The 144,179-nt window shown below is 39.0% G+C and overlaps 1 pseudogene; it reads right to left on the bottom strand.

Annotated features, from left to right (window-relative positions):
- Positions 1-113,666: 113,666 nt before the first annotated feature.
- Positions 113,667-113,794, bottom strand: LOC112313218 (small Cajal body-specific RNA 11; annotated as a pseudogene).
- Between the last annotated feature and the right edge of the window lie 30,385 nt (positions 113,795-144,179).

The raw sequence follows: 144,179 nt of genomic DNA, 5'->3' as shown, positions 1-144,179 counted from the left end.
TTTTTACAAGTCCTATGGAGAGTTAACGTATCACTATCATTTCATTTTTCCCTGTGAAAAAATCTTTTCATCTTGATTTTACTTTATCTCCATGACATTTTTTGACAATTTCTACAAACTTCACTTTAAGATTTACTTAATTTCACCCCCTATTTGACATAAATATTTTTTATTTAAGAATTCACAATAAGTGTATGTACCAGAACTATGCTGCCAGGCAGCTTTGTGTGACTTCGGGAGTGCATCTCTAAATCAGAACCAGTTGTGACACATCCTTGACAGAATTCCTCTTTCTTTGCGTTCCGAAGGCTTAAGAAATAAACATTCTCAGTACTGCAGAGTCTCACATTGCATACTGTATCATGATAGTTGGAAGGGACATGACATGATTAACCTTAAAAGAAAACTCACCTGAGATATGAAAGATTAATTCAAGTATTTGAAGAACTGATCATGTGTAAAGTGGTGAGATTTTTTCTATAAGCCATAATTCATGGGTAAAAGCTATAGCAACAAAATTCTTGAGGTCTGAAAGGGTAGGGTCAATGCTTGTCTGACTCATTTGTAGTGGACTGATTACTAAAAATATGGCAGGTCTTTATGCCTTCCTTCTCCCACACCCTTGGCAATGAGACGTATTACCTCCTGCCATCAAAATGTTATCTCATCTCTTGTTTCTGAGCTGGACTTCTTATTGCTTTGGCTAATAGAATGCAGTGGAAGTGACTACTAGGAGGAGCCAGTAGTCAGTCAACTGCCTGACACGTGATTAGGCAATCTTAGACTAGCTTAACCAACCAACCTATGTGTCGTCCAGATGCATGAGTGAGGCTGTCTTATACCAACTAACCTGTGGACTTGTGATCAATAATAAATGCCTATTGTTTCAAGCCACTGAGTTTTGGGCTGGTTTGTTATACAGCAATAGCTAACCAGTAGACCATTTTGATTCTAGGATCTAGCACAAATGCCTAGCTATTATGAAAGCTCTTAATACATAATTTTTTTTAGTAAAGGCATACATGAAAGAGTGACTATAGATTACTTACTGAAAATCAGAGCTATCCAAGAATGGATGGACCCCTTTAGGAGAGAATGTTTTCAATGTGGTCCATATGGTAGCCTATCAGGATCTCTTTTGGATCATAATTCTATCATTCATTTTTTAATTATCTTCTTCCTGCCTCATTCCAAATGTTATTTTAGTGTACAAGTGTCTATATACACAAATACCACATGAACACTCTTTGGTCTCCTCTTAAATATATATCCCCAGGGCCCAGTGATGGTGGTGAGCATTAGAATTCCGAGCAGCTGGATTGGTCTTGTGAAAGGATCAATGAATGAGAATTAGGAGACCTGGAATCTTGTCCCATCTTGTAATATCTGTGTAATATGTGCAGGTATTTTCATTTTAACAATATGAAACATTTAAATTTTTTTTCAATCCCTCATAATGCCTATTTGTAAGATTGAAGAAAGATAATAATTACCTAATATATAACATGAAATTTTTGTGGAAGTATAAAGAAATAACACATGAGATATCTTTATATCAAAGCCAGTGTGCTTCTATTCCATTTATTTTACTTAAAGACCAGCTATCATTAGCCTGAAAACAATGTTGTCATGTGGGCAAGCATATTGTCAATTTAAATTATAATTTCTATTTATGTGAATTATGTTTTATCTTGTGTAACTTTTTTTTTGGTCACAGTTGCTTACTGAAAGTAGTTTCTATTTCTGTATACATTCTTGTTGCTTCCTGTTTAACAACCAATGAAGTACTAGTGAGAAAGTAATAATCTGTTCTAGAGGTAAAAAATATTTCTTTATATCTGCTCTAACTGTGTATGATTTTCTGAAATAAGGTGTTCTTTAATATCATTAGGCTTAACTGCTTTAATAAGGGGTTTTATTTTGATACGATTAATTGATTGGGAAATTTATCATCTAAAGTTTAGGCTTTGTCATAAAACCACAGCTTCTTACAAAGGTACCACCTCTGGTAGGAGGGTCATTCCCCTAGTTCTGGCAACGTGACCCCCTACAAATAACTTCTTGAGTGTCAGACTCAAGAATCATAATCTATACAGTAAAAATTATAAGCATCAAAAGACCTATATTATGGACACTCCTAACATAGACAGGTTCTCTGCCTGTCCAGTTTAGACTACACAAATTCCCACATAGGTATATTTTGCTGTGGTGTTCAGAGACTCTTGGAAGAAAGAGGAAATTCCTTTAACATGTTCACGAGTTAATTTTTTATTGCTATTAATTCTTGAAACTCTGAGTTTTGGATTGTGTCAGGGCGGGCATTGGGGAGGACTGGCTTTAGAGCATCTGATGTTGGTTAACTAAGTTAATCATGTGCAGAAATAAATCTGGCTTACACCCTGACTACTTTTCTAAATAGCTCTATGCTGGCGCCAGGCTTCAATATGACGCCTCTCTCCATATCTCATTTTTCTTTCATGTTCATTCTGAGCTTTCAGTCATAATGAACCACCATGGCCCTCAGCCCAATCTCAACAAACATGACTTGGAGGAACTTTTACAGCAGTTTAGACCATAGTCCTAGAGGAAGGAGGTGATGTAAGGCTTCTTTGGGTGCTTCATGATAAGCCCTGCAGGGTAACGCACGCACTGCTGTGGACAGGATACCTGGAAGCAGCTCTCCCTTCCAGGGCATCATCCTCTTGGAGGCCCCAGGACACCAAGCTCTGCTCCCCTGCTGGAAGGAGCATACTTTTATTTCTTCCCATATCTGGAGTCCTTCTCGGGGCAGGGGAGAAATGGAAGGCAAAGGGTAGAGCCCACATTTCCTCTCCCAAGTTCCTAAGAAAGCTGTGATTTCAGTGATATTATAAGAAAGGATTAAAATATGGATCAGTCATTTTCTGCTAAGTGGGCCGAAAAAGCACATATAGCATTATTTATTCATGGGCACAAAGAAGCCACCTAAATATTTTAAACACAAATTAAAATTTTAAAAATGCATGAAAAGAGATTACAGTGTTTAAACTAACCTTAACTCATATGTATTCACAGGTATAAACCTGCTTTTGAGAATAAATGGTGCCATTATCTTTCTATAAGTTTGCTCTTCCTGATGAAATTATAAATACAAAGGCAGTTTTGTGGATATATGAGGTGTTCTATTTTACTACCACTATGAATTTCCATATAATTTTGCTTTTGATTGCACATGCTGAGCAATTTTAAGAAAATCGGTATAGCGATTATTAGGACAATTTAGGAGGAGTCCATGGTACACAACTGATGTAATTTTAGGGGGAGCTGCAAAACACTTACAGCCAAAATTCTCCCATCTGCCATTGCTATGGTAACTGGTATGACCTTATGGGTACTTTTTTGGGGGATAAAGAACCAAAGGTCCCAGTGTGAACTTTAACAGGGGAAGGAGGTTAAGGCAACCTTACATTGCACAAATAGCCTATTATAACGAAAGGAGCTCTGCCCTTAGAGTCAAGCAGCAGGATTTGAATCGTAGCTTTATTGCTTACTAACCATGTGATCATGGACAGATTATTCGTATTTCAGAGTCTAAGTTTCATCATCATCAGATGGACATATTTTTCTGTACCTATAGGCATTTGGAGATTAAATCAGATGTACATGGCACATAGAAAATTCTCAACAAATGTTCCCATTCCCTCCAGAGAGCAGAGCCCATGGGGAATGAGCCTAGAGAAGGAAGTTGTTTTACAGACAGAGAGGTCAGGGGATCAGGAAAATGGTGGCACAAAGAAGGCTTTCTCTATCAGTGGAACAGCACTTGGGGCAGCCTTGACCATGAGGTTTCCAGGGCAGAAGCTCTGGTTATATATGACCCATCCTTGCTGGCTGCTGGTGGTTCTGTAAACAGACTTTGCTTGTCTCTTTTTTTTCTTAAAGATTTTATTTATTTATTTTTGGAGAGAGGGGAAGGAAGGGAGAAAAAGAGGGAGAGAAACATCGATGTGAGAGAAAAACCACAACCTGTTGCCTCATGCACCCCCCAGGCATATGCTCTGAATGGGAATCCAATCAGCAACCTTTTGCTTTGTGGGACGATGCCCAACCAACTGAGCCACACCAGTCAGGGCCGCTTATCTCTTAATGGTGCCTCAGGTGGACTCTTGTAATGGTCTATATTTCTTATAGCTCCTCATTTCCAAAACATAGAAATAGTGCCAAAAGTTATATCACCAAACATCTTTTAAACACTCAATAACAAAATAATTATGCAATTTTCATGCTGTTAATTTATGCCTCTCCATTCCTGTGGTCTTCCAAAGTCTCATGTCCCTTTTTAAATGCCTGCTTTTTTTCCCTCTTCTTAGTCCACAAAATCTCTAAGTGCTACAACATTCTATTCCTTAGGCTTCTCTCCAGTCTATAGGGAGAGAACTCAGTCAACAATGGCAATTTCCTGCCTGCCTGCCAGCTACCTTTGGGAGGCTAGGATTCCAAAGCTACGTGCTCTTTTGTTTTCTTTTGTGTCTTTTCTATTATCTTTCTCTTCCACGTATGTTTGTGTAGACACACACACACACACACCAACACACACACACACACACACACACCCTACTGTGTTCTGGCCACTGGTATGGACATTAGAGGTATAGTGAAGAGAAAGACAGTCCCTGCCCTCAAGTAGCTGGTGTGATTGGGGAAAATAAACAAATACTGACCATTTCAAGACACTATGTATGCAGGATGCTTTGGGAGCCAGAGAAGAGACATCCCAGTCACTCTGGGTTTTTCCAGAAGAGCTCCCTGATTGGAAAGATGCATAAGTTGAATCTTCAAGGACAAGTGTGAGTTACCCAGGAAAAAAAAGAAATAGCTTGTGCAAAGACCAAGAACTATCAATGGATAAGAAGTGTAGAATGGTTGGAAGGGAGACAAGAAATAAGGCCTGTGGGGTATTCAGCAGCTCTGTCTGTGAGCCTTGGTAAGCCTTGGACTCTGCCCTGAATAGCATGGGGTTGGTGTGTGATGGTGATGGTGAGATGCAGGGCAGATTATGAGTAAATTGAACAGGAAATGACAAAATTGAGATATGTGTAATTGCATAGACCAGGGTCTGAGGTATGTCAGTGGTGGTACAGGTTGAAATGGGAAAACTGTTAGTGGGCTTTGAAAAAAATGTTCCCCTGACAGGGATGAAAACCTGCAAACACAATATACATCTAGAAATGCAACAGTGTGAGAGTCAATCTAGCCCTGCTACAGCAATGTCACCACTATTATTTAGTAGGCAGTATCTTCCAGGAGGCTGAAGAGAACCATTCCTCAACATTTACAGTAACAATGCATTTGTTCATTCAGAAAATGCTCATTTGAAGAGGTACAGTGTTTTAGGCTCTGTAATAGGTCCTTCAGAATTTTTAAAAAATGATACATATTAATCACATTTTTCTTTAGCCAAATTATTTAAACTCAAGGCCCATTTGCTGATGCCCATATTTGCCTGTGATGTTCATTCTCTTATCCAACACCTAGATACAATTTGGAATGGAGTAGGCTTGTAACAAACATTTGCTGAATGAATTGCCTATTAAACAGAACCCTGCTCTGCAATGGGAAATGAGGAGAATCACCCAGGGAACAGAGCAGCAGGGAGCCCCTGTGCCACTTTCTCACTTTCCCCTCTCAGAAGCACATGGTGGCCTCTTCCTCCCTCCTCTGAGTAAAACCTTAGGGAAAGGAATGGCAGGAGGAAATCAACATGGCCTCCAAAACTCCTTTAACTAGAGATGTGTCTAATTATAGTAAACTTTGAAGGAGGTAATCATTCACAGTTAAATAATAACCGAGGAGTGGTCTGGGAAAGTGGTAACGAGATATACATGTACCTAGAGAACTGACTTTGCTGAGTAGAGAACTAAGTAGAGACATTTCTCCCATAGAAATAAAAGAAATGTGATTTTTAAGTCTTGAATGTTGCCTTTATTTCTTTCCTTTCTTCCTTCAGCTGAGTCTTAATGTCTATATAGCTCATCCTCAAGAATGAAACAAAGGAATGACAACCTCATCTTTGGGTATGGGAAATCACATTAACTCTGCATCTCTGTGGCTTTAAGGGATGGACATTCTTGTGCTATCAGTGCAGGTGCATCTTGTGCTTCAACATAAAATCAGAGGCTGTGACAAAAGCTACTCTGAAACCTGGTTTCTTGGAAAGGCCGAAAACTCTTCTGGACCAGGCACAAAGTGTCATCCAAGGAGGACACCAGAAAGAAAGAGATGTGGAGGGATATGGGCTCCAGCAGCAACTCTCCCTTGCAGTTTTCCATCCCGAAGGTTCTTCATTATCTATAAAAATCAGGGTCAGGAATTTTAACAATTCCTGGATATGAATGCCATTTTCAATTCCCCTTCTTAGGTAATAATCATAATTTTGCAAGAGAAAATGATTTGAAAAGTGTTCATCTAACTCCAGGTATACTGGAAAAAAATGAGTTTTCTCAAATATGCCTCAAGAAGCAAAATGTCAAGAGGCAGAATGCACACCAAACACATGAGGAAGAGTAAAGAATAAAGGAAAGGGGCAAAGAGACTCACCAATCTAATTAAGAAAACTTTAAACTGAAATTTGAGTGGGAGGAGGAAAAAGGCCTATAAACTACATACTAGGAAGACGGCCAGCATGGCACAGCAAGGATAGTGATGAGGGAGGTGCCCAGTAATTTACCGAAGAAAATAACAGGGGAGATGTTTGAGAACTATATTTATGATCTTAGATTATATGCAGATTATAAGTAATAAATGAAGTCAACCTGAAGTTTTAGCCCCAGGAATCAGATCCAATGACACAGAAAACACTGGGACTTTATGGGCTAGAATTTAGAATAGCATGCAAAGGTTTGCCTTGTTCAAAGGAAACTGATAAAAGAAAAATGATGGGTATGCACCAAAGCCTTAGCTATTTAGGGGCAGCCACAAAACTGAAGTGTAAATGCACAGTAGAGAACATTACTAAGTATAAAAGGAAAGAGAACACACGTGATTTAGGAGTTAGGGGGTGAGGGCACCCAGTAAGTTTTCTGGCCAGGTAAAAAATGCAAGTGCTGATGTGATAGCTGAAACAGTCTAAATGTGGCAGGTCGTGGGCAAATTCCGCCATGCAGATGTTTGTTGACCTTTCTTTCTGCTAAAAGCTGAGAATTGGAAATCCTGCCTCAGGGACGATATCATTTATTGGAAGTCATAAACTGTGGAACTATGAACCAGATGTTGATCGCTTGGAAAATTTGAAAAACTTCAATTCAATAAAGACAATTTTTAGTGCCTAATAAAATGAGCCAGGCATTAGATGAATATAGAAAGATGACTAAGACAGACATGAAGCTTGCCTCCTGGTGGAGGGTACAGATGTTAAAGGACCAATTCCATGATTGATTATTTAAATTGTAAGACATGTTACAAGAAGGAAGAAAAAGGTGAGGTTAGACAAAATAGGATGACCCACTCTAGTTGGTAGGGGCAGTTCAGGAAAGACTTCCTAGGGTAAATAGCATTATTGCTGCTATTGGGAGAATTTATTTGGCAAGAAGGTCCCGAGATGGGGTAGGACAAGGAGGTTGGGTCAGCATGAAGGGTAAGGACTGAGGAAGAGAGTGTGGGAGAAACGGCTCCATTATGGGTTTCCAAGCTTACATTAGTCAACACTAATCTTTTTAAAGGAATTAAATTACAAAATCATGTCAGCTCCAGAAGATGCCTCTGGGGAAATTCCAGAGACCTCTGTTTTTGGAGTGGGCATTGCCATGTGGAAAGGGATAGGGCAAGGAGTATTTTGAGTGGCTCCAGAAGGCAGAGCTAAGATTCAAGTGTGCATGTACAAATATGTGAAATGTATTGACAGGCCCTTCTCAGACTAGAGCTGTCCAGTGGAAAGGCCTGCCTAGGAGAAGATAGATGCTTTACCTGAGTTCATGTAAAAGGGTCAAGTGAAGTCCAGTAAGCGTCTTTCAGGATATCTTTCCAGAAGGGAGTTCCTGTAGTTGGGCAGTTGGATAACATATAACAACACACACTTACTGAGCATCTGTGGTAGGCATTGCTTGTTTAAGTGCCAGGAATTTCAAGGTAACAAAGAGCACCCTGTCACATCAAGTGACAGGGAAACACATGATGCTGTGCTTTTAACCTAAGATGATTTCATGCCCAACCCAAATCCACTGACTTGTCAATTCTATTCTTCATCCACTGTCAGCCCCTTGGACCAAGGCAGGGTTTTTTTTTTTTTCCTCTAGGCATTGTCTCTGCACCCACACATCCTACCCCTTTTACTCCTAGTTCCTCTAACCTTTCCTACCCAATCAGCCCCTGGCTTCCCTGAAGGCTCACTCATCATCATCATGCCCTGGGAAAGGCTAGGAGAGTCGTTTGAGAGCTGTAGGGTCAGCTATGCTGCCTGGGGAGCTGAAGCACAGGAACTGATCTGGAATCCTTCGGTGTGAGAAGGGCTGGGAGCGGACTTCAGGCAGAAGAGCAACTCAAAGGTGCTCTAATACATCCTATCTATCCAGTAGTAAATTGTTCACTCTTCAGGTCAGCAAAGGGGAAGGGTATCACTTAGCTAGATGTCAGAAATCAAGACTTGTGACACACTCCTTTTGCCTCTTCGTATCTCATACCCCAGTTTACTATCTGAACATAAATATATCACTCATCTGGCCCCAACAGGACAGAATTCAGAAAGGGGATGAGGTGGGATTGTGATTTGACTTCTTAGAAGAGAATCATAGAGATAGACATTTTTCTGATATCTGATTTCTGATATAGACATCTAAATTAATCTGTTGAGTGACCATTAACTAGAATTTCATTGTGATGTACATTAGAACTTTTAATTATTGATTTATTCAAACAAACTCTGGGTAGAAAGGCCACTTGGGTAAGAGAATTATTTGTAAAGCGGGACACTGGAATTGCTACAGGCCCCTCCCTGCTTTATATGGACAATGTTGGAGGGAGAGAGCACCCCTGCCTGCTCCCCTTGCCTGGGAAATCTCAGAGCCTGATACAAGGATCTCTTCTGCTCAGCCTCCCAGTCTTATGCTGCTAACTGGGCCCTAATTGAAGAAAAAAATTCTCTGAGGTTAACCTATGTAATATTTCTCTTAGAAGTCTTTTACTTTATACTTATCTTTGGCAAATGTTTTCATATCTGAATTGTCAAACTAAAAGGAGTGAAGAAAGGAAGTGCTGTTAAGGTGTCATTTAAAGCCGAGGATTCAGGAGTGAAAGTAGACTCCTGGGACTGAGAGCAAAATACTGGCACTTGGAATGTTTGAGCTACCCAGACTGATGTTGCTCAGCTTCACCAGTCAAATGAGACAGTTCAGAACGCATATTGGGAAGGAGCCTGCTTGTCTTCAAATATGCATGGGCTCACCTTGCTGGGGCTCCAAAATGGTGCAAAGTACCAGAAATACCTCTAGGCACATCTGGAACAGACAGAAGACCAATAGCCCTATGAGCACTGAAAAGAGATTTAGGCTGCAGGCCAGGAGACCTGCGATCTCATACTGCAGTTGCCATGATTAGCCATGTGAACCAGACAGGCCACCTCATGTGGATCACCTATAAAATGCAGTGGGTGGACACATCAGGATCACTTTTTCTGGGATGTTCTAGAATTCTATGTATGACTGCTTCCAGATATCTTGTAGTGGCCTTGGGCTAAACTTACTTCAGAAAGTTAACTTGGTACAAAATGAAGTTCAGGACTCTATAGATAATTATTTCCAAATAATCACTAACAGAATCAGGGTTTGGATTCTAGTATCCTGAGTCAGAGATGTTCCTTGTTTTCGTTTTTCAAGTTGTTCAGTTGCCGGTATAGATGGTGGGATGTGATCTCATGTTTATTAAATAAAACAGAATAAGCAACCATTACAAAATATCTCTTTCAGAGGGTTTGGTGAGAAACGTTTTTCAAAATTGGGATTATGGCAAGGAGCATGGTGTAGTGGTCATATTATAGGCTGAAGTGTGTCCTCTTTAAAAACACATGTTGAAGTTCTAACCCCCAGTACCTGCAAATGGAAATAGGGTCTCTGCAGATTTAATCAAGTTAAGATGAAGTCATTATGGTGAGCCTTAATCCAATATGACAAGTGCCCTTATAAGAAGAGGGAAATTTGGACACAGACAGAAAGAGAAAATGCTGCATGAAGATGGAGGCAGTGAAGCTAAGGGAGAGGTATGAAGGAGATTCTCCCTAGGACTCCTTTGCAGGGCTAACACCTTGATTTTAAACTTCCAGCCTTCAGAACTCTGGGCAATAAATATCTGTTGTTTTAAGACTCCTAGTTTGTGGTACTTAGTCATGGCAGCTCTAGGCAACTAATCCAGGCGAGGAGTATAGGCTCTGAAGTCAGACATCTTTTTTTTAAGATTTCTTTTTATTTTTAAAGATTTTATTTATTTATTTTTAGAGACAGAGGAAAGGAGGGAGAAGGAGAGGGAGAGAAACATCAATGTGTGGTTGCCTCTCGTGCACCCCCTACTGGGGACCTGGCCCACAACCCAGGCATGTGCCCTGAATGGGAATTGAACCATCAATCCTTTGGTTCACAGGCTGGTGCTCAATCTCCTGAGCCACACCAGCCAGGGCTCAAGTCAGACATCTTAAGTTAGAAACCCGTCTTTTGACTTAGTAGCTTTGTGGGGACAAGTTACTTAACCTCTCTAAGACTCAGTTTCCTTCTCTGTAAAATGGATATATAATCATAGACACCTGATAGTAATTTTGTAAAGATTGAGTGAGGTAATTCTTGAAAAGAGGCTAGCAGTAGATTGTGATAAACTGTGATTAGCTGGTAGCATGTCCTTGTGTTTTTGACTCTGAACTTGGACACTGCCACTTAGGGCCTTGGAAAGTAGGTACCATATTTATACCATCTCATCTAACATTGAGTGTTCCAAGTGGTAACTGCTCAGTAAATATTTGCTACTGCTAGTAAAATAATACGAAGTTACTTTAATTTTGTTAAACACCAACAGGGTATGAATGAAGTTTGACGCATTCTCCTCTTAGGCTCTCCTCTCCAGCCTCCTCGGTTTTTCTGGGTAATACTTTGACATCGTGGTGAGGATGTTAATACTTGACAAGAGAGGGAGTGGGTCGGGGTCAAATCCTGGAGGTCATTTACTGGTTGTGTTTCCTGGGAGATGTTATTCCACCTTTCTGAGCTCCAGTTTCTTCCTCTGTGAAGTGGAGATGGGAGTGGAGAGAGGTGGGTGACCTGAGAGCTGTTGTTGGCCTTCTTCAGCTCTACCGCAGTGGAGGGGGTTGGCCAAGCCAGACTTTTCCCACTCAAATGCTACTCCTTGTCCTCTCAAACCCTGTACACTAAGTAGCTGCCTTGTTTTCAAAGACTGACAGCATGAAGAATATACCTTGAGAAGAATTATAACAAGCAATCTTATGAGGTACACACACACACACACACACACACACACACACCTCCCTCCATGTACGCAAAACAATCAGCCTCAATAAAAAACAACATCAAGGGCCTCACCATGGAAATTTCAGCTAATGTGGAAATTGTGGCCTTGGCAGCCCAAGTCTTCGTTGATGTGGGAATCACTAGTTTGGGGGGCACATCTTATAAAACACATGCTTTGGCTGAAGAGACCCCTTGGTAGCAGATGTCTCGGGGGAGGCCGCTTTCAAAAGCTAGGTTTCATTCTCAGTTGGCAAACATTTAAAATTTCTTAGCTCAACATGGAGAGCCCTGAGGAGAGCAGGTCTTGTGAGAGTGACAGATGAGGTGTGTTTAGGGAGGATTTTACAAATTGTTTCCTTTTAACAAGACATAAAGCTCACTGAAAACATCATCTGGTTTTGGCTTGCTAATTATGCTTTTGCCTTACCTCATTCAGCAGAAGCTTTGATGGCCCTTAAATTTCCTAAAGGCCTTGTTAAGAAAAATAAAAATAAAATTAGAGTTTAATTATGTAAATACACTATATATATTATTTTTAGGCTAAGAAGTGCCCTGCATTTCTGTATATCATTCATTCATTCATTCATTCATCCATCCACTTTTATCGGGCCCCTACTCTGTCCCAGGTACAATGCTAGGTACCAGAGCTGTTAGTTATATGGCAGCTGCAACTAATTAAGATTTTGAGTAGTCTATTTAAAATTTAAAAATATTTTTATTGAGATATAATTGACATATAACATTATATTAGTTTCAGGTGTACAACATAATGATTTGATATGTACATATATTGCCAAATGAACACCATAATAATTCTAGTTAACAACTGTAGCCATACATAGTTACAAATTTTTTTTCTTATGATGAGGACTTTTAAGATCTACTCTTATTATTAACTACAGTTACCATGTTGTACATTATAGTCTCATGGCTTATTTATTTTATAACTAGAAGTTTGTACCTTTTGACCATCGTCACCCATTTCCCTCATGCTCTACACCCATCTATGAGCTTGGCTTTTTGTTTTTTTGTTTTTGATTCCACATATAAGGGAAACCATGCAGTATTTGTCTGACCTACTTCACTTCACAATAGAAAGATTTCCTTCTTTTTTATGGCCAAATAATATGCTATTTTATGTATATATATGCACACACAAACACATCATATTTTGCTGTGTATGATGGGCACCCACATTTTCAGCCCAAACTTTCAGGAAAAAAATCCATCATTTTAATTTTTTAATTCAATTATTTATGTATTATTTTTACATGTTTTTTGTATTACAAAGAAATTTTAGCATTTATTTTTGAACATATTGTGGTACAAGAAATTTTATGTAACAAAAAATTATAAAACACAAGAACAGATACAAGGTATTTAAGGTACTACCCATGTATAATGTGCATCCTTATTTTTCTCTAAAAAATTTGGGCAAAAGTGCACATTATACATGGCAAAATAGTGTATATATATGTGTGTGTGTGTGTATGCACACATATATATTCTTTTCTATTCATTCATCCATCACTGAACACTTACATTGTTTCCAGACCCTAGCTATTGTAAATAATGACGTAATGAACATGGGGGCACATACATCTTTTTAAGTAGTGTTTTCATTTTGTTTGGATAAATAACCAGAAGTGGCATTGCTGGACCACAGGGTGGTTTTATTTTTGATATTTTGAGGAAGCTCAATGCTGTTTTCCACCAGTTTCCATCAGCAGCGCACAGGGTTTCCTCTCCTCCACATCCTCACCAACACTTGTTATTTCTTGTCTTTTTTTTGATAACAGTCAATCTTGCATGTGTGAGGTGATATCTTGTTGTGGTTTTACTTTGAATTGTCCTGATAATTAGTAATGTTGGATACCTTTTCATCTACCTGTTAGCCATCTGTACATCTTTGGAAAAATGTCTGTTCAGATCTTCTGCCCATTTTTTAATCAGAGTGTTTGTCTATTTTTGCTATTGAGTTATGTGAGTTCTTTATGTACTTGAAATATTAACCCCATTAATATTTTCTCATGTCATCATGTTTCATTCAGCCACCAGTGTCTCTGCTAGCACTGGAGCTGATATAGAGCCCAACTTGAGACCAGTCTTGCCCACAAGGGCTTGCCATCCAGTCAGAGAAGGAAGGAAGATTGCCTTGCACCTTCCTAGAGCGGTAATAGCAGGATTCCACATATAAGTGAGATGTATTTGTCAGCATTTGTCTTTCTTTGCCTGACTTATTTCACTTCACTTAGCACAGTACCCTCAAGGGTACTAGGGTAACCAGAACAGTAACAGTAATAGTAATAATAATAAGGAAAATAGGTGACATTGATTGTTGATTTTGTGATAGCTCAAAAGTGATTTAATTAGATCATGTTATTTAATACATGAACCTGATGAAAGAGTTGTTAATTTATTCCATTTTGTAGATGAAAAGCCACAGAAGTTAAATAACTTTTCTGAGCACATATAAGTAGCAGCACTGCGATTCCAACCTAGGTGACCTAGCTCAAACCTGCCCTCATAATCAATTTTCTATGCTGCACACATGAACTCCATTTTAAATAGTGTTACCAACCACAGCTTTATATACATAAAGCTAGATTATTCACCTTTATAGGGGGATTTCATGAAATGTTTCTGTAAGTAGCAAATTCTCTTGGCACATTCAAAATCAGGTTCAGTTGATAAAACTTTGATTTATGTCCTTTTCTTCAGGAACACATCTATTCTGAAATGGGAAGTGCACCTGTATATAAAATTTTAATCAGATTACATACATAGCAGAAAGAGGTAAAGGTGACAAATAGTGGACAACCCTTTCCTTCCACTATTGATGAAGACATTTTTATTGCCAGTGTTTTAATACACACGAGTAAAATGAAGAGCACCAAAATGTAAATTATCCCACTGCACATATAACCTTTATTGTCTCTGGACTTTAATCATATGCATCTATTACTTTTATTTTTTAAAAAATACAGAAAGATATAATATGGAAAATAATGATCTGTTTTCCAAATTGACCAACTAATGATCAAGAATTGTTTCTTGTGTATCCTTGAGAAACCAGTGTGGAGTTACGTAATACTCAATTTGAGTGAGCTAGGAGGAGTGAAAAGACACTTTCTGTTGTGTGCTGAGTCCCCTGCCCCAGAGGGTGTGAAGTCACAGAAATAAATATTACTCTATTCTGGGGTGTAGGAGGAAAGGAAGGTTGTCAAAGAAAAAGATCTACCCAGTTGGGTCTTCTGTTTCTCTCCCAAGTGTCTCAACATGAATTGTATGGTGATATGAATCCTTTGGTCCCCCATTAGCCTGCTACATTCCAGGTATAGCCTGCTCATTGACATCCAGCCTAAACACAATTCACATGCTTTTATTCCTGCACCTACCTTAGAGGACAAGAAAGATTTACACTAAAATCCAATGCAGAGTCTCTTTTTACTTGTATTCCTTTCTGCTGTGTCTACTGTTTCTCTTTCTCCTTGTTTCCACCCCTCACCCCGTAACTCTCTCTCACCTCTGACCATTTCCACTACTTTAGACCTTTGCCACTTTTGCTGCACACGAAGGGGTACGTGTGACAGTACATAACGATGGCGTTTGCGTGCATGTGTCTTTCTAACAATAGTCTGTTGCTTGCGTGGTTCTGTTTAAGTCCTTAACAGCATGTACAAATCCTTTGTGGGAGATATCTGGAGTCAAAGGAGTCTTCGCTCTCATTCTACAGGCCATCGCTGAGTGCTTCTTTCATCAATACACCATTGCTAGGCGTGAAATGGGCTATTTAGGATTTTAAGAGCCAAATGTAAATGTGCCTAATGAGCCTCCAGGGAGCCGTGGCATGGTCAGGGAAAAAAGGCTTTTAGCAGCAGATGCAGACAAAAGTATTGGATTTCATTCTCTGGGTCTCCTGAAAAGTCAAAGACAAAGAAAATGGTGATCCTGGCCCTTGATGGGGTAGGAGTCAGTCAAAACCTAAAACCCAAGCAACTGGAGTCTCCTGATGTTTTTCTATTTGGTAAAGAATTCAACAAATGGTGGGGGGACAGATGGAGTATAATGACTTGTTATACTAGTGCAAAGCCCCTGGTACTGTGGGGCATACCCTAACGGAGCTCAAGAAAGTCAGCAATGGAGCAGAAATCTTTGCTGTAGTTTTAAGGTTCTGAGCAGTGATTTAAATTTTTTTTTTTTTTAGATTTTTAGATCAGTTCAGAAAAACTCATCTGAGTATTCTGAATCTGCTTGAAATCTCTTTTTGGCTCAGTCAAAACAACATTCTTTTTCTCTTTACTAGTAAATATGAAGGCTAGTTCAGGCATCTCAGCGCATTAGAAATCTGTTGAATGTCTCAAATTTATTTTGCTATAGCTTGGGGCTGAAGTCTGGGAGACTTCCTGCCTCTGACAACTGTTTTATGCTTACCCGGGTCAGGCCAGCTCTTCTTCAGTGTGTTAAAAGTGGCATGTTTCTGAATATAACAATACTGATACTTGATCCTGGCAGAAAAAAAAGTGAAAAATAACTCATAAAATTTTTTTATGGCTTTAGGCAAGTCAGTAACTCTGGGCAATCGGTATGGTTTGCATTCTGCAACAGCTGAGCTTCTAGCATTTTCATCCCTTGGAACGAGCATAAAGGCGGGGTCACCCACACTGTTTTCCTTGATACCCACACTTCTATACTCGGGTTTGGAAACTCGCGACTGGCTGCATCCACGCACAGCCTACACTCAGCACTCACTCTCAGCAATCCTCTTCCCCAGTTTTTATTCACTTCCTTGATCTATTTGTATACCTGTGTGTGATATGAATACCCTGGCTGATAAGCTCTGGGAAGATGGGGTGGAGTCTTTTTCTTTCCTCTCAGAACACTGAATACAGAATTTTTCCCATGGAAACCATTAAGTAGATAATGAAGTAGATAATATTATATATACACACACACATACATATATATACACATATATGTACATATATATATACACACATATATATTTTAAAGTAGTGCGTTTTGATTCTTTTGGTAAGTCCCTATTCTCTTGACAAGTCTGGCTAAGTTTATACTCTTGCCACTTCTATGATGAGGTCTCACGAAAATTTTATGTGCTCATGAGCCTAAATCCTATGATTTTTTTTTTTTTTTTGTGTGTGTGTGTGTGTTCAACCAAGAGAATATTGGATTGTGTGCTCTGGAATAAATCACTGAATCTCTTGGTATCTCAATTTTTCTGTCTTTCAAAAAGGATAAGAGTAATTATTTATAAGGTTCAGAATGTAAGATGGAAAGTAATAGGAATGCCTATTTCAGTGCTGGCTCACTGGCTATGTGATCTTAGACAAGTTAGATGAACTCTCTGAGCTTTAGGTTCCTTATCTATAAATTGGGTTAAGGCCTAATTTATAGGGTTGTTATTAAGATTGAATGAGGCCTGTTCTCTCTCTCTCTTTTGGGCACACCTTCCACCACCCCCTTGTTTCCCCAGAGCATCTCTCTCTCTCTCTCTGGAGCACACCCTCACCTTTCCCCATCTCCTTCCTCCAGGCACGTCACCTTTGCCTTTCTTTCCCTTAAGTTCCAAGGGCTCTTTTGCCTCCATAACTTGTTTCCTGAGCCCACACAGCCCAGCTGTCTCACTTCTTTCTACCTCTGTGACTTCCTAAATAAACTTTCTCCTTTGATTTGAGAAATAAAAGATTGAATGACATTCAATGAAATGATACATGCATGGCTTTTAGAACTGTGCTTGTACTTAGCAAGTACACAGTAAGTTCCACTGAGGAGGGATGACTTGCTTTTGATGAAATATGTAGAGATCTCAGACTCCAAAGGATTCCCTCTGGGGTTGTAGAGAGCAGATCTTTGGGTCCTGGGACAAAGGGCCAGGTATCTTGCCCCCTGGCTGTACCTGAAGTGCAAGCAGAGGAAAAAGTATCAGAGGAAAAGGTCAGAGGCCACCAGAGGGGATAGATTGGAGGCCTGAAGTCTGGCCTTGGTCAGTATTTCCAGATCCCAAGTGTACTGCAGAAGTAGGAAGTGGTGGATCCAGAGACAGTATCAAGCTGTGACAGAGGTGTCTCAGCACCAACAACTTCGCACAGAGGGCCAATGACAGGAACTTCATAATGTCTTGAACTCTGAAACACATCGAACCTTGGCCCAACTTTGGGGACCCTGAGACTGACTGAAGTTGCATTTCCCTCCATCCAGGCAGGATGGGAACTTGAAATGAAGTTGGTTTATAGAAAATAAAGAGATGTGATATTTCTTATATCTTACTATCTATAACATTAAAAATATTAAATCCACAGAATTTCATTTAGATGTCGTCTCTGTTTTATAATATTTAAGAAATTGGAGGGAGGATAATTTTAAAAAAAATAATATAACATTAAGTCCATCCAGATAACAAATTTGGCATCTTCAAAAAGTCATCTTTTTGATTTTTTAAAAATAATTTTAATAGCCTGATTCTCTATAAATTACGACTTTTACCCTTTGACATGACCTGGACACCTCAAATCTTGTGCAATGTCAGACAGATTAAAATATGTACTAATAAGAAAAAATAGACAATAAATCATTGATGTAACAGCACCTAACATAGTGCCCTACATAGTTCTAGATCTTTAACAAATATTTGAGAAATGAGTGAACGAATGGGCAGGTTCTGAGCAGTCCTTAGAATTACTGACAAAAGAGTAAATTTTATTCACCTTAGCTTTAGTTTTTGTAAATTTTATTATATGCTAATCCCGGTAAGATTAGTCATTGATGCATAGCATATGTGGCAATTCTCTATTAACTAGAATGTATGATTAATCAAAATAAATATATCATTTCCTGACCATACTAAATAATAGATAATTTATAGAAGCAACACTGTTGATAGGTACCTCAATACCTCATAAGCTGAAGGCAACATTACCTTAGAAGCAACTGAGAAGGGGTAAGATTTGCTGCTCTTCCTCATTGTTCTTCTCCCTCTTGCAGCTCTCTGCCCCTTGGTGAGGGTTTCACTTCTCATATGGCACTTGGGTGACAGTATCTCTTCACTATAGGAACTCATATTTCACGTTTTTCTCTGTTCTACTCTCTAATTCAAATCTTGAAAAAGATTTGTGTACAAAGATGCTCTTTGCTGTTTCAGATATAATAATGAAAAACTGAAATTAAACATCCAAATAAATTATGAAATATTTCCAAAAGAGCTATCATGCAGCTATTATATTTTAGATGATATTTAAAAAATTATGTAATAACTGAGAAAATGTTAATGTCTCCAAGTAAAGTCAAACGAGCAAATAGGATATAGTTCAGGCATGTGGTTCTGTGGACATGTTAGAATGGACTTTGGACTATAAAGAGTAATTATTGGATTTCACTTGCCTTGGAACATCCTTGGTCAATAATTTTTCTCTAAGCAGAGTTTTGAAAAATATCAAGGGGTAGTGACTTTATAAGCTCACACTCTCTTTCACAAACACCTGGAATAAAATCTTTCTATGTTGCTGATTAAGTATAAGGTAAAGCTGAGTTGGGGTTGGTTGACATCTTAGTTTGAAAATTGAGAAGCCTTACTAGGATGCATACTTAAATAGGAAACCCTCTCACCTTGGCTTAGAGGTTAATAAAAGAAGTTTCTGTGGGCAGGGTAAAGAATTTCTTTGGAAAATTGTTTTGGGTTTCTTTTATCCAGAGGTTAATTGCTGATCAAGGAAGTAGATTACAAAACTGCCTGGCAGTAACTATGGTTATCTCTTGGTAGAGTTGTGGGCTATTTTAATTTTCTTTTTGGTACCTTTATTTTCTAATTTCTCAGAAGTGAGCATACATCAATTTTATAATCAGAAAAAGTAACGATTAAACTTTCTAAATTCCTTTTATGCCTAGTCCTCGTTGGCTTGTGTGTCTAAAACTAGGTCACATTTTCATTAATATGGAAATTATAATGACTTTGCCCCTACTTGCCCGTGAAGGAATTTAGGATCCTCCAACTGCTCTCCAGGTATTTATAAGAGTCTCTGGCACTTTTCCTGAGCACTGCTTTCTGATATGCTGACGTTCTCGTCAAGAAGCCGCCAGTGTAGAGCCAGGCACACCTCCAGTGCAGGCTAACTGGCCTTTCCTGATGCCACTGACGACCTGCACAATGCCCCTGGCCAGAAGACAGGAGCACTGCTCCTTCCTCTACCCTCCTTCCTCAGCATTTGCTGGGATCCTCTGCCAATTCCCCAGGAGGATAGCCGATAATAAGCTGGAAATTTTCACAAGGCTTTGCTATAGCCATGAAGCCATGAAAGGGGAATATATATATTCTAGATGTAAACATGTAGCTATGACTACAGAAGACTTCCCTCAAAGCCCACTGGCCAGGGCTGGCCTCAAATATCTGCTTCCCACTGCTTTACTGCCTTTCTGGCCGGCCTCTCTCCAGTTGTACTTCCTAGAGTGCTCAGAGCTATTTAGGCCTTGGAGTTCACATCTGCAGGAATCCCAAAGAGACCAAGGTGCTTTTCCTTCCTTCCAGACTAAGGCTCACCTCCTTGGGCCTCATTTCTGGTTTCATTCCCAGGAAGATTGACCAAGAGAGTAGCTGCTATCTTAGGAAGAAAGTCAAGCCCTTGCCCTCAAAAGAGTGTGGCCAGGTCCTCTAATTCCAACAAAAAAATGGCTATAAATTACTTGAAAATCTGTATGTTACATTTGTCCTTTTCTGGAAGTTTCAGTGTTAAATAAGAACTCAGTGGTCCAGTCCAAGTTTCTCTGAGATTTCACAGCGAGGTTCTTTTTACCATCTCTTGCCCATCCTGAAGTGAAGGTCAGGCTGGTGTGACCTCTCTCTCATTGTCTCCAACCTACGTGCTTTGAACAAACAGAAAAACGCACACACACACAATCACACCCACACATGCAGTTCCACAAGAACAAGCAGTAGTTTTCCTCTATCAAATCATATTTAAAAAAACAAACAGAAAGAACCATTGCCCTGAAAGAAACAAGTATAAGGAATTTTGCTGTAAAACTACCCCACAGGTTATATTATGAAACAGAACACTTTCTTTCTCAGTTGAAAACACCTGCACTCAGTTTACTTCGCATTTTTCCCCAAGAACAATAATGGGTGGGGACTTCCTTTACTTTCCTGTCACTAAACAGGTCCATTTGCAGCAATTATCCCAAGCAAAGGAACAGTCTACCCCACAGGTGAATTCAGTCCTCTTACTTCTTTGAGAGGAAATTGCCTCAATTTTGAAATAGCAGTTTTGCAGCCTCTGCATAGCAAAGTTTAAAACAGATAGAGAGGGATAAGATAATCTGAGGGTAGACTTTTAACTTCATCCGGATGCCCTTTACATCAAGTGTTATAATTATGTATGCATTAAGGTTGACTTTTCATGTGCCTACCACATTTCTACAAGGCTTATTTTCTGCTGCCACTAGCCCAAGAAAAGAATGACCAGGAATGAAGCAGCAATTGATGAATGGCTTGCTCTCTTTTTCTTCTCTGGTATCATTAACAATTGAGAAGCTGTTTTCAGGGCTTTAATCCAGCAGTGTGACTGGTGTGGGCATTGAGGTGGAGGTGGGGCAGGGCCAGGGCCAGGGCCTCCATACTCATCCTTAGTTTTTGCTACCACTTCAGTCAACCAAGTGGCTGGAAAAGTAGCATCTGAGTCAGTGTTCCTCAGCTCTGCTCAGATCTCCATAGAGCTTCCATGGTCTAGGAGTGGGAATGAAGAATTAAAGAGCAAAGGAGAAAAAGCCCAATGAAGAGATCTGAATGAGTTTCAACTATTATGAAGTTGATAGCAAAGAGAGTTTCTGATTGCAGGCATGTAGAGGCAGAACCAGAAAGAGAACTTTGTATCTTCGAAGAGTGATAATAAGAAACTAGCAAGAACTCCCCATAATAAGTGTGATTTGGTGCCACGGGAGGGTGTGGCAAGCTACCCACAGTCCTATACCTACCACAATCAAAGCAATTTCCTCTGAAGCTTGATACCTGTTCTCCCTTTCTTGAGGCCCTTAATCAACTTTATCACTTATTTCTCTTTCAAAAGTACTGTACACATTGCTTAGGATGGTACTTTATTACATACAGCAAATAATTACCTGTCTGCCATAACCCTATGGCTTTACAGGTAATATCACTTCCTATACCTGTATAAGAATGACGACTCCTTCCCCATGTCACATTTCCTTTTCCAGCGCAAAGTTGACCTTGAATGTCTACTCTGAAGGTCATACTGCATGAATTTTAGCATTTAATTATATACAACAAACACTCCTTTTCTGTGCCTATAAACCTTTTAATGTGTACAAGCCATTTGTCATCTGCATTTTTGCATTATTAGTTTCTGCTTTATGTTCATTCAGTTATGTAACAAATATTTCCCGAATATTTGCTTTAGCCCAGGCACCGTGGTGACAGGAGTAAGAGTGGGGCTTTGTTAGTAAAGAAAACAGATAATAATAGCACATTTCGATGTGCTACGTGCCTTAAGTATGAAATGAGTGCTGTAGGCATCTTAAAGGAAGGAATCCTAACTCCAGAGAAGACTTCGTGGAGACTGGGATGGATCTTAGAGAACAGACTGAAATTTTTTAGGCAGACAAGGAGGAAGGATATTCTAGAAAGGGGGCATGATAAGCAGAGGGAGAGTCTTATGAGGGCATAAGGTCACGGAGACCGGTGAACTGAGTAGTGGAGATTAAGGACGTTTTGTGTGCATGCGGTTTGGAAGGTGGGAAAAAAGATGAAAATGATAGCCTGGGCCCAGATTGTTGGGGTTCTTTTCTGCTATGTTGAGCTAAGAAGTTTGTACATTTAGCTATCAGACTGCTTATATTTATAAGAAAGGTACTGACATAGTCAGATTTGTTTAGTAAGAAGAGAATTCTCATATAGGTAAGGAATATTGACAGAGTGGAGAGATGGAGGCCAGTTAGGAAAATAAACTGTAGCTGTGAGATGAAGCGGAAAGGCTGGATTCTGGGAGACAGAGAAGGAGGAGGGGAAGAACCTTTTGTAGATATGATAATAAATTCAGTTAAATTGTACATGCCAAGAGATGTCCAGTAAGCAAGTAGAAATAAGGACTTTATCTTAAAAGAGACACCTCTGCCTTAGATGGAGAACAGGGAACCACTGGCCTTGAACGTAGCCATGGCAGTAGATGGTAGAGTAAGTAAAGATTACTTTAGGAAGAGTAAATAGCCAGAGAGGAAAGGTCCTAAGAGGAGAGATGAATGGTACAGGAAAGTGAGGGATAATTGGTAGAACCAGATCTTAGAATAGGCAGGAGGGCATTTAACCCAATACTTAGATAAAAGAGATTCTCCCTAAATAAGTGTACTATATTTGAGGAAAGGTAAGAATTGATAGGACTTCTCAAGATGACAACATAGGTAAACACGGCTTGCCTTCTCACACAACCACATCAAAATTACAATTAAAATATAGAACAACCAACACTCAGAACCATCAGAAATAGAGTTGAAGGGAAATGTAACAACTACAGAATTAAAGAAAACACATACATCCAGACTGGTAGGAGGGTGGACACACAGAAGGACCGGTCCCACTTCCATATGTGGATAAAAACTCAGGAGGTATATCTTGGAAGCAAGAGGTACCAGCTCCATGCCAGGACCCCTAGCCCAGGGTTCCAATGCCTGGCAGATAAGTCCCCATAATTTCTGGCTGCAAAAACTAGAAAGGATTGAGTCAGTAGAAGAAACTTTTGGAGTCTGAAACAGTTCCTCTTTAAGAACCCATACACAGACTTACTCAGACTTACTCCCTCAGAGCTGCAACAATGGGGTAGCAGCTTGCAAGGTACCAGTGGCATACAGCAATGAACTGAAGTGTCTGGCATCAAGGTGGGAGCTGGCATACAGCTTTCCCCTAGACAAAAATGTAGGCAGAGGCCATTGTCCCTTTGCTGAACCCTCCCCCTATAGAACCTCAGAGCTGGCAGGTGGATGCCATATATGAGACTCCATCAATTTGACTAACAATGTTTGCCCTACGCTGGAGATGTGCAGAAACTCCATCCCACCCAGCTTATGGGCCAACCCAATATGTTAACTCTGACTTTTCTATAGGAATGGCTCATCTTGGCTCATGTTGTACAACTTCCTAAATTCGATCAAACAAGCAACAGATAGCCTCAGTAAGCTCCCAGACCCCATACCTATTGCTAAGTGGCTAGGCTTGGCACTAGAAGCAGGCATCCTAGGTTCACAGCTTGGCTTTGCCTGGGAATCTCCAATCCCAGGACAAGTAGCAGCCATCTGTTGATTGCTTTGTAGCTTGTGCAGGGTGGTCATGGGCAAAACATAGGTGGGAGCTGACTTTGGCCTACACCATCTGGGAAACCCCAGAGACTGCACACCCAGTAGACAGCTACAGACCACCTCAGATCACCACCATCCTGTCCCTGCACAGCTGATCCTCCATGGAGAATGGAGGTTGGTGGTCAGTGGCCATAGCAAGTTCTTGCAGCTGATTGGCCTGGGCAAATCCCTATAATTGACCTGCCAAGAGCATTCAAGGCTCAACTAGAAGAAGAGGGTATACTCAGCCCACACAAATGGAGCATCACGAGTACCCAGCTTGGGTGATGAGGAGGCTATACCATGGGACCCTACAGGACACCTACTATATTAGGCCACCCTACAGGACACAGAGTCATAGCAGCTTGACCTAGTACATAGAAACAAACACAGGGAGGCTGCTAAAATGAAGAGACAAAGAACATAGCCCAAATGAAAGAACAGATAAAAACTCTAGAAAAAGAGATAAACAAGATGGAGATAAAGCAATCATCAGATGCAGAGTTCAAAACACTGGGTATAAGGATGCTCAAGGAACTTAGTGAGGACCTCAACAGCATAAAAAAGATCTAGTCAGAAATGAAGGATACACTAATTGAAATAAATAACAATTTACAGGGAAACAACAGTAGAGGGGATGAAGCCAAGAATCAAGTCAGTGATTCATAAGGAAGCAAAACACGACCAACCAAAACAACAAGAAGAAAAAAGAATCCAGAATAAACAAGGATAGTGTAAGCAGCATCTGGGACAACTTCAATATGTCCAACATTCACATCATAGGGGTGCCAGAAGGAGAAGAGAAAGAGTAAGAAATTGAAAATCTATTTGAAAAAATAACAAAAGATAACTTCCCTAATTTGGTGAAAGAAATAAACATGTACGTGCAGGAAGCATAGAGAGTACCAAACAAGATGGATGCAAAGAAGCCCACTCTAAGACACATCATGGTGAAAATGGCAAAGATTAAAGATAAAGAGAGAATCTTAAACACAGCAAAGGAAAAGCAGTTAGTTACCTACAGGGGAGTTTCCATAAGATTGTCAGCTGATTTCTCAAAAGAATTTTGCAGGCTAGAAGGGTTTGGCAAGAATTATTCAAAGTCATGAAAAGTACGTTCCTACAGACAAGATTGTTCTACCAAGACAAAGATATCATTTAAAATCGAAGGGCAGATAAAGAAAGAGCTTCTCAGACAAGAAAAAACTAAATGAGTTCATCATCACCAAATCATTATTATATGAAATGTTAAAGAGACTTATTTGAGAAAAAGAATATCAAAACTATGAACAATAAAATGGCAATAAGTACATATCTATTAACAATTAAACCTAAAAAACAAACTAAGCAAATAAGAACAGAGACAGAACGATGGATATGGAGAGTATTTTGATGGTTGCCAGATGGGAGGTAAAGGGACTGAGAAGTAAAAATAGGTAGTTACAGAATAGCCATGGGGATGTTAAGTACAGGATAGGAATTTATACGCATGGCCCATGGACATGAACAATGGTGTAGGGATTGCCTGAAGGAGTGGGAGGTTTGTGTTAGATGTAACTTAGAAATTTTTTGTTGTGCTGTTTTGTCTCCCATGGACATATAATTTGCAAAATCATCCCTTCCACCCTTTATAATGTGTAGAGTAAATCAAAAACTGGAGAGAAGAACAAATTTCCCCTGAAGAGTTGGAATTATACAGAAGAGGAAGAAAAAATATTGGAAGGGACAATGTAGAGATGTATGCACCTTTCATTCTTATTGCTTTTTACACAAGAACATTTGGCTCAGTTTCCAGTGGGCACTGTGACTGCCAGGTTTTTGCTTGTTCAATTGACTTTTATTGCTTTGCTTCATGCTTTTAAAATATTTGCAACCTAAGAAGAGCTTGTGTTATTCTGGGTACTGATGCTTAAGTGTGAAGATCTTTAGAATCAGCTTGTTAGAAATTATAAATTAAGTACTTATCCTCATACTTAGTATGACATCTGGTACTTTGAAATAAAAGTACATATTAGTATATGAACAATTAATGCTGGACTTGCTTATAAAAAATGGAGAAGATTGTCCTTTTTCATAATTGGTGTTTATATTTCTAGAGCCTGACAGAATCCCAGTTGTAGATGTATCTCAACAATGTCCAAAGCGTGGCTGGCCTCTCTAGTTACTAGTAGAGAGGTATCATTTTTTTTTTAACAAAGGGGCATAATATCCCCTTATTGGATTAAAATTTGTCTTGAAAAGTAAAAACAAATTATGCTGAACATGAAATTTCAAACCTGAGTGAAAAACATCTGAACACTGGGTGTTCATCTTTCTAACAAGCTTAGCAGATGGATGGGAAGTGATGTTTGCTGTTTATTTCCTCAACATATCAATATGTGAGGATGTGGTGCAGAATATGGTTTTCCTGCAAATGAGCAAAACCATGCCAGAAGAGTACAAGAGACATAGTCTGTACTCTAAAAGAACTTTAGAAATTGGAGGGCCACTATCAACTTTAAATCTGCCCAGTGCGTTTTACTCATCAACATCTTAGAATGGTTGTGATCGGGGTTGAGAAGATGCAATTGTTTCTGATACTCATCTAACCATTTCAAGAGCACTTAAAGGGTTCTTTCAGGCAAGAAACACAAGGACAACTGAAAGCTATCTGCATTCAGAGCCTTTAAATTAAAAAAACAAAGAAAAGAAGAAGAAAAAATTGTAAATCTAAGCCACCAAAAGATGCAGTGCATGTCATGTGACTTTTTTCATACTTTTAGTGTGTGTTTTTGTGACAAGTGACCTTTCATTGGTTGTCAATCACTTAAGAATTAGGCCACGGTCCTGGTTTAATAGTTAACTGGCATTACTTGGGAGTAGATATGGAATTGGTCATAGTAGTCATATAAAGATTTCTGCAGGAGTATCACACTGATAAAGGGGAGCTATAAGAAAGGGGTAAGTCCTTGGCTGGTGTGGCTCAGTGGATTGAGTGCCAGCCTGTGAACCAAAGTGTTGCTGGTTTGATTCCCAGTCTAGGGCACATGCACGGCTTGTAGGCCAGGTCCCCAGGGCATGTGAGAGGCAACCACACATTGATGTTTTTCTCCCTCTCTTTCTCCCTCCCTCCCCCTCTCTAAAAATCAATAAAGTCTTTAAAAAAAAGAGGTAAGTAGCTAAAAATCATATAAAACCCTGAGAATAACTACTTGTTTTTTAGGATAAATCAAACTTTCTTGTCTTTTTTTGTTGAATTTTTGGTGCTAATCTAAAACCTTTGTTCATTATTATTTCTCAATGTCTCTTGCTTTATGGTATTGATCATGGATTGCCTACATTTCCCAGAAAATTAGAAAAATTGCTCTAATCTAAGTGAAAGTTATCTGACCATCCCAAGGAGAATAATGAAGTGGCTAAAATGGTGAAATATTCATGTTCCAATAGGTCAAGTTTAGACATTTTTTATAAAGCAACAGAAGATTCTCTTATTTCTCAGAGAATTCATAGGATCACATTATGTTATTGGAATGGATGAGGCAAAGGCATCTGGTCTTTGGAAGTATTTAAATATCTGCAAAATTTTTATTTTGTGGCTTCCACTTTCTTTACTCTGTTGAACTGTTTTACATAAAAGCTTTCAATTTTACAGAAATATTTTGCAAAGTGAATGTGAAGCTATGTATCGTAATGGATAAAAAACTATAATGGGTACAGGACTCGTTAGGAAATCTGGGTTCTAGGCCCAAATCGTCCTCCTTGGAGAAGTCCCTCAATTACTCTGACCCTCATTTTGGACATTTGTATAATGGAGGTTTGACAAGCTGCCCTATCTGTGACCCTGTCGCCTGCTGTTAAAATGATATGGCTTCTCCAATATTTCTCTTGGTGAGAAGTACAAAAAAGCTAACCATAGAGACTATTAAGGCAAAGCAATAGAGAGTCAAGTTTCAGTGCATTCTAAAATGTTTGGTGTAGAAAGCTGTGTCATAAAATCCAGAGCAGAGAGAGAGTGACCAGGCCTTAAGTATGACAAGTTAGAGTTACTGTTTCATACACAATTCGGTCACAGTCTTCTAAATGAGGGGAATAGGAGTTTGTCATGTAGATGTGACAGGTGGTCTTTGCGAGGAAATCCATGTGGTGGCAAGGTGTATTTTTACCTAGTGAAGAAGAAAACCAACCGTGGTTAATGTAGACCAGAGGTCATCTTTCCTCTCGGAACCAGTTTTCAATGAAGCAAGTATACTAGAGGCAAAAGCCATGGACATTCAACAAATATGTGGAACTGTGCAATTTACAAGATGATAAAACAAACCAGGGAACTGGGAGTATGTACAGTTATCCAAGCTGAAAAAACAGTAAAGCCAGTCAATCCTCTGGAAGTTCCCTTTTCCAGAGGGTACTAAACGTATCTTTTAGGGCAGAAAGGAAGAGGCTAGCGTTATACACGTTTTGCTGAGGAACTTCTAATTTCCTCACCCCATAGCTCCCTGTGTCCTTCAGTGCTGGCCACATTTTGAAGAGTAAAACACAAATAATTTAGTGGAGCCATATCATGATAGGAGAAAGTAGCCAAGAGTTTCACACCATTTTACGACCTTAAAAAATAAACCATTGAGCTTTTGGCTGAGAAACATTAACAAGAAGTTGATGCAACAGAGACTCTTACCTTTGCTCTGATCCTTGGAGAAATGCCATGATACGGTTGGGCGTTTCTGCTTCTGACCCAGAGCTACATCCAGATAAACCAAACTTAGTTTCCAACATCACACCCTCAAAAGGAAAAGAATAAAGGATGGCATGGGGGCCAGGGCCAACAAGTGAGCACTGAGGATGGGTGGAGGATCTGTTTAAGTTTTCATTATATTCCTTTTCCTCGGCATGTCACCAACCTGATGTCACTGTTGTCAGCATCCTGGCCCACTACCCTTGTCTGATTTCTGCTTGGAGATACCACGTGTTTGGGTGACTCTTTTATGTTTCTTTTTTTAGCGTTATGGTCTACTCAACTCTTTGTTCTGGATGTGCTCTTAATTTCAGTGACTCCCTGCTCTAGCCCCATGTAACGCTCAATTATTGCCCTGAACCACCTCCCAGAAACGAGGGATGTTGACATTGTCGTGTCATCACATGGTGGTAAGTATTGATGAGACGGTATAGGAAGAAGTCCCGCCCCAGCGAATGGGTTAGGCCCTCACAGACAAGGCAGCAGTGGCCAGGAATGCCACTCTTTCGGCAATCGAAATGCCTCCTCAGTCAAGGGCTACTTCAGAACAGCACAAGTGGTCAACTGTACTAAAACAGCAACCACAAGTATAACAACAGAAAAATAATTTTAAATTAAAAACTCCATCCCCTCCCCTGCATACTGAGGTTCGTGAAGATTAAGTCACCTGGCTAGGTAGCTCAGCTGGTTAGAGCGTCGTCCCAACACGCCAAGGTTGTGCGTATGATCCCCAGTCAGGGTACACATAAGAATCAAGCAATGAATTCATAAATAAGTGGAACAACAAACCTATGTTTCTTTCTCTCTCTCTCTTGCTCTCAAATCAATAAGTAAAAATTTAAAAAAAGATTAAATCAGTCACATACTAGGAAGTTCAAAAAAGTGAGTTTCTTTCTCCTCTTAAAGGGAAACTCTTTAAAAATTGCTTTTAAGTCTCTCAAATCATGGCTGTCAAATACAGAAGTCAAGTTCAGAGAATAAGCCCTTCAGTGACATTTACCTGGCTCATGGTGAAAAAGGTTTTGTCTTTTGTTGTCAGAGGAGAAAACTTGATGGTGGATGCTGTAAAATCCTGATGTAATTATTTTGTCAGTATTCTTCATATATGTCTTGTGATAGTCATATTAAATTTCCGATAAGCATTATAGTTACTGCTGGCAATATTAATATTAATTTATTAATATTAACTTTTAATTCCACTTTACAGCCAAACAGTACTGTTAAATGCTTGATTACTTCTCCAAAAGGGAAGTTTTCTACCAGTCCTTAGACAGGTGGGTGTTGGTGGACCGGGCTCAGGTCCAGTATTCCTGGCTCTGCCATATGACTCTGGAGGTCACACCCAACACCCAACAGTTTTCACACCCAACAGTACTACAAGTTCCAGGTAACTTTTGGAGTTTAGTGAAGATCAAAAGTGAAGGTAAAAATATGGAGAAGGAAAAGAGCCTGGCAGAAAAAATCTGCCAACTTTTTAAATGGTCTTTCATTATAGATTCCATGTTTTGAATCATTCTGGTCTTTCAAAGTAACTTCTTTATTTAAAGTGTTAATTAATTCCTTTATTCTTTTGATTATCAAAGACCTATGTAATTGATGTTCTGAACACACTGAGACATAAATCATATACATGTATTCACTTTCTTTAAAGCAGAATAGATGACCAAACATTTAATCACAAGTATTCTTTTTTTTTAAAGTTACTTTATTTTGGTAAAATTGAGTGTTAGTGGTTTGGTAGTATAAGTATAAGAATAGTTTCCCAAACCTTATTGCTAAATTTGCAGATTTTTTAGGATGTGAGAACCTCAGACTTATAAACATTGGGCTAAGGTTGGCGGTTTTTAATATGTATCTGTCTAGCTATTAATATATGTATACTCATATATGTATGCTCTTACAGAGTGCAAATCTCTTTCTTAAAGGAAATCATAAAATGAAATCTCCATATATAAAGTAGCTAAAAAATATTGCTGGTAGGGTTAAAGATGACTCTCCCTTTGCCTCTTACTATCTCCTAAGGTGCCTCAATGGAACTCTTAAGGTCTAAAGAACATAGTTTGAGATCCAATCGGGCTAAGAAATACAGAATAAAAAGGGCATTTTGACAACTCCCTAATACAGTATTCTCAGTCCTCCTCTGACACAAAGATAGTAGGTAACTGGGTCAGTAGTAAATGGGTCAAAATATAAAGAAAGGTTCTCTTGCTTATTCACTTGTGAATCATTCATATGTTACTCACGAACCAAAGAGAATTTGACTTCCTCTTCCCCATCTCATGTCTCCACAGGCATAGCATCTGTGACCATGCTTCACAAGCCTGCCCTGCCTCATTGTATGGAGATAACCAGAACATGCTCATGTGCAGAGTTCTGAATTTCCAGGACCTGTGGAATTAAGAAATAGAAGAGGCTGAAATGGGCTTCCCAATGTTTTATTTAGCAAAAAATAGATACTTCAGAGAGTAGCTACTACAGGATATTTAAAAAAACATTGCCACTTCATAAAAGACAAGGCATTTTAACAACAAAATAGAATGACCGTAATCTTAGAATTGTTCAAAAGTTAATAATTACTTGAAAAGAAGGCAAAACATTTCGGCTTTTGGAGTAAGACTTGGGGCTCAGTCCCAGATCTGCCAATTATTATCTATATAACATTAGCCAGTAGAATTGATCTTTCTGAACCTCATCTATAAAGTTTAAATGAAGGCTTGCACCCCACGTGGTTTTCAGAATGCAGCCGAAAAACAGAGTCGCAGTTCTGTGGTCTCGGTGCATAGCAGGTGCTCAGTAAACGTTCTTTCCCTCTGCACTCCTCTCCCCCCATCTCCTTACTTGACGATCAAGTAAGAAAATAACAAGAAAATGCTTGGTGAACCATAAAGCACTATTTAAATGTAAGGCTTATAGGGTGTTTGCTTTGAGCACACATATTTTCCGTTTTATAAGATGTGTGGATGAGTGGCACAGTAACCCTCAGGAAATAAACCTAGTGCTTTTGTCCAATTCCTTGAGGGCTCACATGGCCTTTTGGATGAAATATAGATGTTATTTTAAAATACTGTTCATATAGCAGATATAGTGTTTCTTTTGCATGTTTTTTAAAACAAAGAACACTAACCAGTCAACTCATAGATTTTCCTGCATGATAAACACTCTAAGAAACAGTTATAAAGTCCTATGGAGTTGTAAAATGTTTGGAGTTACATTGCATTAAGTGCTATTGCACTCAGTCTCACTGAGCTGTTAAGGTGTTTTATAATGGGATGTAAATATTTATGGTCTGTTTGAGAATAACCAAAGAAAAGTGATTTTCATTACTTCATATCCTATTAGCTAGACATATCTTTAGTGTTTGAACTCTTTCATGACTTAGAAAGCGATGCATAAAAGTCAGCGTTTGTGTTAATACGTGGTAGGGAAAGAATTTGGCTTCTTTTGTTACTGTGTCAAATCACCCAGAGCTGTGTTGCCTGATAGTGTGCCTAGTGGGCACACACTACATTTTCTCTATATTCTGCTGGTACCTAGTAGAGCCGTTAAGAATTCTTCTGTAGGTGCATCATGAATAATAATTATTGTCCACTTGTAACAAAACACTAACTTTGAGGTTTTAAGCAAAACCTGGTAGTATCAGATTCTAAATCTGGTTTAGATACCTCTTGGATATGGTTTTCAGCTGAGAAAAAGTATTTCTGCTTTTAATTCTTTTCCCTTAAAGAAAACCTGAATAACAACTGCACGTGTTTCTTTAAGAATCAAATCTGTTTTTTAGAAATCAGTCTTGATTCTGAAGCTTTTGTACCTGCCTCTATTGTACCAATAGGCAGTAGTTAATTTAAATGAATTTAGGCTGTTGGTCTTCACTAAAGGGTTTGGGAAAGTCTGGAAGACATGCTTTTTATTGAGGAAATAAGAAAAGCTGATGCTGTTTTCCTGATCACTTACTGTACTTGAAATCACTGAGTTATTGAAAACAAGAAAGGTTAAATATTCAAAAATAACAATTTAAAACCACTTTGTTCTCAAATCTGTCACTCCAGTTTTTGTCAGATAGGTTTAAATCCTGGTAATTGGTTTATGCCAAAGGACAGAGGACAGTCATTTCAAAGCTTTCCTGTTCACAGACTATTAAATTGCTAGAAATAACAATCACAACAAAGTGACACATAATTTAGAAAGAATGCCATGCATGCTTTTAATCAGAACAACAATGACAACAACACCCCCCCCACAAAAAAAATCTCTACTAATAACAAGCATGGAAATGCCACTATAGTGTTGAATTCAGCAATGGTAACAAATAAAAAGCAAGTGCTTGACAAGGCCAGCTGTGAATGATCTATTAGCCCCTCACATCCTCTCCCCTCTCAATAAAAAAGATATTCTCATTGGAAATATGGGTTCAAGTGTAAATCACTGATTCCTTGAAAGACCATGACGACTCTGTAATAAATATCAAATCAGTCCATTTTAGATCTGTAAAAGGCTCCTTTCAGATAGGAAGACTCCAGAGCAACTGTGAAGCTGTCTTTATTCAAACCCTTTGAAATTTAAAGCGGTGATCTTAGACCACCAAGAACTGCAAGACATGCCAACTGATGTTTATAACAACTTAGCCTTCCTGTTCTTCATATCTGATTTTATTAAATGTCTGTCAAGGAGTAGTATATTTAACTTTGATGTTTCCAACAGGAATTCGTTGTCTTTAACTTTTATTTTATGTTTTAAGAGGCAGATAATGAAAAGAATTATTTGCTTGTTGAATTTGTACCTCGGGCTATCTCTACAAAGAGGTCTGAAGTTATTATTGTGGTGTGATTTTCTTTCTTAATAAATTCTATCAAAATAGGTGAAGATGTCATAAAAATAAGGTTGAAAAGGAATTTTCAATATGATTTTGATGGGTAGATGAAAGCATTTGCTATTATTTATAAAAGAGGGTCTATTCAAAATGAACCCCTTCTCAATGTAAGGTAGTTAAGAACTTAAAAGGAAAACAGGGACACTTTTATGTAATTTAGATATTAGAGACTATATGAAGAAATCCCATCATTTGCAACCCAGCAGACAAGGCTTGGCACATGCCAAAGAAAATTTTAGTGGAAATTAAGTGGTAGTAAAGTTGATTAAAAACAGATAACACTTTATTTGCTTAGAAATAGCAAACTACAAAAATAAGGTCAATAAAATTTCATTGCAAAAATTTATTGTTTTTAATTTACTGTCAACACATTTTTAGAGTTAAATTACTTAATTTGAACTCTATTCATTAATGTAATAAAAATGGGATTAATAAAATAAATTTGTTGTTTTTCAAACTGTGAATTAAACTCTAAAATTGGGTGGTCCCTTCTGCCAATTTGGAAATAGACCAATTATAGCATGTAAACTGTCACGTTCTCATTAAATATATTTAATTCAAAGTTTCTAGCAATGCCTTGTCCAGGTGAAAAGCAATTTCCCTAACAACAGCAACAACAACAACAGAACTCAATGAAGAATTTCCATGGTTAACTTTTTTCACTTACCACACAGCTTTTTAAACCATTTCCCATTTCTGAAGTGTTCTCACTTTGGACCATTCTATAATGTAAACATTTTATTTTCCATTCATTTTCTAAAAACAGCTGTGGTGGGGTATCATTAGCATACTATAAAACTCATCCATGCAATTCAATAATTAGTAAATTTACAAAGTTGTGCAACCATCACCACACTCCAATTTTAGAACTCTATTCATATTTATATTGTTTTATTCTGATATTTTTTTAGTGTATTGATTAACTGCTTGTCTATGAGATAGAAGGGGTTTCAATAACTGAATAAAGGAAGAGGGAAAAGGATGTTATAGGCAAAAGGGTTAGGATTTGTTCATTTGTATTTGTTCTTTCGCCCATCCATTCATTTAACAGTTATTGAGTCCTTAGTATGAGCAAGACATGGGAATGAGTACTTATAATGGAAAGATTTTACAGGCATAATCTAGTGGGTGGACAAACAATTTAGTCTTATTACCCCATAAACATGACGGGTGCTATCACAGGGGTATCCAGAGGACATAATGGGGATGCATAGGAGAAGCCAAAAGGCAAATAGATCAGGGAGAGCTTCCTGGAGAAAGTGCATTTTAAAGGATGGGTAGGCAGAGACAGACAACAATCACCAGGAGTGCTAGAATGTGAGTTCTTGAGTCCACGTAGATCTGTGCCTGTCTCTAAGCCTTTTGATTCGGGTCATTCAGCAGGCATAAGAGAGCCTGGAATCTAGGCCAGGGGAGGGGAGAGGAAAGGTGAAGCTGGAGAAGTAAACAGGGACCAGATCCCAATGGGACTGTGAGAATGGGCTTATAATATGCCTTTGTTTGCAGGCAAGGAAATTCATATTACTTATGGATTTTCCTGGTTATGAGGATTTGAAAACTATTGTACATTGAGAAATTTAGCCTTTTGCAGGGTCACTGGATGGAGATGTTCAAGTGTAATTGGGATTTTATGTGAGAAGCTAGGGTTCTCATTATATCTTTTAAGATCAATACATCATTATATATTAATCTACTTCCAAATAATTTACATGGAGCATAGTTCAAAGTTTCTGACTGTGGGAAGGAGGGAAGTTGTGGAGGGAGATACTGATAGCATTTGCTAATAAGTTGGATATAGAGAGAATTTCTAGCAATGTTTTGTACTTTCAATATTTAAGTTGACCCTGGTCATTACTCCAGAATTTACTCCCAAAGTCAAGGTTTTGAGCAGGTTGGGAGAGTGACCCCAGTATGAACTCTAGGGCTACTAGACTAATACCCTGCTTAATGTGGGCTGCATATTCTTTGAGTGTTAACATTGCAGATCTAATATCTGCTTGGACACAATGCATGCCTCTCTGTGTCTCTCACAGCCAAAAAGCCAATGGAAAAAGTCTCAGTATGCATGGTTTCTACTGGTTGTGTATAATTAGGATGTCTGTCTCGTGCACTGACCCCCCTGGAGGAGAGCTGGCTCAATCCATTGGTATGTATTGTTCTGCTAGTATAAGGTGGTGGTCAGTTACGCCCATGGTGTTAACCAGGCTGTTGTTTCAAGATAATTAAAATGCATATGGAGTCTTATTAGTCCATCCTCTGCTGGAAATGTGAAGGCCATCCTGGCCAGGTGAACCTCTTTAATCAGAAAATATATTTTATTCCATGCAGTTGGTTACACTTTTGGTTAAATAAAAGTGATATTTCCAATTAAGATCCAAAAATTGTTTCAAGAAAACTTTTCTTTAGAGAGAGCAAATTCTAAAAGTGCTTGGTGTTTTTGTTTTTTTTTCTTCACCTGAATGTACACACAGAGAATGCTGTGGATGAAGGTGGATAGGCCAATCCCTCTTATCTAGTCTGACACTAATAAAGCCATTAACAAGGTCCAACTGGAGTAACAATGAGTAAGGAAAGAAGAGCTGAATTCCTCAAGATCAGTACTATTAAGTTAGACAGATGTCAAGTTTAATCAATGTGGAGACCTTAAGGACTTTGGCAAATGTCCCTTTTTTTTCTTGTATCTTAATACTGTTTTCAGTTGTTACAATAATCTGTTTGCATAGGTATAATTATCCTTCATAGATATTAAGTAAAGAGGGAAGTTTTTATTTATTTATTAGTTTTATTTATCTATACCTTATAATAGAAAAGCTTCCAAGTACATTAACTATTTTGAAAATTTAAGAATGAATGTGCACACAATAGTAAAAAATATATATATTTAAGATATTAAAGTATATTTGGGTACTATATATATTTTGGTTTGAGGAAAGTGATTTAATGAATGAATGTGATAATAAGTTGGCCTGTGAGCCTTTTGTTAACAAAGTAGGATACTTCTTTCAACTGTGATATAAAGAGTTTATTAGCTGGCTCTCTCTAGCTATTTCTTCCTCCACTGGCAGATACCTGGGAATCTAACATTGCACAAGTAGAGGTTTATTTCTATCATTTGTACTTTCCAGTTCAAGTGATAACAATCTCAAAAGAAGTCACACATGAACACTTATAAATTTAACGTATCCTTTTACAGAACTTGTGGAAAGAGATGAGCAGAGCAAGAAGGAAAGGGAAGGCCAGTGGCCTTGAAAACTGGCTTCATGACCCTCCCTGGGCTTTGAGCAGGTCTTTGGAGTCATTAATTCTACCAGTAATACGTACTTATTAAACAGCTGCTGTATATGCAGTAGTGTGTTCAAAATTGCCTGCTATTTCCCCTTCAGTTGAACTGTACCAATTGTTGAATAAGATTGTGAAGATCGTGGATTCAAGAGTTAAGAATAATCTATGAAAACTCTCCTGCCTTTAGCTCCAGGAAGTGGGTCTTACAGCAGTAGGCCTCTATCTTGTCTCTATAGAAATAAGAAGATAAAAACATTTATGCTCAATTCTAGTTAAAATGAATAATTTTATGAGCTAAAAATCTATATTTAAACTGAGGTTGATCAAATGTAGGTTCTACTTCAGCTCCTAGAGCACAAGGGACTCCTAAACTTTAGGTAGGGGAGTTAAACCTCATGTTCCTATCTGAACCATGTGGATTTTTGTTATACCTTCCCTGTGTGGTGGTTGTGAGGATTTTATATAAGGCAAAAATGTATTTAGAGGGTTTTGTATATAGTGTCTGGGACAAACGAGGAAGCACCAGTAAGCGATGAATATTATTACTGCCTACATTGTCAGGAGAAACACAAAGGGGAAAATAACCGATTAGGAAGTGCACACCTGATCTAGCAGAGGGGTGAAGAGGGCCTACTTAGAATGAAGGCTGTGGAAGTGGGAGTGATGTTATTTTTTAAAAGAAGAATTACTTATTGTAAAAACAATATTACAGTGATAGTAAAAGAAACCATAGCAAAGCAAAAAACACCACAATACAATTGTTAGCTCAGATTTACCAGTCCTTTAAAATTTGCTCATGTTATCCATTCTTGTTTACAAGCACATATAAAAACATAACCACAATACAGATATGATTGTGCATTGTCTGCTTTTCCCTAATGTAATTAAATTACTCATTTATCTGATATTAGGCACTAAATTGTTCTAGGTCTTTTCATTATAACGAATCTTGTGGCAATGAAAATCTTTGTACTTATAGTTCTTTGTCTTTTGGGTTATTTCCTTAAAAGAAATTTCTAGGATAGGAATATGAGGTCAAATGATATGAGCATTTTATGTCTTTAAGGATATTGCCAAATGGCTTTCCAAAAGGGTTTTCCAGTTTGTGCTGTGACTAGCAGAGTCACATGACTCAGAGCCCTGACAACCTTGTTGACAATGTTGAGGTCACTGTCAGTGTTTTTAATTTTCCTCTGTAAAAGGGGCCAGGTGCTTTTTAATCTGTATTCCTAAGGTATCTAGTAAGGTTGAATATTTTCTCATGTTTATTTATTAACTGTATTTTCTCCAATATGAATTTTATTTTGTTCTGGCCTTTACCCACTTTGATACGGAAGCATTTGAGGGGCAAAGAAGAGAACTTACTATGCTCAGACTTTGTTCTTGGCACTTTAAATGCATTATCTCATTTAATCTACACAGCACCTCAACAAGGTTGGTATTTCTACTTTCATTTTATAGATGAGAAAGCTGAATCTTGAAGAAATTAAATTCCATGCCTAAAGTTAAATTGCTGATAAGTGACAGTTGTTAGATATTTTTCTTATCATTTTATATGAGTTTTTATATAATATAAATATTAACTCTTTGGGGAAAATATTTTCAGCAAATATGGATGACAGTCTGTTATTTTCTTTTTTTCTGAAATTATGCTATTTTTGCTCTGCAAAAGCTTAAAATTTTTCTATGAAGTAATGAACTGAAGTGATTGCAGGATGGTAGATTGGACCTCAGCTTCTGTTTTATTTTTGTACCAAGATCATTTCAGTGAAGATTAGAAGCATCCAAGAGACAGAACTTTATGTGGATTATTTGCTAATAATTTCATAATGGAACGTGTCTCCCAGCCTCTCCCCTGATCTCCCATGGTATGGGAGAGTGGCCCGTGAGCCCTTTAGAGGCCATCTGTGGACAAGCTGTGCTCCTAAGCTACTTGCTGGGTGGTCTCTGAGTGGTTGCTGTGTGGTCACTGTATTACTGCCTTCCTAACTTCTGCCAAAGAATATAAAGAGCCCCGTGACAGGCCACATATAAGACTGTTGGCCCTCCCAGTTGGACCACAAGGATTATGGCTGATATCCAGTACAGATGAAGTCATTAGCTGTTGCACTGAGTATTATTTCTATTCAGAGGAAAAACAGAATCTCATCGAAATGGGTGGAGATGCTAGGAGATTGTAGCTATGTTGTTGGGAGCATCACTTGGAAGTTTTTCAATGGCATGAACTAGAAATGGATAGTTTGGATTAGGGTGGGGACACCAGTGCCAGAGGATGTGTTTTGGAACAAAGGAATTATAAAGATCTCCTTTTAAGGCAGAAGGTCTATACGTAACATGGCCATTTGGAGTATCCCAACATATTATTCAGTCTGGTCTTCCTCATCATGTAACTGACTCCAACCCAGCTGTCACGAGGCTCAACGTCATCCCCAGGCCTGGACCTGGTGGGGTGGGAAGATCCAGCAGTCTGCCGTTTAGGAGGCTCGATCCAAAAAATACTTAGGGGAAACTTTTCAGTAGGTGAAAAGTGAACTCTATGACATCAGGCCTACAGCCAGTATCGCCTGGGCTATTAAGTTCTGTCCAGCTCAGCTTGGCAGACACTGTGACAAAGTCTGAAAAAGTGCTTTTGGCTTTCACCCTCCTCAAAACACAAGAGATTTTTCCTGACCAGTGAAAAATGGCAGCAGTTTCCTTATCTGTCCCTGAAAGAGTGATAACTGTTCTATGACCTGGGGCAAGACAGAACTTCCAGAGTCCCAAACACTCCTTTTCTCGGGTGCCTGAAAGACCAGAAGCTTTTCAAAATGGCAACTGAGTAGAAATGAATCTTAGAAATGCCTTTCCCCTTTGTGTTCCTGTTACCTACCAAAGCTCTGATTGCAGTGCTGGGCAGAGCTCTGAGCATGGAGAGTCATGAAAGCACAGGGGCCTGCTACAGAGAGAAAGTTGGAGGAAGTATTTGGGTGATGGTTGATGATGTCTTTCTCTCTACATCCTGCCTATAATGATGTGAAGTATATATATTTTTGGTGAAAACGAGCTTGTAGAAGAGGAAACTAATAGGAAGAAGAATTGGCTGTAGCAAATTCAGTAATGATGGCCAGGACACCCAGAAATTTGACACAGCTACTGCCATGAGCTGGCTTATGAATCCTTGTGGTTAATTGGTGGGTGGCTGGTGGTTATGCCACTCTCTGGGCTCCCTGCAGGGATTGGACCCACCCTCCCACCCCAACAGCACTGCTTAATCATGAACAAATTATAACTTTGTCTTCACAGTTCGCCTCACAAAAGGAATGGTCTCCACCATCTGCCCATCATATGCAGTCATTATTTCAATTAGCTCAGTGTTTTCTCAACTGCCTTTTGTTCAAGTTGCTGTTTTCTCTCTGAGATTCTTAGCCTCTCCAAAATATAAACCTCATTTCCTTTAGTGTCTTCGGCAAAGTGCATGCCACTTGCACTCAGGAACTCTCTTTTGATGATGATGGTGGCCACTGCTGGCTGGCTGTCCCCTTACTGAAAGCCAGAACCCACAGAGCTCTGGCTAGTAAACATTGCAAGGCCTGCACAGCACACCCCTGGCTGATTGTAACCTTGGGGCTAGTTAATGACAAACACTGTCCATGGCAAACTCCTCTCCTATTACCAACATGTCCCTTCCCTTTCATCTCCCGACTTCCTGCTTCCTAAGTTCCTGTTATTTATAGTATCCCAGGAACAAACCACTCCCAAATTTCTCAAGTGGATTTACAGTTGCTACTTGCAATTCCTCACCCAGTTCACGCCTCCATCTGTTGAAGCCCGTGTTCTGCTATAACCCATCTGTCCTCCCAAAGGTGGACAGTGACATCTTTGTTCAGTCCAAAGGCCTGTTTCACGGTCCTTGGCTTTTTGACTGATTTTTTCCCTAGTGGTCTCATTTACTCTGATTCTGGACCTCTTGACCTCTGGGACAGTTCAATTTTTCCTTCTTTCTCCAACAGCCTCTTCTTGACCCTCTTTCTTTTTGTGGCACCCAAATATGACTGATCCTCAAGTGCTTACTTCTCTCTGAACACGCTCTGTCAGTGACTGGAAGCAGAACACTGGCCACGACCATCAGCTCCTTTTGAACGAAACCCACATCTCTACTTTTAGACCCAAATCCCTCAAGCTTTACACTCACATGCTCAATATTTTGCTTGCTCTTCACCTGCACAACCTGCTTAACACTTCAGACTTCCCATGCCTGTCACTGAACTCACCTTTTCCCCTGACTGTGCTCCTTCTGACATCCCCTCTTCTGTTAATTCTGTACCACCTCTCTCCCAGATACTTCAAAGTGAACTTTCCATGTGGAAGCAAGCCCTGTTTGGACAAGTTCTCTTAAACCCTCATTTATTTTTTAATCCTCACCTGAGGATATGTTTGATTTTCAAGAGAGAGGAAGGGAGAGAGAAAGGCATACCATCAATTGCCTCCCATACGTGCCCCGGTTGGGGATCCAACCCATGACCTACGTATGTGTTGTAATTGGGGATCGAACCTGCAACCTTTTGGTGTATGGGATGATGCTCCAACCAACTGAGAAACTTAGCCATGGTAACCCTAATTTTTATTCATATTTTTATCCCAAATTTCACCTCCTTTTTACTTTGCCTGGGTTTTTCCAACAGCCCTGTTGCCAGGCTTTTTCAACTTTTATTCCATATTCCAGCACACCTGAGGCACACGGCACACTGTAACAGTGGCTTGCAAAGGCAGTGATTCTCAATTACCAGTAGTAAAAGGAGTGTGGAGGGCATTCTCCATTAGGAACCATATCAAAATCTTTGGGATCAAGGTGTGCAGTTTGCAAGAGCCCTATATGTTGAACATCATTCTTCTAAAGGTATCATGTTCACTTTTTGTTCTTTTTTATATGCTGCTGACAGATTAATTTTTTTGATAATCAAGATTAAGATACAATTCTTACCCTGCTCAAAAGCCTTCAATGGTTCTCTATTGCCAACTAAAAATTCCGACTTCTTGACCTTGCATCCTTAATAAACCTTACCATTATAACTTATTTTTTAAATGCTTACTCTATATTACAGCCAAACTGAGGAATTTCTCTGAATACCTCCAGGCTGTTTTGCCTGGTGGTATGGTGTTGGACCACAGCACCCCTCTGTTTGGCATTCCCATTCCATTTACCCCCATCTGGATCTAGTATCATTTCTATTAGGATGTCTTCCTGCTTCTTGGGTTTGAAGGACCAGAGTGGTCCTTGTGATGTCCCACAAGACATTGCAGCTCTCTTCCAGTGTTATGTTATACTTATTTGTGAAGGCACCTTTTATTTTGTAGCAGAGTATAAATTTCTGGAGAGCAGAGAGCTCATTCCCAATTATATTTTGGCTGTCTATAATAGAGAGTTCCTGAATTTTTATTCTTTATTCATAATTTATGCTCTTTTACTCTAATAAAATATTTCAAAGCTGCTTACCCTATTAAACATAAACAACTTAGAACATTAAAGTAAAAATTAAAAACCAATGTAATAAACTATTTGGATCAGGGGGCAGCAAATTATAGACCATGGCCTAACTGAGCCCCCAGCACATTTTTGGAAATAAACGTTTATTGAAGCATAGCCATGTTCATTTGTTTACATATTGTTTAAGGTTGCTTCAAGCTCCAGTGTCAGAGTGAAGTAGCTGTGATAAAGACCATATGACCTGCAAACTTCAAATATTTACTATCTGGTCCTTTACTAAAGTTTGCCAGCCCCTGTTTAGATCAATGATTCTTAACTGAAGTGAGGTGAGAAAGGGAACAAAAGAGTGGGGGGAGTGTGTACACTCAGGGCCATCTAGGGTGAGAGTCCATGTGAGAATCCTCACTTTTGCAGCAAATCCGTTACTGATGATAATCTGCTCTTCTCCCAAGGTGACATTCTTGCTCAATATAGAGGCCTTTTTGGGGACTTTTTAGTCACTTCTGGGTCAGTGCCCTACTGTTACAGTGAATCAGTGTTACTATAATCAGAGAGAAACAACAGAGCCTCTGCTGTTTCTATCTAGTGCAGCACAGAGGGAGAAAGTTTAAAAAAATGATTTAGACAGGGAGGAAAATTATGGTGTTATATCAGGAGCTCTCAGAAGGTGGTTATGCAAAATAAATAGTAAATTTAGTTCTTAGATTCCTAGTTGCCAATGCAAAAAACAAACAAGGAGAGTTAGTTCATTCTTCTTGGCTAACGTATGGAAATGTACCCATTAGTTTAAAAGGACAAATTTCTCAATGCTAAAGTCAAGAAGGAATGAATGTATTGAATTATCTCTGAGAGACATAGGAGACAATTCATTCAGCTACAGTTTTGCAAAAGATCTAGCCAATATATTGAAAGGGACAATTCTCATTACATTAAATTGCAATCAAGGAAGTAGGTTAGGACAATCCAGGGACATTGGATGTTGATGCCCTAACTCATTATAGGCCCTTGAGAAGGGAGCCTCAGAGAGCCTAGAGAATTGTGTAGTTAATGTGTTTCTCCGTTGGAACATTAGTTGGCTTTTGCAGGCCCTGAATACAGGTCAAAGAAGTGTAGAGTTCCAATAAGTATTGAAAGTGCAGGTTTTCTGGGATAACAACTAAAGAGTAATCCATAAACTGGAGGCAGGCAGCAAAGCTGACATTCCGGTGGGAGAACAGAGAAGCTTTGTACATTTTTGCCTGGCTGGCTGACCAGTGCAACTCCACAAGGTAGTAGCTATGGGCACCAGAACAATTTTATGTAACTCTGTGGGGGCAATTAAATAACTGAATGAAGGATAATGATGGCAGTAAAGAAATCATAAACTATCAAGTGAGTTTATAAGGTTATTAACATCTGCAAAAGTCATCTTTAAAAACTTATTCTGGAGTTCAGAATATGATATCATCCTACTAACTACTCATTGTGCCTATTTAATTATTATAGACAGAGATTATAGGTGGGTACAATTTTAATAAATTAATATTTGGCATCTTTTTCTAAGCCTTCAGGAAGTAATGTGAGTTATAAACATGCATGTATATTATTTTCCTATATAAATAATTTTGAAGTCATGAAAACCAAAGCTTATATTACATTGAAAATACATATCTTGAAATAACAAATGTTTTCAAAGGTTTATGGAAGGTTTTTGTCAAGTGAATATGAAATTTGAATTTCCTTTTCTTCTTTATACACAGTGTACACCAAGGTAGCAAAAATATTTGTTGGTTATTGAATGGGAGAATAATTCCACTTTTAATGATTTTTAAAAATCTTTTAAGATATTCTGAAAAAATGGCTTCAGTAACTTTTATAATTTTGGATCATCTCATGGAAGGTAGAGTTATAGTAAGTAAAAAGATATATTAATAAAATAATTTCATGGGTGATATTTATTTAAAACTATATTAATATGTAATTTCCCAGTCTAGCAAACCCACATAATCTTATTCACACGACGTTTGTTCTTCCAAACACACTGAAGACAGGGATGTTTCAAGTTGGTTCTCCAAAAGGTTTGCAAGTTGTAACTTGGCATGATTCATATGGCGAGAGCCAAAGACCAGGTTAGAGCTCTGCCCATGGCACATCTGTCATATATATGACCTCTCGGGTATGGAAAGATTTTGTCTTAAGTGCAATTTAACTCTCCACAGAGTGTTTAAATAAGGGAATGGTATGATTAAAGCTGCATTTCAAAGCACACATTCCCCATGTTTAGAAAGGTTTGGAGATGGAAGTGGGAGATCCACTGGGAGGTCATTGTAGCTGCCCCAGTGAAGGATGTTAATAATTTGAACTTGATTGCCAGCCGTTGTTGAGAAGAGTGAGGTATATTCTGGAGATAGAGTTCACAAATTAGATGTGGGGCCTCCCAAGTCAAGGCTAACTCTGAGGTTATTGCCATGGATCATGAGTACCTATAATGAAGTCAAATGCTGAGGGGGAGTACTTTGAAAGACAAACCAATACGAAGTGGGAAGGGATATCAAAAGTTGACTTTGGATTATTAAAATACCTGTGAGACAACCAAGGAGTAAACACCAAGTAGTTAGTTTAATATTCAATTCCAAAGGCTTGAAGAAGAGGCTGGGCTGGAAATATAAATATTTTTTGTAAAGATTTTATTTATTTCCAGAGAGAGGGGAAGGGAGGGAGGGAGAGAAACATCAATGTTTGGCCACCTCTTGTGTGCCCTCCACTGGGGACCTGGCCTGCAACCCAACCATGTGCTCTGACTGGGAATCGAACTGGCAACCCCTCAGTTTGCAGGCCAGCACTCAATCCACTGAGCCACACCAGTCAGGGCTGGAAATACGAATTTGAGAGCTATTTTATGTATTTGGCATTTAAAGCAATAAGAGTAATTGAGATTGCCTAAGGAGAGAAGAATATAATATGAAAAAAAAAAGAGTGTCCAGGACACTTAATATCAGGTGAAAGAGGAAGAGCAAGCAGAAAAGATTAAGGAATAACCAGAGAGAAATGATAGCAAAACTTGGGGACTTGGTGTACTGTTAGAAACCCAGGAGAAAGAAGAAAGAAGTGAATGATCACATGTGTCCTGAATGCTGAGAAGTTCGGAATGAAGATGGAAAAGTCTCCTTCAATAGAGCAATGTGAATCATTTTTTATCTAGAGGATGGCTTTAGTGCGGGCAAATATCTGATTGGAGTGAAATGTAGAGGCCAGGAGAATAAAGAAGCTGAGGTCCACGGTCTAACTGTGACTCTTGACCATCCAGGGTCCTAAATGGAGATGACAATAGCTGAAAGATGGCGTGGGGTCCAGGTTTTCCTAGACCCCTGGTGAAGGATTCAAGATCATATTTGAGTGATGATGGGAGAAACTTAAAGGTTGATGGTACTAGGGACAGAGGGGCTTGTTAGTAGGGTTTCTGGAAGATTGAAGGTTTTGGGACCCATTGCCCATGTGTAAGTCTTGGCCCTCGAAAGGCAGAGGCATGTTTCTTCACTGTGATGGAAAGGAAGGGCAAATGGTGGCAGACTTAGCTTTTGGTGTTAGAAAGGTGTATTTAAATGCACATTCTGCAATATTTATGAATAAATGTTCATTATGATCATGATTCATAAACTCCAATAAAAAGGAGGAAGACTGGGAAGCATAAACTGGAAGTAATTCTGGTAAACACCAGTTTGGGTGCTCCTATTTTCACATCTCTTTCCAACAGCAATGTCTTTAAATTAAAACAAATGTATCTTTTCTTGTATCTGCACTTCTGTTGAGTGGTTATTATATTGTAGTTGGTTCTACTTTTCTCTTTTGGCTTTGATCTGGAATACATCAGTTTTCTATAATTCTATCAAACAGAGGAGAAATCATTCTCTGTACACAAAGTTTCAGTGCTCATGAAGATGCTCATATGTAATGTGAGAGCTGTCACATGCCTTCGCCTTCATCTAGCAGTGCAATTTACCTCTACCTGAAGCTGTAAAAAGGGAAAAACTAAATTTTACTCTCCACTTTTCTGACAGTTTTAAAGTTACATAGAAGTAACCTTGCCTCCTCTGGCAGTTCCAAAATGTTGTCAGGTGATCAATCTATCAGGAGTAACAAGATTGTCTTTACATTCAAAGATTCCGTTGTATTCATTCCTGGAACAGCAAGACAGCTGCAAAACGATGTCCTAATTTCAGATTCTGTTGGGTACAGTCTTTCAAGGTAATTCTGGCCTTGCTTCTCATACACTGGAGACTTGGTCAGAGCAAAGTTCCATTTGGGACCCGTTTCCCGACCTCATCAGTTTACCGTGTGCAGTCAGATTATTTTCTGTGTCTGAGCCTGTATTGTGCTCGTCTCCAGTTGTCTGGAGTAATGGTAATTACTAAGATTTACTTAAATAGCATTTTCTGGTTAATAGTTCCAATTTCCAAGGCCTTTTCATGTGTTCCTCCTAACGGTCTAATGAGGAAGACTGAGTAGTGTTGTTTAGTTAGCCCCATTTTCTAGATGACATTACTGAGGCACAGAGAAGTTAAAGTGTTTGCCCAAAGCTACATATCTGTAACTGCTACAGCCAGGACTTGCATCCAAATATTCTTTCACACGTATCCTCTGTATTTTGAGTAATGTAATGGAAAGTACAGAAACTTTGCAGTCAATGGGCTGAGGTTCAAGTTTTAGCGTAGATTCTCTGAGCCTCAGGTATACTGCCTAAAAGTGGGAAAATAATACTGACTTTATATGTTCCCCCCACTCCAAGGAATAAATGAGACAATATGTGTAAAGTCTGTGGTAAATGCAGGCAAAATAATCTTTTGTTATCATATTAATAATAATTGAACTGATAGTACCCAGGGGCTAAAAAATCAACGTAGAGCTATGAGTATTTGCATTAATATATACCTCTTGGGAAGATTTTGATTTTATCCTCTTTTTGGTTATAGCAGCACTCTGAGTTAGTTTTCCTGTGTGAAAATTCGGGGTAGGTGGATGTAATTATATCTAAGTTTTGGCATTTCATCAGAGATAAAATGATCCTGACCCATTTCAAAAGTGGTGGATCCCCTTGCGAGGCAGCCAAATATCCAGGCTTGTCTCATCCCTTACTCCCTCACCCCGTCGCTATGCTATTCCGTCATTCTAAGCAGGACTGAAATGGAAGAACTAACAATTTCCCTGGTCTCTGTAGAGATGGTTGGTGTAATAGACAGTAGAGACTTATTTGACTTCCAATCATTCCCTTTATGATAGTACACAATTGCCTTCTGGATCATTGAACCCCTTCCTGAGTGATCTTGCTGCATGTGTTGTTTCTGGTTCCTGATTTAAACTGTGGGAGCTGAAGAGTCCAGACTTTTCCCCCTCCCTATGTCCTGGCACTTGACCAATCTGCCACTCTGTGGGTCAGTGGAAGGGTCTTTGAACCCTGAATCTGTGGCACTGGATAGGAGGAGCAGTTGAGGTCATTCATGCCTCATGGTGACGCTGTACTGCTCAGACTCACCCTTGTGCTGGAATCAGCTGGGGAGCCTGCTGCCCAGCCCTCAGGAGTGCCTGTGCTTTTCATGAATCCTTACACTTCCCACCAATTCTGCCAGCCCTCTGATATTTTTCTAACGATTCCCTTTTGCTGAAGCCACCTAGAGCTGGTTTCTCCTATTTGTCACTGAGAATAATATATATATATATATATATATATATATATATATATATATATATATATATATTCATTGTTACAGGAATGAATATATTTGTGTATGAATCATTATATATATTACATATAATATATTTTTAATATACATATTTATATATTTAATATATATAAAAGGTCATCTGATCACTCCATAGCAGTACTGAGGTTTAAAAAAAAGGTGTATAAAAAGAATGAAAATTTTTAGCCATAATAGTTAGAAAGTGGTAACAGAAAGACAAGCTATTGGAATTGATTCTGTGATCTGTCAGCATGATGTCTTGGAAAGAGTCAGGGAACCTGTTTCTGCTGCTCAGTAGCTATGTGACCCTGGGCAAAGTCCTTCACACCCCTGGGTCTTAAATTTTTTACACATAAAATGAGGGACCAGAATTGGAAAGCTCTAACTTTTCCTTCATTTAAAAGTTTTATGATTCTAAACATTGTTTGAAGATAGACTCTGTGCTAAATGTGTGCCAGCCATCAAGATGGCAATAGAAGTAGACCCCAGGAAGTCACAGTTTTATTGTGAAGACAGCATATCATTATGTGAATGAGTGCATAGTATTTCAAGGTAGAATATAAATTTTGGTATATCTTTATCTTATATGTACCAAAATGGGTTGTGCTGGACATGTGCACTGCAGACATTTTGAATTAAAGTCATTCAGAAGAATCCTCTCAGAGAAGAGGATGTGTTCTGAATTAAGTTCCAAGATAACTTTGTCTTGGAACTTAATTCAGAACACATAATTATATGATTTCAGAACACTTAATCATATGATTATATATATATGTGTGTGTATATATATGTGTGTGTGTGTGTGTGTGTGTGTAGATACACTCAGTCACATATATGGCTGTTGTAAAAGGGGAGCTGATCTCATTTGGAAAAGGGTTTGCTGAAGACCAAGAATGAGTCAGGAATGTTTAGGGGTAGATATGGAGATCAGTTGGTTTTTATTTTGTTCATTTGTGGGGTTTTTATTTTTTGGCTTTAGTGATTAATAATATTGGGGTCATATTGTGAAGTTCCTGACTATTGAATGAGAAATTTGAACTTTAGTCTATGGCCAGTAGGGAATAAGTTGCTTTCTATTCCCTACTGACCATAGAGGGAATGCAGGTAAATAGCATGAATGGGTTGGTATTTTTGGAAGATCAATTTGGCACTTAGATGGATTGGACCTTGGAGAAACTGGGGGCTAGGATATTAGCTAAAAGTCTGTTCTGATGGTCCATGTATACAGAAATGCAGGTAAAGATCCAGGATGGGGATGGAAACAAAGCAATGGATACATGAAAAAGAATCAACTGCATTTGTGAACCAAAGATGAGAGATAAAAATGGGAGACAATGAAAGGGATTTAAACCTCCATTGGTTGGAATGCTTTTTATTTTTTAAAATATTTTCTTTATTTATTTTTAGAGAGAGAGGAAGGGAGGGAGAAAGCGAGGGAGAGAAACATCAATGTGTGGTTGCCTCTCACGTGGCCCCTACTAGGGACCTGGCCTGCACCCCAGGCATGTGCCCCGACTGGGAATCGAACTGGCGACCCTTTGGTTCACTGCCTGTGCTCAATCCACTGAACTACACCGGCCAGGGTAAATGCTTTTTAAAATATAAAGCAGATCGTGTCATTTTTTTCTGCTCAAAACCCTCCAATAGCTTCCAGTGATACTTCGAATTATATTAATCTTTATAATGGTCTACAAAAAGCTATGTGTTTGAGCCCCTGGCTGCCTCTCTGATCTTCTTTTTACCACCCAAGCTCCCTAAGGCCCAGCCACACAATTTTCCCTGAGAGTAACCTTCTTATCCAAGGGACTTTATCTTAGCTGTTTTTTCCCTTTGCCTGGAGAGATCTGCCCCAGGTGTTCATGTGGCATTGCTGATTCAGCCATACAGGTCTCTGCACAAGAGTTACTTGTTAAGAGAGGAATTCCCTCATCATCTTATGTTAACTGACAGCATCTGTTTCTTTCTATCCCATTACACTACTTTATATAGCTTTGCAGAAATGTATGTGACAATATAACCCACATTCATTTGCTTATTGTTTATCTCTTGTGGCAGCTCAACAAGGAAGACACAGTCTGCTTATTTTCTATTCCTGTGTGGCACTTTGTATGTGCTCAATAAATATGTGTGAATGAATGACTGATTTCTTAACCATTGGTTGTCAATTAAATTGTCCAAGATAACAAGAAAATTGATCTGAGGACAGAAGATCCCATCTTTGGGTTTGGTCTTATGAGTGTGAAATGAAATTTCGGTGCTCAGCAGTATAAAGATTTTTCTGTTAACTTGAAAATGACATACATTTTTCTCCAACAAATTAATTCCTCTCCCCACCCTTATCCCCTCAAAAAGCCTCTTAGGTATTTTGATACTTACAGTAGAAAGAGCACAATGATCCGATTCTAGTCAGGTATTATAAACTTTCAAAACATTTGTTAAATTCATTTTCAGTGGCACCCAGAGTTTTTAAACAAGAGGTTAATTTGAACCAAAGGAGATAAAGGTGAGGCATGTCAATTGAATGTCCATTTTAGTATAAAAATGAATTTCTAAAGTAAAGTTATAAAGGAAAGTGATTTGCCTAATTTATAGGCCAGACGGTGTTTCCCTGACGCTGACACCACCCCCACTCCCTCAGTTTCTTGGCAGCTCTGCTCTCTGAAAGGGCCAATTCACTCATCTTTCTGGAGATATTTATGTCATCAAAGCTCCCTCACTGTCATGACAGCAAACAGCACATATATTTCCTTTTCCCTTAAAATACAAACACACAGAACATCCTCTTGTTAATTTGCAACATCTAAGCAATAAGCATAGGTATTTGGCAACCCTGGAAGCAAGCGTGGTCTCACTTTATCTACTCCAGTATAATCAAGTGGAAGGCACCCTGTAGATATGGAAAACCCATGAAGCTGTATTGGGAAGAACAAGTTGGAACACAGCCCTTCAGTGTGAATGAAATTTGTTAGTCTCTGGCCAATGCTGTTGGCTGTTCCCTTGTTTTAATCCCTTGGGCCAACACAGGATAGTAATGGTGGAAGTGATGGAACCAAGGAAGGGAGACATGGCTTTTCTGTTTCCTTTGCTATCTTGAGGCTGAAAAACAATGGCTTTAGAAAAACCAAAAGTAGCACGGTCCAATGTGGCTCAGTTGGTTGATGCACCATCCTGCGAACCCAAAGGTCGCAGATTTGGTTCCCAGTCAAGGCACATGCCTGGGCTGTGTGTTCAGTCCCGACACATGGCGTGTGCATGGGAGAGTTGCATATGTTAGGTTCAATGGGAATTAGAAACCCCAGCCATGTGTCAATAAGAAGGATTGCATTTTGGGGTCTTGTTCAAAATCCCACAGTTATATAAACTGGGCTGAAAAATGTAGATCTAGTCTGGGGCTAATATAAAAATGGAGCTGAGATTTGAGTCCTTATTTGGGGGAGCTTCTGTTTTCACTCAAAAAAAAAAAAGGTAATTGTTTTAACATCTTCCAAATTAGCCTTCAGAGTTCTCTGGTCTCAATGGAAGAGCTTTGCGGGGCTTTGGAGTGTGCATTCTCTATGGGGTACTGGGCAATTACATTCCAAATAGCAGCCTAGAGTTCTTAGTAATGATTGGATTGTATTTTTGCTTCTCGTGGATGTGGCCAATCATGCAGCAGGGGTAGAAGCAGTGGGGGATAGAGAGAGGAAGAAAGTGGGTTGCTTTTACATTCTATTGAAGTAAAATACCACCAGAGTACTCGAAGGATTAATCTCTTTTAAAGTATAAATAAATAAGTGCTTGTTAGACTATAAACACTTACCTTAAAATATATGGCCTAAAGTGACACTTTTACATCCTGTGAACTAGTGAAAGTATCAGGCTACAATGTGGGACAATGTGTGCTTTCTTAGACATTGATCTTTGTCTGCAATAGTTTATGAACCATATTCATGTTAGGTCCACAGTTTAGTAAACTTTGGGGTAGGAGATACAGCTGCAGGTTGGAAGGATGTGGGCTCTTGTTCTAGATTTTTCACAAATGACTGTATGAGGCATCCTAACATCTCTGAGCCTTGATTTACTCATTTGTGTTAAAAGGAGTTTGGTTTTCAAGGTTTCTTGCCAAATGGACCCTAAAAAGAATTGGATAAAGCTGTGATTCCTTTTCCAAATGTGTGTGTGTAAACATCACATATGCAAACAGGTTTAGAGTATAGGATTCTGAAGTTCAGATCTTATGAACTGGATCATCCCTTCCAAAACTACTATGGCTTCAAACACAAATCATATATTCATTTTTTGAACCCAAAACAATTTTATTAGTTGTTTATTTGTAACCTGCTATCTTAACAATTGTACTTCCAACTAGATTTTCCATTTATTTTTAGTGAGACTGATTATTTCATAAATCAGGAAGAGAGGAATGATTTTCAATTACCTGAAGGTCCCAGAGGGCTGATTTGTAGGGAAGTTCATCACATATACAATAGGTGTATTACAAATATAATTAAATGGAGGACAGTTTGCTGGTCCTTAATGTTGTATCTCCACACATATCAGCTGGTATCTGCCATAACTGGGACTGTCTTGTTTACACATTTCCAACAAGTTAATTGTTTAGCAAAGAGTTTACACATTGATTATAGACTGATTAATGGCCATTGAGCAACACAGGCTCTTGGATTCACTCAATCAGCACTTTTATAAGGTCTACCCCCTGTGATGAGAGGATAATGATTTACTTTAAGAAATCACCAGTAACCTCTAGAATTAAAACACAAACATAATTGGAAAGCTCATCAATTAACATCACAGTGTAATAGGTAAGATCAAGGGCTTAGAAATCATGCGGATCTAGGTTCAAACTCCTGTTCTACCATTTCCTAGATCTGTAACTTTAAACTCTAGAAGCCTTGCTTTCTTTATCAGTAGAATGAGGTGAAGATAATGTACAACTCAGAGCATTGTGATGAGGATTAAACGAGATAATATATCAATGTGCTTATCACAGTGCTGGCCCTGCAATTTAGTTACTATTACTAAAACTGGAAAAGTTGGTGTTTGTGCTGCCTGTCACTACCAGAGCCAATAAGTAGAGACAAGGACTGAATCTTTATGGGCTCTTCAGGGCACTTTATAAAGATGCTGGTGATCTGAGAAGATGGAGGGGTTACATACCTTCAAAAACTGTCTTAACATCTCATCTGAAGCTGACCTTTTTATAAGAAGAAAGTGTAGGTAAAAGGTTTGGAAAGAACGTTAAGAAGAGTTGCACGCAGGGGTGGATTTTCCTAGTACTTCTTTGTCTGCTGATCAACAATTCTTTATCGGCATCAGGAATTTCCCTTCCGGGAACACAATGGCTCAGATACCATCTCCATCCCTTGCAGAACCCCTGGGGCACAAAGGGTGAATTGCTTGTCCACCTCCTCGAGTCACGTATGGTGCATTCCAGTTCCTACAATAACAGCTTTCCACAAGCATTAATCACTTAAGCATATCAACTAAGGCTAAAATCTTTAACTCTTGAGCTTTCCTATCATTACTTTTATTATTTTTATTATTATATCTGCATTAATGGAAAAAATAGCAGATTGACACACTGAAATTCTTCAGCAAACAACTCTACTGTGTGCTACAGGCTATGCCCCCTAGGTGTTGTGGATATAGCATTGCTTTGGCTCCCAGGAACACACACTGAACTGGAATAAAATGCTCATGAACTCCTCTGCATGACAATGAGGCCCTTGAGGGCAGGCACTGCATCTCATTTGGCTTTCATCCTTAGTTCAGTAAACAATTTTGGAACAAGCTCTCGCCAGTCACTGTGATCTGCCTACAGGGTAGTGTCCAAGTTTCTATCCCAGCTCTTCATGAATGGGTCCCTGCCTGTCTTTCATCCATCTCTTCTCTCTTTTGTATATTGTGGACAATAAAAGGGGTTCTCTGAAGTTACCTTATATCTGATCATAAATTCCTAACTGAGCAGGTCATGGTGGTTGGTCATGCCCCAGGCCTATAACTTCTTTAGTAAAAGGCTTGTATCATTGCCTTAAGCAAGCCTTGTTCATTGTTTCTGCACACCTAGTTCAACACACCTTTAAAATGCCTCTTTTCAGATCCATTTTTCAAATAGGTGACCACCCTCAAGACAGCACTTAGTCTTAACTATCCTTGAATCTGATCCACTCTTTGCTTTCTTCCACCTTCATGTAGTTTTCCTTACTTTCCCTCCTGATTTTAAAATGCATAAAGGGAGCTGGAAACTGTTATTCTTGGGAGTATTTATCTCAGTCTGTTAAGAATGTGCTTCCAGGGTATTCTCTGTTTGACTCAAATAAATTATTATAAAAACTGTCTACAGATGTGGACATTCTTACATCGACAATATTAAGCTCCCTCAAAACTGCTCTATAATATCAAATGAATCCAGTAATCTGTTCTGTGTCTTCATGGCTGGTACCTGTGGTTTCCTTGGTTTCTATTGTCAATGACCTTCCTTTCGATACCAATTGTGCACCTACTGTGTACTATGTTATGAATTGAATTGTGTCCCCCTCCCAAAAGATATATTGAAGTTCAATTGGAAATAAGGTCTTTACAGAAGCAATCATTTTAAAAATGAGTTCTTTAGGGTGGGCCTTAATCTAATATGACTGGTGTCTTTCTAACAAGGGTAAATTTGTGCAGAGACACAGATGCTCCCAGTGGGAAGATGATGTGGAGACTCACAGAAAGAATGCCTTGTGAAGCTAAAGAACTGGAGTGATACGTCTAGGTAAGCCACAGAGCACCTGTGACTACCAGAGCTAGGAAGAGACAAGGAAAGATTCTTCCTCTGTAAGTTTCAGAGCCAGCACAGCCCTGCTGACCTCTTGATTTCATACTTCTAATCTCCAAAACCATAAAACAATAAATTTCTATTGTTTTAAACCACTCAGTTCGTGATATTTTGTTATGGCAGCCCTGGGAAACTCTTATAAACCATATGCTAGAACCAGGTAGAAATATAGAGTTATAAGCTTTTAAAATGATAATATACTTTTGTACCTTCCTTCTTTCATGTGTAAATTACAAATGATGACAGTCATTTCTTGGTTTTGTCAAAGGATTGAGCAAATAGCAGGGCACACAATGCACATTGATGTAGAAGCAACATTGAGTTATGAAACAAGCTGATTAGCAGCTACTAACCAGCTAAAAAAGCTGAGTCCCTCAAGTTCTCGGCTTTTCAGTCTGCCAAAAAAGGGTCATATAGTTTGGGTTATATAGTATGTCTCCCAGGTCCCTTTTGAATCAAGTATTCTATGAGGCCACGTTCTGGGTCAAGAATTTTGCAATTATGAAATTTATTTTGAAATAATTGTATATTTACATGCAGTTATGAGAAATGATCCAGAGGAATTCTGTGAACCCTTTACCCAGTTTCTCTAAATGATAACATCTTCCAAAGCTATGGTAATTGTGCAGTTTTTAATACAAGCTAATCTTATTGGGATGAAATGTTGAAGACATTTTTTTTGTTTTTGCAGGCAGTTCTGTTTACCCACCTGGTTTAAACAAGATATTGAAACTTAGTCTCTGATCATTGCTGCAATAACATCCTCGGTCTCTTTGCTTTAATGACTATTTCACCCATTGGCCTTTATCTTACTTAAAGTAATTTTGGTTTGATCAAAGTGACTGTAGGAATAAAGACATTAGCCACTTTTTCACCACTTTCTAGAAAAATGTGTCTGGCAGCTACGGTATGTATTCCCATCATGGACGGCTGCTTTTATAGTAACAAGACAGGATAATACTAAAAGTAATAATCAGGACTTATTGACCACTTAATATATGTCTGGTCAGCCTCAGGCTAAGTGCTTTCAAATCATTTTCTGATTTAATTTTCACCCCTACGAAGCAGATACTTTTATCACATCCATTTTACAGATGTGAAAACTGAGGCCCGAGGTTTCCGGTGAATGGCTATGACTTGGATTTGAATGTAGATATATCAGGTTCCAGTGTGTAACTTAACTGCCATGTCACAGTGCCAGTGAGCAAAGAATCACTCATTCACAATTGTTATTCTTTAGTTGAGTTTTCAAACCGAGCCTAAGATATTTTATTAAGTTCTGCCCATAATGGGCTAAGTTTTGCATTGCGATTGTGTGGGCACAGTGGTACTTCTTCCCTGTCAATGCCCCACCTGAGGGACAAAGAGAAGTCCACTCCTTCTGATCAGGGTTTTAGGTCGGCTCTGCAGTTAAACCGGGGATTGAGAAAACAAAAGACGAGAAGAGGTCAATGTATATGAATAGCAATAGCAACTGCCTTCCTCTTTGTACCTTGGGCTCTCTGTTCTGACCCACAGTGTCACTTTTCCTTTTCAGAATGGGAAGAGTTTCCACCTGACTTCACTCTCATTGGTGATCAATTATGCCAGTGGGCTGTTTCTTTCAAAGGTCATGCAAAGAAACCCCAATCCATGTGCAGTAGGCTTGTGTCTAAATTATTTATTTGCATTGTGTTGTCTTGTATTAATGATCTTGCTTGTTAAAAACATCATAAAATGACTCATAGGGGGGTGTGCCGGTAAGGATTGGCTTATGCTAATTACCCACTTTTATTTAACTTTATCAGCCTGGCTCAGAACTGGGGCAAGAGTCAACCCATTTTAAAATGTTTGCTTTTTTCGTCCTGGTGTTTGCCTTTTCAAAGCTTCATTCATTTGTTCCATGGTAATTTAATTCACATGCCCTTATCTCTCTTACTTCATTTTCTTGATAAATTTTCCCTTTTTGATAATTTCTTGTCATTTAGTCTGATCATATTTATGTACATTTTAAAAAAGATTTTGTTTACTTATTTTTAGAAAGGGGGGAAGGGAGGAAGAAAGAGAGGGAGAGAAACATTGCTGTGCAAGAGAAACATTGATCAGCTGCCTCTTGCATACCCCAGCCAGGGACCTGCCCTGCAACCGAGGCATGTGCTCTGACTGGGAATCAAAGCAGCAACCTTTCACTTTGCTGGACCACACTCCACCAGCAAGCCACTGGGGTCAGGGCTATGCACATTTTGTATGTAACATTTTTGCATATTTTATCCTCATGAGTCTAAGAAGAAACTATAATGACCAGGTCACATTCTGTTCCATAATCCATGTCTAACATAGCCTTAATTTAAAATGCAAATAATGTGATGTCAGAATATGCATTCTGGGGTTATGTGCCTTTAATAACCCTCTTAATCTTTGGGGAGATCTTGAAGATGTCTTCCCCTGCATTCCTCATTTCCTATGGTAAAGGGAACCCAAAGAAATAAGAAGATTATCTCTGAGGTCTAATTCATAAAGAATCAGCAGCCACTAACTGCAGTATGAACTGAATAATGAATAGCTAGCACTGGCCTAACTGTGTTGGAGGAAATGGATTGGGACAGAAGTATGTTTTGATGGATGTGGCAAGGCCTGGGGCAGAGGCATCCTTGTCCGCAGTGTTTGGGAATGGCTGATAATGTACATGTGTGGGGAGGAATTGAAAAAACATAGACTGGAAGCCCAAGACCTCCCACCTGACCTCTCTATTCTGCCAGGATTATTTGCCAGCCCCGCAGCCCCAACATGGACTTTTCAGCCACTTCTTTTCTTATTTCCTTCATTCTATGTGACTCCATACTATGGTATCCTTTGAATTTGACACCCTGCTTCACAATGCCGCTGAGGGTTAAGGGGGAGAAATCCTCCTTAATTAAGCCACTTAATTAAACCACTTATGTAAAGGTGGTAAAATTTATGTAAAATTAAACCACCTATGTAAAATATAGGTACATTAATAACATTCACTGAAAAAAAATTCTTTCTACTTATCAAAATATTAACAAACATGTTCCACTTGTAAATTTTAAAGGAAAGGCCCAGATCAGATTTGGAATTGAATCTGGTTCTCTTTAATAACCTATAGCTCTTGTCAAGGTATAAGATTCAGCATAGAAATAATTAGAACAGACCTCTCCCCTCAAATATCAGTGCTATTCTCTAGATTGTGACAGACCCAAGATAATTTACACAGTGCAATGCATAAAGCTTACTAATGGTTATTCACTTAGATGTGCAAAATACAAAAGGCTCTGGGTTAAAGCAATGGCGATGAATCATTTATGAGATATTATCTACTGAGATGGATTGGGTCCATCTGTTATAGCTGTAGATTTTTGTTGTTGTTGTTTATATAATTTCATTTAATTTTGTTTACAGTATTTGAAATGAAAAGATTAGGGCATATAAACAAGGGATTATTCAACTGACAGATAACTGGATTCAATGGTTTTCTATATTAAAGTCAAATGCTAGCCATGTATTGTGGAGAAAGCATAAAACAAGAAAGCCCCAAAGATCAAGAGCATGAAGCAGAAGTCTGAAATTGTTCACTGATCTTCCAAGGTGCAGTGTGTCTGCTTCAGTTTTCCATTGAGTCCACCTAGGAGTTATCTTCCTCCCTCTGATGAAATGTAGACCCGTTGTTTAAGATACACTGTGGGAACTGGAAAGTTGGAAAATCAGTAGGTAAAAAACATTTCTGTATTCAACAGTAAGTCCATTAAATAAGAGACTAGGGCTGCCCACCATCAGGTTTAAACTGACTTTCTGATTGAAGTTCAAAATGTCTTTTAAGAGAGCAGGGTGGGTACTGTTAGTTCCCCGCCCCCCACCCCCAATATTCAAAGACAACGGGAGAGTGCCTGCGAGGATGGGACCTGCTGGCACACATAAATGGCTTCAGGTTGGTACTAAAGGTGGAAGGTACAAACTGAAGCAGAATATGTTTGTCTTCATTTGAATTCTCCTTAACAGTCTTCAAATATTTTGTAATTACTTAAGGCCTCTGACCTTCTTATATTTCTCTTTATCTTTTGTAGGATTGGCTGGATATGTGATAAATTTTCTATTGGTATTAGCTAGATCTGTTTTTTAAGGTGGCAACTTAAATGATCTATTTTTTAAAATTTAATTGTGGAACATCTGGAAGAAGTTACTTATTGTGTATTTTTAGAGATTTGTTCCATTGATTAGCACACAATGGGGCCCAGACATTTCTAGTTTTCTCTCCACATCTTTGCCATGGCCATGCATTAACATCTGAAGCTATCATTTCATTACATAAATATCACAGAGGAAGTATGACTAGATTACAACAAATGTAGCCCACAACTGGAAAAAGAGCCTGCAGTCGTATTTAACTGTTTCTTCTTTGCATTTAAACAGGTGGTACCTGCTAAGCTGACAGCCTATAAGGATCATATAGGGAGTGACAAAGTTATCAGAAGATGCAGACACCACATTTTACAAAGGAAAAACACGACAGACAGCTGTACATTTGAGATTAAAAAAGAGGCACATGCCAGTTTTCTCTGAGCAACTGAGGAGAAAGAGAAGTATGTCCTGAGGAATTGGGGGACAAGAGTTGCAGCCAGGGGTTCAAAGGGAGTGAGTGCACCACAGGTGACTGAGTGCTAGCCGGGCTGGAGAATGCTCTCAGTCTCTTTCAGGAGGTAAGGACTTGACTTCACAGTATTCCAGGCGGGAGGAAAGGTATGTGATAAAGACATCAAGGATGTAGGGAGAATATAAAGTGGGGGATAAAAAGTATGAGTCTGCAGGAGTAGAAAACAACAAAGAAGACGAGAGTGATGAAGTCAGGCTCATGAGTTTAAGGAGGAAACAGGGCAAAGAAGCAGCTGCTTCAATGTGCAAAGGTCACGAGGCTCTATCATAATTCCAAAATGACAGATTAGCAAAATAATCTAAATCTGAAACCATTTTATAACTATTTTTTTTGGAGTGGAATTGTAAAAGTTAAGCCCTTAAATGGTTGTATCTGTGTTTTTAATTTTTTAAATAAGAGAGAAATTTGACCTCAGTGTCAGATGTAAGAATAGTAAATATTTATTTAGAAAATTCTCTCTCCCTTAGCTGCTGGGGACCGCGCTCTAGTATTTTGCCATGATCTCCTCTATGGTAGATATGTGTGCTATAGAGGTAGATATGGGTGCCTACTTAATTTAAAATAAAAAATAAAAGCCTCTGCCTGAATATTGATGGGTCAAAAGATTAAAAAGACAATACTTCCCATTAAAAATCTTGTTGTCTATAGGGTGATGTGAGAAATGCATATGGGTTTCTACAATAAGGGATAGAAAGTGATCCATGTTCCATGAAGAGAGAAACTCTGAAGAAGGGAAAAATGCATTTAAAACGTTGCACATGGAATGCAGTCCTAGAACAGGGCTGGTGCCCCTCCTTGGGTATTCACAAATCACTGCTCTGAGTGACCACTGAAGGAAATTTTGAATGGGCACTTCCCAATGTTCTGTAACTCTCTTACTCCTTGGTTAGAGCACAGTTTTTCTGTAAGCCTCTCTCAAATGGAGTTATCTGTTAGTGAAAGACTGTGCCACTTTAAAAACTCAAGTCTAGATGCTGAAAATACTGAGGTAAATTCATAAAAGATAATGAAGCATTTTGGCCTCTCTGGAACTGTTGGCTTTTAATGAATAAGACACTTGCTTTTGCTGGTAGTGGTGGTGGTGGTGTTGGCCTTAGCTTTGGGATGTGTTCCACTCAGCTTTTACATAGGACTTGTATGGGGAATAGGCAGATCTTTATTTTAGGGAAATTAGCATATATATCCCTTGAAGGTTAAAATAAAGAGGAGCACTCTGCTTTTTTTGCTGCTTTAATATTAATTATTGCAATAACAACTTTCTCTAATGGGGATGTGTCTCCTTTTCTATCTTTAAAAAACAACAACATCAAAAGTCTAGGCAGCACTGAGAGAAAGGAATACAGGACCACTTGTGTTGGCCACTTAAGTGATGTCTTTACTCAAAAACTACTTCCTGTGCTACAGCGCTGCAGGGACCCATGGTGATTGCCTTAGTTAATCTTTTGGGTTGTGAAGAATTGAAACCCATGTCAAATTGCATGTGTTACCTGAAAGGGTGGAAAGCCATCTAAAAAACAAACAAAAAAAAAACATTTACTGTATGCAAAGGTTTGGAATTTAGGTTACCTGAAGCTTGGCTCATCTGCTCAGAGATACTCTAAAGGCTTTTCCTGTCTTTCTGGATTATCATCCTCATGACACTGGCTTTTTATCTTTGTAACAGTCATCTCATGGTGGCAAAATAGTGGCCATGGCTTCAAGCATTAAGTTCTCACACCATATCAAAGCCAGGGACCCAGAAGTGAGAACCAAAGGTATTTCCTGTTAACAGAAAGCTCCCTATTTCTCATGGGGTAGAATGAGTCACATACAAGGAGTCTGAGAAGTTGAAGATGAGGAAGAAGAAAATGGTCTAGTACTATCATGATTTATCCAACAAACTGGGGTGCTGCTATCAGGAAGAAGGGACAGTGGCTATTGGGTAAATCTTTAACCAAGAGATGTGCTATTCTCCTTTATTCATTGGCAGAATTTTTTTTAATGACATTAGTCTTAGGAAAAGATAGGTGAGAATTATGAGATGCTACCACTATCTCTGAGGGACTCTGGGTATCATCAGGATATGGGAATGAGGGAAGGTATGAACAGGAAATATAGAGAGTGCAAACACCAGGATTGGAAAGGTTGAATTCAGTGTTTTCTGGGTCACTTCTGGTTCAACACACTGTAGTTCAACAAAGTGGGGAGGCACCAAGTGTCTTTTCTACTTCCTCATTTTGTCAGTGCCCTTGTAGACACTGAATCTGTGAGCTGTCTAGTTATTTAGGAGTAATTGGTAGAGGGGCCTGTTCTACAGCTCACTTTAAGCCCCTGTTTCCAGAAGCTTGGAGGGAATATTTTTATAAGAATATATTCTTTGTATTTTGTTGATATTTTGTCAACCAAGAAAAGTAGAAAATATAGTTTCAGGCTATCTCTACTTAAACATGTGGGACTTCAAGTTTCATTTGGCCAGGGACTCCAGATCCCAGCCACACTGCTATGCTCTAGAGACCCGCCCTTGAGATAGATGGTCTGCATTTGGAGTGCTCATCCACTTTGCCTAATTTCTGGTTAGGGCAACCAAATCTCATGCCAAGAAATTTGTGTCAAGGGAAGGTCATTTTACTTCTCTATCTGTTTGCATCTTTATCTGTTTGGTGGGAAATCTTGCTGTAACTACTTCAAGGGGTTGTTGTGAGAAGAAAATGAGATAATGTATGAGACAGTTCCTTTGAAAAGCTGTGTGGATGGCATAATTATCAGATTGGCGCTGATGATTCAGAGTGTCTGCAGAACTGGACAGTGATGGGTTTGCGGTACCACTGGCTATTAGTGTAATTTCAATATTCAACTCTATTTTGTTTACTCTTAGCTTTCAAACCCCCACACCTCATTTTGGTCTCAAATACTTCTCCTTTGCCTCCAAGTTCTTTGGGCACTGGAAAAAGTTATATGGACAATATTCATTCATTTCTGACTTTTCCTAAGAACTTTTTAACTTGTTTCTATTAGCAATTTCTCATATAGCCATGGGAGAGAAACAGTGATATCATCTGATGTGAAAACATGGTGAGGAAAGTTAAGTAATTATAGGATGAAACAAACAAACAAACAGAAGACATGACCTTTCAGGCTAAGGAGTTATATTCTTGTGAGTCAGGCAGGTCTGTAGATATTTAAATGCTCTTCTCAGGAGATATACTGGGTGTACGGAACACAACACTGGACCAGGAATCACTAGGCGTGGACAGAATGCTGGCTCCATAACTAATGTTCTGTTTGTGATTTGGCAAGTGACAGGGATTCTGTGGGCCTCAGATGCAAGAAAGGGAATTCCTAGAATGTTGATTAAGATCAAGGAGAGAATGCATTATCAACCAGATGGTCTCTAAGACCTCCTGCTTCCAAACTAAAGACTCATGATCTTCTCACTGTCCTTATCTTTATGGTTGTGATCCTAGAGTGAATCATTTGTAGAGCATATTAGACTTGAAGGGGCCTTAGAGGTGAACTGTTTAACTTCTTCAAAGAAGTATTCATGGTCATAGAGACTGCAACCAAAGTCTGGGCTTTGAACCAAAGACTTCTGACTTCAAATCCATTGTGCTTCCTATCACACAAGACTAGAAAACCTTTTCCAAAGGAGAGACTTCAGAGAACAAGAAAGCTTTTGTTTATAGAAAGTATGCAGATTTTTAAAAAACTGCCCTCTTGCAAAGATGGTAGAGAAATGGAAAGGAAATCACCATATGTGTGATGGTAGATGTGAATGTATGCATTAAAAAGGTCATTTGAAAGGGCATGCCATATGTCCAATAATATAAGAAAAATCAAGCACATTTTATAGAATATTATTCAGCTTTCAAAGGTGATATTTGTAAAGATTATTTAGTAAAATGAAAAATTCTAACTATAATATTAAATAAAAAACAAACATGAAATTTTATAAATATCTTAATTTCAGCTGTTAAATATGTATCAGAAATACTACAAAGCAATATATCAACATTCTAATAGTGTGATGGGATTACAGATAATTTGTTATTTTTTGTAGCATAGTTTTATTATATTTATCATAAAATATTTTTAGTCACTTTTTTTTTTTTTTTAAGGAAAGGCAATGCTACTAAACATGCAGGTGTTTTAGTTAAGAATCTAGCAGAAAACAGATGGTGTGCAAAATTGGGATAATTTCTGGAGAGTTAAGAAGAAACTATATTCAAAGGTGTAGGCAGGTTAGTGATGTGCCCTGGCCTAGTAACACAGGGGCTTGGAACTCCACAGGAGTTTCTGGAGAGTGCTGTCACAAAGAAGCTGTGGTATTTACTTGAGGTTTGAAATCAGCTTAGAGAGGTGACATCACAAGGAGCAAACAAGGGAATAAATATACCAAACTTCCTCTCTTCCTCTTTCCCATATCCTGCCAGGGATGCCCATTAGCCAAGCCCTAGTATAAGCCAGTGGGCATGTAGTCCCTGCAGCTCTCCCAAGGCAAAGAGCTGGGTGGAGACAGGTGAAGACTGTATTAGGACTGGTAAACCCAGCGTAGCAGGACACACAGGAGGAGGGCTTGCCTCGCCAGTTAGCTTGTCATAGAGCTGGCCTCAAAACTTAAATCTCTCAACCTCAAAACAGAATCTGGCCCAGAATCTCTTGACTGATAGCTCATAGTAGATGAAGGTATTTGTAGACCATGTCTAGGACCTCTGGTATGTACGAACTGCTCCCTAGATCTAGACACTCAAAGTAGCCATGGCTTGGTTCCATTGGAAGAGTAGGGTAATACTCACGTATAAATGCAGGTCTGTAGAAAGACCAGGAATGGAGAGTCACTGACATATAGGAGGTGACTGATGCCATGGAGGGGATGAGGCAGTTCAGAGGGAGTAAACAGGAACTGAGAAGAGACCCCTGTGAAATCCAACTTTTTTCAGGGCCAGTGGAGAATAAAGATGCTAAGAACCACTCAGAAACATTAAAATAGTAATTAACACTGACTAAACACTTATTATGTACCTAGTAATTTATATGCATTATTTCATTAAATCACCCCTGTATCTTTGTGTGAAATGCCATTATCATCTCTATTCTACAGATGCAGAAACTGAGGCTTAGGTAATTTAGGTTGTGAAATGTCACATAGCTAGTGAGGGGCTGACCAAGGATGTAAATCAGGTTGACCTAGATTCTAGTAACTGCCTCCCAGGAGGAAAGAAAAGAAGGGGGAATAACATGTAAAAATCCAAGAGAAAAGGAAGCTTTGGCACAGGGAGAAGGGGATGTTAGATGGCCTACAATGTTAAAATTCAGCAGAGGTCAAGTAGGTTGATGGCTAAAAAGAAACCATTTTAATATGATGTTCCCCAATCTGTTTTTAAATAGTTAATGCAATATGACTAGGTCCAATACATGTTTTTGGACAGTTGCTTTTTGTTTGTTTTTATCCTGAGCCTAGAATTTGGCTCCATAAATTTTACATTATTATTATTATTTTTAATTTTGAGTACAGGCTCAAATTTCTATCATAAGCCTGTCTTTTAGGGGTTTTTTTCCCAGCTTCCTTTAGAATTTTTGCTTTGAAAATTTCATTTGTGATAAAGCTTGATAAAGTAAACATTGGCCTTATGAATGTGTCTATTGTTTAAGGTTATAGATACGATTTGGGTGTTTATGAGAGAATGAGACCTGAAGCTGCTGAGAATTATTCTGTTCGCATATGTAGACAGGGAACAGCATGTGTATTAACCAACTGAATGGAATAGGAGTTATATCTCATTCTCTGAACATTTGACTTGGGAGCCATCAGGCATTAAGCTGTTACCACATTAGAGTGCAGTAAAAAGGCAAATTTGGAAATTCCTGAAAAGATGATTTCTCCTATGATCTGATGATGGTACAGTAAATTCTTAGTTTGAGAGTGTAGATGCCATTTCAAGTTAAGTATATGCAATTTAAATTAAAGATGCTCAGATGTTAGCTGGCTGCCACAGCATATTGGCAACAGCATGTGTTTGAACTAGAGCAGATAATTCAAATGGCTCGTTATCCACTTACATTCTAATCATCTGTGAGGTGGCTTCTCTCTGGGCAGGCTCAGCATGCTCTCAAGGGAGGCTTTATATCTTCTCAACCTATAGAGAGGGAAAAGGAGTCGTTCTGGTTGCTGTGACTCAGCCTGTCCCACCCAGTTTCTAAACTGCTTTAGCTCTTTCTCTTATTAGGAAAACCCAGCTCTTCTTTGGGCTTTAATCCTCATGTTTGCAGAAAGTGCAAACAGGTTTCCAGGCTGGGTGTTTCAGTTATTAATGTGCTGCATAACAAATCATCCCAAAACTGAATGACCTAAGAAAAACAATTATTTTAATATTATCTCTTACGGTTCTAAGGGTTGATTGGGTTTTGATTGGGTTTGTTTAGATGATTCCTTCTTGGGGCGTCTCATGTAATTGGAGTCAGATGGTGGCTGCAGCCAAAGCCCTGTTGAAGGCTTCCTCATCCACATGTCTGGTGGTTGATGCTAGCTGTCACCTGGGACCTCAGCTGGGCAGTTGGCTGAGGCAACTCCATGTGGTTTCTTGGTTTTCTAACAGCCTGGTTCCAAGTGTAATTGTCCTGGAAGGAAGGAGCAGGCAGAAGTTGTATCACCTTTCTGACCTAGTCTTAGAGGTCACATAGTATTACTTCCACTGTAGCCTCAGACCTCCCCAGATTTAAAGGGAGGGAACACAGGCTCACCTCTTAATGGGAGGAGTGTCAATGTCACACTGTTAGAAGAACATGATGAATGAGAGATCCTTTTGTGCTATCTTGGGAAATGAAATCTGCCTCACTGGCGACTTTTCTATAGACATATCCCTAGGCAAATCTGTGAGCTGCAAAGTCATTTTCCATTTTAGATCCCTTTTGCTTTCAGCAAGCATTCCTTTCTTAACTTGTGCGTTCCCCTGAGGAGCTAGGATTCCATGTTGCCCTAGGCTTGGTACGCCTAGGCAGTGACCCATGATCAGGACCTTTCCTCTGCGTATCTCTTCACCAAAACTTGCCCTTTTTTTGGTACTCCAGTCTGTCTTCCTATGACTGGTGGGAATGTGGCTGCATATAACATCCTCCCCTATATAACATGTGTGGCCTACTTGTAAAAGAAGAAAAAGAAGGTTCTCAGCCAACATGTCCCATTTTAGAGGTATTTTAGTTTAAGTCCAAAGGAGCCATGAGAGCTCATGTTAGGTGGGCCAGTTAGCCTTTTGTAGATGAAGTTGGCCCATGTGGAATGGTTGCAAGACATCCTGGCCTGCTTTTACAATCCAGTGAATTTACACAGGGATGAGTTCTGTCCCAGGCACTGCGCTGGGTGCTGAGACTACATGTATAAATGAAGTATGAATTCTTCCCTAAAGGTGCTTACCATCAGGGGTCAGAATCCCACAGTAACTACTGCTCTGAGTTAGCATTAACAGCCTATGATTAAGTGGAAACCCATTATCTTTAAGAGGTAACATGTTAAGCTATTTTTATTTGTTAATCCTTGGTATAGTTTCTATGAACCAGTAGATATTACGACTCTCAGAAAGCTAAATATCAGGTGCAGAAGCTTTGATAGGAGAAAGAGGAGGTAAGAAAATGTAACTCGGTGGAAGGAGGGAATGAAATAAGCTGTTAGGAGAAGACGTGTATTGTCCCTGCCATACAGTGTTTTGGTAACAGGTGAGAAACTATGGACTATGGGTTTAACTTCATGGCATCTGGGGCCAGCCTGCCATGTCTTATATCCTTGCTCTGCCACTTACTTACTAATTATATGGTCTTTGATAAGTTACTTGCCATGTTTATGTCTCATTTTTATCATTTGTAAAGTAGGACTACTAATAGTAAATATACCATAGAGTTGCTCTGAACATTAATTAAATGAAGTAATACTAACCTAATGCTTAACCCAATGCCCAGCACATAGAACACACTCTTCTTTGAATGTTAAATAAGCAAGATTACTTTACCTTATATTTTTTGTACTCTTTTGTCAAATTAACTAATGAATTGGCATATTCCTACAATGGTGATATTAGAGATATTATTTTATTTATTTTTTTGTAGAATGGCTTCCCTTCTCTTGTCTTTTTACAGCATAACTCATTGTAACTCTTTATCACCCTGTGGTCATATATTCAGTGAATTTGATTCTTTTATTTGTAGATTTTTCTTGTTCAAACTTTAATATAATTGGGAAATTGTGAGGGGTGCAAAAGACTTTCTGTTCTGGGAACTCATCAGTTTAATGTGATTTCATTTGACAGTTTTATATTCTTATGTTCCTCTATTCTCTGTCAGTTAACCTACCTGCAAGGTGAAATTCTTCAACAATTGTCTACCCAGAGCACTGTTCTGTAAAATAGATGATGTGCCTGGAGTGGACACAGTCTGTTGAGTCATAGGAATGGTCAAGGTTGGAGAGGACATTAAGAGTTTCTATTTGAAAGGATAGTACAATAGACAAAACTGGGAAACGTATTTGGGTGATATTCTTTGTGGAGAAACCTTGAAATTATTTAGACCCCTTGTGTTGTGCTTTCTCTTGGAGCTGTAGATAATATTTTTGCTATGAGGACTTAAATCTGTCCCCATCACTCTGCTTGGAGCCTTGGAAAGGTGGAAAATTCATTTGGTTCTCATACTGTAGAAGACCTATTTCCTAAACGCCAGAGTAGACTTGGGGTCCTCAGTTTTGTTTGGGCATCACTTGTGGAGCTTTAAAAATTTTTCCCAAGCACTAACAACCTCCTGAAAATCTGATTCATTCCATCTAGAGTGGGGTCAGGGCTCTTTCTTCCTCTTCAAATACATCTCTGATGTTCAAAATCAATGGAACAGACACATAGGGCAAAAAGCAGTTATTCCATTTGGTATCACCTTAGTAATACCATATCAGTAAAAATATTGGCATTCTCACATATCTGGTTACAAAAGTATCACACTTTAAATTTTGCAAACTCTTTGAAAATATGTCTCTGCAGCTGGAGACCTCGGTTTATAGCAATGGAGGGTCATATCTTTTGTTTCTAGGCTATGATTTAGATTCAAAATGGTAGAAATATTTCTTTAGCATCATTATGGCTTGCAAGCAGACCAAAGAAATTCAAGATGCACAGGAAAACATCTTTATCCCTTAATTAAAAAGAAATCCTTTTGGATCCAAGGAAATAAGAAAATAAAACTAACATCCTGGAAAGTATAATGGGAGAACGTTAAATGATGTCTGCCAAAATCACTCCTTGAGTTATTCCAGTTGTGGTGCCAAAGGCCAATTACAACTTGTTTTGTGGTAAGAGATGTGTCTGATTTAGACAATAGAAGATTATAATAGAATACTGAGAATTTTCACAGTCAAAAAAAGTTAGACCAATCTTTCAAGCTATTTGCAAGGCAACAGAATGCTTTCCTGGAACAGTTTAAACTTGTACACTTACACAGTGCTGCCATTGTTTCTTTCTTTCTTTCTTTCTTTTTTTTTTCCTACCTCTCTTTTTTAGTTCCCTTGCTTTGCTGTTCAAATGCCTTAAAAGTTCTGGGCTTATCACTGATGACTGACAGGGAAATAGAACATACTTTTTTCTTTTTTTTTTATTCTGGTTAGAAAAATAATCCCAGAATAGGTGTTTTACCAAATAATGCTGCTATGTTGCAAAATACTCAGTTTTATTTTTCATCTACTCATGATCCTACTTGGTGCCCTTCTCAATAAAAAGCAAACTAAATGCATTTCTCTTAAGTATTATTCCTTTCAGTGGTGGTATGTCTGTTTGACTAAAGCAGAGGATTGATTAAAGGAGAGGATTGGTGTGAGATGAGGATGTTGCCTCTCCTGTAGGGGCTGAAAAGAAAGGGGCAGACAGGGTTTCTCTCCAGATTCGGCCAGCCAAGCTCTGGTTCCAGGCAGTTAGCCGTATTCAAAATACGGTTTTCTGTCTTGAAACAACTCCTTCCTTACCATTCCACCCCAACACCTATGGACTATTGAGATGAGAACACACCACATTGTCAAATTTCCCCCATTCTCGGATGTCTCTTCTTCTGCCTACATCTCTGGGGTAGAAGCTGGGGAAAGGTTAGAAGTCATTATCTTTCTAATCTTTATTTAAATGACTCTTGGATGGTGGTCTGATTTTCTCCCCAAACCACAAAATGAGATTACCTCTTAGCTTCTTTTCTCTTTGCCAGCTGGATGTGGTTCTAATGAAGTGCTTTAGTAAACAATCAACAAATTTGCTTTAAATGGACTGGATATAGTGACCTCCTTCAAATGAATTACCTAGATTCTTCTTGATTTCTGTATCTCTCCAATATTCTCATCTCCATTAGGAGGATCATGCTGTGTCTTGATCATATTGTATGATGTTCTACATAATGTTCAAGAAATATTTATTGAAATAGACACTTTACAAGGTCAGTTGCTTTTGGAGTCCTGATAATTTTATACTTGCTTCTTGATTTATTTTTTTAAGGGAGTATAGAGTGTGGGGGGAAAATATAATAAAAGAAGTGGGAGGGATGTTGCTAGGAGAATTCATCCAAAGGTTTCATTGGCAGTTTACCTGGAACAACCAATTTTACATTCACCTTGAGGGCAGATTGCCATACTGTGCCTCCCCAGCAACTAGTAGGCCCAGATGAAGGAAAAGGCTGACTAAAGTTGTTGCTGGACAAGTGAAGCTAAAAATCATGTGTGAAGTAATATCATAGAACTTGAAAAATGCTTTCAGTGTTCTTTTCAACCTGCAGCTTGACTGCAAGCCCATTTAAAATCATTAGTGTATAGCAGACGTGCTCCTTTTCAAGCATTTGAAACTCCGATAATGTTGCAGTGGAAGAAATGGAAATTTGACTCACGGCTCATCAGTTGTTTCATTACAACACGCATGTTGCCGTGATCTGCTTTTTGCCAAGTGTGTAGTTTGGTATCTGTCCCTGAATGCCTCTCTTGCCCTGCTGTGTCACCAGTGGGATACAAGTACTCTGTGCTGAGTTTTGCTCAGAGGGTAAACAAACTTGCTCTCCCTTACAGATGGGTCGGTAAATGCGGCACATGAAGCTCCCTTATGTAGCTGAAGGATTTAAAAGGGGATAGGATTGGAAGGCCTAATTTTTGCATTATCTCTGCTACTTAACTGATAACTGTGTGTTCCTCCATCATTCTTCCCCTCGTTTTTACTTCTTAAAGGGAAAACAACGAGGAAACTTAAAAAAAATAAATAAAGATGTCACATGTGGCACTGGAACCAGGCTAGGGAATAGAATTTCTGCCTAGATATTTTTTAAAAATGTAAACTTCTTTTCCTGCTGATTCAAAAACTGTTGGCCTTTTCTGCTATGAGATATAAGTGCAGAGCATTTCTACACTAAGGAGAGTTGTCTGATGAGCGACCTCATTTTCCAGAATTTTATGGACTACATCATCATATCCCACTCTAAAATTCTCTGATCATCTTCTTCAGGGAAAGAGCCTGGGGGAGAGCTGACTCTAGTCTAGGATGTGGATTGAGTTCCTGAGATTTATAATGATCAAAATATTAATGAAGTAGTCGATACAAATGCTGTTTGTGTAGAATGCCTAAGTAACCGGTTGTGTAATATATCAGGAAGAGATCCAGAGATGAGCAGAGGCAGAGCATAATAAATCAGGTCATTTGTTTTGCAATAATGGAATGATAATTGTGATAATTTCAGAAGTCACTATCATCCTGCAGCGTGAAAGAATCTTTTTGCTGGCTTCCCATTGTTTAAATATTCATGTGATGTCTATGAGTGACTTCCTGCTGAGAAAATCTTTGCATACCTCCGGCTGGCACAAGAACTAGAAATTGTGCTTTGCTTTAACCTGGTAAGGTTTTGCAGGAGCCTGGGTGCTCTTTTGGTTTAGAGGGGAGAATGTTCCTCAAAGAACAATTCTTTCTGTGAAATAAAGGCCCATAATACCAAACTATTTTCCAAATGCCTTCTCCCAGCCAGCAGCTGTATGAATTTATAGGCCCTCACCTTTGCCTCTTTGCACTGAGTGATGAGGCAAAGGCAAAAATAACCACGCTAGCTTCGAATGCATTTATGCTATAGAAATATAAACATAGCTAATGACCCGAGAGGAGAAAATCTGCAGTTGTCACCCACGCTCGCCTCACCCTCTTCCTTTCCCCCAGCCCCCAGCTTTTCTTCTTGGTATGAGTGAATGGGGCTGTTTTAATTGAGTTATCTAAATTTGGCAGGCTCTACACCCCACTGTCTCATACCCTAGGACTTAGGTCCACCTGTTGCCATTATCCCCCATCCAGCAGAGTAGGAGATAGACAACAAATGCTTTCAAATTCCTTTTCTGTATAAAAACTAAAAGAATTACAGTGAAGGTTTTAGCATTATTTGGGTACTGCAATGAGTGAGAATTTGAGTTCTTGCAACAGGCATTATTTTAGAATAAGCCCTATCGTGCTCTTGCTTTGAGCAAACATTATTAGTATATATGTTAGATTGTATATTAGATATTGTATATCAGAATGTCCTGGAGTTGGGTATTCTGTCAGTATTTAGACTTTTGGCATTAAAAGCTATTCTCAAGTGACTGACTGAGGGGAAAATAGAAACTATAAAGAGCTAATAGGCTTTTTCTGAGAATGCAAGGGCTTTATGTTCATTGTCTTGTTAAGCTTTTTAATTCTTATCTAGCACTAGGAGAGAAAAAAATTCTCTTATTAAGGAGCGAAAAAGGAGGCATTTAAAGATGTGTCAGCCCAGGTTCTACAAAAATTGCATTTGGAGTCTCTCCCTGAAAGAATTCAGTTAACTGAGTTTCCTTCAAGAGTTAATGGCCTTTAATGGCAGTTTGATTTGGAGGTGATTATGCATCTAAACTACCTGATTAAAAAATACATTTCCAAATGTGGCTGATTACCTATTTACATATTGCTAGGGTTTAGGTGAAATTGTGGAGTTTAGTTGGGTGGTGATTTTCTGAGCTGTGCAATGTGCAGACGCAAATTCTGTTTTTAGCTTCATGATTAGGTTGGACACAAGTTAATGTTTAAATTGATAGTCATTTTTCCACTGAGTTAAAAGGAACCAGTCCTGCATATATTCTTTCAATCAAGATGAAAGCAATGACAGCAATTTCTGGGTTAGCAGAGGTTTGCTTGGCTGAGTCTTCAGAAGGGGAGGGCTCTGGTAAAACCACAAAGTCCAAGGTGAAACGTACAGCGTTTGTTTAGCGCCATTGTAAGGTAAGTGGGCGGTACAGTTGGGTCCACTTAATTGACTGCCCTCTGGTGTTTCAGAGCCTAAGGCCAATCACACTAGGGTGGGATAGTCCTAAAGAGGATGAGGACACTTAAAACGGCAAATAAATTGAATAACATTGCAGGGATAGAGTAACCTTCCGTACACAAAGAAGGGTTGCTAGGTAACAAGTGAGGGGGTGTCAAGGCTTCAGATCAGAGAGGGTTGGTTAGAAAATAAAATGACAACCTCTCTTCTAATTAGTCCTTCCCAATCACAGGCATCAAGATAATTTTGCGGTTTGGGATTTTAGCCTAGTTTGCAAAGCAGGATGCTTTAATCTCTTACTTTAATAGAGCCATTTTACTTTCTGTGTTTCAGACTTGGCCCATCAGCCGCTGTTTTTATTCTGGCGGGCAGCAGCAAAGCCAGTTAACTGCAGACAGAGGTGTTCGGTGGTGATAGTCAACTCTCCAGCAAATGTTTCTCTAAGTAAACGCTTCCAATTTGGTGAAAGACAAAGGCAGCCTATTTGCCTCTATAGATTGAAAAGCATAGTTAGTCATTCAGTTAAGATCTTAACTAAGAATAACTCAGTGGATCAATTCTTTAAAATTAATTTGAGCTTTTGTCCTGAACAAAATTTTTTGAAGATGAAAATATTTTAATATGCAAATCTTATTAAAAACAATCAAGACTTCTATGTTATATTCAAAGAGTTATCCAGTCTCCTAAAGCAGTGAACCTAAAGGATCACTAGAGGAATTTTTTCAGACCACACAAATTCCAGAATCTGGAGCAGGGTATGGACATACGTAGCTTGGAAACAACAACAGCAACAACAACAACAACAAAACCTTTTTGGTGGTTTTTATACATTTATCCCTATGCTGTTGGGAACAGCTGTACTACATTCTTACTACACACTGTCACCTATATTGATGTGGAATGTTCTGTTCTGAAGCCCTGGAAACCCTGGATTTAATTAATTAATTAAGGTATAGTTGACATACAATATTGTATTAGTGTCAGGTGTACAATATAGTGATTTGACATTGATATAACTTATATTCCTCTTCACCTTTTTCCTACATTTCCCCCTCTGGCAATCATCAGTTTGATCTGTTTCTATGAGTCTGTTTTATTTTTAAATGCAGGATCGATTATTTTAATAATGTGTATTTACTGCAATAGAAAAATATTAATCACCTTATAAAATTAATAAAAAACAAAAGATAGGAAATTATTTTATAATGTCTTCACACAATAGGAATATTTGATTCTATTTAAATTGACCAGAGCAGTGAATTAACTAGCTTTAAATAAGAATACATGTTGGTCTTCTGATCCATTGAAGGTTTATTATTTGGTATTGAAAAGAAGCAGAGAATACTGCCTCCCTGTTGTCTTAGTAACCCACGAGCACGCCCATTTAGCACTTTGGTCTTAGAACTTTTGCAACCAAAAAGGCTGTGGTGAAGGCACTATGTTTTGCAGTGTACATTTAGACAATTTCAAAAATATCTAATTCAGAAAATGGGAATTAGAAACATTTAAAATATTATTTTTCTGCAGGAAAAGACAGAAAGAGTAAACCATGTTTGACATAGTTGAAGGCTGAGCTATTTCTTTTCTCTGGTTTATGGGCCTATGCTTAGTCTTGATTACTGAAACTAAATGAGATCATTATATGTTCATTTTATGTTTATTTCTCATAACTTACATTACTAAACATGCCTGCTTACTAAAGATATTTTGAGTCTCTAAGTTGCGACTATGATGGAGTAGAGAAGATTTTCTGGGGACAGCTTCTTTTTATGACAAGTGATTTATAGACATAAAAACAGAGAAATGGTAAAAAAGCAATTTTTTGATTATTTTAAATAGAGGCAAAAGTAATTTAAGAAATAATGCATATGAATTTTATTTTACATTGGAATGAATGTGTTACTAGGCTGTCTTCTAAGCTTGTTCAGAGTGGGGTGTGTTTATTGATATGGTTTGATACAGATCTTGGAAACTTCTATAAAATTGGGATCCTATTTACTTCATCACCACCAATCCTTAAGGACATGGGAAGACAATGACGAAATGAACACAATGCTTCCTTCTCTGATCAGATTTATCTTTGTCAAGTTCCTTTGCTTTTTACAAGGGGTTTGGGAAATAACCTAGCAGGAACTTTCTAATCCAGGTTCTCTGTTGCCCACCCATCTACACTGGAGAATGATAACACTTCTGTTCTTGGATGCTTTTCTCTTCAGCAGGACTTTAGGCCCAGGGGAGGATTTTTGCCAGTTTAAGGAACTACGATTATTACACCTCTGCCAGAATGTTTCCACATCACAGGGAATGGAGCAGAGGTTGAAGTGGCTAATTTGCTCTCCACTTTGTGAAAATACCTCCTTCATTTTGAGTTGTTATTGGCTAAGAGTGTGAAGAAAGGCCGTGTTTCCCAGAATATGTAACCTACTGCCACAAATTAGTGAGTTTATAGATTATGTGTTTGCATTAAAGATGCCAACAGCTAGATGAGGCTTTGTTCAGGAAAGATTAGGTAACATTTGTTTATGTCTGCACTTTTCAATATTTATTTTCTTTAGCTAAATGTTCTCATCTGAAAAATACTTTCAGATCAATTTATTTCTAAAGATTAAACTGCACAGGATTATTAGGTTTGTAAACCTGCTTTGAACTAGCTGAATTTTATTTGGTGTTAAAAATCATTGAGAGTTTAGCTGCTGGGTATTAGAAATGATAAAATTATCATGACAGCAATAATTTTATTTTCAGCAAACAATTTTAACTGTTTCTGACAAATTTATAGCTGTTATATCTTCATAAAAATTATTAACTAATCATAATCCTTGAAAAATGTCTATGATGAAGGCAAAAGTCTTTCTCTATTTTTTTCATTCAACACTTCCTCTCAGACCCAGTGTGCTATAAATATACAGGAAATTTTGTTTAGATCAAACTGCAAGTGGTGAACTCCACACCCAGCCGAAGATCATAAAAACTCTTTGTGAACAGAACCCATTCTTCAAAATAGGTTTATTAATGCATTGAACATTTTATGTTTTCTAAAACATCACTATAAGCAACAGTATTTGACCACCTTATACATATCATAACCAGTAATAACAACGGTATGTCAGTCAGGTTTGTCTAGGTTATGCTGCAATAAGAAGAACCCCCAAGACTTCATGGCTCAAAATTACAGTTTTATTACCTGCCCACAATACATGTCCACTGTGGGTAGCTCTGATCCAGACATTCTCAATCCAGAGCTGGGCTGATGGAACCTTGGATGTCTGGAGATTTGCTGGTGACATTGGTGAAGGAAGGAAGCCTGCAAAAATTCCTGTCCCTGAATGGGTTTTTTGCCAAAGCAATACACAGGATTTTTGCTCATATCCTTTTTGGCAAAACAAATCACATGTCTCTGACCAATTTCAAGGAGGCAAAGTGCAATCTTACCCTGGGCCTGATAGAAAATCTGGAATATTGGTGAACGACCTTAGTATTTATCACAAGCAACAACAAGAAAGCCAAGACACTGTTTACTATTGTCTTACTGGGGGAACGAGATAGGATATATAGCAGAGAATTATATGTGGATAGAAAAATAAAAAAATATAAAAGTAAAAATGAAATTTAATGGATAAACATATAAAAAAGGACTCCATTTTTACTCTTTAAGTAGTAAAATGACCTGTGCTTCCTGCTCTTCTCTCTTTTTCTCCTCTCTCTCCCTCTTTCTCTCTCTTGTCTCTCTCTTCTTCCTTTCTCCCTCTTTCTTTCCCTCCACCGACTTTTGTCTTATGAATCTGTAGGTCCTCTGCTTTGGGGAGTGTTCAGTGCTACTGTGGCCTGAGCTGAAGATACTGCAGCTTCAAGCATTTAGCCTTGTCTAGGCTGTAGCAGTCTGCCCTGGTCCCGGATATTTCTCAGAAACACACCGTTGGTCATGGGTGGAGAAGGCTATATCACAAATCCATCCGGAATCCAGGAAAAACATCCAAAGTGTGCCTTTCAGAGGTATTTTTGAGTAATTCCTTCCTTCCACAGAAAGGAGAGCCAGTGCTATTATGACTGAGGGCCTCTTGAAAACACAAGTGGGCTCCTCAATTCAAGTAGCTAACTCCTACTACATATTAAAGTGTGTAGAATCCTATTTCCCTGTGACTCATTCCACCCCCTTGGTTAAAGTCAGGTAAGAGGTTAATGAAAGAAAAAATGACATCCTGGAAAACGCTCCGTAGCTGGGGCACCCTCCTGACTCTCACCTGCCTTCTTTCTCTTTCTACTTGTTTCCAAGCCACACCATCTATGGCGCCTTAGTGAGGAATCACAGAGACTGGCTGAAGGGGAGGTGAGAGAGGTTAGTTCTGCTCCTTAATGTTATAGAAGAGAACCCTGAGTCTCAGGAAAATGAAATTTCTTGAATTGAGGGAGGAACTCAGATCTTACAATATATTCAATACTTTTTTTACCTTGTTGCTGGACAAGGGACCTGGCCCTGACCGGGTCTGCCTAGGGCCAGCTGTATAGTACATGGGCTCTTGACTTTGTGTAGAACAGATTTCACAACAGAAGTTTAGGTGACTATGAGGAAACATTTATTAAAGCTGGTGACAATGAAACAAGAAAGGGCTTAGCATAGAGGAGGCAACAGGAAAGCCTAGGCTGGGCTGCCTTAGCTCACTGGGAAGTCAGAGAAAAGGGGCCTTGGGGACAGGTTCAGGGGATAAGCCTGAGACAAGCTGCCAGCTGCCTATTGCCTTAAAGTTTAGGATACACATGCCTGGGAAGAAAGAAGTGGAGAAAGAAGAAGGGAAGGTAGTGGGCCGTTCCCCAGAGGGAGAGCATGTGCTGGGTCCTTTGTCTTCAGGCTTTTATCCCTTTCTTGAAGGTGAGAATCTTAGGGGAGGTCTCAGGGGAGGATTTTAGCGGAACATTATCAGTTCTCCAGGTGTGCTCTTTCAGGGTCATGGTCTCTTCTGATTGGTCGGTGCCAGGGCAGGGAGTCTTTAGTGCAGTTGGTTCTTGTGTAACCCACATGGTTTTCCTGCTTTTCTGGGCCTGGAGCTGAAATACAAGTGAGGCCTAGATGTTACCTCCAGGGAGGAAAGGCCAGGGGAGGAAAGGCTACCCTGGGGGTGAGGTCCTTGTGTTCCCAGTTTTGCCCCTGCCAGGCACTCTGCCCTCCTGGGGGCCATCTGTGCCTGGCTGTAAATTGCTTGGCTAATTTGTTCAGCTATCTGTCTTAGTTTTTCTATTCCACTTGCCAAGGAATTTTCCTAGTTTCTTACTATCCTGTCTCAACCTCATTGATACAAGAGATTCCCAGGGACCTTGTGAGGTCATCCTAAGAAATTCATGCAAGATATGAGTGTCAGGAAATCCAGCATTAGACAACCTTCCCAAGGCAAATTGACCTATTCTGAGATGCCAGGTCAATGTGGGTATTTCCCAGGCAGAGCAGGCCACTTTGGATCTCTTCATTTTCTAGAAAGTTTCACAAACTGAAATTTACCCCCTAACAATTACTGGGCACAGTGAACTCAATGTTGGGAAAACTCAGTGTTGGAAGGCTGGTCCTAATAAGCGCCTCAGAGGAGAAACGGGAGCATCCAGCATGCTCATATTTTTCAAACTGAAAACCTATTATGCATGTTTAGTCTCATTAAAAATACCGGCAAAATGTTGATTTTTCTTTAATCAAAGCTCAACCCCATAAGAATCTTTCTTTTTCCTTTCTTAATAATTTCTTTTTCTTTCTTCTTTTTTTTGTGGGGGGGGCAGTAGGCAGCTTTTCTGTTTTTTCAGAGGAAACAAAGGAACCTCAGTGACAGTAATTTTCTTTGCGTAAAATGTGGGCAGCCTAAATGTCCTGGCAGTGAATGCCATTGCTGTGAAAATGCCACCTTGACATCAAAATGCAGATTTCAGAATATTCAATAGGTGTATTCCAGACCAATCAAGGAATCAATTAATCCACAAGTCTTTATTGAGTACTTTTTATAACTGGATTTGTTCTTGAGATAAGTAAGCCATAGCCTGGGAATTGGGCACTGTGTTGTTTACTTAGAGAACATTGTCTTAATGGTGTTTGTCACAACTGCTTTTGGCTTATAAAATGTTTTCTATAGGCATTGTGTATGTGGACTTGTTGATGATGGTACTTGAGCAAATGATGTAATCCCTGCCAAGGAGAACAGAGGGCAGAATAAAGCCATTGCTCTTTGGTGCCTGATGGCTCATCAGCCAGCGTCCCCCGGGGGAAAATCTCATGCACAATGGCAAGACATCCTAGTTTCCTGGGAGGCCAATGAATACAACAACTGCTGTTTTCCTGACAGGCACAGAAGCAATCCCTTTCTCTTGACAACAGTCAGTGATAGTGCTGAGTGTTAGAGTGGATACTCCACAGTGGTTTGAGCCTGGAAGCTGCTTTAGACAGCTGCTTGAGGTAATTAGGAACTGGAAGGCAACTTTCTAAAGGCATCCACTAAGAGAACAGAACATCCATAGGAGGGAATGGTTCTTGGGGATGACAGAGGAGCAGTCTGCAAAGAAAGGTGGGGTTCCTGAGGGAATTGCTGCTGGTGTGTAAAAATAGACACTTGTAGCTTATGTCTAACTGCTTATAGTTGAGTTACAAGTTTTCAGATGATCTCAGCATCAACACCAGGCTTCAGCACATTGACAAGAGTTGAAAAAGTTGGGGCTAAAGGCCAGGTTGCATTATGGGGAAGCATTTTCCTGACTCATTCTTTCCCTCAGCCTCTGCTAATTTAGCACCTGAACTGTCTAAGTTATTCATTTCTCCTGTATTTGGTTTTTAAATATATGCCAACACTCTGAATTCTGAAAAGTGCCTGAAGGGGCATTGAATATTCTTTTGACTGCAATATTATTCTTTCCTGACAATCCTGATAAGATTATTTTGAATATGGGTGAAACAAAAGAAGTTATATTTTCCTTGTATGATCTGTAATTAAAAATGCTGGGGTGGTCTGTACATGGCTCAATAATCATTTTTCACTGCTTTTGAGCTGATACTGTATAGTCACTAGGATGGTAATATGTGGAAGAATTTTAGTGAAATCCCCTTCCCTTGGGGTGGGTCTTCTGTGAAAATGAAATGCAGCAAGAGATGGGTTTAAGGCTTTTGTTGCTCAGGCAGATGGCAATGAGGCCTCCATAGAAAGTCTGTTAACGTGGCTTTCTCCTGACCTGGATCCCCCCTCACTTCTCAGGTCCCTGACTCGCCTTGAGTCAAGACTGTCAAAGGTAATTAAGCCAGCTCTATTTTCGGACATGAGCAAGTTCCCAGAAGAAAGTCTAAACTAATTTCCTTTGTATACACATTCATGGATAACATGGACTCTGTAGGTGCTGGTGGTGAATTAACTGAACTGCTTCAGCCCAGTATAGTTGAAGCCGATCTGGCTCACACATTTATTTTTTTATGTTTTTAAAAATATTTTATTTATTTAACTTTAGAGACAGGGGAGGGGAAGGAGAAAGAGAGGGAGAGAAACAGTGATGTTCGAGAGAAACATCAATCAGTTGCCTCTGTCTACCCCTAACTAGGGACCTGGCCTGCCACCCAGGCATGTGTCCCGATTGGGAATTGAACTGGCAGTCTTTGTGGAACGACACCCATCCCACTGAGCTACCCCCGTTAGGTCTGGCTCACACATATATTAATCCACCTTCCTAGAAAAATCACCAGTTGTAGGTTCCTAGGAGAAACAGTTTCATGGAGTGGTACTGGGCCTCAGAAATCACAGAGTTCCTGAGAAATATGAAAAGTGCAGGTACCCCTGACTAACATTTATGGAGTGTCAGGTGCTTGGCTAGCTACCCCTCCAGGTATTGTTCTATTTCACCCTCACAGTAGCCCCTGGGATGTAGGTGCTACTGATTTACCTTGAGAGCTGAGGAGCATCAACTGATTTGCCTCAGGTTATTCATACTTGTGCCTGGCCAGGTTTAAACCAAGGTCCATCCTTATTTTGGTGCAGTCCACTTTGACACTGCTCTGTGCAGACTGCCCTTATTTTTCGTGCAGCAAAAAACAAACAAACAAACAAATAAAAAACCTCCCAGAAACCAGTGTGATTGGGGTCCCTGGCCTAAATAAAGCCATTGGCCTGGATAAAGCCATTAGCCTATTATGGCAATTGCTGATTGGCAGGTCCATCTTCTCCCTCCTCTCTGCCCAGATATTACAGAAATCTCCTGGTGGAAGGGACTGGATCTCATTTTCTTGTCTCCCTAACACCTAGCTCAGAGGCTGGCGGTTGAAATACACTCAGTAAGTACATAGTGGAGGGGATGAGTATGATCTGAATATCTGAGCAGAATGCTTAGGGGGAAAGGGAAGAGCGAAAGGGCATTCAGGGAGGGAAGTCATTCAGGGTATCTACCTTCCCGTGTTCATGAAATGACCAATTAAAACCATCTATGTGAGCTAGCTTAGATGGACAAATCCTAACAGCAGCCCTGGGACCTTCAGGGGAAGGGAGGCAAAGGGAGCAATCAATAGGTATCTCCTGTAGCTGCTGCTGTAAACGTACTCTCTGTTAGGCTCCTGTGTAAGATTATAGAGGGCAGCCATCTTGTCATTATCAAAAGCAAAGTGAAATTGGAGCTTAATGACATGAGTGTTCAAAGGGCAGTGGGAGAGGGAACAATGTCATTAGAACAGGTAAGAAGGGGGCCTGTGAAAGGGGCACTTTTAAAAGCTGATGGTGTACTGAGACTAATAGATTTAATGGGCATGGTAAATAGGGTGAGACAAGGCCTATTGTGCAGTGCTCAGCCAACAGTGTCTCACAAAGAATGATGGATTAAGAAGAGAGGGGAAAGGATGAAATCGGAGACCCAGGGAAACAAAGAGGATATGAGAAGCGGCGGTAAGGAAGAAGTGCGGCTGAAATTTCAGGGAGAGTTCTTTAGGCAAGCCTGTGAAGAAAGGAATAGACTAACCAGTGCAAGAATAATTCATGATGACAATAATCATTGGTAAGGTGGGGGTGGAATGTGCCTTAGGATATAGCATATCACAGATTAATAGGGCTGGAGAATAGCTCGTCTGTCTCTACCATGGGACTCTACTTAGGTATTGCCCCTTCCATGTTACACATGTGCAGAATCTCTCTCGCTGTCTCTTTTATCATCATATCTGTTAATCTCTTTCTTTCTATTCTCTCTCTCTATATATATATTTATATATATTTATACACATGCATATACTATATAGGGTGGGTGAAAGTAGGTTTACAGTTGTTCACATGGGACATAATACAATAATTAATAACCAAAAATACAAGAATAAACTGTGTTTTGTGTACTCACAACCATGAACCTACTTTTGCCCCACTGTCTATACATGCAAATGTAGCTTGATGAAAAAACAATACAACAGCCTCCAGGGAAGATTTTTATAGTGTTCTTCCATAGCACGTTTTTATTCCCACGAGCTGTGCTGTGGGGAGTTGTGTTCCCAGATGTAATCCTGCTGCCTGTCTGCAGTGGAAGAGAACAGCTGCTCATGACAACCGTGCGGTCGCCCCTGATAAATGGAGGCTGTTACTGTCAGTCTCTGCTTTCCCCTGATTTTCATTTAGCAGCTCCTGGAAGCTCCTGTACTTCACTCTCCGTGGCTGTGCTCACTCAGACAACAGTTTCTCTTTTTGATTCATCAGCATGGCCAGAGACACACCTAGTGGTTCATGGGCAGCTCCTGCATCACCCATATGACTCAGTTGCTTTCCAGATACTGCCAGTCACATGGAAGCTCAATGAAGGCCATTTGGGGGCGCCATTTTATGTTTGTGTGCAGCCGGGTGACAGAAACACACTGAAGCAAGGACATACTTTTTGGGGGAATGTGTCAGTTATCAAGCTATTTTTTTTTTTGCAACTGAATCTGAGGTCCTGTTACAACATTCTGAGGATGTCTATAAACAGATTTGTAACAAGCAAATGGATGCGGGGAATAGTTAGCTAGTGAAGAGAAGTGAATGAATGAGAAGGAATAGTCAGTATCTGGATAATGGTGAGGACCTGAGGATTTCTCCCAGTCTCTCAGTTCCTTCACTTTTTTTATACTACTTATATGTTTCCCCTTCTTCTTTTAGTTGTATGCCTTTGGTGGGAATCACAGAATCAAGACTGTTGGACAGTCCATTATCTTGGATTCCATAGGCCTAACCAAGACCTAGTATTCTGGACTGGTTATCAGTTAAGTTGCATCAGCTTCAGATAATAGAAGACCCAACTCAAACTGGTTTAAACAATGAGTAGTTTAAGTAGTTCACTAACAAGAAGTCCGGAGGGCTTCTTGTAAGGGCACCTTCAGGGTTAATTATTATCTTTAGTGTCCCATCAGGGACTCCTGAGCTCTCCATCCTTCTCCTCTGACATCCTCCTCAGATTGATTTATCTTCTTACATTGGTTCCCCTTATGATCGATCTCAAGCTACTCACTGCAGTTCCAAGTATCACATGAAAAAAGGAACTTTTCTTCCTGGATGTTTACTTTTGAAACTGAAATTCCTTTCCACAAAGTCCCCCACTAGTTTCCTATCACAAGTCCATTGTAAACCAATTGCTGGCAAAGGGAGTGGGAATACTATCATTAGTTTAGGTCAATAATGATTGACTGCCTGGATTTGGGAGGGTCCTCACCTGCTTAGAGCCAATAGCTACGTATCCCCTGATTAAAAACTGGGCTGTATTAGCAAGGAAGAGGGAAAGGAAGAGGGGCAGAGTGTATGGGCTTTGAACAGGAAATTTGGTCCAAAAACAAGCCAGTTCACGTATGTGAGTGACCTCATATTTCTGGTGAGTGGTATGATGTTTCAGGGTTAATGTAAGCCACTATTTTTGATTATTTAGGTTGCAATATTGAGGTAAAGGTTCATTTAGCATCCATTTGGCTTTTTTAATAGCCTCAGACTAAAGCCCAGCCCTAATTAGTTAGTTGTCTCTTAAGCATTTAACTTTGTTTTCAAAATATACGATGTCTATCCAGAAGGTATCCAGCCATGTAATGTAAAAAATAGAGACCTTTATTGAAGAAGCTAAAAGATACAAGTAGTGTACATAGGGTAATGATGCCTCAGTCCCCTCAAAGTAGACACCTTGGGACTTCACACAGTTCTCCCAATCGCTACCAGTTGCCCCATTGTATTTTCCTGAATCTCGTTGATGGTATGAAATCTCTTACCTTTCAAAGGTGATTTTAGTTTTGGGAAAAGCCAGAAGTCACAGGTCACCAAATCTGGGCTGTAGTGGGGCTGAGTCACCTGGGAAATTTGATGTTTCGCCCAAAACTCTGCACGAGATGTGATGTATGGGTGGGCATGTTGTCATGCCCACCCATACATCATGAGTTGCCAATCATGAGTTGCCCATAGCTGCAGCCTTCTGAATCATCTGAATGATTTCTGTGGAGGAATGTTCAAACTTAATGCAAAATTTGAAGCAGATTTGTTGCTGTACTCGCTCAGTCATTTTGAATGCGATGGACACACAGTACACATGCTCTTTCAACAGCATCTACTGCCCCCAATGACCAGTACAGTGAAGTTATCATTGTTCACACATGCACATTCCAGTCCACTCTCCTTGGCTGCCAGGTTACATCAATGTTGTGCAAACAATTCTCGTTATATTAACAATGCCTGGACTTTGTATGGATAAAATAATTTATGTGGCAATTGTGATTCTCCTATTAATGAAAAGCTAGTACTAATAACTTTATTCTTATTGATAAATATGTAGTTATATAACTTAAAAGGTAGTTATTTTGTCAGGGTAGTCTTGAGATTATAAAATAATCATCTATCAAATACAATAATAGGTACAATGTAATGATTAGCTATTCTGGGTCAGGAACTACACTAAACACTTTATATATATTATCTCATTTAATTTCTCCATCACTTCTGTAAGATAAATAGTACATTCTCCATAAGTGATGAAGAAACTGTGGCCAAGAGAAGCTAAGTGGCCCAGAGTCTAAATCCAAGAGAAAGGAGGTAATATGACATAAGGGTTAATAGACATAAATAGATATAGGATTAATGCCTGGCTCCATCACTTACTTGACCTTGGCCAAGTTACAAAACATTCTATGTCTCAGTTTTCTCATCTGTAAAATGGGGACAAGAGTAGTACTTATCTCATAGAGTTATTGTGACATAATATATGTATAATAGGTAAAGGAATTTACTCAGGCCTGGGACTTTGTAGGAACTCAATAATCATGAACACTTAACATTTACAACTAAGTGACAGAGCCAAGATTTGACTGAAGGGTTGGCTGTCTGCAGATCCTTCTTCCTTTCCCTTTTTCAGTGCTGCCTCCAGGGAAAACAGTAGGCCAAGGGGCCATGAGAGATTTTGTGTTCTTGAATAACTCAAAGACACACTTTCCCAAGAAACACTTTTTGGTTTAAGGGCAAGAGGGAACATGCCACACTCGGATGGATATTCTTTTGTTATATTTGTTGCTTTTCATCCTTCTGCTTAGAATATAGTCATTTTTTTTTAAATATATTTATTGATTATGCTATTACAGTTGTCCCATTTCCCCCCCCACTCCACTCCATCCTGCCCACCCCCCTCCCTCCCACATTCCCCCCCTATAGTTCATGTCCATAGGTCATACTTATAAGTTCTTTGGCTTCTACATTTCCTACACTATTTTTACCCTCCCCCTGTCTATTTTCCACCTATCATCTATGCTACTTATTCTCTGTACCTTTCCCCCTCTCTCCCCCTCCCACTCCCTTAATGACAACCCTCATGTTCTAGTTGTTTGCCTAGTTTGCTCTCGTTTTTGTTTTATGTGTGGCCATTAATAACTGTGAGTTTGCTGTCATTTTTACTGTTCCAATTTTTGATCTTCTTTTTCTTAGGTAACTCCCTTTAACATTTCATATAATAAGGGCTTGGTGATGATGAGCTTCTTTAACTTGACCTTATCTGAGAAGCACTTTATCTTCCCTTCCATTCTAAGTGATAGCTTTGCTGGATACAGTAATCTTGGATGTAGGTCCTTGCGTTTAATCTTGGGTAATGTAATTATGATGTGCCTTGGTGTGTTCCTCCTTGGGTCCAGCTTCTTTGGGACTCTCTGAGCTTCCTGGACTTCCTGGAAGTCTATTTCCTTTGCCAGATTAGGGAAGTTCTCCTTCATTATTTGTTCAAATAAGTTTTCAATTTTTTGTTCCTCCTCTTCTCCTTCTGGCACCCCTATAATTCGGATGTGGGAATGTTTCAAGGCGTCCGGGAGGTTCCTAAGCCTCTCCTCATTTTTCCAAGTTCTTGTTTCTTCATTCTTTTCTGGTTGGATGTTTGTTTCTTCCTTCTGGTCCACACCATTGATTTGAGTCCCAATTTCCTTCTCATCACTATTGGTTCCCTGTACATTTTCCTTTGTTTCTCTTAGCATAGGCTTCATTTTTTCATCTGTTTTTCGAATAGATTCAACCAAGTCTGTGAGCATATTGATAACCAGTGCTTTGAACTGTGCATCCGATAGGTTGGCTATCTCTTCGTCGCTTAGTTGTATTTTTTCTGGAGCTTTGAAGTGTTCTGTCATTTGGACCATTTTTTTTTTTTTTTGTCTTGGTGCATCTGTTACTTTAAGGGGAGGAGCCTTAGGTGTTCACCAGGGCGGGGGTAACGCTGGTCGCTGAGCTGTGACGCTGTACGTGGGGGAGGGGCCGAGTGGGAGCAATGGCGCCCGCCTCACTCTCCTCCGGATTTCAATCCTTCACTCCGATACCCACAATCAAACTGGGCCCCTCTGGTGCTGGTTCCCGAGTAAGTGGGCCTGTGCACACTCTAGGCCCCTGTGGGTCTCTCCAACAACCTCTTCTGTGAGGCTGGGAGTTTCTCCTGCTGCCGCCCCAACCCCCAGGGGCGCTTTCAATCAGAGGTCTGAGGCTTTATTTCCTGGAGCTGGAGCCCTGGGTTGCATGGTCTGCTTCGTTGCCCCCCCGTTCGTCAGGTTTATCTGTGGGCGAATTTGGTGCCGCGGGGTGCTACCCGCTGCTCTGCCTGCCCCACTCTCCGCCACTCTGAGTCCGGCCCTCTCGGTTTATCTGCGCAGATGTGGGGCCACAGGGTCTGCTAGTGCTCGGACTGCCTGCGCCATTTGTCCCACACTCCGCCAGTCTCAGTCCCGCCACAGCCACGCGAGTCCTCTCCACCCCGGTGCCCGTCTCCGCCCCTCCTACCAGTCTGGATGAATGGTTATTTTCTATTTTCTTGGTGTTGGTCCCCCTTGCTGTTCGATTCTCTGTCAGTTCTAGTTGTGCGAGGAGGTGCAGTGTGTCTACCTACGCCGCCATCTTGGTTCTCCCAGAATATAGTCATTTTGATAAATTGTAAAACCCAGAGACTCAGTTAGTTATTGTTAAATAAAAATGAATCATTTACACATGCTGAGCAAGGGCTAATCTTTTAGCTAATTGAGACTCATAGGGGCTGAGTTACCATAATTCCTGGGCATGATATGTTAGCTCTACTTTTCACTGCCCTGTTATTGCTAAATCTTTCTTCAAGATCTGACTGTGGAAGTAGTCATTTCCTTTTTTTTGTAAATAAATACTATTTCAAGATAAGATTCGAATTTTTTACTCCATTTTGAACTTTTGTGCCCGAGATGCATCATTGGAGTTATTACACACATATGTGTTTATGTTCTTGGCCTGCGTGGACAGAATCACTGAGTTGACTCTCTTTATCATGTCTACCTTCAGGTCACAGGCTGTTAAATAATTTCCTCCCAAGTCTCATTTGTGGCTTGGTGTCAGATTCCTGCACCCGTTGTTTCCCCCTTGGGGAGGAGGGAATGTTCCTGCCACATAGGGAACGAATGCAATCCCTGTCTGACTCTGGTGGTTCGGGAGATAACCTATCTCCTCTTCCTTCCCAGTCCCAATGGAGTCATATCTTTCTCATCCTTATCTAACTCCTCTGCGTTCCTTAGATAATATCTCATTTCCACCTCCACTTTTGCCCTTCTTAGTCATTTTTTTTTTACTTGCCTACTTTGAGCTGCCTACATTTCTAGCTCCCATAAACTATAATATCTCATTATAGGCTCTATTCTATTTCTTTGGGGTAACCATGTTGTTCCTCACTGTTCTGATCATTGGCTTCCTCATGCCTGCTCAGGTTTGCCCATGGCATTCTTGGGATCCATCCAAAGATCCCATCCCAGCCACACACTTGCCTTTCAACTGCAATTTAACTCTTAAGGTGGGGGGGGGTCAGTTATTCAACTGTACTTTATGTTTGTTTGTTTGTTTATGGGCCTTCCACCTAGTAGGTGCACAAACCATGTTTTAGAATTCATATTCCTACTATTTGTGCTAGATTCTTCTGCTTTCTTCCTTTTTTTCTATTATAATGGGGGTAAATCATAAAACTGTCCTAAGAAATAAAACAAGAATCAAATGTACAAAAAAATTTAAATTCCTGCAAAGGAAAGGCTTCATAATTCATTGAAATTTACCACAATGTCCTTCTCTGAACTCCTTAATTGTGATTGCTTTATTAACGTAATTGATGCTTTGATTATTCTAGGTATATAATTGTGTAGCTTTTTGTGTACATATTTTGGCTTTCATCAGATTGTCAATCCTTTGAGTTGGACACAGTTTTTTAGTGGGTGTCTAGTTTCCTGGAACAGCTTCTCTACTTGGGTAGAAGTGTGTACTGTGGACTCTCTGAGCTAAGTTACCAGTTCAATAACTCATCACAGGTCAAGACCCAATAAATAACAGTGAGAGTGGTGCTAACATCAGAAATACCCTCTAATCAGGTGTGGAGATAGACACCCACTGGTGCAAACTCAGCAGTGCCTCAGGGTGGCCACTTTGGCTTCTGATCACTTTATTTGAAGACTGTTGGCCAAAGGGAGGTGATCTGACATCACACCACCAAGCTTGAATTCACTGTTCATGATTTGGATTTGAAGGTAGAAAGTAACCCTGCAATCGCTGTCTTGACTAACTCAGACTTTTTATGTTTAAGTTTTATGTTAAATTAAATAAATCTCAGAAGAAGAAAAAAGAAGAGTGCCTAACACATTTTAAGAAAGCACAAACACCTTGTGAAAAGTCAACTTGTAAAATCCCAGCTGTTGAAATAGTATATTTAGTAACTCTTTATACCTGCAGTAGGTATGGATACACGAGTGTGCATGTGTGCGCGCACATGTTTTGGACTTATTTCAGTAGGAAAAAAAAAAAACTGTTCAGGGACAGGTAAATCAAGGTCTGTCTGTATTGCTTTTTCTTTTTGTGGTCATCCCATGGCCATTAGATATTTGGAGAAAGCCATTTTTCTTTTTTCAGTTCTTAGTCTCTCATCTCTAAAAATGAGGATGTGATCATATACCTCCTAGGGCTCTCTTGAGATCTCACTTTCTGATTGATTGTTAATAATTTAAAAGTCATAAACAGCTTATTTTCTGGCAACGCTGTCTGGACCAGCAGTAAGGAATGATGACCAGTGTCTACATTTTGACCTGAGAGGAACAGAAGTGGATGTTTACTTACTGTTATGGACTGAATGTCTGTGTCTCCCCAACATTTATACGTTGAAATCATAACCCCTAATGTGATGATATTAGGAGATGCTGCTTTTGAGAGGTGATTAGGTCATTAGGAGGAAGCCCTCTTGAATGGGATTAGTGCCCTTATGAAAGAGACCCCAGAGAGCTCACTTGCTTCTTCTGCCATGTGAGAACACAGCCAGAAGACACCATCTGTGACCTAAGAAGTGAGTTCTCACCAAACACTGAGTCTGCCAGCACCTTGATCTTGGACTTCCTAGCATCCAGAACTGTGAGAAATAAATGTTTGTTGTTTTAAGCCCCCCAGTCTATTGTATTCTGTTAAAGCAGCCCAAATGGAATAAGATGCTTAGTTAAAAAGATCTCTTTTATTCTTCCTCTGACCATCCTTTGTGATTCACAAATGTACATTTTGTCCTTCCAATTCCATTTCTGAATTTCTTTATATCTCTCATTCATTTATTCATCTATCCATCCATTCATATATTTGCAAATATTTTTAGATGTAATCTGCAGAAGAGACTTCCCTCTGCACAGCCTCAGTTTCTTTGCATGTGAAATGATGGCTTTGGACTAGGTAGAGTTTCAGGTCTCTGACAGCACTAACATTCTTTAACTCCATGAGGACCTTTCCTACATAACCCTGTCAGGAGGAAGATGCAATCCCATTGTTCAGTCTCTGCATTCATTCACCCTACAGGTGCACAGTTTTTCCTGGTATGTTCTCTCAGATGGCAGCAGATCTAAGCATGAGGTAACTACTGACGACTGGCTGCCAAAACCTTGTGTGGGAAAACAGAGTTTTCCAGAATTGATATTTCTAGGAATAATTGAAGATAAAAAAATAGATGTAGCTCAACTTGGCAAGGTTAACAGCACAGGCAGCAGGCTCTTGGGCTCAGCTGCCAGCATGACCTTGAATAAACCAGGTTTGCCTCAGAAGACACCTAACAGGACTACAGGGTGCGGAGTGGCCTGGCCTGCAGGCTGCAGGAATGACATAGAAATAAACGTAGAAGTGGAGAACTGCTGGGTGGAGATGAAAAAGATGTCTCTAGTTGTCTCCAAGTCAGCACGAGCCAGAGATGACTGCTGTGGACATCAACCATGAGGAAATACGTGGGCCAGCTTCTCTGAGCAATGGGGGAGGATGGCCAGTTGTTGACTCTCCTGTCTGCCTTCTTCAAATTTCATTTCAAGTGTCTCCCAAGGAAGTGACTCTTCCTTTCTCTGGCGACTGGTCTGTAATGGAGTGAGTCACCAATCTAGGAAGCTCTTCATCTTTTGGTATTTTATTACTATTTTCTTTTGTGTCATGTACTTTCTGACCTCCTGCTGTGATGTCTTCGTTGTAGCTTATGGGAATAGATTAGGTAGAGAATTGGAATCCAGGAGACCTGGTCCTTTTTCTACTCAGTGGTTGCCTTCTCCTTGCTAAGAGACATCTAATTAAGAACTCATTTGAAGGCCTGAGAACTAGAACAAGACCAGCAGAACAGGCAAGAACCTAAGTGATAACTTAATCCGATCCATCTCTTTGCAGATGAGGGATACATCCTGTGTCTGTACAGGAGCCAGAACCAGAGCCAGGGTTTCCAATTTCCAGTTCATTCTCTTTACACCTTCTTCCAACCCTCGTTTAAAAACAAGGCATATGTACCTTTCATAAATAGGTTGTATAAGCAGATGACCTTTTGGGGATGTGAGGCCAGTTGAGTGAAACAAGATATATCTCAGAAAAGAATTCCCCAAAGTGAGGTTGGAGCCCGATTTAGAAGATGCTGAATTTTAAAACTTGCTCTTGGGCATAGATATTTGGGCACTAGAAGAGGTCTTAACAATCATGCCACCCACAACTCTCCCTTTACAATTGCAGAAACTGAGGTCCAAAGAGGTGAAGTGGTTTTCGCACTCCCCTAAGAGGTAGCTTTATAAGTGCAATGTTTTAACTTCTTTCCATATTTTTATTACTTAGTCTTTGGATCCCACTTTCCTTTTCCCTTCCCCCTTTTCTGACTGTGACTTGGCAATTTTTTAAGTTTTCTTGAGCGTAACTCCATCAGTTTTGATTATTTGTCATTTACTGATATTTTTTATACCTCTCTGTTTTTCCTGTACTATTGTTTTTAAAATGCAAATCCATAAATAGCACCTTAGATCTGATCCCACAGACTCTTCCTGTGGACGGTAAATAAAATTGTTGCCTCGTGAGCACGATCCACACACATGGCTTGCAGCAACAGCATTTTGTTTCTCTGCCATGTGCACATTCTTGTCAAATTGGCCACCCTTTTTGGTCCTCCTGGCAACGGTGTACTTATAGACCTTCCATCACTTTGTAATATTTATTCCCTTAGGTGTATTTGTCTGAACTATTTTTTTCATGCCAAATTTCAGTTGATTTCCTCTCCTTGTTTTCAAGGTCTTTTTGCCTCCAGTTGTCCTGGAGAAAAACACCATTGTAATCACAATAGCAGGACTGATTTAACTGATAATTGACAAAACAACCTGGAGTAATCATCACTTTCTTATTCATTATTTTTCTATTTAACATTTCCTCCCCAGCAGCCATGGATTTGGCAAAGTTTTCTTGTCAAAAAGACTGTCAATAATGAGATCCTACACCAGCACAGTGTGCAATTACCTAAAGGCTTTTCTGGGCCTTCACATTGCTTAGTCCTATTTTGCTTTCACTTAAATCTCTCTTCTCTTCTAAGGGACTCCCTTTGCTTCTCCTAGTGGATTGATGGTGTGTGTCCTCTTTGTTGTTTAAGATTCAAAAAGCTCCCATGGTTTTGGGAGCAGCTGAAAAGTCTATCCTTCAGGCTTATCTGCAATATCTTTTGGGCCAGTGAACCTCATGGATGAAAGGTTTCAGTGGCTCTTGATCAGTATGGGTGAAGATAAACTAATCCAAGCAGCTCCATTCTTTGCATGGCTTCCTTGGGTTTATGCAAACTGTGAACTGCTCTGCACCTCCTCCACTTACAGCCAGCCCTGTGGGATGCTGTGTCCCTCTCCCACCCATGCCAGCTCATGGGGGCCATCTATACCTCTTCCACCCATAGCCACTCCTGCATAACGCTCAGGATTTATCTACTTAGATCAGCTCTGTGAGACTCTGCCCCTTTCCCACCATGGCCAGTCATCACCTCAGTCTTTATTATTATTATTATTATTATTATTATTAAAAACATTTAATTTTATTGTATTTTTTTCTATTACTATTTAGTCCCCCTCTCCCCTCAACTCAGTCTTTATCCAGCAGCTTGAAATGACTTAGGAGTGTAGATTGCTTGAAGTGGCATCCTGAGGATGATGAATGTGACTTGTTTTTTGATTATTCTAAGTATGAATTGCTTCCCTCAGGTTGGCAACTTAAACATGGCAACTTAAAAGCCAATATCCATGGCTTTTTCTCTGCTCCAAGCTACAGAAAGACCTAAATCAGATAAACAAGGCATCAGTCAACATCATTTTGCTCCATGCAAAGGCATTATGAAGTCTCTAAATTCTCCCAACTGTTTTGTTGAAGTTAGATGACAAGGGCAAAGCATATCAGTAGCAGCTCTATACAGGGAATCAGTCAATTTTATCTATCTCAAATTATCTTCAAACACAAAATATATTCTCACTAAAGTACTCTGTTTCCCAAGGGGCTTATTTTAATGATTCTCCCTTCAGGTCCTTTGCTTTCTCCATGTCTAGAGATTCCACCCTGGGTTGAGTAATTGGAGTGTTTTGTCTCCAGCCTGCACAGGGCCATTTGTTCAATGAAAATGCTTTCCTAAAATTTGTTGTCAAGGCAAAGCATGAAAAACATGAGATCTATCTACAAATTAATACCTATGGTCACATTAACTTACAGATATTAATCTCATAGGGCTACCATGTTACTCTCCTCAAGTATGCTGTTCTTCAGGGTAACTAAAATATCCCTCTTTTTATTGTTTTATTTATGGCATGATTTCAAGACCCCTTACTACTACCTGGTTTTTCTTCACTCTCTACAGTACAGTTTGTGTAAATCCCCCCTAAGCATCACCATAACTCATATTTAGTTTTACTTTTCTTTAAAGAGGAAACCCATCAACTAATGGTGTATTTTAACTTCAGCAAGAAATCTAGTATTTCTAAACATTTTTTTATTTACTGTTGCTTAGAGAGCTCTTCTAAGACATGTTTTAAAAAAATTCCTAGAAGATCAATTAGGCCCAAATATCCATCTGATCTGCTTAAGATCTGATTTTGATAGAACCTGAAATTCTTGCATAAGAAGAAAGGAAGATACAGAGAAAAGAAGAGGGTGAGAGAGTTTTTGAGACCATTGACTTCCTGTCTGCCTGGCGAGAGTACATTAGCTCTTATCAAAGTTCGAAGAGCTGGTACAACAAAGCCATTGTAGGTATTGGATCAATACCTGGCAAACAGCCTGAAGGTCAGATAAAGTACTTAGGCAGGCAGTTTGCCAGGCTAAAGAGATGTCAAGAAAATCAATTAGACTCTAAAGAAAGAGTAGCAAGCTAACTAAAAATTCTATCCTGAAAGGCTCTCTGTATTTCAAAGGTGTTTGATATACATTCACAATATCTTTATCTTGTTCATAAAATCACATTTGATAAGCAATTAAAACTATCCTTGGGCCACCTGAGGCCAACTCACAAAAGATTGTAAATACCTGTACTATCCAAGATTAGGAACAGCAACAAAGGATAGGGATTTAATCAGGTTCTTGTCAGGGTATAAGATTACATAACTTTCGATTAATTTGTTCTTTTTCTGTATTGATTACTTTATTTGGAATGCCAAAGATGCCCTTGCTATTTGAGCAGTGATAGACAGCGTGGACTTTGAGTACTCCAAGGATGCCAGTTAGTTTACCTCGTAAATTATTGCCCTCTTAAGTCAAAAAATAGAAGGAAAAACACAGGGCTGATTGCTTCGGTAAGTTTTTTCATCAGCAAGCAAAAGAAAGAAGCATAATGTTTACTGTGTGGAAGGCTGAAATATTCTTGCTATTTGTTTACCAGCAAAATCTTTTTGTTATATATATAGTCTCTTCTGTCCCAGGGACCTTGTGGGCACATTTTGGTATAAATAACGCTATGCTACTCTATTTATCCTGTGTCTTATGATTTTCCTGGTATTGTTACATAAGACTACTGACAGATAATTTGTATTTGTAGTACATATTTCTTCACCTCAGGAAGTTTCTGTTCAGTCTTGGGAGAGAAATAATATATATTTAGGCCCTTCAATGCCTTACCAATAGACATTTGTTTATAATAAATAATTACCAAGGGCAAATTTATAAAACTGTACTAAGCAGTAGGGCAGAGATACTATAATGAACTAAACAAATACAGTCTTTGCTTTCACAGAGCTTACAGTCTAGTGAGGGAAACAGGCAACACACAGCTCTCTAAAAATATGTATAGTAAAAAAGTGTGGTAAGTGTGACAGCAAAAAATAATAGAAAATGTGAAAAATGTAAGCTTGGTCTCAAAGGAGGTGTGGGAAGCATCTTAGGGGAAAGGGACAGCCTGCACAAAGGATCTTGGGTTGAGGGAACCTTAGAAGCCAGATAGTACAGGCCCTTTGTAAGCCATTGAACTTATTACTACAATGGTCTTTTTTTCCTTTTCTTTTTGTTTTGTTGTTGTTGTTCTTGTTAACCTTTATATTATTGGGTTGGCCCAAAAGTTCACTTAGGTTTTTCCATAAAATAAAAGACACATTTTTCATTTTCACCAATAAATAACTTTATTGATTTGGATATTTTGAGTGTGTTGTCTATTTCCCGCATGGTATAATGTGATTGTTCTCAATTAATGTCTCCAATTGATCACTATCAACTTCAACTGGTCTACCCGATCATGGAGCATCGTCTGGCGAGAAATCTCCAGCATGAAACTTTGCAAACCACTTATGACATGTTCGATCAATCACAGCACTTTCTCCATATACTGCACAAATCTTTTTGGTTTTTTGCGTTTAAGTTGCGTTTTTACCTTTCTTGAAATAATAAAGCATAATATGGTGAAAATATTGCTTATTTTCTTCCATCTTCAATATTAAAATGGCTACAGATAAATTCACCACGTTTGATAAGTTTTTTTTAAAGGCGTGCTGATATGACAGCTGTCACAATACAATCTAACAAAATTGTTTTGAATGACGTTCAAGACAACTAAGTGCTACTGGAGACATCTTACGGGAAAAAACCAAACTTTATCTGTGGTTGATAACAGGTTAATTGCAATAACAATGAATACCAATATTTGTTATTTTGGATTTTAAAGAATGTTATTTAAGATTCATTTATTTGAGGGATCTTCCTAGGTCCCTGTCTGTGCAGACCTTTAACTCTAGTAGGCGGACATAACTAACCTTGCCCCTTAGGATGAGCCTTTTTTCCCCTGAACACATTGCAGACTTTGGGCAAAGAGCTACTGTTACTGAACCCAACCATTTGGGGGGCGGGGGCAGGTAGGTCCTTCTGCTCACTGCCTACCAGGCAAATCTCCAAAGATGGAGTTTGGTAGAAAAAATCTTTTACTTAATGGCAAATTTCTTCCTAAAATATCTGGGTAACAAAAGTAAGGGGAAAGAAAAAGTCAGAGTACGACATTAAAAATAGTCTCATTACAGCTACTACATAGGTTCAAAGACTGAAAGTAACACAAGAACAAAAATCTGTTCACAGTGCTGACTATTACTACCAGGGTCTTTGGAAATAATGGCAGGCTTTTGCCTCAAAGCCCGTCCCCTCTAAGACACCCAAAGAAAAATCACCCTGGCACCCTCTGCCAGCTCAGTTCAAAATTGAGCCAGGAACCTCTTTCTTTTCCCACCCAAAAATATCATGAACATAGGTGGCTTAGCTGGTCTCCAGTCACTGTCCGGCTTCAGGCATCCTTCCAAAGCTGTGCCCCCAGGCTTCCACTCACAGGCCCACACAGGCCACTGCTGGCAGGGTGGCAGGTGACTGTTGACATGCCCCCCACTGTGGGGGTGGGAACCAATGGCCTTTTTGCTTTCCAGCATGCTCTGTTTCAAAAGTCTCCCCCAGAATCCCATGTACGCCAAAAGCCAGTGGGAGTGTCCAGCCTTCCAACCAGTGAGGGCCAATGTTGGCCATATGTGCCTTTGCTCCTCTTCTGGCTGCCATGTTTAGCAAGGGGGTCCAATTTCCAGTCACACATGTGCAGCTCAACCCCCCTCCCCATTTCAGGGGTGTGTGTCCTCTGTTACACTACTCTGACTCATGCAATGATTCTGTAGCTCGGGACTGAGTCAGTCTCACCTACTCACTCGGGATGGACATGGGGATCTCAACTATCCCAGGGCTTAACCCCTGAACCAGGTACCCTGGTGTCCTAGCTGCCTGCCCAGATACTCATTTCCTGCCCATTTGGATGCCTATCAGTTATCCCTTATCTAGTTCTCCACCTGTTCACACCTTGAGTCTCAACTGTACCTTGGGCTCCTTTGACCTTGATTAGTTAAACTCTAATCTAGTCTATTCCTTTGCACTGGAATAATCTCTGTGTCTGTGTGCTGCTTTGTTCACTTATGAACCTGTAGACCCTTACATAATAGCACCTTCTAGAATCTTGATGCTTCAGTCCCAGTAACAATAGCTTCAGTTACCGAGTCCTTTACTTGCAAGGCTAAAGGAATCATTAAAAATAACTGAAAAGTTTCCTTCTTTGTACAAATGTAGTCCAATTATCCTAATCCAGTAGTTTATTGTTGACTTCAATAATATTAATAAAGGGGTGAAAAACATGGGTTTTGTAGCTATACCACTTACTTGCTTTGTGTAAGTGTTTTAACTACTCTGGGCCTCAGTTTCCAGATATGCAGAATTGGGGACATAATCAAACCTACCTCACAGAGCGGTTGTGAGTTTTAAATAAGTAAATATATGTAAGATACCGAAAATGTCGCCTGGTACTGTCAATATGAGAAACGTCCAAACCTGTAGAGAATTTTTATGAATTTATTTTACACAAGCTGGGAAGCAAAATCTCAGTGAATTGAGAAAGTGCTCTGGAGAATGACAGTTTTGTAGTGTATCTTATATATTAGAATCAAAGGAGGAGGTATAAGGAAGGTTACATGAAATCCATTGGTGATAGACTTAGGAGGCAGGAGAAAGCAGAATCAGAAATTTCTAGGGTTGGAAAAAAGGCATAATGGAGAAACACATACTTGTTTTTACATTGATGGTACAGGACAGTAAAAAATTAACATTTACAGCACATAGAGATGGTATGTGGGAACCAAGATGACAACGGGGGTTTCTGTGGTCTCCTGCTCTGGTGGTCCTGTGTTCTGGTGCCTGGGGTTGTGCTTTCAAGGGAAAAGGAAAAGAAAATTACTCTGGCATTTTTTAAATATCTTATTCTACATGCATGAGGACAATGGACAGGTCACACTTGAGATAAAGACTGACCTTTGTTAAGGACGCTGTAGGCCTGGGACGTGACTACAGGCTCTGACCTGCCCAGTTAGGAATTTATTATCAGATCATCCTGTGTGGTTACTTTCAGTCTCTGGGCTTGTCAGGTTTATTGTATAACCTCCTTTTGATCACTTTATAAATTCCTCATAAATGTTAGCTAGTAAGTGATGGAATTAGGATTTAAGCTTAGACCAAAGTCCAGAGTACATGCTTTATCACATATTTTCCTTCTTCTATTATTATGATTTCCTTTAGTTGTCAAGTGATCTTTAATGAACTATTTTCCTTTGTGGTTCTTAACTAGCCGAGCATTCCCCTGCACCGCTGCTGATGTCACCTACGATGACATGAGGGTCACGGCCATCGACCTTGCAGCCCACAGGCTGAGCAGTCCCCAGGATCTCTGTAGTGGTTCCAGAGGGTTCTCTGGCTAAAGATTGGTGCTTCATTAGTTGGGCAATGTTGATGATCTCATCAAAAGTGACATTTCCACTGTGCTTAGTATTTTTTTTCTCCTCTCTGTCTCTTAGCAGTTCTGTGAGGGCTTTGATGATCAGGGCAGAGGCAGGAGGCACTGCCTCAACCTGGGCCTGTCTGTTCTGAATGGTCAGACTGTGAACCTCAGACCCTTCCAATCACCAGTTGCTTTGGCAACGTCATCAACACTTTTTGGAGACAGACCCAGGGGGCTAGGACAGACCTGACGTGGTGCCAAGTTCCCCACCAGTGCACTTCAGGTATAGGACTTTGATCTCGTTGGGGTCAAACTCCAGCAGCATGGTAGAGGTGGCTGGTGTGGGACAACCAAAGAAAGTGGCACCTAAGCCTCCTCCAAGTTAAAAGCCCAAAGTTCCACCAATTTCTTAAAACAAACATCTATAAATGACCATCTTTGGACCAAATCCAGCCAAGGAGTTAAAAAATAGTTTTTATGTTTTTACAATGAACCAATGTAGAAAGAAAAATAGGTGACGGAGACCATATGTGACTAGCAAAGACTAAAATACAGGGTCTGGCAGAAGTAACACCTGCTTGAATGTGGTTGGTAGGGTAATAATATGGGTGTGATAATTTATAGTTTTAATTTGAACATTTCACCTAAAATGTCATATGGTGTGCTTGAGTGTGATATTGTTATGTTACAGAATTACATGCTTATGATTTTGTATTAAAAAGGGGCGTTATTTGTGCCAGACCCTGTATTATATTATTATAAAAAACATTTGCTGATACCTTGTTTAATGTCTTGATCTGCATGTTACAGGTTGTGTGATTTAAGACAATATATTTAAAACCTGAGCCTCTATTTTCCCATCTGCAAACGGGAGATTATAATATCCATGTTACAAGGTTGTATAAAGACTGGAATTGATAGCATATAAGGAAATTATAGAGCATAATGTTCTGCACATAGTAGGTGCTACTTGTTAGATTCTTTTCCTTTATGAGAGTTATACTGGCTTCTCTTAAGATATATTTAAGTTATTTTTAATATTGTAAAATTGCCATCATGTCACTCCAGATGAGCAGCTTGCTGCGGGGCTTCTGAGTGACGATTTCTCAAAGAGAAGCAGGGTACGTGGAAGGGGCTGGTGCCACCTGAATCAGCTGTCCTGTGGCCACTCAGAGGACGCAGGTGTGTCAGTGAGTGAGCTGTGAGTGGGAAACGGTGAAAACAAAAACAAAGCATGACCTGCCATCGATGTCAAGTGGACATTTGGGTGAATTTAAAACACGTGTGAAACAGCTCAGCTTCCCTAACTTAATTGTCACAGGAGGCAAACTAAAGACATCAAAGAGAGAGATCATTGTGAATGACTCCCCAGAGTGACCCGGAGCCAGGAGAAGGTGACTGCCTGACTAGTGCAGGGTGTTTAAAGGCCAGGAGGAGAATGTGTGGGGTTGGTTGGAAAGTGCCGTGCGTTCAGGGCCTATGGGACAGGGCGTGTCCTTCAAGAGTGAGGGGAGAATTAGCAGAAGTGGGACAATTTTTATGATGAGAGGGAGTGGATTGGGGGTGAGAGCAAAGACTGGGGTGATGTGTAGGGAGTTGTGATACGCTCGTGAATCCAAGAAGAGCAAGGGATCCAGTTTTGTCTTGAAATATACATTTATGTCTGTATTGTTTACAATGCAGATCATTACTCAAAACTTTTTTTATTGCACAAGTAACATTTTATACACTCCATTTTCATCTCTCCAAAAATTAGTTGTTTAACATTTCAAGCTTTGGGGGCTTTAAAAACTTTCTATTGTAATATAATACACATTAGGCAAGTAAGTCAATTAATTTTTATAAAAGTGCACACACTCAAAAAATCCATATCCAAATTAAGAATGAGAATATTACCAGTACCTTAGAAGCTGCCCTCATCCTGTCATTTTGTTACTATCCCTCCTTAAGGTAAGAATTGTCCAGATTTCTAACAGGATACGTTAATTTTGCCTCTCTTTGTTCTTTGCATGTGTACAATCATGCCGTACGTGCTTGTGTGTGTGTGTGTGTGTCCAGCAGCTTTCACTCATCACTAAATTTGTGAGCTCCATCCCTATTGTTACCTATAGGAGGCGGGATTCATTCCCATGGCTGTATTCTACTGTGTGCGTACAGCACAATGCCGCTGCAGTGGGATAGTTGGAAGTTCCCGCTTTTGGCCATCACAAAGCGCACTGTGTAAACGTTCTGGCGCATGTCTTCCGGTGCACATATATAGGCATTTCTGTTGCTGGGTCATAGGGTATGTATAAGTGAAGCTTTAGTAAATATTGTTTTTTTAATGTGCCTATGCTAATTTAAATCCCATATTAATAGGTTTTCGTGGAAAGGGAATAAGTAGTTTTAGAAATCTATCAGAATAGAATCTATCAAGGAAATCCCAACATAGTAGTAACTGAAACATCCCCTGAGCCAATAGAAATTAGGGGAATGGGCAGATGGAGAACAGGTTCCCTATCAGGTAAAGAATTGGGACAAACTATTATTGTTGGTGCTGTCACCTGGCCCTTTTCCATGACCCATTGTAGGAGTTAGCTTAAACATTGTATTTTTTAGAAGAATGATAGTAACAGGAATTGATCATAGAAATTTTGCATAACATCTGTTAAATAATTCTATGGGCTAGGTTGATTTCCTGGATGGTTTCCTTGTCTTATTTGAATACATATTAAATATTAGCTACCTGTTTATGACTGGAGACTACTATCATTGAACCATCTAAATGGATAATCAATCTACTACTGAAATTGTTGTGTGTTTTGCACTATTATTAGAATACTTTCTGCAGAGGAGAACAATGCTTAAAGGTGGAGAAATGTGGTACCTTTTTTAACACTGGAAGAAAAATGTTGGCTCCTGAAGTTGTGGATGCATTAGTGTATCTTTGGGCCCTGATACCATAACTAGCAAGTCATTGGGTAGTTGGTTTCCTGAACTCAGTCTCAGAAAGTTACCAGAATAGTCCGAGATGAGCTTATGTCAAATTAGCCTGTGGTCATGTTTTGACTGAATGTCACATAAAAAAAGGGCAGCAGACATTATCTGCACTTCTGAAATTTTAGATTTCTTTCTACAAGTAATCTTTTTTTCATTAATAAGCCAGAAACATAGAGTATGTTTGGAAAACAGCACGGTCTCATACATGAACTTTGGAATCATATAGACCTGGATTGGAAACCCAGTTCTGTTACTTATTAGCTAGAGGTATGTGACCTTCAGATAAGTTACCTACCCTATTAAACACTGAGTTTCTTCATCTGTAAAATTAGGATAACAGTACTTGCCTTACACGGTTATTGTGAAGATTAAAGGAGTTAATTTTGTATATTTGTGCAAATTCTCAGCCTTTTAGCCTCTCCCTCTTCTGCATCCTTCTTTTTGGAGGTCAGATGGCGCTGGAACATGTGGCCACTGCATGGAGATCCACAATTCTCCTTGTGCTCACAGTTTCACTTTGTCCTGTTGCCATCTTCCCTTCCTATCCTAACCCTTATCACAGAGGGTTGTCGTTTTCTATTTACTTATCTGTATCTCTGACGGGGTGTATCTATCAGAAAGTAGGAACCATGTTGGTCTTACCTCCAACACCTTGCACAAAACTGAAACAAATTATTGAGCTTCCCTCTGCCTTTCCTTATCCTTTGATAATATGAAAGTTAGAAGAGAAGGGCCTCATTTTGGTAGAGTTGCTGATACATGGAAGCCAGGACAACAATTCAATGGACTCTTGAAAGTTGAGAAAAGTTGGCTAAGCTAAACAGGATGAGATTAGGGAAGAAAACAAACCAGGCTGATACAAGAAAGGGAATAATTATGTAGGTATGAAGGAAGTAGAAACATGCCCGAATGTGAGTCAGCAGCCTGGTGCTGTTATTAAAAGTGTTAACATGATCCTAGGATGTATTAATAGATGTATGACATGCAGAAGCCATGAGTAATCTGCCTATTTTAATCTGGTATTTCTTAGGCACTTATTGAAGAGTTGTGTATTTTTCAGTGCTCCATATTTATTAGAAATTGCAGAGAAATTCAGGAGGATCTGGCTGGTGAACACAAAAATGGTCAGAGGAATCAAATGTACCTTCTGTGAGGAGAGTTTAAACCAATTGTGATATTTTACTCCAGAGGAGGAACTTGAGAATATTAAATAAACATAAAATATAGTGTGTTTTCAGGATATTATATAATGATATGCAGAATATAAGATATTTCCATTGACACATAGAACTGGAAATATTCATGAGAAAGGATATGGCGCATCCTTGTTCCCAGAGGAAGCTACTGCCCTTTCAAATCAGACAGTTTGCAGTTACTTCCTGGAAGGTGTTAGTAGATGACTACCTCCCTCAGTAGTCATCTAGAGTTCTATCACTCACAAAGTCAAGTGATCCTTTTTCCTAAATTCAGTATCTTCTTCTTTGATTTTAACAGTATTTTCTGGTTTTGGTCTATTACTGGTATGGACAATTTGAGTGCCCTTTCTGTTAACACCTTAATATATCTGAAATCATTAGTTATCCCCTTCAAATAATTTTGGCATCTCTGCCCTAGCCTAAATTTTTCCATATTTTCCTTCTGTTAAGTACTCTTTGTAAGTCTCCTCTGAAACTTCTCCCTGAGAGCCACAGTCCGTGAGAGTAAACCTGATGATTGAAACTGGACGCCCTAATCTGTAGGTTTCTGACCAGATAAAACAAACAATAGACCAACAAAAATCCCCACATTCAACTTCATTTTTTCTCATATTTTAGAAGTGGTCTCCAGCTATTTCTTTATTATATTGATTTTTACAGATAGACTTTTACTCTTTAGGAGACTAACTTTGTATATTGTTTATTTTTGTTTTTATAGAAATATTTTTTCTTTCTTTTTTTAATTCATACCTGAGGATATGTTGATTGCTTTTTAGAGAGAGAGGAAGGGAGAGAGTCAGTGAGTGAGAGAGAAACACCTAGATGAGAGAAAAACATCGGTTGCCTCCCATACGCATCCCTACCAGGGATTGAACTCACATCTTTTTGGTGTATGGGCTGCCCCTCCAACCAACTGAGCCACCTGGCCAGGGCTTTGAAGAAATACAACCGCACCTTGGTACTCGTTGTCTTCAGAATTTGTCAAACCTGGTACTCGTCACATTTTGACGAGAAAAAATGTTTCATCACTCGGCACTTGCTTGCCCCGGTCACACCGGCTAGAACTTGCATGACTTACGGCGCTACCCTGCAAGAGAAAATGCTTCAGCAATCATTACTTGCTCACTACTTCTCCAAATGAATTAACGACGAGTGCCAAGGTACCACTGTATTTTCATCTAGCAAAGTCATGTTCAATCTCATTCCCCCCATCGTAGTATCCTGTGAATAGAGCACTGACTCTTTGCTCTATCACTTAGACAACTTGGTAGGAAAGGCCCCAGGACTGACTCTTTTGGAGCTTTATGGACACAGCACTTCAGACTGGTAGAGAGAAGTGATAGCAATTATTTCAGTATAGTCTCTAAATCAGGTGTTCCTTCATCCGATAGTGACAAGGTAAACTAGAAGATGAATGGAGCAGATTGAAAATTTTTATTATCATTATGATAAATCAGTTTTTGGTTATTACTTATCTATGTACACTATTAATTTAGAATCTGGCTCTATCTGTTCTTCCCAATGTTATATGAGATACTGTTTAAAATAATATTTTCCATAGGATAGTGATTAGTTTTGGTTTTCCTTTTATCTGACACTTAAAAACATAGATTTAGATTATAGCTTTTTGGTGACAACAATATTCAAATTGGTATGAGGCCATTGCAAATAAGTTTTTAAAAAATTTCTGGGCATTTAAAATTAATTTGCCATCCATGTTAACAGATACTTATTGTTTGCTATACATGGCAGGTGCTTGGGATAGAAGTGAATAAAGGTGAATAATAGGTACAGAATTCAGAATTATTGAACTAGTGAAGATGAAAACTATCAAAAAGATGTTTGAACAAAATATTTAATATCAACAACAATAAGAATAAAAGCCAGAGTAACTGAGGCCCAGAAGAAGGGTGGCTGACTGGAAATGGAGGTTTCACAGAGGAGGTGATATTTAAGCTGAATTTTGAAACATACTTACAGGGAGACAGACAGGGTTGGGGAAAGTGTAATTTATGCAGAATGAACAAAAAGAGCTAAAGTGTGGAGAAATAAGGCTGCATAGCATTTGCAGGGGTGCTGCAAATAATTCAGTGAGGCTAGATCAGGTTAGTCTAGTTTGGGAGACTATGCTGCCTCTAGATCATAAAGCAAGAGCTTGGATGGCATGCTGGGAACTGGGACTTTATCCCACGGGCCAGTAAGAAAACTTTTGCAAGAATTTCAGGCCCTTGTTACCTTTCACTTGGGCTGAAATAACAGCAGTGAGGTTATAGCAAAGGGTATTTAATTGTGGGTAATGGTGGAGGCAAAATCAACTGGACGAAGTGGTGTATGGATAAGAGAAAGGGGAAGCTGTCCTGAGAACAAGGTGGTATCTAGGGAGATTGCATAATGCTTTTGCCATCTATTGAGAGAGGGCATATAGTAGAATTCAGTTTGAAGAATAAGACAACGTGATTAGTTTTTAAAGATTATATTCTTGATGTCCATAAGAACACCGAGGTAAAGCCATCTAGTGGAAAACACAGGTACACTTCACGTTTATAATAGTTGGCTCTCTGTCATGGAATGCGGCTTCCACACAGACCCACACTCAAGACCTGTGCTATTGTAAATGACTGGGAAATGAAGGTTTTAATACTGAAATATTCCTAAGAGGAGCATGACCTTGGAAAACAGGTCGATAAAAACAAGCCTCACGGAGGGCTTCTTCAGATGTTTTTTCATATGGTTTTTCCGGTACCTGTGGGTGCCTCCTCGCAATGCAAGGCTGCGTGAGTGTTTGCAACACATGTCACGTTGGCTCTGCTCTCTTTCCTGGCATTTTCCTGTCTCCGCTTTCAGACCAGACTGTATTGACTGTACTAGGCTCTTTAGGTGCTTATATTTTTATTCTGGTTAATTAAAAGGAGATGAAATAGATACAGGTCTTTTGAAATCATAGGAAATTCAGAAACTTCTTGATTTTGTTTGGAAGGCAAAAAATTTGTAATCAGACACACACATGCACACGCATCTTGCGCCTTCTGTTCTGACAATGTTTCTTGCCCGCTCCCTCCCATTCCCTGTAGCGTAGGACTCAGCTGGGGAGTGGAGTCAAGGACGCTGTTTTACAAGCAAATCTGCGACTCAGCTTACCCCTGTCTTTTGATTTTTGTAAAAATCTTTTACCTACCACATCAAGTTGTTGTAAGGATCAAAGGAAATAATGCTTGCCAAGTTCTTTCTTGAATTATAAAGGACTGTACAAATGTAAGAAGCTGAAGAAAGAGAAAGAACTACTCATTTTTATTTCTGATACAGAAGTGTACCTGTTTGTATTTTTTTCTTCCTGCTAAGGATGTTTAGTTATAGGTGTGTCTGTGGGAAGACTTTTGATCATGCCTAATTTCTCAGGCCACACTGCTTAAAGATACATTTATCTTTCTCTGACCTAATCCCTGTCGGTATTTCAATTCAGTTGAAGTTTTTCACAGGCTTGTGCTTTTTTTACTAAATTTTTACCTTACTGCTCTTTACCCATGTCCTTACAGACTGTAATAATGCAACCGATAATTCTGACGCAGCAAAGCCCTGGGAATCTGCTTGGAGGAGAATTGTTTCCCGTGAATATGCTCTAATGCCATTCCTCCAAGTGTGGCTAACTTAGTGTTTATTTACTTTCACCTGTTACTTTGATCAATTCTCTATCCAATTATCTTGTAAAACCCCAGAACTCTAGGACTGTTTCAGCACGCAGGGCATTGTTTCTGGCTGATATTTGTGGGGAGCTGCCTGCCAAGTTGCCCTGAGCAGGCGTTTGCAGGATCCTTTGTGAAAGCACCTGGCCAGGTGGGGTCAGGCAATCATACCCAGGAGCCACTAAGGCCTAGTAGTTTGGCTGTCTACCCAGAAGGGGTGGTGGCCAGTCCTGGCCGATTTTTAGACCTGGTGACTTTGTAGGTAAATGAGTGAGACTCGTGGTTTCTAATAAATGGGCATCAGAGTGGTTGTCTCCATACACCCAGCTTAAAAGAGCAGGCAGAGCTTAAATATTCTAAAATTAACTCTTGATGACGAACAACTCTTTTTTAATTTACAGCTATGGCTGTTACTGTTACTATACTTCACACTTACTTCTTCTCGATTAGATCATAAATGCAGCTGCTATCCATGGAACCTCACTCCAAACGTCGAAGAACATATTCGTGCTGGTCTGGAGGAGAAATCTGATTAAGCAATCCTAAGTCAATATAATTACTGTGAGAAAGCAGAGAAATACACAGGTTCTGAATTTCCACAAGAAAATATGCATTTGAATAAGACTGCCTTTGGCCCTTACCTTTTGTAAAAAAAAAAAAGAAATATATTGACTATTGTGTGGAAAAATGACATATGCTTTCCAGGCATTTGTAGTGACCAGAAAATGACACATAATATGTTGATATAGTAATATGTGTGGGAATTACATTAATTCATTTTTAACTTTTTAAACTCGGTAGGTTAATTTTATGAGAATAATTGTAAGGGACTCAAGCCAACATATGCAGGAATTTGAAAACTAATTTAGCTTATAAAATTACATCTTAACAAAATAGAAATTGCTCATAGGGGAAAAAATAATCAGTGGTGAAAGCACCCTTCAGTATATTTAGCTTATCAAAATGTTCCTAAATGACTCAAAATGTGCTTCTTATATCTGATAAATATTTTCTATACTGTAACTATATGTTGACAAATGAACAACATGTTCTGTTGGTGAAGAGGCTCCAAGTGTCAAATACTAATTATCATGATTATGATTTAAGCTTGTCAGAACTAACATCTTGAAATCATGAAGAGGGTTTGTAAAAAGATGGGACTAGAGCATATTGCAAATTCTTTTTTATTCGATTATTATTAAACTATTGAGGATATACAAATAAGGTCAATAATAAAAGCCAGTGCTGTGCTGTAACTAACTATACCCATATTAAAGAGCATTCTACATAATATGAAACCATGCCTGGTCTGTCTGTTCTTCCTCCACACTTGGCTTGAAGAATTTTGCATGGCTTTTTCTAAATTTCTTTCTTGTTTTAACTTAAAGAGAAATGATGTAAGTGGATTCTGATTGCCTCTTTTTCTACCCACATGAAATGGATTTAATGTTAGGAAATCTCTGAGGAGGTAAGTACTCACCAGAATAGAGGATAACATGGAGAAATCTTTTCAAGTCTAAAGTAATTTGATTAGGATTTCCTCAGTCTTTACCCAGAAGAGAATTAGTTCTTTTTCTAGGCTTTTGCCCTTCCAATCAATTGCTTACCTTAATTTGTATAATCTCACTAAAATTTAGATGCTACCATTTTACTCTCTGACTCAAAAGTCCTTGACTCATAGCCTCCTCCATAGAATCTTTCTGGAAAACTTCTTAGTTGCCCTATAGCCTCCTAACACCTTCTATTGTGTTGCCCCTCCGATGGCTGCTATGACACTCACCACGCTTTGTGCCACTTGTTTGTCTGCACACTTGTCCCCTATGGTCTACGGTACATTTCCTGAATGCAGGGACTAGGGATGCCATTTCTCTATCTCCAGCGCTTAGCACAGAGTCTGGCCTAGAGTAGATTCTTAACACATATTTTTGACTACATAAAACAACATCACTTTCACTACATTCAAGATAATTCAGGATCTAGCTCTATTGTTCCAGCTCCATCTCCTTCCCCTTACACTCCTTTTCGCTCCTAGAGTCAGCCACCCAGGATCATATGCTGTGAATATGCCGAGCACTTCTAAGCATTCAAGTTCTTGCCTTGTGTACCCATGCTCTTCTCCATTTTTCTTCTTGGTGGAATCTCATTTATCTGTTTCAGTCCAAAGTCTGTATGTGTGAGAAAACTCTGACCTTTCCCTAACCCCAGCTAGAATTAATTTTGTCTTCTGTGTTCTACCCTATAATTTATTTAATCACTGTGGGCTTGCAGTATAGTCAGCTGCGTCTGTCCTGACTTCCCCTAGTGGCTGGTGAGTTCCTGTAGTGATATACTCATTCATTTAAGATACGTATTGGGCATTTTCTCTGTTCCAGGCATTGTGTTATGCTCTGGGCACAATGTAGTGATTATAATAAACAAAACTGTATTCCTCAAAGAGCTCTCATTCTGGTCAGTGGAAGAAGATAGTAAAAATATATACAAATAACACAATACATATCTGATGATGATAAATACTCCAGTAAGAAAAAAAGTAAAAAAATAGGAACACACACTGATCACAAAAAGTACCCCTGAAGAGGCAACTTTGGGGTAGAGATCTGAAGGAGTAAGGGGTATCTTGGTAGAGGAGCTTTCTGTCTGCAGGGAATAGTGAATCCAAGGGCCCGAAATTGGGAGTGTGCTTGCAGTGTTTGAGGAAGAAGGAGGAGGCCAGGATGGGTGGAGTAGAGAGAGCTGGTGGAAAGTAGAAGTGGAGGGTAGTGCCGTAGTGGGAGTCCAGATTAATCAAGTCCTTGTATGCTCTGGCACACCATTAGTATTTTACTCCAAATTACGTGGGGAGCCTTTGATGGGTTGTAAGTAGAGGATTGGCATGGTAACACTTATGCTTTAAAGGTGTCATCCTGGCTTTTATGTCTGTAGGGAAGTGAGTGTGGAATTGGTGAGATTGATTGGAGGCTAATTCTAACAAGAGATGCTAGTGGCTTGGACCAAGGTGGTAACAGTGGAAGCACTGAGAGATGGCTGGGTTTTGGGCATCATGCAAAGGAAGTGCTGACACTTTTACAGAAGGATTTACTGGTAAAAAGAAAGGACTCAAAGATCACTGCAAGGATTTTTAGAAAGGGAAAATCAAACAATCAGTTTTGGAGATGACAAAGTTGAAACATCTATCAGGTGTCTAAGAGGAGATACCAGCTGGGTAGGTTTATAGTTATGTCAAGAGCTCAGAGCTAGAGATAAAATTTAGGGATATTTTGTTCTGTGAATAGATAATATTTAAAACTCTAGGAATAGATAAAACATCTAATTCAGTTAGTATAGATTGTGAAAGGTTCTTAGTGACTAAGTCCTGCACAGCTTAGAGATCAAAAATGAGGGGAAACTACTAGGGAGGCCAGGTGGAGTCCCTTGCTCAGTAAAGACCACCTAGTTGATTGATTATTTCTAATGTCAGGGCAATTCCTCTCATTCCACTTTGGGTGGTTCTTATAACTAGAAAGCGATAGAAGACAACAAAGTGCTTCTACTACTTGATCTTAAAGATAGAGTTTCGTATGCAGTTGTCAACCTGAAGAAGCAGTTCTATACCTGCCGAATTCCCACTTCATCCTAAGGCAAAGGAGTGATCCTGCTCTTCCCTCTGTGCATATATCTGTGCTTAGAGAGGAGAGTTGTGTGGCTTATCACATCACACGTTTGCTTTTGATATTTGTTTTAATTAATTTCACCTTTATTGGGAATGTGTCATGATTTGGCCAGGGGTCACTTCTATGGTGACACGGTGGGTTCTGGGGCTAACTCAGGACACTGAAGTGTTTCCAGTAAATTACCGGCATCACATGACCTAAGTCATGGCAGTGTCTGTAGCACATCCTTCAGTCACTCTGGGTTTCCACATTGGGGTGTGTAACTGTCAAGTATTCCAAACTGTGAATGTTTCTAAGGATGCAAATGAAGCCTGACTCATCATGAACCTGTGAATTCACCCTAGGCACCAGAGCAGATGGGATGTGAACAAAGGTCAAAATAGATTCATCTCAGCGGTATGTCTGCTGACATTGTAATAAGTACTTAACTGCCTCCATTCCCTCCTCACACAAACTACGAAAACTACCCATGATAGTTTAAAGAAGCTTTCCACTCAACCTCAGTGGCATTTCTTAGCTTCAAAGTGGAGGCTGCCATCTTGCTATAATAATTGTCAATTAAAACTGGCAACATGAGAGTCTGATGGAGGAAAATGGCACTTCACTTCCCAGAAAACTATCAACTTATTTCTTTAATAGACAGTGACAGAAATTTGTTTTCTTTAAAAAATGGATAGTCTACATGAAAATTTAGTGCCTTTGGAGCCCATATTATGATTTTCTATAATGTCTTTGTTTTCTTAAGTATGTATTATCCTCTAAAATAATGAACTTTATTTATTTATTCTTAGTACCTATCTAAAGTTAATTGATAGGGATATGAACAGTTACATAGCACATTTAATTAATGTCATTTGTCCATCATTAAAATCTATAAGGCAGGCAGTTTTGTGCTTTAATTGCAGAAAAATAAATGGAGGCTTAGAATGGGTATATGGTGTAACAGAGTCATTAAAAGTAGTCAGTAGAGCTGAGACTGGAACTTAGATCTGACTTGAAGGCTGTATTTCTCCCTCCACACTATCCTATGATCCAATGAATAGACAAAGGCTGTTTCCCATGCTTTTATTACAGATAACCTAAAAAGGAAAAAAGTTTGAAAAGAAAGTTTATTTTCTAATGGATCCATTTTTTTCCTGTTTTTTAGAAGCTGGACTAAAAAGATCACTAAAACAGGGCACAGTGTTATATCTTGCAAGCACCATTTTATAACTCTTTGAAAATTGAATATATGTGAAATGACACAAAATGTGGGAATGGTGTAAGCGCATTTCATTGAGCTGTCTGACTCTGTAAGGAGACACAATTTTATTCTTCATAAGGTCTTTGAGGGAATATGTATCCCAACACAATTTATGGTGTTACATATCAGAGTTTCAAAGTTCAAATAAAATGAAAGTGGAATTGAAGAAAATAAAAGAGAAAAGAAAGAAAGCCCCAATAATCTAGAGGCTATGGTAGAAATGTTACTTAAAGAGGCAACATATATCCACCAAGTGGCTTCTAATATTGAAATATGTCCCAAAGTTGGCTCCAAAGAAGATGATGAAATAGTCAGTGAGTGAACTTCTAGTGAAGTTATAGTCAGCCATAAATTTGTCTTGGAAATGATGCAGTGAAAAATTTCTCAAATATTTATTTTAGCAGAGGAATTTTAAGTGAAAAAGATTCTGGAAGGAGAAAATGGACAGCTGCAGACAAAAGAAGCCATGAAACAGAAGAAAGAAAAAAAGCCTTAAAAGGTTGCATTATTAAGTGTGTGTGTGTGTGTGTGTGTGTGTGTGTGCGTGCTGGTGGTGGTGGTGATGGTGGTGATGGTGGGGATTTGTTGGACCACACTGGGACCTGCTTCTAGGTCACACTCATTGGGATGAACCCTCTGAATCTTCAGGCCACTCTCTTGCTGCAAACTGCCATAGTTTATTGGTGATTATAACATTTTGGTGTAAAGCAGTTTTTACAAAGTCAAGTTCTCCCTTACATATTCATACAGAGTATTTGATAAGAATTGTTCTACCTGAGCACATTTTTCTCATTAAAAATAATAAGTATTAAGATTATTTTTTGCATGAATATGAGATGTTTCATGCTGAACAGAGATTATTCCTGCTCAATAGGCATTATTATTAATAATAATGTGCCTGCTGAAGGACAAAGCAGAAATTTTGTAAGGTAGAAAATGTTCTATTTCTACATCTTTAAAAAATAATGTGTATTATTTCTGATTAAAGCATTGAAACGTATGAAGATAAAGTGAAAAATTGCCTATGATTCCAGTTTATAGAGATACCTACCATTAATATATATATATATATTTGTATGTGTATATGAGGTCTGTCCGGAAAAAGTCCAACTATTGTTAATATAAAGAGAATGGTTTGAGCAACATTGATGTAAACTGGCAGCCAAGGAGGGCGGACTGGAATGTACATGCATGAACAATGACAACTTCACTGTACTAGTCAGTGGGGGCAGTATATGCCATTGAGTGAGCTTGGGTACTGTGTAGCTGTGACATCCAAAATGACTGAGGGAGTAGAGTAACAAATCTGTATCAGATTTTGCAATAAGCTCAAACTTTCCTCCATGAAAACTATCCGGATGATTCAGAAGGCTGCAGCTATGGGCAACTGGGGACTGGCAGCTTCATCACAGCAATGCGCCTGCTCATACATCACATGTCCTGCAGATTTTTTGGCAAAATATCATATCACCTAGGTGACTCAGACCCTCTACAACCCAGATTTGGTGCCCTGTGACTTCTGACTTTTCCCCAAAATAAAATAACCTTTGAAAGGGAAGAGATTTCAGATCATCGATGACATTTATGAAAATTCAATGGGGCCACTAGCTGATGGAGATTGGGAGACCTGTGTGAGGTCCCAAGGTGCCTATTTTGAAGGAGACTGAGGCATCATTGTCCTATGTATACTATTTCTTGTACCTTTTATCTTCTTTAATAAATGTCTCTATTTTTCATATTACACGGTTGGATACCTTCTGGAGAGACCTCGTATATTAACTGGGTCCATACCATGTGTACAGTTTTGTATCTTGCTTTCTCAGCCTAGCAATGCATAGTGTTTTCCAGCATTCGATGTTATTTGAAAATATTAATTGTTTTATATTTATTATATCTATATTTATTGCTGAAATACATTTCTACCTAGTTATGTAAATTTTTCTGTTTGCTTTATACTATAAATAAAGGTATAACAAAAGTCCTTGTGCACAATTCTTAGTCCAGCAAAAACAATGAATATTTTTTGCCTATATTCTGAGTCTCATGGAAATTCTTCTAGTGCCTTATTTTCTTCAAGTTATTCCACAGAATACAAACATATTGGTGAATAGATATACCACTGATTAAAAGATTACTGTTGTCAAATAGGTTTGTGAAATGTTGAGTTCAATAAAGGTATACAGTTTTTTATTCTATGGGACTTCTCAGTCTTTAATAAGCAAGTGTGCACTCTGAATTATTAAGAGACAGATCAGGCAAGTAGTGAATCACCTTTCCAAAGACCACAGACCAATAGTATTATGGGATTTTGGTTTGTGAAGCATTAAATATGCTTTCTTTGATTAAAAATAGAGATATGCTTTATCATGATAATTGAAGATTACTCTAGTTAGATATGAGTTGGGTAATACAAGGCTATGCTGAAATAACAAATATATCTTACAATTTTTAAGACTCAACACAACAAAGATTTATTCCTTGCTCATGTCATAGTATGTGACAGGTCAGGCTGCTATGTGTTTCTTTTCCAAATAGCATCCCAGGGATCCAGAATGCTTCCAAATTCTAACTCTACCAGCTCTGAGATTTTTGCTTTTAGCCACTTAAATGAGATTCAGTGTGGCGAGTGCACAACTGCTCTTAACTTCCCTCTTTCCAGTGGTGAGAATTAGTCATATACGTAGACCACTAAGAGTCATGAAACCTGGAAAATGTTAAGGAGAATATAAGTATTTGATGAATAATAACAGTCTCTGACATACTTTTTTCCCCTTTTCTTTTCTTTTAATTTTTTTCCTTTTTTTTTCTTATTGTCCTCTCATATCTTTAAAAGCCAGGACAGCCCTCATGAACTGAGAGGGAGACTGCTGTGTGTCCTGCCAGACTCTTCTGTTACAAGTAAGCACAGGGGAGCAGAGAAAGCATAGGCCAGGACAAGTGACATACTTTTTTAAAAATAAGCAGTGGATGTTGGATATCACTGAATGCTGTGTTAGCCTGGGTTTCCAGAGAAACAGACTCAATAGGAGACAGATACACAGAGATAGAGATAGATTTCCATAAATATATATTTTAAAGATTTTTTTTTATTTTTAGAGAGAAGGGAAGGGAGGGAGAAACAGAGGGAAAGAAACATCAATGTGTGGTTGCCTCCTATGCGCCCCCTACTGGGGACCTGGCCTGCAACACAGGCATGTGCCTTGACTGGGAATCGAACTGGTGACACTTTGGTTTTGCAGGCCCATGCTCAATCCACTGAGCCACACCAGCCAGGTGATTTACATAAATATTTTATTTGTGAGGAAATTTATTATGATGCTTGGTAGAATTCACCAGTGAAACCATATGGTCCTGAGCTTTACTTTGTTGGAAGGTTTTTGATTGTTGATTCAATCTCCTTACATATTATTTGTCTATTCAGATTTTCTGTTTCTTCAGAATTCAGTTTTGGTAGGTTTTATGTTTTTAGGAATTTTTCATTTGTTTTAGATTGTCTAGTTTGTAGTCCATCATGATTTTCTGCATTTCTGTGGAATCAATTGTAGTATCTCCTCTTTCATTTATAATTTTTCTTGATTCTTCTGTCCATGGAGTACAATACTTTTTATACATTATTCAATTCTACTTAATAGGATTTTGTTTAGAATTCTTATATATATTTGTGAGAAATGTTGGTCTGCATTTTTCTTTATTTGTGGTATCTTTTCAAAAAATATATTTTATTGGTTATGCTATTACAGTTGTCCCATTTTTTTCTCCCTTTTATTCCTTTCTGCCCTGCACCACCTCTCCTGCCTGCATTCCCCCCATCCCTTAGTTTATGTCCATAGGTCATACATATAACCTGTGAGTTCTTTGGCTTCTCCATTTCCTATACTATTCTTAACCTCTCCCTGTAAATTTTGTACCTACCATTTGTATTTCTCATTCCCTGTACCTTTTCCCCTATTCTACCCCATCCCCATCCCCACTGATAACCCTCCCTGTGATCTCCATTTATGTAGTTCTGTTCCTGTTCTAGTTGTTTGCTTAGTTTGTTTTTCTTTTTCTTTTTTTAGGTTATGTTGTTGATAGTTGTGTTTGTTGTCATTTTACTGTTCATATTTTCGATCATCTTCTTTTTCTTAGATAAGTCCCTTTAACATTTCATATAATAACGACTTGGTGATGATGAACTCCTTTAACTTGACTTTATCTGAGAAGCACTTTATCTGTCCTTGCATTCTTAATGATAGTTTTGCTGGATAGAGTAATCTTGGATATAGGTCCTTGCCTTTCACAACTTTGAATACATCTTTCCAGCCCTTTATTGCCTGCAATGTTTCTTCTGAGGAATCAGTTGACAGTCTTATGAGAACTCCTTTGTAGGTAACTGTCTCCCTTTCTCTTGCTGCTTCTAAGATTCTCTCCTTCTCTTTAATCTTTGGTAGCTTAATGATGATGTGCCTTGGTGTGTATTTCCTTGGGTCCAACTTCTTTGGGACTCTCTCCACTTCCTAGATTTCCTGGAATTCTATTTCCTTGGCCATACTGGGGAAATTCTCCTTCATTATTTTTTCAAATAGGTTTTCAATTTCTTGCTCTTCCTTTTCTCCTTTTGGCACCTCTGTGATTCAGATGTTGGAATGTTTAAATTTGTCCTGGAGGTTCCTAAGCCTTTCCTTATTTATTTATTTTCTTTTTTAAAAAAAATTATTATTCAAGTACAGTTGTCTCCATTTTTTCCCCCAGTCCCCCACCCTAGCCATCCCCACCTCCTTCCCCTGATCCCACCCCCCTTGGTTTTGTCCATGTGTCCTTTATAGTTGTTCCTGAAAACCCTTCCCCCCCATTATCCCATCCCACCTCCACTCTGGTTACTGTCAGTTTATTCTTAATTTCAGTGTCTCTGGTCATATTTTGTTTGCTTGTTTGTTGTGTTGATTAGGTTTTACTTAAAGGTGAGATCATATGGTATTAGTTTTTCACTGACTGGCTTATTTTACGTAGCATAATACTCTCCAGTTCCATCCACGCTGTCGCAAACTGTAGGAGCTTCTTTCTTTCTGCTGTGTCGTATTCCATCGTGTAAATGTATTATAGTTTTTTGATCCATTCACTTACTGATAAGCTTCTCCTTATTTTTTTGAATTCTGTTTTCTTCATTCTGTTCTGGCTGAATGTTTATTTCTTCTTCTGCTCCAAATTGTTGATTTGAGTCCCAGTTTCCTTCCCTTCACTGTTGGTTCCCTGTATATTTTTCTTTATTTCACTTTGTACAGCCTTCACTTTTTTCTCTATTTTGTGACCACACTCAACCATTTCTGTGAGAATCCCGATTACCAGTGTTGTGAACTCTGGATCTGATAGGTTGGCTATCTCTTTATTACTTAGTTCTATTTTTGGAGTTTTGATCTGTTATTTCATTTTGGCATATTTCTTTGTCTTGGTGCGCCTGTTACATTGTAAGGGGCTGGAACCTTAGGTATTTGCCAGCGAAGGGCAACCCATGTAGCTGTGTTGTGGCACTGTATGTGGGGGAGAGGTCAGAGAGGGAACAATGCCACTTGGTGGACTATTGGCTGGCTTTTAGTCACTTCCTCTGCTACCCACAAGCAAATTGGGCCCTTCTGGTGCTGATTCCCAGGTGGGTGGGTTTGGACCCTATGGATTTCTCCAGTGAACTTTCCAGTGAGATTGCGAGTTTCTCTTGCTACCTCAACCCCCACAGGTTTTTTCAGTCAGAGGTTTAGAGGCTTTCTTTTCCTGAGTTGGAACCCTGAGTTGTGTGGTCTGTCTGACTCCCCTGTAGTTCTTCCCAGTTTATCCACATGCAAATGTGGGACTGTCTGGTCCTGCAGCTGCCACCTTGCCCACCCCCATCTGCCAGCCACAGCCTTGCCCTCTTGTCCTCCAGTCATCACCTAACTGCGAGTTCTCTCTGCCATGGCTTCCCATCTCCACCCCTCCTACCAGTCTGGATGCATGTTTCTTCTTTAACTCCTTGGTTGTCAGACTTCTGTACAGTTTAATTTTCTGGCAATTCTGATTTTTTTTTATTTTAAATTTGTTGTTGTCCTTTTGGTTCTTCGAGGAGGCAAAGCCTATCTGCCTACGCCTCCATCTTGGCCAGAAGTCCCGCATTGATCATTTTAAACCACAATATTTTCATCCTTGAGCTCTTAATTTGATTAATATTTTGAGTGGCTGGAATACACAAACACGCACACACTCTTTTCTCTCTTAACAAATAGCAAATAAGTAAGTATATTCTGAAAGCTTTTGCATATGTAACAACGTATTTGTGTTTCACTCATGAATTTATTCATTCCTGTAACAAGTACTTATTAAACATCAACTATGTGCCTGGAACCTTGCTAAATATAGAATTACATGAGAGAACATGACAGTCCATACCCTCCAGGAACTTATAATTTTCTGGAAAAGACAGATATTGAAAATGAAAATGCAAGGGAGATGGAAACAAAGGAAGACATAGTAAGAGGATGTAGGTCAGAGGGAACAACCTAACAATCGAGTTTAGGGTTCAGAAAAATCTTCTACTTAAAAAAAATTATCAGGTCACGACCTAGAATTTGACTAGAAGTACAGCGTGTGGGGGGGGGTGGGAAATATCTGAGCTTAAGGAACTTAAAAATGATGTCTGTGAAGTAAAAGCATATGGCAAATTTGAGAGTCTGAACAACCAGTATGCCTAGAGCACTGGGAGTAAAGAGGTGTAGGACATCTGAGTTACACAGAAAGGTGGTTGAAGCTGAACTGTGGGTTACCACATGAGTTAATGGTGGGATTTGGTACTTTGTTGTAAGAGCAATGAAAATCTGTGAAAATCTGACGATGATATAATTAATTATTCATTTTAAATAATGACTCAATATCGAATTCACTTTTAAAATTCTATACATTTTGTTCCTTGGTCTTGTGTAATTTAATTTATAAAATAGAAGTCTGAGGCTAACTTTAATTTTATTCTTTTGAACGTAGTATACATTTTTTCTATGTGTTTATGAGAAATATTTTTATTTTTGAAATATATTCCCCAAGGGTTTCTTGAGGTATAGATATCTTTTACTTAATCTTTCTTGAATATAGTGAAATATGTATGTATTATGTATAGTTATGTATGTATAACTTATATATACAGGTTATATATATAGTTGAATATATATACAGTTATATATACTGTATTTATAGTAAATATATGACTGTATTAAGGACTTTTTTTTCAAATCTAGAATGTTTTCTTGAGTTATAGTTTTACTTACTGCTTCATTTTTATTTGTTTTGTTTTCTTCCTTGGGAACTTCTATAATTCTGCCATAATTCTAAGACTCAATTTCTATTTTTTGTTTCCTTTACCTACTATGATGATCATTTTCAATATGAGGTCTGTCCAGAAAGTATCCAGCAACATAATATAAAAAGTAGAGACATTTATTGAAGAAGATACAAGATACAAGAAACATTGTACATAGGACACTGATGACTCAGTCCCCTTCAAAGTAGGCATCTTGGGACCTCACACAGTTCTCCTAGTCGTCATCAGCTGTCCCATTATATTTTCATGAATGTCATTAATAGTCTGAAATCTCTTTCCTTTAAAAGGTGAATTTATTTTGGGGAAAAGCCAGAAGTCACAGGGTGTCAAATCTGGGTTGTAGGGGGGCTGAGTCACCTGGGTGATATGATATTTTACCAAAAAACTTTGTACAAGACAGGATGTATGGGCAGGTGTGTTATTATGATGAAGCTGCCAATCACTACTTGCCCATAGTTGTAGCCTTCTAAATCATCGGAATAGTTTCTGTATAGGAATGTTCGAGCTTAAAGTAAAATTTGATGCAGATTCATTGCTCTACTAGCTTAGTCATTTTGAATGTGATAGCCACACAGTACACTTGCTCACTCAATGGCATCTACCACCTCCACTGACTAGTACAGTGAAAGCATCATTGTTCACACACGTGCATTCCAGTCCACTCTCCTTGGCTGCCAGGTTACATCAATTTTGCACAAACTTTCTCATTATATTAACAATGACTGGACTTTTTCTGGACAGACCTTGTATATATATACATATATAAACACACATATAACACACAAATGCACAGATACTCAGGCATTTGCCTATACATATTTATGTATATATAGTTCTATATAAGCATATATGTAGGCATATGTGTGTCTATGTCTATGTGTATATACACAGCCTATGTGAGTGTGCAGAGAGAGAGAGAGAGAGAGATTGAAAAGTTCCCATCTTTTTCTCTGTCTTTTTAAGGTTTTTTAATCGAATTTAGAAGATGTCTGTCATAAGTGCCAGCTAAATACCATTTTAATCCAAAAATACCATTCTGTTTTTGGAAATCTTTTTCTGATATTAACAATAAAGATGTAATCCATGCAGAAGAGGTTCCGAATTAGTTTCGTGCTGTTGAGGATATTTCAGGGGATATTCAGAGTGAGAAGAAAAGAAACAGGGTAACGTTGTTTGCTGAATTGAGTTCTCATCCTATTTTATTCCAAAGACCGAAAGGTCCTCAAGAGCTTATGGATTCCATACATTAGTTTCCTTTTAGGAATGCACCAAACCAGTGTAGTCCTGTAGCGTTCTACCATATTAAAAATCAAAATCAGGTAAATAAAATATAAACATACCATCTAGAAGAACAATTTCCCTAAATCATTTTAGAAACTCTTTTTGGCCAAAACAAAGCTCTTCTAGAAGTCTAACTTTACCTGGGTGGAAACTTTTAGAAGCCTATTTTTTTCTCTCTTCAGGAAATATAGAAAATAATGTTTTTTGAAAAATGTCTAGTTTCTTGCTGGAGATAAGCTTCTCAATTGATTTTTGAGTTACTTAAGCATCGGGTGTATCTGCATAAAACATTTCCTGACTTAGGGGATCCCCCCCCTCACTGTAGACCCCTTTAACGTACTCCTTTTGTGTGTAGATACAGGGTGGAACTAAGTTACGTTTATAGTTGTTTGTAGGGAAAGTAATATAATAATTAGTAAATAATAATACAACAATAAACTGTTTTGTGTACTCACAACTGTAAATCTATTTTTCCCCACCCTATATCGTATACATGTTTTTAATCTAAAGACATTATTCATAACTGTACAATTTTGCTTTTAACACTTGGTGGAATATTGTCTGTCTGCATGCTATACTTAGTTTGAGAGGAGTCTCCAGTGTCCTGATGAAGAACATGGGCTGCAGAGCTTCAGGCCTGGTTGGGGATCTCTACGCCATTCCTTATTAGCTGCGTGAACTTGGGTGAGTGACAATGTTTCTGTGCTTCATGTTTTGTGGAAAAAAAAGGACCCATATCATTTAACTAGTTAATGTATTTCTTTTCATAAAACACTTCCCATTGTGTTATATGTGTTAGTTGTTATTGCTATTTTGATGTAATCATCAATACAACAACAGGTATGTCTTTTTAAATTGATATGAGAATACCCTGTACAGAAAAAATTTAAATTCTTGGTAAATACCATCTAATAAACAAAATTAAAAACTTCTTGAATTATAAGGGTTATTATTAAAAAAGACCAATTACTTCATTACTTTAAAAATGTTAGTTAGATATTTTAAAAAGGCATTTTGTTTCTAAATACCCTTTAGAAATCTTATATCTCATACAAATGTATCTTGAATGGTCTTTATTAAAGAAGATGACTAACTTCTTGTAGAAATTTTGCCTTTGATACTCTTAGAAATTAATCTCGTGCTTCAATTAATTACGTTCTCAGGGATATTTGGGTCTTTTGTTTGTTTATCCTATTTTTCCAGTAAATAGCTTCTTAAGTTACTATTATCCCTTCCAGTGCCCATTGATTCAGAGGACATACCAACAAATGGAATTTATTGCTCTGATTTTGAACAGAATCTTATGGCCTTTTTTCATTGTAATTGAAGGTACTATTTAATCCCCTTGCTTAGTAACCATTGGAGTAAAAATCTTCATGTGGCAGATTACTTTTTGACAATGATGCATGGGAAGATTATTCTGCAAGAACCAGAAAACATGATACTTGCTGGAAGAAATTCAATGTCTCAACCAATTGAAATAAAGAACACCCAATCTCACGTGCTAATAAACGGGGGATTCCTTTCCAAAGCTTTGTACTATGCAAAGGATACTTATCTGGTGTGCTGAGAAGTTGTTTCTGGGACCGTCACACTTGGAATCCCAGCAGATTACCCTATCATCAAGTCATCAGTATGCTGCTATTTGAATAAACACAGCTGTTGTTTTCCAAGAAATATGGCTAGGAGCAGCAAGGAAAAAAAGGGCAATTAGTGTTATTGAAATGTAGGGGTACTCAGGATGGCATATATGTATGTATGAGAGTGTTCTTTCCTGAATAGTCTATTTACCATGCTGTGACTTAACAGTGGGGGGGTAATGATCCCCTCTCCAAATCCTTGGTACTTTACTGCATTTGGCTATTTGCCTAATATTAATTATGAATATTTTTCATGATTAAATAAATACATATTTTAATTCATATGACCTTGTGCTATCTTCTATCTAAAATACCAAAATTTTGACAGCAAATTGTTTATATATACACACAAAACAGATGAACAAGATACCATTTTAAAACTTCTACTGATGATTTTCATTAGTTTTCCTACCTTTGGAACACCTGCAGAGCAAAGGCTTGTGCAACATGTGCCAGTGCTACAAATAAGGCTTGTTTTTAGGGGGTCAAAAAGAACCTTTAGCACGTTGTAATGAAAAGAGTTATAGACCAGAAAGATTAGACCATCGACTGGCTGTGTGGCCATAGGCAAGGGATTGCTGCCCTTGGGTCTCAGTTTGTTTATCTGTAAACTACTGATGTTGGGTAATGTGATCTTTTAGGTCCCTACAAATTCCATGATGCTTTTAATGTAGGCCTTTTACTATTCATGTCTGACATTCAGTGCTGGGTAAACATTTATCACAGTGACCCATTAGAACTGGTGGTTGTCATTTTTACAATTAAGCCAACAAACATACAGATATTCTAGCTGTTTTTGTGCTGTTGGTATAAATGAAGACAAATAATACAATGGGTCATTAGGATGTCTCAGTGCTCCATCCACAGAAAACAGTTTGTCTTGAATTTCCATCATCTTAGGTCTTCAGTCTGTGGTTAAGAATGCTGGTTCAGGAGTACAGGCTTGGCAGGTGGGAGAATAAGGGGAAGACCAGAGAAAGGATGTCAAGTTTCTGTTTCTGTGATAAGATTGCCAAGAAAAAGTCATGAAGCTAGAGAGGCAATGCCTTTTCTTGAGAGGGTTATTGTTGTGGTACACTTTAAAGTCATCTCATTAAAGAAATACAGAAGACACACCAACACCCTCATGCTTGGTGGCTGTGACTGCTTTAGTGTCTGTCATTCCAGTAACCGCTGTGACTAAGTTATTGTGTCTTGTACCTTATTTCTTCTAAAGCAGAGTTGACTATGACTTAGAGTAAATTCTCAGATATTTCATCCAATGAAACTAAAAGGTTTTAAAGATTCCTCACAGATAAAATGGCACAAGACAGAGGTGGGTGCAGGCATGGTTATTTTCTAGTGTTTTTAAGTAGGTGTAAAAGAAAACTTCATTTAAACCCCATCAGAAATCAACAGAAGCCTTCAACCAAGAATGACAAAGCAGCATGAGTAATGTTTGGGGTCCATACAGGGATGAGGGTGACAAAAGGCGTTTGTTCCTTAGTCAGAACAGCAACCGTCTATGCAATGTCTGCGGACTGGCTGTGCGACCTTGGGCCCAGCCAGGAAATACTGTCACCAAACCCAACTCCTCCTCATGAATAGTAACAACACACAGTAGTTTAGTGCTTTATACTTTCAGAGCTCTTTTGCATTTATTATCTCATCTCTGATCCATTTTTAGGATGGTGTTAGCCTTACCTCATGCTCTAGCATTTCATAATTTCTTTGTAGACATTATGGCTTAACTGATAGGTCGGGTTTTTCTACTCATGCTTTGGACAATCTGTTGTGGGGATGAAGGTGACGTTTTGGTTAGTGGTTTAACCAAATAACAAAGTTAAATTGAAGTAGAAAGTTTCTAATGGGGTCAAACAATAAATTGTAAGGGGTGAAATTAAGGAGGCTAATTTAGTGGTGGTTTTACTCACTATGACTCCATGTCATCTGATCCTCATGGAAAGCCCTTGAAGGAGGTAATTTATCATTATTCTCAATATGCAGGTGAGGAAACAGACACTTGGGCAGTTTCAATGGCTTACAGGAGTCACAGGGCCAAAGGTAGAACTGGGAATAGTAACCAGTTCTGTAGCTTCATTGGTCAATGCTCTTTCCAACACTCTCTAGTGCCTCCCTGTATACATAAGAGAACTTTTCAAGTTGAGACTGCTTTTATTTGCATACATCACTTTCCCTTCCAACATTAACACTCGAGCATGGGAAACTGACTTTGAGTGTTGTTAACAATGTAAGGTTTGTTGCATCCTCTGTGTTACCTGGGCAGCATGAATTACCTAAGCATTAGAGGAACGTCTGAGAGAGTAGATGTCAAAGGAGAGCTGGTACTAAAGCTGCAAAGCGGTCACTCTGTTACTGGGTATCTTTTTCTATAAAGTGGAGCGAATTCCTCTTCTCTGATATATTGAAGTCCGTGCTACTCTTTAAGTACTTCAGACAGATAGCTCAGTACTTGACTGTTATGGCTTAATACTAATTGTTTTGTTATGGCACCTGCTATGTTGAAATTTGTCCATTCAAAAGCCATCACCTATTGCTCCTTTTGGTATGAACTCCATGGGCTTTTTAAAGTTATTGAATGAAGAAAGCAATAACGTTGGGAGTAAAAAGGTCTGTTAGGCAGTTTTCTGTATTCATTGCCTCTGGACATTCATGCCTCACCTTATAAAATTAGGATGAGAGGTAGGAGGTATGGGAGGTCAGGGAAGAACTGCACATAAATGGGAAGGCTGTGGCAGAGTCACTTACTGCAACAGTAGTACAATATTGAGCACATTAAAAAAATCCACTGCTGCAACTTAAACCCACAACATCTTCCAGAGGACCCAGAATCTTGTAGCTGCTCTGTCACTCTGGGTCATTCATAATATTAGATGAGAGGTGCCCTGTAAAAACCAGGTCTTGGGATAATGCTATCTCTTTTCTTCCCAGAGTGGTTGGGACAGTAAATTAGTCAGGATTCTTAGTGCCCAGGTAACAGAAACCAACTCTGAGGAGTTCAAGCAAAAATTTTAGGATTTATAAAGATATAGGGGAGGCTCACCCCAGATATGGAAATCAGCAGGGGTCTGTTTGTAGTAATAGAGGACTTTTGAGAGCTTACAGTATTCTCTCTCACTCATCTTGGTTACCTTCTAGACATTTGATGTTTTTTTTTCTTCAAACAGACATCCTTTTCCTGTTATTCAGTCTACAGAATAGAAATTTGTTGTCATGCTGCCCTTGCCTCCTGAGCTTACATGTTATAGGTCCAATAAAGCAAGATATTGTTAGTTCCAATATCAACTTCCCAGGAAACAATATGCTTGGCCTGGTTTTAAACTTGTGTCCACTCCTGTTTAGCTCAAACATGACTGCAGAGATTTAACCTCCTGACCAAGTGAAGGGGTGGGAAGTTCCTGGAGATAAAGAGAATCATGCTGAGCTGAGAACATGCCATAAAATATGTCTACTTGTAGGTAGAACTGTAAATAAGAGATGATACCAAAGATTACAAATAGGACACTGGAACCAAACAGGAACAGGTAGCGAACAAATTGGGAAGGTGTCGGATTGCCTTGAATGGATCATTGTGATCATTGTAATTATGACTCCTGATCTGTTAGTAGGCAGTAACCTACCATTACAATGCTGGTAGGACAGGAGGCGAGTACAGGAGATAAAAGGAATTGAGGTCATAGCAAAATTGAAAATATTTGGTAGATATACAAGCTATTAAGCTGATACAAATCAAAAGCTACAGTTGCTGAGACAGAAGTTCAAATTAGGTAGTAAATAGCCCCAAATCTAGGAAATTCCTGGAAATGGGGATGTAGAAAAGGTAAGAGAAAAGGTAACACCTTAAGAGAAAAGGTAAGTAGTGCATTCAGCAATGGGAACCCACCTCAGGAGGTAGCATTGTTACCTCTGTCTGTTCCCTCCTTAGTTTCTTCTCTCATTCTTGAAAAGGTCCAGTGTCCCAGGTGGGACGAAACAATATGAGTCTAGGACCAGGAGCATGGAGGCCACAGCTGGCCCATTAGTCCTTTAGAGATTGAGTATTGGCCAGTGTCTGGAGTTAGTGGTATTGAGTTTGAAAAGGATGTCCAGATCCCAGCCGGGAGACCCAGGTCTTACCCTAGGCATTTGCACGTTGGTCTAAGGCTGAAGACCTTTGCCAGCCCTCACTGGAAGGCCAGCTGGCCTTGCTGATATCCTTCAGTGTGGGCTCAGGAATAGGTGAGGTCATTGGTAACCTGACTAAAAGGTGTAAGCAATAGATGAACTTTTGGCAGTAAAGCCATTATCAGTATTTGAGTCAACTGTTCATGGAATTTATTATGCCCAACCCAAAATACTTTCTTTTATCTTTCAGGTTTTCAGTTTTCTTCCCCTTGATTCTTTTCTTCTCTTTAATTGTTGTAAATCAATACCATTTGAACTGCACTATCAAAATACAGTATTTGAAAAAAATGCTTGAAGCCTTTTGTAACAGAATAGTTCTATTTCTAATGCAAATAATTACTTCCTAATTGTTCGGTAAGATTGTATTTTATTGCATGTATTTTTAAAGCAGGCAGCACCTGCAAAGTGATTATTTTATTTACCATTTTTTTAAATCAGGCAGCAATTCTATAGGACAATTTCAATTAAATTAGAAAAGATTCAGTAATGGAAACAGAGTGAGGAAAATATATCACACAAAGCAAACCTGTTTTGGAACAGAGCATTTTATGTGGCCTCCCTCAGGTTTTGGTGGCTTTTTAAAGAGATGGCTTCACTCCTTGATTTACTGTCCACTTAAAAGTTTAAATCCAAGGTTGTTTTTACAATAATGCCTCCATTTCAAAGTGTTCTTATTAGGAGCTGAGAGCACCCAAACAGAGAGGTGCACATTTAAAGCACAGAGCACATAATGAAGTTGCGCTAATATGAAGCAATTGCCCTGCATTAGGCTCCAGAGAGTTGAATTATGCAATTTATTCCTAAGAGTAAGATGAGCTCCATATTAAACAAGTTTCTCTGCCTTTGAAACCAGGCAGAAAACTTATGAATGCGCCTCAACTATCTTCCTGAAATAGCATTGTTACTGGTGTGTAGCTATGGAGCACTCTGTTCTCTCTTGAGTGTACCTGATTATTAATTCTTAAGCTGTTGAAAGGAGGCCTTGAATTGGAACCTATCCCACAATGCCCTTTATGTATTGTGACTCTCTGAGGCCCCTGCCTCCCACACTTTGGCAAAGACTCACTTAACTTGATATGCTTATGTGTTATATTTTTCTTCTTTTTAACAGAAAAAGCTAGGGCTGGGAAGAGAGTAGAGGTAAGAGAAGAGTCTGGGTAACGGGCCCAATTACAAAGGCTTTTGGAAGAATATTTAGGGGAGGTTAGATTTGGTAGAAGAGAAAAATTTTTCAGAATGTGGTATGGCTTAATTTTTTTTCTGGAAATAATCCTACGCATAAGAGGTACTTCTACTTCACCCATAATTCAAAGGTATTGAATATTCACAGGAAATTTTAAATTATAAATTTGAGCACTGTCAGGGGTATCCAAGCTTTTGGTACCTCTGGGTCCATACTGGAAGAAGAAGAGTTGTCTTGGGCCACACATTAAATACATTGTGACACATAATCACAAAACCCCTCAATATTTTAAGTACACTTACAATTTTGTGTTGGGCTGCATTCACAGCCATCCTGGGCTGCATGTGACCTGTGGGTCATGGGTTGGACACCCCTAGAAGGGCTTGCAGAACTAAGTTCATCATGGATCTGTTTTCTCTAACATTATTGCTTTCTCATACTTCAGCAGCTCATGGGACATTTTGTAATCCCTTTGTGAAAATAAAAGGCATTGAAGTGGCAATTATTGGCTCATCTTAGGTACAAATTTAATGATCAGAGCTTCTTTGGTTGTAACTTCTAGCAAGTTTCACATGAGGCCCCAGAGTCAACTCTTAGCTCATTTGTTGATAATATTTGGGTACCCTCTTGGTTGTGTGTACTAACAAGCCCTGGGGTCACCAGCAGTGTGCAAAGTTGATAGAATTTCTGAGTGATGTTGGTAGGTACCAAGAATTGGCAGACGAATGAGGGAAGAAGAGGTTTTGGGAGACGATCATGGTGAGGAAGAATAGATGGAGGCACAGATGGGAGAAAGGAGTAAGTTGTGAATGCCCCCGTCACCTTGCAGCGCTGTTGGAGCCAGACCCAAAAGGCTCCCCACAGCTGACTGTAGTTTTCTTCTGAATTCCTCTGCAGTGTTTTCATGTTGGTCACTGGAACTTGGCACAGTGGGAGTATTTATACCATAGAAATCGGGAAACACTTACCTCCTGTCCCTTCCCCAGAGAGCTGCTTGTTAAACATCTGCTAGCACATTCCTGCCCTCAGATGTTTCTTTGTGCCACCAGAGGCCTAAATTACCAAGTGTGTCACAGCAGGAGACAGTTTGGGACAGGGTGAATTAGTCGGTCAGGGGATAATTCCAGGACCAGAAATGAACGGGAGTTAACATTCCCACAGTTGCCTAAAATCAGAAGCAGTTTAAGGTCATGGAACTAAGAGGTCAAATTAGTTGATAAAGGCCTATTTTCAGGCATTTTGCAGAGAATATGAGAAGGAGCTTATTAAACCCTCATGACAGATGAGCATGCAGTGGCTGAGCGAGGTTAAATATGTTCCACACGGCACACAGGTGAGGCCAGGTTGGAATTTGCCTTATCCTAAAGTCTTAATTTTTAATCTCCACACTACGGAGTTCCTCTGTAATCTCGACCCAGTCTCCCTTTCCTTTGCTGCTCCACAGGGCCTGTGTCCAATTAGACAGGAACTCCCCACAATGTTTGGGGTTGCCACTGCAACCTATGTGAATTGTGCTTTTGAAGTAGTGTGGTGCACACTCTGTACAGCTGTGCACGGCAGATCTGCCTGTAGTCGCTTCTGCCTAACTCTATAAAGAACATTCTTAACCAGAACACGACCTGCTTCACTCCAGAGCACAAAGCAGTTTATCCTCCTTTTAGATTTACAACTTTCTATTTCTATCACATAGCCATTCATTTGTTAATTCAATAAAGATTTGTTCAGGATTTACGTGTACTGTGGTGGAAAGTGGTACTACAACAGTGAGAGGGTACCGTGCGCGTCTAATTTGGAAGCTGCAGAGGGACAGAGCTAAAGATGTGAGTTTGAGGACTATGGATCGGGGGCTCATACTTTCTATGCCATCATGGAGACCCCATCTCTTCTGAATATTTCTCTTTATTATGAGCAAAAGCCTTAACCTGGCAACTTACACCTTTTATTTTCTCTCTCTTTTTCCTCCACGTTATATCTCTGCTCTTACTTAAACCTTCCCTGACGGACCTTATTTGTGGTCTAGGTATTCTCCCTTTGGAGATCCTGATACTGTCTCTGTTTCTTACTACCCCTAATACAGTCCTGGCTGGTGTGGCTCAGTGGATTGAGTGCTGGCCTGTGAATCAAAGGGTTGCCAATTCGACTGCCAGTCAAGGCACATGCCTGGGTTGCAGGCCAGGTCCCCAGTTAGGGGCACGTGAGAGGCAACCACACATTGATGTTTCTCTCCTTCTCTTTCTCTCTCCCTTCCCCTCTCTGTAAAAATAGATAAATAAAATATTTTAAAAAAAATACCTCCAATTTTATGGTATTTTGGTTAACTCAAACAGCATAATTTAATTTTATTTATTAACATATACTTCATTTGTATATAGTAAATAATTTTGATATATTGATTTAATAAAATGGCCTATGGTTTAGAAAAAAAATAATTTTTATCATGTGACATTATACATAATCATTGCATATTTATTAATGGTATATTCATTTCAACTATAAATGACTATGGTTTTAGGTATTTTACAAGGTGATGGATTATCCAGAATTACATGAGATATTCTAAGGAGGAGTTGGAGTTAGGAATGTATAGATAGAGTCATACATTTATTAAGACAGTTTAAGTTAGAGGTTCTCAGAAACATTGAAATAAAGAACAAACTGACAGTAACCAGAGGAGAGGGTGTAGAGGGTTAATGGGGGAAAATAGGGGAATGTTCACCAAGGAACATGTATAAAGGACACATGGACAAAGCCAAAGGGGGTAGGATTGTTACAGAGCAGGGCAGGGGGTGGTGGTTCACGATAAATTATTACAGAAAGGATTCCCCCTTTCTGTCTCTGGAGGTTCCTTCCCCCACGCCCACCTGCTAGGTTTGCAATGCCCGCCGCCAGAGGAAAGACGTCTCTCAATGCCAGAGACTGGTGAAAAGGAAAGGAATTGTTTATTTAAAAGTTACACATACTTAAGAGTAATGACCTAATGTCTTCAATAAGATACTAAAGTCCTCTAGAACACCCATAGATGCACAGTCCTTCCCTCTCCCTGTGCCCAGTCCGGGGTACCATGTCTCAGGAAAAGAAGTAGAAGTCCGTGATTCAGGCTCCCGGCACCATCAGCTGTGTGGCTGCTGCAATCTCCAGTTAACCCAAAGCCGTGCGGCACCTTCTCATGGCCCACCAGCAAGAGTCCTTTCTCCCCTTTCTTCCTGGCAAAGTCTCTCCTGCTGCCTAAGCCGCGTGGCAAAAAGAAGCACTCCAAAGCCTCGTGGTCCTCTCTACTCTCCTTCAGAACCATGTGGTCCTTTTCCCCATTTCAGAACCTCATGGTTCTTTCTCTTTTACTTCAGAACCACATGGACCTCTATCTATCTACTTGCTTCAGAACCTCATGGTTCTCCCATTTACTTCAGAGCCGCGTGGTCTACTCCTCTCTATGGCTGCGGGGCCTAGGTTTAAATCCCAGCGCCCATCTTCCTTTGCAGCCCCATTTCTGACTCCTCCTACAGTCAGTTACACCTGCCAGCATCCTTGTATTCTTCCAGCTTTACTGGGCTGCCAAAGTAAGTCTGGGCAGGTGTGGCCCCATGGCGTGGAGCCAATCATCTCCAAGCTCTCACGCAGGCCCTGTAACCAGGGGGAGTTGCTTCCCAGTCCCATCTTGGGTGGAAGTCACTCCCATCCCCCTGGCTCAAAGCAGGGCCACAGCTATTTAACATATCTATGAAACCAGTTAAAGGTTATAGATATGTTAAATGACTGCCAGGGGTTAGCTGCAAAGCTGTTGCTACCCAAAACAGCTCTGAATGGCCCTGTTCCATGTGTCCCATCCCCCCTGGCTCAGGCTTGTGGGGGTGAGGACATCCTACATACATTTTTCTAATATTTCCTGGACACCCCGAGTCCTGGACCCCATTACAAATCCCTTCTTGGGGACCTCCTCTTGGCTGCACCCTGCTTCAGGATTGAGGGTGGGGTGGAGGGGAGTGGTGGGGTGAAAATGCAGAGAACTGTACTTGAACAACAATAAAAAAATATAGTTAGAGGTTCTCAAAGTGTGGTCCCTGAACCAGTACCATCAATGTTCTTTGGGAGTTTATTAAAAGTGTACAACTGGAGACCCAGCCTAGACCTACTGAATCAGAAACCCGGGGAGTGGACGTAGCAGTTTGTGCTTTGGCAAGCCCTCCAGGTGATTCTGACGTTACAGTGTGCCACTCCTGGGTTGAAGTAATGTGAGCAAGTGGAATTGATAACAATCGAACGACAGCAAAAGCAGTACGGAATTATATAATTAATTCACTTTGGTCAAGCCAACACTAGTTTTGGGTATATATTTTTGTTAACTCTGCTCTTAAAAACCAGAAGTGCTTCAGTAGCTTTACTTCTTTTGCAGATAATCATTAGACAGATTTGTAAAAAGATTGATTATGCACTTTCATTTCCTCGAGTGGTCATTTATTTGTAAAGATAATACTCATTCTCTGCGCAGCAGACAAAAGACTGGAAGACAGACACAGCTGAAGGAAATGAAAAGGCGACCGGTCTGAGAGAACAAAAGTGAGTATGGCCTTGTGGGGAGAGTGGCCGTGCAAAAAGCCCCGCAGGTGCTCCTGCCTTTATTGGAGACTTCAGGAAATGAAGGGGTGTGTTTTTGTTTCTTCCTTCACAATAATTTTTATTCATGGAGGATCTTAAATTTAAGTAGATGAAAACCTAGTTCTGAGAATTGAAATACAGAATCAAAGTCCCCAAATTTAATTACAGTTTTCCCTGGTTTGCTGATATCTACCTCTCTGGTGTAGGGAGTGTTAGGTTTTTAAATTTAGGGATTTTGAAATTATTTTGGTGTGTAGAAATTAGACCAATTCTATACACAGAGAAAGTTTCATTTGTTTATTCATTCACCAATGCGTATTTCCTAGGTCTCACCACTCTACTGAACTACCCGCGATTCTGCGAAATGCATGAGGTGGTGGGCAGCGTGACCCCTGGCCCCAGGGCAGTGTGAGTCTACTCTGAGAGAGCTGCCGTTGTACTCGTAAAGCACAATAAAAGTAAAAAGTGAACTTGCCATGAAATAGATCAAAATGAAGGTCTTTGAGAGGTCAGAGGAAGAAAAGTGCTCCTTCTAGCGTTGGTCAACTTTGTTCCAAAATCAAATAAAAAATTCTTATTAATTAGGTTCTTGGTCTGTCTCTCATTGTCACTAGCAACTAAGTTGCTGTAAAAATAATCTTTTCCCTTGGGAGGTCTTACAGACAAATGCTAATTGCCCCTGCCAGGCCGACTAGAATTTACCTCTGAAAAGAATGACAAGAGGTCAAAGAGGCAAGCAAGAGATTTTCAAATATTTGGTCTTTAAGGGTGTGAGCATATATAATGCCAAATCAAGGGGGCACACAGCTGAGGTCAATCAGTATTAATGGCTAACGCCTAGGGGCAATTAGCAATAATTACTCAGAGGGAGGAGGGGAGCAGCCAAACAGACTTAAAGGCAGCATTTCCTGTAGCTTCTACCACACTGGGAACCTAATAGTTTCTAGGTTAGAAGAAATAAATAAGTTTTTCACAGCAATCTACTTAGAGAGTTTTTAAATTGCACTATAAAGGACCCCCTGAGGGAAGTTTATGTATATATTATTAAAACTGTCAGGCCCTCCCACCCAGAGGTGGAGTTTATTTGCCCATCCCTTGAATCCGAGCTGGTCTCATGATTGGCTTTGACCAGCAGGATTCAGGGAAAGTGAGGTTAGGTATAGGAATGCAACCCTGGATCATCGGTGAGGAACCACTCACGGTTGCTGGAGCATGAGCAGTGTTCTGGAGAATACCCCAGTGGACCGCACCAGCTTCAGATTATGAGTGAGTGTGTCTTTGATTTTCTAGTTGATGGTGTACCTCACATATTGGACACTCAAAATAGACTCTTTTAACATTTTCCTCTCCTCTATGGCAAAGTTGTTTTTTAAAACTAGTTTTAATCTTTTTAAATTTTATTTATTTTTAGAGAGAGGGGAAGGGAAGGAGGAAGAGAGGAAGAGAAACATCAATATGTGGTTGCCTCTCATGTGCCCCTTGCTGGGGACCTGGCCTACAATCCAGGCAATATGCCCTGACTGGGAATTGAACCACGACTCTTTGGTTAGCAGGCTGGCACTCAATTCACTGAGCTACACCAGCCAGGGCTTGCAAAGTCATTTTTAATAATAATTAATAAAATGATAATGTCCTTGGTATATTCTTCAGTTTTAAAAAACAATTGACAAATAAAATAATGAATGTCAATTTCAAAGATATTATTCAAATCAAGTAAAATATTTCATGTATGGACTAAAAGTTGGACTTACCAAACAAAAATATTATACCTCACAAGTCTCTCTTTTCCTCACCTTTAAAAAATTTTACATAAATAAAGTCTCCAAGTGGTCCAAGGACAATGAGTGTAAAGGTAGAGAAACAGCACTTGAGTTCATTCATTTTGTTCTGTCATTGTTAATATTCAGATCTTAAGAATATGTAACAGTGCCACAGGTTTGGACGTATGAACTGCACACAAAGAAAGCTTGAACAATTGCCAATTATTATGAATTTATTCTTACCACAAACATGTGTAGTTGAAATTGCAATTTGGAAGCACCCACTGTAGTGAGTTCTCCAAATTAATTTCAGGTAGAGTACAATATTTAGTGACAGAAAAATATAAAATATACTAATTTGAAGCTTTTGTATATATTATTAAGACACAGGAACTCCAGCATTGTTTAGATATTGGACCAATTCTGTAGATTGTCCCTCCAAAATTCATATGTTAAAACCTAATCCCCAATGTGGTGGTATGTAGATGTGAGGCCTTGAGAGGTTTAGGTCATACAGGTGAATTTTCATGGGGTTAGTGCCCTTATGAAAGAGACCTCTGAGAGCTATCTCACCCCTTCTGCCCTGTGAGGACCCAGCCCAAAGACAGCTGCGCATGAGCCAGAAGGTGGGTCCTCACCAGAATCTGGCCATTCTGCCGCCCGAATCTTAGACCTCTAGTGTCCAGAACTGTGAGAGATAAATTTCTGTTATTTGAAAATTACCCAGTCTATAGTAGTTTGTTATAGGATCCTTGTCAGCTCCTATACTAAGGACTCCTATACTTTTCAGCTTCCTATATTAAGACTGAGGCAGTCAACACATTGTTTTTCTAGGGTGGAATAGTTTATCACTGACCCTATTTAGAAATAGTGGCACATAATGATAATAAAGAGCAGCCTGACTTTTAGTCATTTTCATTATTGTTTTGAAATTCTGTAAACAATGTATCTAATCGCCTGTGCCCTGGGGGGACTGCTTCCAGACATTCCATGTCCCATCTGACTGCAACTCCAGTTACGACCAGCAGAAGAACTGCCTAACTAACCCAAAGAACTGTCAGAAATAATAAATGATTATTTTTTGCTACCAAGTTTTGAGGTGATTACATAGCCACAGAGAACTGTGCAGGGAATGATCACCTAGAGCAATTGGCCTAGATTTTTCTTCCTGAAGCCAGAAACAAATGTAGGAGCTCTAAATGTATACTGGTCTTCATGTTCAAAGTCGAAGGTAAACATTGGGAGAATATGTGTGTTACTTCGTGGTTTATTAAAAAAAGATGAAGTCATTTTAAACATGATAGGAGAGGTGGTTTAAGAAGAAACAAGGAGAGAAAAGTGTTTTGTGGGGATTAGAGATTTAAAATGGTCGCGAAGATGTTAGTAAGTGGAGGAAACTTTCAAAGAAAACTTAGTGTCTAAATCCCCGAGGGTAAATCCTTGTAGGATCCTGAGCATGAAACCAGACTTTCTGGACTGGGATCCAAGTATCCCTGAATCAGTGAGGAATATTCCTAAGTACTAGCAAAGGTGTAAGGCTCTATTTTCTAGACCAGGAGGATTGATATTTTCCTGATATGAAGCTTTAACATACTTAGTTGACAGGTAATTTCTGAAGAATCTAAGATATGTCAAAAAAAAAAACTTGGGAAAAGAAAAGCCCACAAACGACAGGTAACTTTTAATTTATGTGGGGGTTGAGTATGTAATCAAAGGTAAGTGCCAGTTCTACATCCTGTATCTGAAAAGTCTACAAATGGGAAACTGAAGTCACAGAAAACCGGAGATATTTTAAACATTTCTTTCTGTTAATTTCATGACTTTTGCAACTTTAATTGTTTTTCATGATATCCCAAATATTTCTTTCTCAAAAGATGAGTTTTGGGCCGTAATCTGGGAAAGATGAAGTGTATATTATGAAAATTGTAGACTGTAATTACCAGAAGAGGTGACAGTCTGTTCAGGTGAAATTAAACTGGAACTTGCAGGGCTGAGAAATAATTTCCTGGAAATAATGAAGGGCTGTGTGTTCTAGCTGTTGTGGAATACAACAGATGTCTGCAGGCAGAAGAACAATGATGGAGGATGTGCTTCTGAAGGGGAGTGATTAGGGCTGAAAATTATGATCTCACTTAGCCAATGACACAATAAATTTGAAAACTGAATTTTGAGTGGTAAATCTAAACTCTCATGTATCGCTGAGATGCAGTGAGTAGAAATTTAGGAATATAATGTGGCAATGAGAAGTAAATGTCTTATTCGAACAACATGGAGTTTAAGGACCTAGTAGCACTTGATGCAATTTACAAGAAGAAATATATATTTGGCTTTGCCCCCATTTCTGGCACAGAGCTCCTAAATCTCTCAAAATTTTCTAAGCAATCAGGGCCATAAAAGTTTCTTTTGTTATGTTAATGAGCTGATTTTTGAACTGGAGCCAACTAGGTTACTAGAGGGTTGAAACTCTCCGTGTCCCATCCCCAACCTCCTGAGAGGGAAGAGGGGCTTGAGATTGAGCTCATTCACCAGTGGCCAATGATTTCATCAATCATGTCTCTGTTATGAAGACTCTATTTACATAACCCCAAATGACTGGATTCAGAGAACTTCCAGGTTGGTGAATGTGTGGAGATTTGGGGAGAATGACTCATTTGGAGACGGCATGGAAGCTCCATGACCTTTCTTTATACCTCGCTCTATACATCTCTCTGTCTGGCTGTTCTTGAGTTATATACTCTTGTAATAAACTGGTAATGTAGTAAGCAAAATGCTCTCTGAAATCTGTGATTCATTCTAGCAAATTAATCAAATGTAAGGAGGGAATCTTGGGAACCTCTGATTTATAGCCATTTGGTCAGAAGCACAGGTGATAACCCAGAATTGCGGTTGGCGTCGGAAGTGTGGATGAGAAGTTTTGTAGGACTTAATCCTTAATCTGTAACCCAAAGGAGGGGGCCATTGGAACTTCTAGGTTATTGCTGGTGGATCAAAATCACAAGTGCCAACATAAGCTTGTGAGCAATTGGCATCTGAAGTGGAGGAGAGTCTTGTGGCATCTGATGCTATCTCCAGATAAGTAGTGTCAAAATTGAGTTTAGTTGTAGGACCCAGATCGTGTCACAAGAATTGCTTGGTGATGTGAGCATTCAACCCTCTCCACACGCTTTGGAATTGTTCGGTGGTCAGAACACTTTTTATAGGATAATCCATTTTTTAATAAGGTAGAGGTATAATGAGTGGTGGGGAGATTTGGGAACAGATATAAGGAGCCAAATAGAAATGACATTTTTGTAGAATAGATATAGAAGGTATGCCTTGTCAGACAGAGAATGTGAATATGGTTATCATGATAAAGATTATAAAACTGGTGTGGCAAGGGAAGGTGTGGCTAATTTTTATTTACTGTCTGGACATTACTAGAAATCATCTATTAAAAACAAAGGAGTTGGTATATGAATAATTTTCCTAAGAATTTCACATGTAAGAAAACATTAAGAGAAGCTGCTGGTTTAGGTTTATTTTAATCAATAAGAAAAACAGTCTGATAAAAGAACAGTGTCAGCAAATTTGGGGTGCACATTCACCAAGGACCCAGAGAGGAGAAAAAGGGGTGGGCGTGTGTATGTAGGGGAGAGAACCAAGGCAGCTGCTCGTAGATAAGCTCAGATATTTCTACAGGTCACATGTAAAAAGTAAAGGAAGGCTTCCCAAATAAAGGGAAAAATCAGGGCAGAAACCTTTAGGAAAATGTTATGAATATAGTGAGCTCAAAATGTGCTAAACCTTGAGAAAGATGCCAACCCAGAACAATTCTCAAAAGAAGGAAGTAGGGGTTGCTTGTGTCGGACAGGGGCAGAAATGCTGCTCAGTACTCTTGTTTGCTTTCTTTTTGATCACGAGGAAATGAGCTTCTGACTGGAAAGAGAACAACTATAGCTAAGCAGTATTTAAATGTGTGATGAGGGAGATGAATGATGAAGAGAACCTTGCTGTTTTAACCAGCTACACCTTTGGGCCCTGTCTGAAACCGGAACAGGACCGTGTCTGAGTGCAGCCGCCCTGATCTGCCAGTCATGCTTCTGTGTGTCTGTGGTCCTGTCTGCTGCTGTCATTGTTTCAAATAAAACAAGTGTTAACAAGTTTAATGTATACTGGACGGCATTTAATCTTATTTCCAAGGAATAATTTTTTGAGAGAAAAATAAATTCTAACAATGGCAATTTCAGCACATAATTTTGGGTAGTGCAGTGACTTTGTAGGAAATTATGATATTTTATTTGAATATTACCCAGTAGCTTTGCTGGCATTTTCCAGTGTTGAAATATTTGCTATAGGTCATGGCTCCTTGTAGTTATTCTTAAATATAATATTTCTTATTTAATAAATTATGTTTTATATATCCATAATAATGAGTAAAGAGTGTTAATAATAATATTGGAAATATTTTAGGAGTAGCTTAAGATTTCAGAAATTTCTTGAGAATTCTTGGAAATCTGGTTTCTTTTTGCTAAATACCAAAGATTAATATCTGTCAGCAACTTAGAAATGCTAAATGAACAATATTGCACTCTAATCAACTATGATGAATTAGCCTGATTTTATTTTTGCTAGTGTAAGTGGAATGTGTGTTCACCAGGCCATCTCGGATTTACTGCAACTGTATATCAGTAAAGTATTTTAGCCTCTTGTTATATTTTTGTGAAGAAGATGAGGATATCTGAATTAAATTATAGCACTATTAAGTAAATTTGTAGATTGTTAAATAATAATATCTGAAGTGTGTTGGTTAACAAATCAGTATTACCTTAAAGTTACTGTACTAGGCTCAGTTCTGTGGCTATGTTCTTGGCCAGGGCCTCATCAATGACTTAAAAGAAGCTAAAAAATTACTTTTCATATATGTACATGATTAAACACACATAAAATATAAATAACATATTGGCTGATAAAGACTCAAAAATTTCCAGCAAGTTTGAAGAAGGTGCTGAGACAAATTACATGAAATTTAAGTGTGGCAATTATATTTAAAAAACCCAGTTCTACAAGTATATAATGCAGGAATCTTAGATTTATGATAATTTATGTGGAAAAACAATCCCAGAAGTTTTAATTGACTGAAAGTTCAATATGAACTTATAATGAGACAGGGTTGCCAAAAAATCTAATGCAAACTCGAGTTTCATTAACATAATTTAACAATCCAGAACATGCAAGGTATTATTATCCTGGAATTCTATATGGGTCAGGCTATAGAGTATTATATTAAGTTTTAGGGTGTCACTGACAAATGGGCATAAATCGAGAGGAAAAATAGAAATGTCCCAAATAGAAAAAAAATATCTAGATATCACATAGTGGGAGAACTGGAGGATTTTCCTTGGATGAGAGAATACTGATGGTGGGAGAACCATTGTTTTAAAAAATTTGCAAGACTCAGTCTTTCTTGTGCATATGAACTACCGATTACACTTATTCACTGTACTTCCAGGTAGCTAGGGCCAATTAATGTAGGTTATAGGGAGATGGATTGTAATTCAGATTGCAAAAAAATAATGGGCAGGGCTCTAAACTCGCATCACTGAAGACATCCATACAGATGTTAGAATGCTTGCTGCTTCGCCAGTCTACCTATTTTATTTTCCTGAATTTTCTGGGAGATTGTATTAGGTGACATATAAGTTGCTTTCATAGGATTCATCTATGATATTATGCAATAACCAATAATAAGACTTGACAACAGAGAAAGTGAGCATGTCTGCCACATTATCGATTCTCAGTTTTTTATGGTCAGACTAGAATGATCAGTCATCCTGGTTTGTCTTGGACTGTTTCAGTTTTAGCGCTGCAAGTCCCGTCCTCCAGAATACCTCTCACTTCGGGGCAGACAAGAAGAGTTGGTCACCCTAGTTACACTCAGTCAATAATTCAAGGTGCACTTCTCATCTCTTGAGTTGCTTACAGTGTTGATCCATGGAATGAGATTTACTTCACAGGGTTGGTTGGTCTGATTTCCCGTGGCTATTCTTAAAGAGTGGGAGGAAATCCCAAAATACTCAAGCTTCTGCGCACAGATCCTGATTTCATTATCATGGAACTCCAAGGACTTGAGCACAGTTTATTTGTGAGGTGATCTTGGCCAGCCAAGCCAGGTGAGTGAGAGAAGATAGATGGAAAAGGGGAAAAAGCATTGCACCTTCCAAGGGCACTGTTCAGTTGTGTTAACTCCCGTGTATGTCTCGCCCACCCTGCTCACTCCTCTATCCACAGGAAACCCTCAAGTCTTCAATAAAGTTAAGTGTAGTGGGGATACGGGCGGGAAACTTCCAGAGACTGCTCCATGCTTCTGATTTGGACTTTTGTTTTTACTTTTACCTCCAAACCACTTTATATTATACATCGTCACAGACACACACAATGATTGAAAGATGCATGTTTTTGTAGCAGATTAAATGAATGGACTCAAATACTTCACTCCTTTCTTCATCCCCAACTTGCACAGTATTTTCTCAGTTCTTCCCGCTAAGTAAAGCATGAACTTTCCTGCTCCTTAACTTTGGGTTTGACCATGGGATTGTTCTGGTTAATGGAATGGGGCCAAAAGTGACTGTGTGCCAGGACTCATCTGAGGCTTAAGAGTTTTTGTTATTTTTGCTGGTGCCCTTGTGGCTCTGCCACTGCTGTGAGTAGCACATACCCCACTAGCCCACTAGTCAGAAGAGGATAAAAGACAGGTGGAACAGACCTGAATCCAACTGCATGCAGCTTAGAACAGCATAGCTGAGCCCTGCTGAGATCAGCAAGCTGCCCCAGCAGACCTGTTGATACATGAGAAATAAATGTTTATTCAGTATAGGTTATCATAAAACTTTAAGACTTTAAAATTTAGACCATACCATCTATTGTACACTTTATTTATTTATAGTATAAATTAACAATTTTATAATTCCTAAAATCATTCTGTAACAATTGCAACTGCACACCTGTGTGCATGCCAGCCTGTTGCCCATGTCAATACCTATACATCTTCCTCTTTGTCTCCTCTCTCTCTCTCTCACTCTCAATCTCTCTTTCTCTTTAAAGTGCAGTCAGTTGCCCTGACCGGCGTGGCTCACTTGGTTGGGTGTCATCCACAAATCAAAATGTCACTGGTTGATTCCCGGTCAGGGCTCATGCCTGGGTTGTGGGTTCTGTCCCCTGTTAGGGAGCCTCCGAGAGGTAACTGACTGATGACTCTCACTTGCATCTATGTTTCCCTTCCTCTCTTTCTCCCTCCTTTCCCCTCTCTCTAAAAACAAATAAATAAAATATTTAACCAATGAAGTACAGTAAGTCCTCATGTCAATAAGTTCTGTGACTTTAAATGAAAAGATGTATAACGGCATCAATTTTTTTTCATAGGCTAACTGATGTAAACAACAGAGAAGTTCCTTTGTTGTTGATCCTTCCTTTCCTCTCTCTCTCTTTCTCAGCACTGCTGAATAATGTAAGATGAGCGCTGGTATGGAAGTATGGTTATCAGGAAGGCATAGATTTATTAGAAGGGGCTGCCACCTAAGCGAAATTTGACACTAGCACTTGGACTCTTCCTTCCATTTGAATGATCTTCAGGGTCTTTAGATAACAACAGAGAGGTAAACAGAAACCTTTGGCTAGCCAATAATCAAAATCCAGCATAGGGGAATTACACGGTTGTGTTAAGCTCACATTTACAACATATGATATACATGTGATATTTTCCCAAGTTAGAAGTTATTTTTTTAAAATTTATTCTCCATTATTTGTGTTACTCATTGATTGTTATGTTTAAGAAATAACAAGTTATTTAGGTACTTGGGGGGAAAATCTCATGTCTACATTGTTTGGGATCTAAAGAATACACTGATTCACTCCTAGATATCATTAAAATATTTAAATCAATTTCAACTACTGCTAATTTGAAATTGTTAATTACAAATATAAAAATTTATAATTGTAAATTATAAATTTTTAAGTAAAATGTTTCACAAAATGTTGCTTAAGTCATAACATAGTCTAGTGAAGTTCCTTACTTCCATTACTGCAGTTTACACATATAATTTTATCTCTTATCTCTATGTTATTAACACAGCATAACTTCCTTATACATTATGTTCCTTTTTCAAAAACATTTTTGGTGAATAATTTCATTAATGACTGCCAAGATTCCCATATAAATAGGCAAGAGTCCTTCCATCCATCCATCCTCCATTCATTTATTAATGTACTAGGAAATGTGATCTTTTATGGAAAAGCGAGAAAAGGAACAAAATTATTACTCTCAGTGAACTCACAAAACTAAAGAAAAAGGAAAAAAATAGTGTGTTGTAGTTAGCTGCTAATTTAGAGTGGGGTGGTCAGTGAAGGCTTTTTGAAGGAGTTGAAGGGGCTATAAGTAAGAAGCAGGGGTTGGCAGATGGTAAGTTCCATCTGAGCTGAAGTATAACTAGGAGTTATCCAGGTGAGTGGGGGGAGGTCGAAGGTCAGAGGCTGAAGCTTATGCAAAGGCATAAAGGTGTGAGAGACCACATCATGTGTGGGTAGAGGTATTGCACATGGTTTAACATACCTAGGACATAGGGGAGTGGTGAGAGCCGTGACAGGTGAGCTCGAGTTACAGGCAGGCATCAGATCAGATCAAGAAAAGTCTCCCATGACCTGGGAGAGTTTGTGTTTTTGGCAAAACTCACTGGCATGTCACTGATGGGCGATGAGAAGAGTAGGGTGTCTAAATATATGTTTTAGAAGGATTTCTCTCAGGGCTGGGGAGAATGGAGAGAGGGGCCAAGAGTGGCAGTGAATGAGAGCAGGGACCAGGTATGTTTATTTACCACTATATTTTTAAGATATTGACTAGTGTCTGGTACATAATTATTTTCCCACAAATATTTGTTGAATAAAGGAACAAACACAAGGATCATATAGGAAACTTTTGAAGCACTCTTAATAAGAATTAGTGTAGGCCTGAACGAAGGTATTTGGTAATGGAGAAGGATGCAGAGTGAATAGTTTGGATCAGTGTTTCCTAAATTTTTCTAATTATGACCTATATTAGGAAATACACATACCTGACTCATGACACACACATATGTGCATACACAACCCCTGTCTGAAAGTACTGTTTTACTAAACGTATTTACTCCTACTGCCTGTGATGTGCTCTATTGTCTGTCCTATGCCGTGCCATGCTACACTATTTGTATTAGTTTGCTAGGGCTGCCATAATAATACCATAGACAGGATAGGCTTAAACAACAGAAATTAATTTTCTCACAATCCTGGAGGGTTGAAGCCTGAGATCAAGGTGTTGGAAAGTTTGGTTTCTTCTGAGGGCCATGGGGGAAGGGTCTGTCCAGGCTGTTCTGCTTGGCTTGTAGATGACTGTGTTTTCCCTATGTCTTCCCATGGTCTCATCTCCTTGCATATCTGTGTCCTAATCTTTTCTTATACAGACATTGGATTAGGTCCTATCCATGTGACTTCATTTTACCCTAATTACCTCTTCATAGGCTTTATCTCTAAACACAGTCATATTCTGATGTACTGGAGGTTAGTACTCCAACAAATTAATTTTGGGGGGAATAGAGTGAGCCTGGGTCCAATCCTCTACCTGCTTTGGAACACCTTTGGTCCTTAGTATGCTAGAGGACATTAACTTCTACCTGTCTCTTCCTGCCTCTGGACTCAGAGCTGGGCAAACCAGACCCTTCATCTTTGCATTGCGTTGGATTTCTGTTTCATCTCTTTTCTGTGGAGAGGCTTATGTTGTACATGTGTGTTGCTGTGTATGTGACTTTCTTTTGAAATTTTTTAGTTTTCTATTTCATATAACACTGTTTTGTTTGGAGTAATAGGGAAGTCTGAAAATATGAACTGCAACTCTACTAGAAACTCTTCTTTCCCTCTGTAGAATTTCCAATTTAACTGATATTTTGTTAAATTTATTTCTAAATGTTTAACTTTTAAAAAATAATATTAGTGTGATCTCTCACCCACTATAATTTAAAATGGGCCATTATTTGTGCAAAGGAAAACTAGTGAGTTTTATATATATGTGTGTGTGCATGTATATATATGTATATATGTATAAATGTATTTTACTTTATGTATACATTACATATTGAATTTTTATAAAAGACCTTAAATTCTACAATTTTTAAAACAGTTTTTATAATATATTCACCACTATTTCTATAGCAAAATTTCAAAATCTAAAAATAATGACAATTTTGCTTATTTTTTCTAATATTGCACTTATTTTATTCTTTTGTGTAAATGTATTAATAGTAACTTCAAGAAAGATATTGTTGCCCTATTCCTAACTTTAATAAAATTATTCAGTTAATATTCAATGGAAACATTTAGTTAATATTTCACCATATTGTATAATACATCATCTTTTTATTTTATTTAGAACAACTAGATTGTGGATTAATTTGAAAAGCAGTTTAAAACCTCAAATTAAAGAAATGATTTACACGTTAAACATTACAGTATTTTATTTTAAGCATAAGCATTCATTTGACACTTTTGTTGCAGAATCGGATCAGGCTTTTTATCTGAGTATGGACCGTTGATTAGAGAGTTACATTCTCTCCGTAATATAAACCATACTTACAAAACGTCATTTGCAGTTTTTTAAGTACCTTAGATTTTAAGGTGTTTATGAAGCCATATGGTTGCATAATACTTCTAAACTTTATCTCAAACAATTACAACTTTCTGAAGTACTTTTTAATAGTTCGCACTTATTGAATCTTTCCAAAGAATTTAACTTAATTTCTTTAGAAATATTAACAGTTTTCTGACACTTATATTTTATGGATTGTTGTAGCTTCTAATTAGTTCATGTTGGTACAGCACAGTATGATTGGTATAAACAGGTTTTGGAACATAGAAGTTTGTATACACTTATAAAGTTGCAGCTAAAGTGAATGAGCCCATTGAAGAGCGGCCTACTCTCTGCCTGCACTCACAAATCCATGATCAATAATTTCTTTTCCTGATTGAAGCTGAGCAATTACTACTCCTGGAAGTAATATCAAATGTCACTTAAATATGCTTTTTCAGAAAAATATGTATATTTGTCACCCTTATAGAAAGTCATAACACTTTGATTAAGGGAGGTTTTTTTTTTTAAATTAGAAATGTCTATTGAATTTTAATATATTCATTACATGAGTTTTTCTCTTAATGTAAATTATATCATAGCATTTCTTAATATTAAGCTATCCTTGCATTCTGGGTATATTATTATTATTTGAATTTTATCATTACAATACATTTGTTAACATTTTAATACCTTTGATTACACTGTTACTTAATGTATATTGAAATCTATCTGCTATCATTTTATTTAGGATTCTTG

This window comes from Desmodus rotundus, chromosome 2, assembly GCF_022682495.2.
Source record: "Desmodus rotundus isolate HL8 chromosome 2, HLdesRot8A.1, whole genome shotgun sequence".
Taxonomy (NCBI): domain Eukaryota; kingdom Metazoa; phylum Chordata; class Mammalia; order Chiroptera; family Phyllostomidae; genus Desmodus; species Desmodus rotundus.
This window is presented reverse-complemented; position numbering and strand designations above follow the sequence as displayed.